General features: G+C 44.5%; 1 protein-coding gene and 1 non-coding gene across 6 annotated transcripts; both read left to right on the top strand.

The window, feature by feature from the left end:
- The first annotated feature begins 57,847 nt into the window (after window positions 1–57,847).
- On the top strand, window positions 57,848–133,997 carry ZBTB38 (zinc finger and BTB domain containing 38). Of its 5 annotated transcripts, XM_029213936.1 has the most exons (5): window positions 57,848–58,062; window positions 59,266–59,340; window positions 77,322–77,387; window positions 92,026–92,130; window positions 127,410–133,997. In XM_029213936.1, the coding sequence occupies exon 5, from the start codon at window positions 127,410–127,412 to the stop codon at window positions 131,001–131,003; it is 3,594 nt and encodes a 1,197-aa protein (XP_029069769.1). In that variant the 5' UTR covers window positions 57,848–58,062; window positions 59,266–59,340; window positions 77,322–77,387; window positions 92,026–92,130; the 3' UTR covers window positions 131,004–133,997. The 5 variants fall into 5 exon arrangements, with proteins under 5 accessions (XP_029069769.1, XP_029069771.1, XP_029069770.1 ...); XM_029213938.1 differs by lacking the exons at window positions 57,848–58,062; window positions 59,266–59,340; window positions 77,322–77,387 and adding an exon at window positions 77,771–78,338; XM_029213937.1 differs by lacking the exons at window positions 57,848–58,062; window positions 59,266–59,340; window positions 77,322–77,387 and adding an exon at window positions 90,500–90,604.
- TRNAE-CUC lies at window positions 123,875–123,947 on the top strand. The gene has a single exon. It is a non-coding gene; the product is annotated as a tRNA-Glu (tRNA).
- Window positions 133,998–139,942: the final 5,945 nt, after the last annotated feature.

The raw sequence follows: 139,942 nt of genomic DNA, 5'->3' as shown, positions 1-139,942 counted from the left end.
CATCGGCAGGCAGACTCCCAACCACTGCGCCACCAGGGAAGCCCCGCAGAGCTGCTTTTATTGCTGAAAATTGTGTGTTACCTCTCGAGTATTTAAAGCCTTAGCAGGTTTTTTTTGTTGTTGTTCCCACTCACAATCTATCTGAATCAGAACTGCTACACACAGCTTGAAGATTTAAAAATAAAGGTGAATCAGAAGATGTTTTAAAAGTCAGTTCACAACATCTGTTGGTAAAGGTGGATATTTTGCATAAGAGCCAACATTAAAAGTGTAGATAGAGGTTTTGCCTCCCAAGACATTGGGTATGCATGGCATTAAAGTATCCTTCTCAATATCAACTTCTGAGACATTTCATTTCCATAAACAAACACTGAGCACCCAGCTGAGGTTTCCTTTAACAATATGTCTTTTAGATATATTTCTCATTAAGCTGCTTCCCATAACAGTATATCTTGGAGAGTTCCACATTGAGAGAGGGTGGTGGGGCAGGGGAGAGAGAGAGAAAGGGAGAGGGAGAGGGAGAGGGAGAGACGGTGGGGGGGGCAGGGGGGAAGAGAGAGAGAGGGAGAGAAAGGGGGGGAGAGGGGGGAGAGAGGGGGAGGGGGAGAGAGGAGAGAGAGAAAGAGCGAGAGGGAGAGAGGAGGGGGGAGAGAGAAAGAGAGGAGAGAGTTAGAGAAAAAAGGAAGGAAGGAAGAAAGAAAGGGAAAGAAAGAAAAAAAGAGAAAAGAAGGAAAGGAAGGAAGAAAGGGAAGGAAGGAGAAAGAAAGGTGGGCAGCTCTGGGCAGCTCTTTTATAGCTATAGGCATAATTCATGATTTCATGATATAGATGAGACATATTTTTAAATTTTCATTAAAAATGCATGAAATTAAAATGTAACACCAAGGTACTAGCATAGGACTACAAAGCTTTTGAGGTACACGGAACAAAGTAGAGAGACCAGCAATTGTATGTGTTGATTAATATGACTAGAGTACATATTCTTTCTCTAAATTCACTTAGAAATAGAAATGAAGAACTTAAATGAAGAAATGAAGAACAGCAATCCTTAATTGCCGTTAAGCCTATTTGAGGGTCTTTGTAGCTATAGCAGCATTAGATGTTTGAAAGATTTGAATGATTCCTTTTTTCTAGAACTCACAGAGACTGACACGGGATAGGCAGGGATGCTTCCGTTTCTCTGAATCTTTAGAAAGCCTTCTGGACAGGTGGAGCAGTCTAAGCGTGTTTAAACACAACATAAGTAGAAAGCGGAAGACAGCTGGGGTTCACGCTGCGGGTCGCGTCGATCGGGGCTCGCTCAGAGCTCTGGCCCGGGCACCAGTTAGCTCCCATTGCCCGAGGCCCCTGAACTGAGCGCTGGGTTGCGCCCTGGAGAGTGCCTGCCCAGTGGCCAGCTCTGGCTTGACACTTCATCAGAGCTTCCGGTCAGGCCTTCCGGGCCTGTGAAGCCCTACAGCCAGCTGAGAGTGGCCTTGATGAGAAGGTATCCCCGGGACAGCTCCTCCCAGGGCTGCAGAGCCCCTCACGGAGGGGTGGCCTGAGGCCTGGCTTCTGGAGAAAGTAGTAAAGGCAATATTTCTGGGGTCCTGCTTCTCTCGGGGGGGCACCCCACAAGCATCTCTCTATCAATCTAATCCTCCGAGGGAGGTCCTATTACTCCTAATTCAGTGAGGAAACAGTCTCATCAGCGTGAAGTCACTTTTCAAAGGAAGAGTCAAAATGCAGATTCTAACCCAAGTTTACATGACATCAGTGAAACTTACAGCACATGGACGTGTCAGAGGCTTTCCTACACTCATTCAGTCCTCCCAATAACCCTCCAATATACCATATTTGCTGGCGAGTCTCAGTGAGTACTAAAATACAGTGGGATTACAACAGCTATAAATTTAAATCTAAATGGTTAGGAGAATATTCCAACTCTGCTTCTGACCAAAAACTGGTTACAGTTTTTGTTAAGAAAAAACTACTTACATGAGTAATTTTACAAACGCATTTTTGCAGTGATGTTATATTATACTCAGCCACTAGGGGGCAGCATCAAATATAATTGTTAGACTTCGTGACCCAGTGTTCCATTTGTAAAGGAGGTAGGTATTTCGGGAAATGTTTTAATAGGGTGACCAGCTGTCGTGGTTTGCCTGGGACTGTGGAGTTTCCCAGGATGTGGGAGTTTCAGTGCTAAAAGTGGGCAAGTTCCAGGCAAACAGGGACCAGTTGGTTACCCTAGTGTTACATGAGACATGCATTAGGTGGTACTGTCATTTCCACTTTTATAGGAAAAGGGAAGCGTGATGGAGTGAACTCTCTGAAGTTTCACACAGCTAGCTGTATGCAGCAGAGCTGAGGCTCAGGGCTGTCGTCCATTAACCCAAAGGCCCGTGTTCTTAAGCAGAATATGACTACGCATCTCTGAACCATCCAGGACTGTTTGGTCACATGCAACAGAAAACTGGCTACAGTGGTTAAGCAAATAAAGCCTTCAGTGGCTTTATTTCTCCGGTGGCTCCACCGTGTCATCAGGAACCCAGGCTGCTGTCTACATCTTACTGGCCAGAACGGGGTCCCGTAAGCCACTGCCACTGCAGAGAAGTCTAGGAAAGGGAGTATTTTTATTGGGCACATTGCTGTCTCAAGCAAATCAGGCCTTCTTAATAAGGAAGAAGGGGGAAAGTGGATACTGGTTAGAGAACCAGCAGTGACTGTCACATTCTCCAAAGCCACCCCTTAGAACTGAAGTGTGGTGGATGCTATACCCTACCCAGATTCCCCACTTCAGGACTTCTTTCCCCAGTGGCTGGGAGTGTGCAGGCTGGCAGTGCCTCTTTCCCAGGCAGCCACACCCACTGACTGGGCAGGGCAGGGATTGAAAGACCTGGGGACAACCCTGAAGGGCCATCCCAGCTTTGGTGCTCCCCACGGGGTCTGTTGAGGCCTTGGGACTGCACTGCAGCCCATTACTTCTGCCCCGTCCTGCTTTCTTCCCCTCCTTCACAGTGTCGACCCCAAGAACACTCCCCAGTAAACTTCCTACATCTACATCTGTCTCAGAGTCTGCTTCCTGGGAACTGAGCTGCAGTGGAAGGCAAGCAAATCCTAGGGACTAAGGCCTCTGCTAGTCTGGGCAGTAAAGCTGGAGTCATTTATCTGAAAGACACAATGTAGCCATTGATCACAAATTTCTTCTATCACTGCCTATGAGAGGCTTACCATGTCATTGCGGAAGCTAAGTAAGCACACGTGAAGCAACAGGAGACACAGAGGGCTGTTACAGTAAAACTCAGCGTTTATTGAGCACATATTAGGGGCTGGACACTGGGCCAAGCACTCAACTGACAGAGTCTCTGTCTCAGAGTATGAGTAGGCATCTATGATGTCCGTTTTACAGGAAAGGAACAGAGGCTCAGAGGCAGACACCTGCCTAGGATGGCGTAGCCACTAGTGAGTAGCAGACTCAGGACTGGGCTGGACTACAGAGCTCTCCCAGCTTCCTTAGCTCACCCCTTCCTCTACCCTCACACAAGTGAATAAGTAAAACTGGGAACTTGGGGTGTAGGCAAGAGTTTACCCAACCCCAGGGAATGATCGCTGTTCCAGATGTTCATGTTCCTAGCAGTTCCTAATGCAGCATTTCAAAGAAATTAGGATCATCTTACAATGGTTATCTTAGCCTGGGTTCCTTTGAAAAGCAGAGTCTGAGAAAAAAACCTTAAGTGTAGGTATTCAATAGGAAATGTGGTCCCCAGGAGCAAAGGTGAAGGACAGAGAGGGGGAAAAGGGAGGGGAAAGCCAGCGCGAGGATGCACACTGAGCTGACCGTGGTGATAGGCCATCCAGCTGAGGGACCTCCCAGAAGCCCTGTGAAATGCACCTCCTCACTGGTCATCTGGGGGGAGGGGGGGTACATTTATCCCTCAGCTCTGTCCACAGCTGTCTCCCCCTCGCTTCTGGGTGGAACATGCATGAGTGGGTCCACCTGAGCATCTGAGAAGCCCTCAGGCAGGAAGCAAGAGAAGGAGATGCTGCAGATCAAAGCCTGCAGGGCCTGGTGGTCACACAGTGGCTGGGAAAAGACACGAGGCCGAGAGGATTGGAACTGGAGCAGGCGATGCACAGGGTGAGACAAGCCAACGTTCGTTGAGCGCTTTAACGTGCCAGGCGCTGTGCTGCGTTTCACAAGCATAACCTTGTTTCATCCTCACAGCAACCCTGTGGCTTAGAAATCATCGTTCTCATCTCTCATTTGTAAGAGGAGGAAAGAAACAGAGAAGAGGTCATTTGCCAAAGCCTCATAGGCAGGAAGTGAGAGAACCGGGAGTCAAACCAGCCTGACCCCTGAGCCCTCGCTCAGGATCACTGTACCATTATATTAAATATTCCTCCTGGAGCCCCACGTGAAGTATGTGTGAGCGCTTACTAATATGAACTAAATACCTACTCAGTATTTCTGCCATATATGGATTGTACCTTTGTGCCAGTGCAAATCAAATCATGCCACTCCTTGTTAAAAACCCTCCACTGCCTTGTAGAGAAAATCCAAGCTCCCTAAGGTGACTCACCAGGCCCTTCATGGTCTGGCTCCCACTTAGCACTTCAGCTTTATTACTTGCAATAGTACATGACTGAAGGGCTTGTCCACAGAGGGTAGTTGTGATGTGTTTTTTGCACACCTGGGAGAGAGAAAAAGGGTTTTTGTTTCACCATGTGGGATGTCAGGTTTGCAGAGTCTCTGAAAAGCACAGTCCTGTCCAGAGCCACCCCCAGCAACTCTCCCTCAGGACCTAGCAACCCCCAGTTCTTCACCGTCCTCCCCTTCCCCGCCTGTGTCCCCTTCCCCAGATCCCAGAAAAGGAAAGCACCTTGGAACCACACAGACCGAGTTCAAACCCAGTTCTGTATCACTTCCCAGCTATGAGGGCTCAGGCAAGGTATCTAGTCTCTCTAGGCCTCAGGTGCCTCACCTGTAAACCAGGATGGCACCTCCCACGAGAGAGCGCAGGTAAAGCCCCGCGCACGTGGGTCACCTCCACAATGGAGCCTCCATTACTGCCCCCACTTACGCTTCCTTTTAACTGTGCAGAGTCACCGAAACCAGCTAGAACCAGAATATTGTCCCTGCCCATTTTTTAAAGCCAGGAAGCCCACCCGGAGGCACAGCGTCACGCTCTACGCATAACTGGGAGATACAACTCCCTGAGCTCATGCACTTCTCTTTGGGAGAGGAAAGAACTTGAATCTTCTGAGTCCTGCCTTTGTGACAGTGTCGTATTTGGCACCTTATATAAACATCTCCATTATTTCTCAAGGGAAAGGAAGCTCACTGCTTGTCCTTTCCTCATGTTTCTGTCATCGTCTATGTCTAACCTCCAGCCTCCTGCTTTAGTTAGAGTGGCTGTCCGTTGCAGAAGGAGCAGCTGAGCACAGCGTTCAGCCAAGGAATGGCAGTCTGGAGGCTTTAGGCCATTGGTCTGGCCCCTCCATGGCCCCTCGAGGCACTGAAGGAGAAGCAGCCCGGGAAGTGACGTGCACCTCGACAGAAGACAGATCCTGCCCTGGGTGGCTCCGCTGTAGGAAGCTGCACCCGTCCCTGCTCCTGGGGCCCACCAGTGAGGCACTCCTTCTCCATCCTCCCTCCTCCCCAGTGCTCAGGAACGGCAAGTCCTTTTCCTGGTGGGCAGCTGGCTGCTTCCTCCCAGCATAGAGCCAAGTGTGTCTTGGCTAGGCACTCCCCACATGTTCAGGAGCCTTTCTTCAGAAGCTGGCCAGAGACGGGGGCTTCCACAAATGGTCAGGGGCACCCTGTGCCCGTGAAGGGGCGCCACAACGCCCTCTAGTGGCAACTCCGTCTGGCCCTGTTCTGCAGTTTTCCCTCTTTTCCAGCAAACTGAAGCTCCCTCTGGTGGCCTAGGAGTCAATTCTTCTCTCCACCTGTGTCCACAGTCCTCAAGATGTAAGTAGAGACACACTGTCTCCATATGGTCTCACCCCAACTGCCCTTTTCTCTAACTGATGAACCAGCTGTTTAGCAGTCTCATAACTGGCTCCCTGATGGACAGCTGTCCATCTGAAAAATTAATCCTAACTGACTGGCTGATTAAGTTTCTAAGTCACAAATCACTTGATTGACCTACAGTCTAACTGACCTACTAAGCCTAAATAACTCAACACCACCTGATAAGCTTTTTTTTTTTTTTTTTTTTTTAAGGCCACACAGCTTGTGGGATCTTAGTTCCCGGACCAGGGATCAAACCCGGGCCCCCTGCAGTGGAAGCACAGAGTCCTAACCACTGGACCGCCAGAGAATTCCCTACACCTGATAAGCTTGAACTGCCTGCCTGGATGACTCACCCACTAACCAGCAGAGGACTGGCAAGACTGACGGCCTGGCTCTAACTAGGGCTAACACTTGGTTGGGAGGAGAGGCTGCCCCTTCCTCATACCTTGATTCCTCTTCGGGCTTGGGGGCCTACTCTTCTCCCTTCCACAGCCACCTGAAGACTGCAGAGGGGGCAACCAGGAAACTGACCTTCTGATCTACCTCTAGTGAGGTTCTTAACCAGGGCTCCACAGATGGGTTTCAATTCTGTTTTCCAAATAGCGTGGCTATAAAGATGTGTGCTATCTTGGAAGAGGGTTCACAGCTTTCACAGGATTCTCAAAAGAATCCAGCATACACAAATATCTTCAGAACTACTGCTCGGGGAAGATCCTCAGCAAACACATTCAGATAGGCAAAGCCCTTACCTAAATTCAAGCCCCATTTCTCTCTCACATCGGGCCAGGGTGGCAAGAAGGTAATAGGAAGACTGGGAGAGTCACAGTGGACATGGATGTAGTAGGGTGGAAGAATAAAGGCTGAGCTGTGTGTGAATTTTCCAGAGAGAGGCCCAAGGATATCAATGTGTGTCCTTTTGGTTTGTAGGCTACCCTTAACCCTTCGCTCTGGGCAGAGACTCTTTGAGCTGAGACAAAGGATACATTTACTAGAGCCTTTGTCTGGGGTAGGGAGCATGTGGGAGCGTGTGATTACGAGGTATGTGGCTGTGTGTATTTACACACCAGTATGCTCACAAGGGTGGGCCTAACAGAGCCGTGTTGCTATGTGCATGAATATCCTTTGGGTCAGTGTACATCTGAATAGTTTTGTGACTATCTACACATGTGTGCTCACTTGTGGACCCCCTCAAGCCTTTAAGGGAGGTTGAAACATTCTGGTAAGAATTTCACTAAGTGAGAATATCTACAGACACACCAGCAGCCCACACCAGAAATCTGGGAATCCTCTACTCCTCTCCATCCTTGAACCCCGTCATCCCCTCAGTCCACTGTCACCATCGGCTCCCATCACCTCTCTCCCTGGACTACTATTCGGTCTTCAATGCCCTCCCCTCGCCACTCCTCCGAACCGCAGCCACAGTGACCTTAAAAAATGAAGTTAGGATGGCAATGCGCCCCACCCGAAACCGACAACAGATTTACACTGTCGGGGGATAACGCCCATCTCCTCCGTGTGACTCGAGGGTCCCTGCATGGCCGTAGCCCTGCTCACTGGGAACTCTGCGCTCTCAGGCCCCGGGCTTTAGATGCGTCGCCCCTGGGCCTGGTCCTACGCCACACCCCGAGCTTTGGCCCTTAGGCCCTGCTCCTAACCCTCACATCGCGGAGATTATCATTGCTGCTGCAACTGCCCAGTTACAATTGGCAACTGTAATTGACAGAGAACCCAAGTCTGTCTGTCACGTCCCACCTCGGGACCCCTACCCACAGGACAAAGCCTAAGCCGCCGTAGGTCAGAAGCCCACCACGCACAAGCGCACACGTCTCTCTCCCGCGCCGCGAAGCATTGGAAGCCGGGACGTGCAGACGGAAATGCGCGTGCGCATAAGGACCAGCAGGAACTACGACCCCCAGAATCCTCCTGACCAACACTCCATTTCCCACAAAGCCTCGCGGGGCCCACCCCGGAACTGCGCTCATTTTCCTGAAAGCGGAAGTTAGGGTGAGTCCGGCAGTGGAGTGGGTTTCGGAGGGAGTAGAACGGTGCGAGGTTTTGAGTATTGTCTACCTCCAGGGGTCGTTCGTGAGTCAGAGAAACCGGGACTTCAGAAGGAAAGGAGCTGGCGAGATCCCTCAGTGCATTGTTCCGTTCCCTCTGGCGCGCATGGTCAGGCCCGCTGCAGCCTTGCGCTCTGCACGCTGCGGCTTTGTCGCCCTCCCGCCGCTGCGTGCTCTCTTCCCACCTCTGGACGTCTCTGGGGATAGAGGCCGAAGGCTAGATGGTCTCAGGTACCCCTTATTCCCAATCCTGCATTGCCTATCTTCCACTGGGAAGAAGTGAAGACCTTGGCCGTAAGGGCATAACCCACAGGGCTCCCCTTGTGGGTCCCACAGCTCTTTTGCTTCTTCCAGCAGTAGCTGCAGGAGTCGAAGCTGTGGGCAGTGGGGACAGGTGTGGACAGTGCGGGGGGGGGTGTGGAAATTTGTGGTTCCTGACCTGCTGTCCCGGTTCCCAAGAGGATAACTTTCCTGTGGCCCCAGCCTTATGGCTATATAGGGTCCGTCCAGCACATGTCCTTAATTGCTTGGATTCTGGAGAAAGTCAGCCTCCTTCTTCAGATCCTCCAGTCCCAGCCTCATCCCTCAGACCCCAGCAACGCCTGTCTGGGCCCCACTGCGTATTTCACCTTTTCGCATTTTCGAAAGTGTGACTGGAGCTAGACTGTCTGCTGCCAGGGTGGCACACTCACATGGCTGTTGGCAGGAGACTCAGTTTGTCACCATGTGGACCTTTCCATAGGGCTTTGAGTATCCTCGCAACATGGCAGCTAGCTTCCCCCAGAGCAAGTGATCCAGGAGAGAGGGAGCAAGACAGAGGCATTGATGTCTTTTATGATCTACCCTTGTAAGTCACACTCTGTAATTTCTACCACATTCTATTCATTAGGAGTGAGTCATGTGTAAAGCCCATACTCAAGAAGAGGGAAATTAATCTCCACCTCCTAAAGGGAGGAGGACCAAAGAATACGTGGACTTATTTTAATAGCACTACATTTAGTGAACCAATATTTTCCAAATGCCCAATGCATGATGTTACAAAACCGTGATGCATGGGTAAAAAAAATCTATTTCAATTGCAAGATAGCCCAGCTGGTTTTTAATGTAACAGAGTATGAAAAGTTCATTGATGTAGCTACTAAGCTTTAAGAAGCTATCATTTGTTGAGTTTTGGTATAGTATCAAATAAGAATATCCAAAATTATCTGAAAAGGTTATTAAAATACTACCTTCATTTCCAACTACTTATCTCTGTGAAGCCAAATTTTCTTCATATACTTCACCCAAAACAATATTAGAACAGACTGGAATGCAGAAGCAAGTATGAGAATCCAGCTGTCTTCTATTAGGCCAGACAAAAGTGTAAAACAGTGCAGCCCTTCTCAGTAATTAATTTTTGTTTTTTTCTTAAAAAGTGAGTGTGTGTGTGTGTGTGTGTGTGTTTGCATTAACAAGTACTGGATTTATTATTGTAATTTTTAAATGACTTAAATATTTTAAAATCTTCTCAGTTTCAATTTCTAATATGGTCATTACTGATAGATGTAATCCATATAAACAGGGGACTTCCCTGGTGGTCCAGTGGTTAAGACTTGCCTTCCAATGCAGAGGGTGCGGGTTTGATCCCTGGTCAGGGAGCTAAGATACCACATGCCTTGCAGCCAAAAAACAAAACATAAAACAGAAGCAGTATTGTAACAAATTCAATAAAGACTTTAAAAATGGTCCACATCAAAAAAATCTTTTAAAAAATCCTTATAAACCAAAGCCTTTTGGCATCCTCAATAATTTTTAGAGTGTAAAGGGGCTCTGAGACCAAAAAGTTTGAAAACGACTGTCTAAGCAATCACAATGGTCCTGTCACCCTTGAAATGACATGTTTAAGTATGGGCATGTGGTGCAGTTCTGGCCGATGATACATGAAGTGAGGTGTAGGCATTGTGTTCAGTTTTCAGTTCAGGGTATTAAATGGAAACATACATAGGGTCTTCAAAGGGATTGGTAATATTCTGTTTCTTATGCTAGATGATTGATATGTGATATTTATTCACCTTCTTTATCTCTTACATATTAAATTATTTTGTATGTGAAATATTTTATAACAAAAAAATTAAAAGAACACATGTAAGAGAAGATTCCTCTTCCTCTATGTAAGCATTGTGTCTGTTTTGCAGCATATTCATCTGGTATATTGGGCCCAAGTATGCACTGTTGGGCTCTGAAGAATTTTGTGTGTGTTTCATGGCTCTCCGAGCCTGTATCAACAACATATTTGTGATATTTGACTTGTAACCTGAGAGTCCCCAGACCTCTCACCACATATGCAATCTCACCACATTCACAAGGCTGTCAGTTCAAGTTGTACAAAGTCCCTCATAAAAAGACCTTCCCTGCTCTGGTTTAGTCTCTTCTCCCCTAAGGTCAAGCAGGATACCAAGGTCTGTCATGCGTCACATCTTTGCCAAGTTCTCTCACCTAAGGCGCTTACAAGAGTAGATATCAACTGGGCTTGCCAGCTCACCAGTTCTGCAAACTACCACACACTGAATCCACTTTAGACCCCTTTTAGAATTTGTATGAGCACCTTCTAAATGGAACCCACAACAGGTACAAAGGCAGGCTCACTACACCGTTGTTGAGTGAGTGGACCCTCTCCCAGTGTGGTCACCCATGTGGTTCCAGCAACCCGCAGTCACACTGAAGGACCTAGAGCTATGAAACCATGGTTTCTGGGTTTCTCCTACCCCTCCTCTTAATGTAACTTTCTCAGAAATTCATGAATCAAGTAGTAAATTAGAGAATTAAACAATCCAATTAGGTTTGAGTGGATACCTGAACGAAATCTGGGCTTGGCTATCATGGGTGAAGGGGGAATGCCTATTGGCCAGGTACAAAACATGTCTGCTACAATTGTCTACGTATATATGTATATTTTAAATCTTTCCACAATAAAGTGTATTGCTGTGTGACTAAAAAAGAAAATGAATAAAGGTAATGAATATGAAGGGGAAATAGACAAATAAAACAAAGAAATGCAGCCACATTTTGAGGTATTGAGACAGATATGCTTAGAGGAAGCAGACCCATTTGCTGAAACCCAATTTACTGATCAATGCACCATATTGCTGCTTTTGCCTGTTTATACAATTTACAGCAATTCATACTGGATGGAATTTTTTTGTTTTTTTGTGTGTGTGGTACGCGGGCCTCTCACTGCTGTGGCCTCTCCCGTTGCGGAGCACAGGCTCCGGACGCGCAGGCTCAGCGGCCATGGCTCACGGGCCCAGCCGCTCCGCGGCATGTGGGATCTTCCCGGACCAGGGCACGAACCCGTGTCCCCTGCATCGGCAGGCGGACTCTCAGCCACTGCACCACCAGGGAAGCCCTGGATGGAATTTTTGAAACAACCTTTGAACATTTCTAAGGTTTTGGAATACTGGCCAAAATCTAAGTAGGCCAGTATTCCATTATATCTGCATAACAGCACTTTAAGGGCTCTTCAGTCTGTCACATCCCGGTTAGAAGAGAAGAGATGTCTAGGAGAAAGTATTCATGAGACATATAAAAGATAAAAGCCATAGCCCACATATGTAAATCAATAAGAAAAAGGCAACCTAGTTAAAAAATGGACAAAGAAGATAAACAGGCAATTCACAGATTCAGAAATACAGTTGACTGAAATACATTTGACAGGGTTTTCAACATTAGTAGTAGAAAATACGAGATAAATACAAGCTATGACAGCAGGAATATGCTTAATTTTACAACATATTACAGTTGAAAAGAGTAATAGGGTTGGTGAAGGTGTTTCTGACATCAAGAATTTTCATAGAGTTCAATGTTGATGTGAGTGAAAATTGGTACAGAATTTTTGGTAGGCAATTTGGCTGTAATCAAAACAGTATGGTACTGGCACAAAAACAGAAATATAGACCAATGGAACAGGATTGAAAGCCCAGAAATAAACTCACACAGCTATGGTCAATTAATATACATCAAAGGAGGCAAGACTATACAGTGGAGGAAAGACAATCTCTTCAATAAATGGTGCTGGGAAAACTGGACAGCTGCATGTAAAAAAAATGAAATTAGAACATTCTTTAACACCATACACAAACTCAAAATTGATTAAAGACCCTAATGTAAGACTGGATACTATAAAACTCTTAGAGGAAAACATAGGCAGAACACTCCGATATAAATTGTAGCAATAACTTTTTTGAGCCCTCTCCTAGAGTAGTGGAAATAAAAACAAAAATAAACAAGTGGGACTGATTAAACTCAAAATCTTCTGCACAGCAAAGGAAACCATAAACAAAATGAAAAGACAACCCACAGAATGGGAGAAAATATTTTCAAATGATGCGACCGACAAGGGATTAGTCTCCAAAATTTACAAACAGCTCATGTGGCTCAATATCCAAAAAAAAACCCAAACAACCCAATCAAAACATGGGCAGAAGACCTAAATAGACATTTCTCCAAAGAAGACATACAGATGGCAAAGAGGCACATGAAAAGATGCTCAATATCACTAATCATTAGAGACATGCAAATCAAAACTACAGTGGGATATCACCTCACGCCAGTCAGAATGGACATCATCAAAAAAATCTAGAAACAATAAAGGCTGGAGAGGGTGTGGAGAAAAGGGAACCCTCTTGCACTGTTGGTGGGAATGTAAATTGGTACAGCCACTGTGGAGAACAGTATGGAACTAAAAATAGAGCTACCATATGATGCAGCAATCCCACTCCTGGGCATATATCTGGAGAAAAACATGGTTCAAAAGGATACATGCACCCCAGTGTTCGTGGCAGCACTGTTTACAATAGCAGAGACATGGAAGCAACCTAAAAGTCCATTGACAGATGAATGGATAAAGAAGATGTAGCACATATATACAATGGAATATTACTCAGCCATAAAAAAGAATTAAATAATACTATTTGCAGCAACATGGATGGACCTGGAGATGATCATACTAAGTGAAGTAAGTCAGACAGAGAAAGACAAATATCATATGATATCGCTTATATGTGGAATCTAAAAAAGAAAATGATACAAAGGAACTTATGAAACAGAAAGAGACTCAGACTTAGAGAACGAACTTATGGTTCCTAGGGGAAAGGATGAGGGAGAGGGATAGTTAGGGAGTTTGGCACTGACATGTACACGCTGCTATGTTTAAAATAGATAGCCAACAGGGACCTACTGTATAGCACAGGGAGCTCTGCTCAATATTCTGTAATAACCTAAATGGGAAAAGAATTTGAAAAAGAATAGATACATGTTTACGTATAACTGAATCCCTTCGCTGTACACCTGAAACTAACACAACATTGTTAATCAACTGTACTCCAGTATAAAATAAAAATTTATTTTAAAAATTTTAAAAATCACCATTAAAACACTTGTGTTTCCTTTGAGGTAGTAGGGGGAGCTAGGACAGAGTGGGTGAGGCTAAGGAATGACATAGTGGGAGGGGCTAAAGGACTGGAGTGTAAGGGGAGGGATCTGTGGGACTGGGAGTGATTTGGCCAGACTGGGATTGATGGGTGAGGGGGAAAGGGTCGAGGGTTTGGAGGAACCAAAATGTGCTTGAAGGGACTGGGGGAAGTGAGAACAAATGGCAGTGGGAGGACTGAGACGTATTAGAAACAACTGAAGAAACTTTAGTTTCTTCAGGGGAATGGCTGAAACTGGCAGGGACTAGGAAGGTAAAATGGAAACAACTGGCTTTCAGTGAATTGACCCAGAGCCACTGGCAAACAGGACCTGTTAACACTGAGCAAGACTCCTGTGGAAGAAGGAGGTTTGACGCAAACAGGAAACACTAATTTTCAGAATTCTACCAACTGTGCCTTGCAGAGTTCTTTTACTTCCTCTTGTCTTGGCTCTGTTATTACATTGTAGTTTGCCTCTAAATCAGCTGAGATCTTTGAAGACTCCTTTGTCTGACCGTCAAAGGTGTGACTCTTTCCCACGTGATCCTAGGTACAAAATAGACATTTCAGCTGCAGAAACTTCCTCTGTCACTCTTAAAACTTGGGAAGCTGCTTTAGATCCTGGGAGGGCATGAATGAAGGCTCTCTCTGCAATTGAGTGTAGGTATGCATAAGGACGTGCAGATCCCTTTTTCTTCTCTCTTGGTTTGAGTCATGCATTCTTTTAACAAGTAGAGGGCCCTATGGTCACTGGCTTTCTCTGTGGTTCATGCTATTTTCCACACAGTGAATCACAGGGCAACCAAACAGCAAGAATCTTCAGGGGGTGGAGGCGTGGGGTTATGGGCTGAATCATATCCTCCCAAATTTCATGTTAAAACCCTAACACCTGTTACTTTATAATGTGACTATATTTGGAGATGGGGCCTTTAAAAAGGTGATTAAGTTAAATGAGCCCATTAGAGTGGGTCCTAATCCAATCTGACTGGTTTTATTATATAAGAAGAGTGAATTTGGACACACAAAAGACACACCAGGGATGTGCACACACAGAGCAAAGGACACAGCAAGAAGCTACCCATCTGGAGGCCTGAGTATAGATGGTCCTGAGCCTAAAGATGTGGATAGTGATATGGCCTTGCGAGGCTGAGAGAATGAAAAAAGGGGGAGACAACCTCAGACTAGGGAAAGGATGAGGGAGTAGGTGACAGCTTGTTCTGCTAGAAGGTTCTTTGAACCCTGGTATTCCAGAGAAACTAGCCAAACTCAGCAGACTCTTTTTCATATTCTTTTCCATTTTGTTTATCACAGGATATTCAATCTAGTTTCCTGTGCTATACAGTAGGACCTTGTTGCTTATCCATTCTATATATACCAGTTTGCATCTGCTAATCCCAAACTCCCACTGCTACCCTCTCCCATCCCCCTCCCCCTTGGCAACCACCAGTCTATTCTCTATGTTCCTGATTTTGTTTCTGTTTCATAGATAGGTTCACATGTGTCATATTTTAGATTCCACATATAAGTGATATGTAGTATTTTTCTTTCTGACTTACTTCACTTAGTATGATAATCTCTAGTTGCATCCATTTGCTGCAAATGGTATCATTTTGTTCTTTTTTGTGGCTGAGTAGTATTCCACTGTATATATGTACCACATCTTTATCCATTCATCTGTTGATGGACATTTAGGTTGTTTCCATGTCTCGGCTATTGTAAACACTGATGTGCATGTATCCTTTTGAACCATGTTTTTATCTGGATATATGCCCAGGAGTGGGATTGCTGGATCATATGGTAATTCTATTTTTAGTTTTCTGAGGAACTTCCATACTGTTTTCCACAGTGGCTGCACTAACTTACATTCCCACCAACAGTGTAGGAGGGTTCCCTTTTTTCCACACCATCTCCAACATTTGTTATTTGTAGACTTTTTAATGATGGCCATTCTGACTGTTGTGAAGTGGTACCTCATTGTAGTTTTGATTTGCATTTCTCTAATAATTAGTGATGTTGAGCATTTTTTCATGTGCCTCTCGGCCATCTGTATGTCTTCTTTGGAGAAATGTCTATTTAGGTCTTCTGCCCATTTTTTGATTGTTTGTTTGTTTTTTTTGTTGCCGAGTTGTATGAGCTGTTTCTATATTTTGGAAATTAAGCCTTTGTCGGTCGCATCGTTTGCAAATATTTGGTCCCATTCTCAAGTTTCAGCATTGCCTTTTTCTTTGTATAATGCCTACCCAAATTCCAGCCAATTGCTCATTGTGCCTCCAGCAGGCTCCTGAATTTCAAGCTTGTGCTCACTGCTATATCCTCAGCACCATCATCTAGAACAGTGGTACTCAACAAGTATTTGCTGAATGGATCAATAGATGTATGTATGGGTAGATGAGTGTGTGTATGAATCTATCTGGGTCTAAGATGCAGTACCTGCTCCTACTTCCCACAGCAATTTGTGATTCTCTTTGTGGTGGGTCCATTTCTCCTTCCACCTGCCCCCTGATGGCTCTAAAAGCCCTTAGTCATTTGGCTCAAATGCCCTAGCTTTGGAGACCAGCTACTTATTAACTAAACCGTTGCACCACTCGCTCTTATAGCCTTAAATTAATTTGGGTTAATTCTTAACTGTTTCCTTTCTGTTCATGTGTCATTTAATGGTTTGCCTTTATCTGATTTTCCCCAATTTCCTGTGCATTTGTGGTTTTCTACAGGAGCTCTGTACCAGAGGCCTCATGTGGCCACACCAAACGAGTGTGGACACCTAAGGTTTCCAGGAGGGTTCCCCTGCTGCTCTGGGTCTCATCCAATTGGTGTCCATCCAAATATTCCCAGCCAAGGTTATTTATGCTAGAGGAGGAAGCATGCCCGCCCCAGAGCCAGTTCTTGGGGAAAAGAAGAATTCTTGATATAGCCCGAGCCCCCAAAGAAGAAAGATTTCTCTGCAACAGCTAAAGGTTGGTGACATACTTTTCCTCCAGCTCAGTGAAAGCTGTCCATGTTTGCTTTCTTTCCCATGCATTTCATTAGTGTGTTTTGTCCAAATGACCTTTGGAAGAAACAAGAAGGAAAAAATTTTAAATCAACAGAGTAAGCTTTATGGGGGACTGAGAGTTTATCCATCATTGATTCTCAACATCTAGCATAGTGCCAGACGGGCAGATACTTAATAAATGTTTGATGAAGGAAGGAGAGAAAGATAGGAGGGAAGGAGAGAAAAAGGAAAGGATTGGAGATTGCCATGAATGGAAAGAATGCTAATTTATTATTTAGAAATAATATGGTGATAACATAGTTGTGTTTTCAAAGCTAATTAGTTGCATTGTCACTGACACCTTGTATTTTATTGATTTTAGAATCAATAAAACAAATTAAATCACTTTACAAATTGAAGGATGTATTTGTAAAGATAAAATAAATAGTAGACAACCAGAATAGCAACAACAACAAAGTGCTCTTTGGAACTTAAGCATAAACAGCACTGCTCATATTTTAAGATAAATTCAAAACTCTGTAATGTAATAGCCATTTGTTCTGTCTATGCCCAATTCTCCAAAGCAAATTAAAACAATCAAGGACTTTATTTATGGATAAATGCAAGCCAATCATGGAGGTGAGAGAATTGACTGTAACTGGTCAGTATGGTATTTAGAAAAGGTCAACTAATCAGAAACTAATGTGCACTAAATAAATTCACAAATATCTAGACTTCCTGCTGTTGAGAGGGATTAACCACTCAAAAGTATTTGCTTATGTGTCAAGGAAAAACATCTCAGTGCAGAAAAAGAAAAAGATTATGGAAATTAGCATTTTTTTTAGTATCAGTCTTTCATTTATTTAAGATCATACAGGCTACAAAGTTCAGGTCCAGCAAAATAACTCTAAATGACACATACATGGCAAAAGAACACACCACCGTGATGGAGGTAGAAGGGGAATAATTAAGCTTTATCGTTTTTATAAAATCAAGATCTCAAAAGGGATTGTTTCTTCAGCAATTCAGATAGTGACGTATATTAAAGTTCTCAATGTTAGGAAAAGTCACTATAATTTTATATCATTTTAATTTGGGGAAAATAAAATATAACATAGGAGAAAAATCTAAAAACATTTCCAAAACAAATTCAGAGAAACATCCATTCTGATACCAGTCTTGCAAAGATTGTATTAATGAGGCATGTAATTTGTTTTGAAGGATTTGCCAGAGTGATTTAGACTATTATGATCAGCGCAACTGTATTATGAAAGAAAACTGTTGGTAATGTAGGTAGATGATGACTGGTGACTGCCAAAGAAAAAGAAAAAAAAATGTACTATCTTAGCTGCTGTGGGGTGTTCCCAAAGTTATAATAAGATGATTCAGGCTTTTGTGTCAATAAATTTCACCTGTGAAACTGATTCGTGCAAGAGTTCAGTGGGTCCCAAACTTCAGTCAGTGATCATTTTTGTCCTGTTTTTTTGCCACTCATACCGCCATTTAACATGTTTTTTTCCTTTAAATTAAATTATTTTTTAACTTAAATATATTTAAAAAGAAACTTAGTGGATATTACCACCTAATGTCATCTGTGATAGGCATTCTTTGGAAAACTCTTCAATAACAAAATAATAATTATTAATAATAATAATAATTTAAGACTATTTCAAAACTAACTCTATGAGATAGAGACATACTGGTAGAGAAGAAATTAGAATCCTTAGAACTCACGGGAAAGAGTTTGGTTAAATCATATGCTCAGATTACAGTTTGCTTTTTGTGGCTTTATTTAAGAAGCAAGTTAATGTTTATATGACACTGAACTTCAAAGTCCAGGCAATAAGGAGGAAAACAGAGAGAGAGAAAAAAACAGTTGGCTTGTCACTTCTTGTTTTTCCTTACCCTGTGGCAAGGCCCCAGGGGGCAGCAGCACACAGACACTGGAGAGAAGCAAAGCAGGTGGATGGGGTCTTGTCTTACCAGAGTACAGTACTTTTCAATTAAATTATAAAAATTTATTATGCTAAGGTACAAGCGCTGTGTTTCCTGACTCACGTGGCACTTATTCTTGTTGGAGTTTCACTATGTCTTTAAATAATAATCTTATTTTCTACAGTCTTGTAAAATTCTTTACCTTACCTCCTTTGTACGATGCAACCTCTGACCATGTTGTGTGTCTTTACTGTGATACTCTTGGTCTATAGATGTGAGTGCTATTATTGTAACAAAGTAGGACTTTTTCTATATAATACAATGAAACAGGATAATTCTTTTCAAGTACTTCCTTTCTGATTCTTCCCTCTTGTGGGGGATTTTCACTTATTCTAGCCTCGTACGTAGAAATGTCAAGTCCTAGAAAAGGTCCCTTTAAAGTTGGACTCCATAGTTGACAGGTCTGTGTGCTCCTAAAAGAGTATCTGAAAGACAGGAAAGGAAGCTGAAGAGATTTTCTTCAAATGAAATGCAGGATGAGATTTCAAGAGCTAACAGTCTCGTCCCTCAAAGACAGGGAACATAACTCTGCGCTCCTTAAGTGTGGGCTGCGCAGCATGACTTCCTTCCAAAGAGCACAGTATGGAAGCGGGCAGGGAGTGACTTTACAGTGGAGAGCCCTGACAGACACAACCTCAGCCAGGTGACCAAGGTCAGCATAAGCAGTGATAACTCATGCCGATAGCGTGCACCTTGATGTGAGGTGATGAAAATGGCACTTTGCCTCTGTGGTCGTCCTCTCCAAAACAAATGACCCCAGTCTAATAATGAGAAAAACATCAGACACACCCAAACTGAAGGAAATTCTATAAATATCTGACCAGTCCTCAAAACTGTCAAGGTCATTTAAAAAAAAAAAAAAAAGTGTGAGAAACTATCACAGCCCAGAGGAGCCCATGGAGACATGACAACTAAATGTAATATGGTATCCCGAATGCTTCCCTAGAACCAAAAAAGGAGATTACCTACAAACTAAGGAAATCTGAATGAAGTATGGACTTCCGTTAATAATGATGTATCAGTATTGGTTCATTTGTTATGACAAATGTACCACACTAAGGTAAGGCATTAACAGTAGGGGAAACTTGGGTGTTGGGTACATGGGAATTCTCTCTGCTATTGTACCAACTTTTCTCTAGACCTAAAACTATTCGAAAATAAAAAGTTTATTTAAAAAAAAAAAGCTAACTAACTGACAGAGAAACCACAGGTTGGAAAACTACTGAGACTCTTCATCACTTCCAATATTTCCTGAAAATCCAAGAGAAACTTTGTAACCACATCAAGAATTAGGTGCTGCCTCTGGTGGCTGTTACCCCAAGATGAATGGGGACAGATTCTAGTTGTACAGTCTAGTGCTTGAAGTTACCTCAAGAGGGAGGAGCCAGGAAGAAAGGCAGGGATAAATCATTTAATATACACATTCATTCATTCATTCATTCGTTCACACACACACCCCTGTGATGAAACAGTGACACTCTCTTTCCTGGTCAACTCTCCCAGTCTCCATGGACTTCTCTGTGTCTATCCATCCTTACAGGTGGTGTTTCTCATACACTTTCATGTACCTACTGCCCTACATCTTTCTGTCCTCGGCTTCATCTACCACTTACTTGCCATAATTCTGTCACCTGCAAATAGATCCTCCTGTCTAAAACGTCCCCGCATGCACAGCACGCAGTGGTGCTCAGTGACCCTCAAAACTCGCTGAGCCTGTGCTCTTTTAATCCCTCTTTTTGTGAATGATGCCACCAACCCCTCAGGCACCCCGATCAGGAGCTCACCCTGTGCTGAGCTAGCCCACAAAGCCCCTCAGCTACTGAATTGTGCAGATTCTACCTCCTAAATGTTTCTCAGAGCTGAGCCCTTCTCTCCAACCTCAGAGCCTTAGCTCGGCTTCTTACCATGTCTCATCCCAGAGACAGCTTCCGTCCCCTAGCCAGACTTCCACCTCCAGCCCATCTACCCCTCACCCTGCCCACACAGGGGTGTCTCTAACACACAGACCTGACTGCGCCATTCCCCTGCAGACGCCCTCCAAGATTACCTGTCACCCCTGGAATAAAGGCCAGATTCGTCAGCCCGGCACACAAGTCCCTTTGTGAATGACAACCCTCCTCTTGTCATTCTCCCCTCATCTCATGCCATGTTCCCAAACTCACCTTCTGCTTCCACCATATGACTGGGATTCTCTTGCCCAATTTCTTTCCCTGCCCTCCTCCTACTTGGGCTTCAATATCCGACCCAAATTCTCTTTGGCAACGTTCTCTGAGACTTCAAGCCTGAGGCAGGCGCCTTAAGGGCTCCTCCTTAGTGTTCTAAGTACCCCCCTACCAATCCAGTCCCTATTCCGCCCCCCACTCCACCCCCACTGTGCATAACTCAGGCATCGAGCTCAGTCATTAATTCAGTAATTGGCTAAAGACTAAAACTACAGCAGTGAACAGAACAGAAAACAAAACAAAAAACCCTGTCTTCTTGGAGTGTTCACTCTTTGCACACTGCCTCTGATTTTCCTTCTCCCTAGGGAGATTTTGAAGGCGAGAACTGCTCTTATGTGCATCTTAAATACTTAGCATAGTGCGCAGCACGTAATTGGTGCTCGAAAAACACAGACGAATAGTCCATGAATGGAGGCCCATGATTTTGTTCCTCCCATCCTTCATGCCAACTCAAGGATAGGAGTTAGAGGAATGCCTTCATCGTGCCACGGAAAAACAACTTGAATGCCTCACTCCATCCCTTCCCCAATCGTCCCAATTAGTTCATTTCATTTCCCTTAGAGCAGCAGCGGTTTAGTGGCGCGTCTGCTTGTTCTTCTCTGAGGGTGTCCACTTGCCTCTGGAAGGAACAATTCCTACACAATCAAAATATCATAAGTGCAGGTTGTTTTTAATTTTAAGAATCAAGCTCTAGATGAAGCACAAACAATTCTATTTCTAGAACAGAACAAAGACGTTTTAAACTTTGTTGCCATGGAGCCATGATAGTCTGAGGGCGGAGCTTAGGGATGGGGCGGAAGAGGGCAGAAGTGGAAGGACAGGCAAAGTGGGTTAGTTTCCTCGGCTACAAAAACGGAAGTGCGGAAGTGTCGTGAAGCTGCCTTGCACCGATGTGTCAAGAACTAGAAAATTATCCTTAAACCTCTGTTGCTTCTTTTCATTGGACAGCCTGTGGTACTGTTTGAGACTTTTTTTTTTAATTAGGTGCACACTACTGTATTTGTAAATTTAGGAAACTAGTTGGATTAGCAAACCAGTGAAGGAATGGCATGCATATTGTGGAAGAGGCACGTATACTGTGTGTGTGGCATGCACAGTCACCAGGAGGGTGGTTTGTGTTCCCTCCTCGCGGGGACGGGCGTTGGGAGGTGAACGAGCCCAGTGTTGACTGCAGCCGGTGACCTCAGGGAGCCTTGGCCTTCCCATCAGTGCTGAGTCACTGGCTGAACTAAGACTGACATGCTGTCCTGACTTTAAGGCCACCATGGTGGCCTCCCCTCGGCCCCCAGAGCCTCAGGAACAGACTCCTAGGAATTCAGCAGAGGTGCTGGGAAGTCTAGCACAACCTTCCGGAAAGCCTTCCTCCACCCGATGGGGGATGTACGGTGCCGTCCTCCTTCCTCTTCGTCCTCTTTTCTGATGATGTCATTCTCGTCCATCCTGTGGAGCTGTTGGACAGAGCACAGCCTCTGCACCTGGAGGGCCAGGATGAGGGGGGGGGGCCACGTACCGCCTTGTCCGGGAACCCTGTGCAGGATACTCAACTCTATACCTCATTTCCCTCCCATCTTCCCCACATCTGTGGATTCTTGATTGTGTAGGGGACACAGAGGCAGGGAGAGCTGGCCAGACCAAATGTTTTACCATCAAGCTGTGCCTGGTGAGGGAGCATCTTAAACCGTCGTCCCCAGGGAAGTTTGTAGCATCAGGGCCCTTCCCTTAGGGCAGGCCGAGTGCAGCCTGCACCTTTCCAGGACCCATTCATCACTGATGCTCACGTCTGCTCCAGGAATGCCTGTGTGTGCATGTCATGTGTGGATGTTTCACTGTGATGACCTTGGAGAGGCTTCAGCATAAGGCTGTTCTTCTCTGAATTCCTTTGGCTGTGTGTCGTAAGCTGAGGCTATAAGCTGAGGCTGAGCTGGGAGAGAGTTTGGGGGCTCCCCATTCCTGGATTTGGGCAGAAAGAGGAAGGTCTGAGAAGCACAGATCTACTGGGAGACTGTTCTCACTGGCCACTGCACAAGTGTCTGGAGATCATGTGTTCTTACTGGAGAGGATTCTTCTGGGAAGGCCTGTGAGCCAAGACCCCTGGAGTCCTCAGCTGGGTGACTTCACATGAGTCACCACGCTGCTTGACGTCTGATGAATAAGTGGAGATAATGCATTTTGCCTTCACTGATCTCAAGGCGTGTGACTCTTTTGGGGGAGGGTCAGCAGCGGGAAATGTGTCATCGTTTCCCGTTGCTGACCGCTCTCTTTTCCTGCAGACCGTGTTAAACAGCACATCTGAGCAGCTCGACGTCTGATTCTTGCTCTTATCTTGTTTTTCTTTTTCCTAATGTTTTTTTTCTCCTAAGTTGAATCATTCACGGCTCTTCATGGCCTCTGAAGTGAGCTGAATTTTCCTGGCCTTTCATTCGAATTCTGCCTCCTTCCCATTTTCCCATTCCAAACGCCCTGTTCTCCAACCAAATTCATCAGCTAACCATTCCCTGGACACCTCACAGACATTTCCACCCTTGCCTGTGCCTCTTGTCTGGATGCACCCATCACTCCCACCCCTCAGATTTTACTTTCTCTTCTTATGTAAATACACAGAAACCCTGCCCAAGCCCCACCTGGTCTCTTCTCCCATCTCTGAGCCCGTAGCCCTAAGTTTACTTGTGACACCCTTGTACTGGGCCGGGTTGATGGCTGCTGACATCTTATCTGCCCTGCCTCCCCTTTGTGCTGGGGACAGGTCTTTCACTTTGCTGTGTTTCCAGAGCACTTCCAGAGCTTGGGGCAGGCTATAGTATGTCTATAATACGTAACGGGTGCTCCTTGATGTTTGCCTGAGATAAGGATGAAACAAGCTGCCGCCCTGAGCACTGCACCTAATGTTTGTTCCCAGGGCCCTTGGGTTTTAGGGGAGCCTGCAGCTGAGAGTAGGGGAGGGGCTCAGACAGAAGGAACCCAGAGCTAACTAGGCTTATAGCTCTTCTGTATGGAAGTTTCAAGTAACATTAAAAAAAAAATCTGTGCTGAAACTTTGAAAACCATTGCATCCCACTGTTATTATTTCCATGGCTTATGTGATAAACAGTGGGGAAAAAATTCATGCCCACCATTGAACAGTGCACCTGTAACACTGAGAAACCATCAGAAAAGGAAGGGTTTGGCTCAAAGAGTGGGCATGTTACACAGAACTAGGGAAAAAAAGTCTGGCTTGTAAGAAAGAGACAAATGAACTTGCTGAGACCATCTAAATTCTAGAAGTTTGCATTTTGGGTCACCAGAGGTCACAAGTGATGGAAGCTCTGACATGAATCATCCATGTGGTTATACCTGTCTCCTCCGTGCAGACCTCTGAGGCCCCCAGGGGTCGGCGTGAAGCCAGGGCCGGTGAAGCCTTGGGTGGATGCGGGAGACAGAACGGAGAGGACCGGTCCAATGAGAGGGGCAGGTGGTGTGAGGCTCAGGGGAGGAAGGCTGGGACAGCCACCCACCCGCTTGGTTGCTCAGCTCAGCCTCCCTCAACCCCAACTTCTCTCTGCCGGCCTCTGCTTGTCAGCCCTTCCTTGTCCTCGAGGTGGCCACCAGCCCAGAGTCCTTGGGTCCTCCTGGAGCCAGAGCCTGCCGGCCCTCTGACCCACTGCCCCGCAGGTCACGTTGTAAGAGGGAGACCCTGGGGCTGACTGGGTCCAGCCGGCGCTGAGTGGAGGCGAGGGGTCGCCAGGGGGTCAGGCTGGCCACAGGAGGCCCAACAGGGCAAGCGGCCAGCAGACCCTGCGCTGTAGTTTGCAGGGGTTCTGAGCCCACATGTCCAGTGCGTGAGCACAGGGGTGTCGCAGGGGAGAATTGCACTGTCAGAATCCATCAACGACTGTGAGGCTCTTGCTTCCTCCGGAGGCTGCAGCCTCGTTTCCTCTCCCCCAGGGTGGACTTTGCAGCATGGGACAGGGTCTGGTTAACAAGCTTCTCAGCTTTGGCAGTAGAGGAAGTCAGAACACAGGAGGCCTTCCTGCACAGTGCGGTATCTTACATACAGGGCAGGGTCTGAAGCCAGCACATAAGATGAAAATACATGTCATCAAAACGTCTCTGGAAAATCCTGTAAATCACCCATAAGGTATGGGACCCATACGTCTCTCAGCTAACCCGACACAGCCGGTTTTTCCTTTAGCACCAGAGCAGACTGTGTTTTTTGGCTGACAACCAGGGGATGTGATTACTGTGCATTCAGAGAGCCATGTGTTATGAAAAAAAATCTCTAAATGTTAGATCCATTCTCAGCTAGAGAGCTCCATGGGCAAGTGCATGTTCTCTCTGAGGCATCTCCTCATAGGAATGCGGGGGGAATACCTCACAGCCTGAGGTCATCCCCTGTCCTTCCCTTCTCTTCCCCAACCTCCTCTCCCCTGGCTGCCCCTCCCTCCCTCCTGTCTTTCTTTCTTCCTCCCTCCCTTCCTCCCCCTCTCTCTTTCTGTCTTTCTTTCCTTCTTTCCCTCCCTTTCTCCCTCCCTCCCCCTGCCTCATTTCTTTCTTTCTTTACTCCAAGGATATATTATGGTTACACTGACCTCAGTTATTTGTTCCTGGGATGGGATGTCGCTGTAAAAGTACAGTACCTCTATTTGTCCCCCATTTGGCGCTTATTATCTTTTCTCCACACGGGGACAAGGTGCTTTCTGAGGCAGGAACAATATCTTGTAGTTTGCAGCATCTCCTCTGTACCTTCCACAACCCAGGCACCAGCAACCCCGGCCATCTGCATGTACCATGTCCTGCTTAGACGTGCCTTGGTTAACTGGTCGATTCCACCCATGCTTAGTTCCCCTACCTGAGAAGTGAACGTTAACTAGGAAAGGGAAGAGGTGCCTTAACACAAAACACGTAGCTGATTTTGAACAATTAGCTAACAATGGAAGGCTCACCCTTCAGGTCATTTCCCTAAAAATGAACAGATGTGCTGGATCGGTGGTCCTCAACTTGGCCATCCGTAAGAATCACTGGAGAGAAAAGGTTCTGATTCAGTAGCCTGGGCAGGTCAAGAATCTGCATTTCTGACACCACGGCTGCTGCTGCCGTGTCCCCCAGACCAGTGCTGATGCAGGACCACACCTCACCGTCGCGGAGGGGGCTGTGATGGGAGAGACAGCCCCACATCCTCACGCATGAACTGAGGATAATACTCTTCCCCAGGGCCTGGTATATAGGTTTGTTGTGAGGACAAAATGGCTCAACATTCGTGAAGCGCTCAGAGCAGCGCCTGACACAAAGTAAGGGCCACACGGGTGTTTCTAGGTAACAGTAACTTGTAAAATCCCACGCTAGTTGTCTGCCAGTACACTCTACCTCTACACCTCCTAAACGAATGAAATCAACTTCTCAGATGCGGGTGAAATCCTGGGTGGAGACAGCTAGGAAAGAAAATAAGAAGTGTGAATATTGCTCATCATAATTTTCCTCGCCGTGGAGCAGGTAAAGGTGTGGTCCACATCCGCTGTCCTAGGCGGCTGGGTTGGAAGAAAAGCCCCTACAGACGCATGGCTGCCAAAGCCGGCACAGTTATTCTTCCCAGGGCCCAGCTCACCTCCTCAGACGGCCTCCCCACAGAGGTCTCTGCTGGCCTCTGTCGTATGTTGACACCACCCCTAGTCTCTGTCACTCACATTACCCCATGTTATTTCACCCTAACAGTCATCACTATTTTAAATGATCTGATTTACGTATATCTGTTTAGTTATGATGTCTACCCTGCTAGAACGTAAGGATAGCTGTCTCATTGTCTGATATATCCTGTGCCTAGCGCAATGCTTGACACCTAGTAGATGCCCAACTAATATTTATGAATGCATGTACCACAACGGTGTCAGAGAGTAGGAATTGAAGGGGAAAATATAACACATTCGTTCTTTTTTGCCTATCGTTATCTTTCTAGCTCTCATTACTGGGAGCTGGGAGCTGCTTCCCAAGGGCTGCGCATCTGAGGGCAGCCCGTCCTGCATGGGAACACAACCACTGGAAAAGGACCCCTGCCAACTTTCCCTAGAAGGCTGTCAGCCCTGGCCTGACTGCAGACCGGTGGGACATTTGTCTTTAGGCCTCAGCTGAGTACAGAGGCACTGGCTGGTGCCTTAGACAACCCTTATTCTCAGAAATATTCACACGCTCTACATGGAGACATAAAACCTGAGCCATTTGGTCTTCCCGGCCAGAGCAACTGGCATGCTTTTCAACTTCCTTCCCTAGCCTGTCAGGTATAAAATTTACTGTTTTATATATCCAGATGGATCATGGGCTGGGTATCTCGGTAGCTCAAATCAAAGACAGAAAATTCCTAATGGGGAGTCACAGATGAATTTATAAGTACAAGCAATCCAAGCTTTTGTGGTGTCTCTCACCAAGACCGCTGTTGACATTTGGGCCGGGATCCTACTTTGTGGTGTGGGATTTTCTCACCCACTAGGACATTTAATATCCCTCGTCCCTGGGGAACTAAATGACAATACCCTGGATGTCAAAAAAGTGCCACCAGGCCTTTCCAAACACCCGCTGGGGGTAAGACTGACCCATTTGAGAACCGCTAGTTGGGGAAAGTAAATTGCTTCATTTGACCTTAAATGTGGTATTTTAGCATCAGCTTGTTTGGGAAGTTTTAAAAATTAATTTGAATTACAGAAGTAATCGTCTCTTTGTAGAAATTTATTTTAGATAAAGCTGAAGTATCCTTTGACACCTACTTCCAGTTTTAGTCGCCTGCCCACTTCTCTGTGAAAATGAGGGTAATGGTTTCTATCAGTTTCTATGTGCTTCCATACGTATATAGAAACCTGTATACAAGTCTAGTAGAGCGTTGCTGGTGTGTGTTTGTACACACACATCTCATCTGCAACTTGAGATTTTCACTCGGCAACGTGTGTTGAAGGCCTTTGCGTGTCAGCACACTTAGAGATGCCTTCTCCATTGCAACGGCTCGCAGTATTTCACCGTGTCGGTGGGCCTCTTAGCAGACAGCAGCAAAGGAAACTGCTTGCTCTGGTCCTGTGACCGGACCACAGGATCAGATGAGACAAAGGCTGAGGTCGTTTTGAATCATTGTCCGCAGGACAAATCAGTGCCTCGGCTTGAATTTGGAAGTAGTATCTCTAAGCCTGGCTACTCTGGCTAGTGGATAAGCCCAGCTCTCTGAGTCTCCTGCACTGCAATGGATTCCTTTCCTTCCCCAGCCTCTAACGTACCATTTTCCATCAAAAAGTTGTGGCTCTAAGAGAGCAGGTTTGATGATCACCTTTGTCCCTGAACGAAGCAATGCATGAAGAAGGATGTTTATTTTTATGAGTAATTGTAAGTCTATGCAGTGAGTGCCTAATACCAGTTTCATCCCTTATCTCTAAGCACTTTCATCCCTTATCTCTAAGCTCCACAACATCCTTCACAATAGGTATCACTAGCTCATTTTTACAGATGAGAGAACTGAGGCCTAGAGAAGTTAGACAACTGGCCCAAGCTGTTCAGTTGTCGAGTGGAGAGTTGGGACACAAACCCAGGGCTTGCTCTCAGATGATAAACTGTGATACCAATGATTTACTTATTTAGTCAACAATATTTATTGAATGTCTGTAATGTGCTGGAAATGGTACCCAGCACCAGGAATACAGCAGTGAACAAAGCAATAAACAAAGAGGAGATCTTTACTGTCATAGAGCTTACCTTCTAGTCGGGGAGACGATTAAGAAGTAAACACACAGATACTGTAACTTAGAGGACGTTAAGTACTGTGAATGAATGTAAAGCAGAATAAGGGGACTGTGAGTTGCAAAATGGGCTTCTTTTTTTTTTAAGATTTTTTTTTTTTGATGTGGACCATTTTTAAAGTCTTTATTGAATTTGTGACAATATTGCTTCTGTTTTGTTTTTTGGTGTTTTGGCCGCGAAGCATGTGGGATCTTAGCTCCCCAACCAGGGATGGAACCTGCACCCTCTGCACTGGAAGGCAAAGTCTGAACCACTGGACCCCCAGGGAAGTCCCAGAAGGGGGTCCTTTAGAAAGGGTGTTGGATAGGCCTCCCTGAGGTGGTGACATTCAAGCAGAGACCTGAACGAAGCGAGAGAGCGAGCCATGCTGCAATCTCAGGTGAACCAGGGAGACAGCAGCAGGTGCAAAGGCCCTGAGGTGGAGCATGCTGAGTATGTCTAAGGAGCATAGGGAGGTCAGCAAGGCTGGACTGGAGGCAGCGAGGCAGGGAGATGTGGAGGTCAGATCAGAGAGAAGACAGGCCCTGATCACTTGAGCTTTCTAGGCCGTGGTCAGGACTTTGGATGGATTCCAAGTGTGATAGGAAGTCATTGGAGAGTTTTGAACACAGGAGTGGTATGACATGGCTTAAATTTTTAGAGAATCATCCAGGCTCCTATAGGAAGGAAGATTGAAGGCAGGGTAGAGTAGATGCAAGGACATCAGTTAGAAGGCCACTGTAGGAATCCCGGGAAGACAAGATAGTGGCTTGGCCCAGAGTGGTAAGCTGGGGAGAGGGTAAGAGTGGTCTGATTAGGAGTATGTTTTGAAGGTAGAACCGATAAGGCTTTTTGATGAATTGCATAAACCTTAAGGGGGAAGAAGAGCACTTAAGAATGACTCCTGGGTTTTTGCCTGAGCACCTCATTGGAGATGGTACCATTTACTGAAATGAGAAAGCCTGTTGTGGGGCAGCCAGTTAGGGAGCAAATCTGGGGAGGTGTGGAGAATCAAGAGTTCTATTTTTGACACATCAGCATTGTGATGACTGTTAGACCTGAAGACAGAAGTGTTGAATCAGCAAATGGATACCTCAGAAAGAATCCACGTTAGAGATACATTTGGGAGTCATTGATACATTTACAAGTGTGGCGCTTAATGAGTTTACTGGGAATTGAGTAGAACTATTCATCTAGCTGATTATCTACTATGTGTAGCTCACAGTGCTTTGTGCTTGGAATATAGCAGCAAGCAAGACAGATGTGGTAATTACTCTAAGTGACTTGCTTTAAGCCCAGCATGCCACCAGGAATGGTCTTGACCTCTTTTATTGTTAAATTTGTTAAATGTTAGAGTAGAAGCCAGCTTAGGGATGACCAAGTTCAAGCTCCCAAACCACTCTCCAATTTACAGCGGAGGAAACTGAGGCCTGGAGAGGTCAAGTGCTTTGTTAAAATCTGTTGTTTAGAAACCACTTACATTTTAAGGGACTTCCCTGGAGGTCCAGTGGTTAGGACTCTGCGCTTCCACTGCAGGGGGCACGGGTTCGATCCCTGGTCGGGGAACTGAGATCCCACAAGCCGCACAGTGCGGCCAATAAAACAAAAACACAAAAACAAAACAACAACCCACCGCTTACATTTTAGATTTTTTCCAAAAATGTGTATGTCCAGTCCACATTGTTCATATTGTTCATTTTTATTTATATTTTCTTATACTCTAAGAAAGAAAATTGAAGTCGAGTGGAGAGTAAAAAAGATGGTGAAAGACTTTGCCTAAAAGACCTAAGAGGAACTCAATTGAATTCAATAAGGATTTATTAAATACCTACTGTGCTAGAGACTATGGGTGTAAAGATGATTAAGAAGCGTCCAAAGACAGCCCACAGAATAGGGGAAAATATTTGCAGGCTATATTTCTGAGAAGGGACTTGTATCTAGAATATGTAAAAACTCTTACAACTTAATAATAAAAAGACAAATAACCAAATTTAAAAACTGGCAAAGGGAAAAAAATGGGCAAATCACAGCATCCAAGACCCCAGTAGTGGGGTCAGACTCCAGTGTAATCTTGTGACCTTCCTCAGAATTCCAGGGGGTCCCATCCAAGGAGCAGGGCAGCAGCATCATTGGGGAGCTTGGGGCTTGGTGTTAAGTCATAAAAGTCACTGTGGCGGGGGCCTCAGGGAGCGGTCACAGGGCCCTTGGAGATTAGATGATGACATGAGGCCAAAACATAAGCTGACCAGGCCGCAAGGCTGGACAGCTCCCAGGAGTAGGGGAAGGAAGATGGTGGAGAAGGACTCTGAACAGAGGGCTGAGCAGGTGGATTGCCTCTTCCTTGGTGGCCACAGATGCTGGAAGATGGCACCTAAGACCGCAGCATGCTTAGGCTTCTAGGCCACGCATGGTCTTCTGGTCCGTACCAGCAGAGGGTGGTGTCCTAGGCCCCCTGCTGGTTGACGATTCCAGGGCAGAGCAGGTTGAAGATTCTGGGGCCACTGCAGAGAAAGGAATGGACTGACATCTTGAGCAACCACAGTGGAGCCAGGGCCAGGCAGATTTCAAAGTATGATTCGCCTTCCGGGAAAAGAATATTCACAAAAGGTCTGCCTCAAACGTGGTGTGACCTTGAGAAGGTTGCGTGGCTCAAATTCATGGCCGTTGTCTCCTTTGTCTGTATGCCCCATGGCATGCTCCATTGTGTGAATTCCATGAAATAGGCCAATGGATTCTCTTGTCAGTGATTCTCAAACATTTCCACCCAAGAACCTCTAATAGTAGAAGAGAGAAAACTTGGATCCTGGAAACTCTGGCAGACGTGGCTCTAAATAGTACGTCCAAAGCATAAAATCTGCTTCATGTGTTCCATTTACCTTAGGAACCTGGGTGTACTTTGTATTCTAGTAATAGCAGGACAGGAGACCTTAAACTGTGGTCAACTTTTGGCTACATTTTAGTCAGTTCTGTAATAGTTTTCCACGGTTGCTATAAAAATCACCACATACTTGGTGGCTTAAAATACATACTTATTGATAGAGGAGACAAGATGGCAGAGTAGAAGGACGTGAGCTCACCTCTTCTTACGGAAACACCCAAATCACAACTAACTGCTGAACAATCATTGATAAAATACATACTTATTATCTGACAGTTCTGCATGTCAGAAGTTTGACATGGGTCCCACTGGGCTAAAGTCAAGGTGTCAGCAGGGCTGTGTTTCTTTCTGGGGGCTCCAGGGGAGAACCCTTTTCCCCACCCTCCCCAGCTCTAGAAGCTGGCCCCCTTCCTTGGCTTGTGGCTCTCATCCTCCATCTTCAATACCAGGGATAGTGTGTCCGCCTGGCCCTTCTTCCATAGTCACGCCCCCCTCTCACTGGCTCTCTGCTCTGAAGGACTCCTGTGATTACATTGTGCTCACCCAGATAATCCAGCATAATCTCCCCCTCTCAGGGTTCATGACCTTAATCACTTGTGCAAAGCCCCTTTTGCCATGTAAAGTGACATGTTCACAGGTTCTAGGGATTAGGACGTAGACATCTTCGGGGGGGGAGCCACTGTTCTGCCTATCAGAGTTGGTAAGGCCAGAAGCCCTTCTGTCAATCCTAGGGAAGAAATAAAGTGATTTCCCATCTTCCCGAGAAGGTAGCTAGGCCTGGTATATATCTAGACACTTCTTGTCATCAAGGGTCTAGACTTCACTGAGTATTGCCAAGAGTTAGCAACTGCCTCCCCCCGCCCCAGATGTGCTTCTGAGAACTTTTGCAAAAGAAAGTAGCTGGGTAAAACCGTATTTGGGTGGGTTGAAAAGGCGAGGCAGCCACTCTGGATAGGTGTCTGGTCTGGGAAGAAGCTCTGGTGGTTTCTGTGGGAAAGGGAGATGCAGTGCTCCTAGGAAGGCAGAACATTAAAAAACATATATATAGAGAGAGAGAAGGCTTTGAGAAGGCTGGTCAGAGTCAGTCCTGCGGACATAGGTGTGGTGTGACCACAGAGGTGTCCCCTGGGGATGGAAGGTCTGGGCCTGGACAGCTGGTATTGGACCACCTGTGCTGGGAAGAGGTAAACACTGGCCCGTGGAGGATGCCAGGGATGTGAGCATTGAAGAAGGTGGAGTTCTGCTCCAGCTGCCGCTCTTCCGTCCCACAAGATCTAAAGCCAAGCAGACCTCACGGTGCGAGGATAGAGTTCTCTTTTCCCAGCCCCATCTGCCTGCATGTGCGATTCACGGTGCTTCTGTTCATTCAACTTTGAGCTTCTTTCGTGTGAACTAATTCTCCTGCCTCATTGTGCAAGGAGAGTATTCTCCCATCTCCCCCTCGGGTTCCATCTCTGAGCTGGCATGCGTTGGCATATTACTTCTCCCTGAAGTCAGAAAATCTGTAGAAGGGTGTGGTGTGTGGGTGAGCGTGCGTGCGTGCGTGCGTGTTGGGGGCCGGAGGCATGGGATGCTGGGATCCCGCACCTTTCGCAAGTGCCCGTCCCCGTGCCCGACACGCAGTAGCTTTCCAACATTAGTTCCTTCCCCATCCCTCCCTTACCCACTCCAACCGCTTAGCTTCCTCCCCAAGCCCCGATCTTGGTGGCAACTGAAAACACCCCCGTGGAGTTCCCAAAGGCCTCTCAGGGGACAAGATCAGCCGCATGGAGAACTTGTGCTCAGAGCCCATGAGCAGAGGGCAGTGCTTGTCCTCCGCAGGGGCTGGGGTGGCGGTTTCTGGCTTACTGAGGCCACTGTGTGGGAAGATATTTCCTGAAACAACCCCCGACTGGCAGCCAGTTCCCTAAATAGTGACTTGATTATTTTACCAGTGAGAGCAATCACCTCCCAAACTCCTGCCGTTCCACCTTTGACCACGTTCTGTCCAAGGCAGGGGCTCACCTCGGAGGTTCTCAATCCTGTCTGCACGGCAGAATCACAGGGACCTTAAAAATACTGACACCTGGCTTCTCACCTCAGAGACTCTCACTTAACTGGCTTGGCTAAGGCTTCCTGGGATCAGCCGGCAGGGCTAACCAGTTACCAGGAGACTTTCTTTGTGAATAACCTTGAGGCTGGGGTGCGGGTGAGGGTAGCAGCATTGAAATAAACGTTTCCCATTAGCTGGGAAGTTTCTTTGTTAGCTCCTCCCCTTTCATTTATTCTACTCTTTCTCCTTTTCCCCCTTCTACCCATTTTTATTATAATTACTTAGAATTCATTGCACAGTTGCCTTTTGTTCATCCAAGCTGTTGTTCCATCGCAACAAAGGGGGAGGATGAAGAAAGGCAGTACAGTCTACAGCTTCTTAACGTTTTTATTTCCTCTTGGCTTGAAAGTCTTGCTGAAGGAGCAGAGGGGAGTTGGGGTGAGACGCTCAGACTCAGGGTAAATAGGAAATGAGTCAATGTCCAGTCTGGCCCAGCCTGGTCTGCTCCATGTAGCCAACCATCGACTTTCTAGAAAGCACAGGCCAAGGGCATGTCTCAAACTCTCGGGGTTTCCTTTATGGCGTAGTGCTCAGGTCTGAAGGAGACTAAGGCTCAAGGCTCCTACACATACCCGGTAGATTTCGCAATCTCTGAAAGAAGGCACTGTCTACTGTGAATGTTTTATTTTGCTGTCTGCCAGGAGGAAATTAGTGTGGGAAAACAGCCAGCTCAGCACTTCAACTACTAGCTTTTATAAGGGAAGAATCAAAGAATTATTCTTCATGTTTGTTGCAAAGCCTGGGTTTCAGAATATTATTCTTTCATAGTCTCATGACATTTACCGAAGAAACTTTTTAAAAATAATTAATTAATTAATTAATTAATTTTTGGCTGCGTTGGGTCTTTGTTGCTGAGCGTGGGATTTTTCTAGTTGCAATGAGCAGGGGCCCCTCTTCGTTGGGGTGCGCGGGCTTCACAGTGCAGTGGCTTCTCTTGTTGCGGAGCATGGGCTCTAGGCACATGGGCTTCAGTAGTTGTGGCACGCGGGCTCAGTAGTTGTGGCTCACGGGTTCTAGAGCGCAGGCTCAGTAGTTGTGCACAGGCTTAGTTGCTCTGTGGCATGTGGGATCTTCCCGGACCAGGGATCGAGCCCATGCCCCGTGCATTGACAGGTGGATTCTTAACCATTGCGCCACCAGGGAAGCCCCAAGAATCTTAAACTTGGTGGTGCTGGTTTGGAAGTCATACGGTGTGTGCATTCTGTGTGGGTGGGCATTTATGCCATCACGGAAACTGTAGTTGTGCATCTTAGATTATATGCTCCTAGAATTAGGATTAGAGATAAAATGAGAGGAAAGAAATTGTTTCCATGTCCAAAGGCTGGTTGATATGTTTTCTGATTTAAAAAATAAAAGTGTCAATTAATTGGCAATAGTTATTATATTAGCAATAGTTTATGGCTCATTTGAACCTGATCTTAACCCATTAAGATAACTCTGGCTCAACTGGCCAAGACTATGGCTCCAATTTAATCTGAGTGCAAACAGAGCTGCAGAGGTATACACATATATATTCATATTATACACAGACACATATATTTAACCTAAAGAATGTCCATACTATGTATAATGCTATGTACATGTTGCTCGCGTCATGGGCCCATTGGTTTCAGATCCATTCCTTACCTTCCCTTGCTCTGCTCTGTGTCTCAGGGGGACTGGACACTGCGGCTTTTCCAGGCTGCCAGGTCACCTGTGTTCCAGCTGGGCTCAGCCAATGAGAAACACTGGGCTGGGGGAAGGGAAAGGCCAGGGTGTTTCTCTCCCAGGAAGCCTCTGGCCCTTCTATGACATTTCTGACAGTAGCTGTAGCAAGGCTCCAGCTCCGGCCAGGAGGGCTAGCTGTGCTTCCAGCCGACATCAGTGACCCCAGTCGCTGGGCTCTGGTAACAACACCTCCTCTGATTTTCCCTCTGGCCCAAGCTTGGCAGTGACTCCAACGGTCACTAATCTAAACTTCTCAGATTGTCCATCAACTGTGTAACCAATTACCTGCATTAAATTCCCTCTGTTATAAATATGTGTGGTAATTTCTGTTGTTCCGGGTAGACCCTGACTGATAACATATGTCATGGTTAAAAGGTATTTTTAACACAACATTGTAAATCAACTATACTTCAATTAAAAAAAAAGTATTTTTCTTTAACGTAAGTTAGCCACTAGCAAATTCTTTAATTAGAGTTGTGGTTACCAATGTATTATTATCTGTAATTATTTGTTTGAAGAGCAGTTCAGAATCTATTGAAGTTATTATTGCCAGTAATAAGCATTTGCCAGTAATAAGCATTTTTAAATGCTTAAATAAACAAATGGTTGTGAATTCTACCATCTTGAGCTTCAAAGCAGTGACCTAATTTTACTCAGTACATTCATAGGATAAATGTAATGGAAATAGTGTATCATGAGCCCATGAATGATTGTTTTTCAAAATAGAACTACCACTATTTTGTATTTTGCAAAAATAGCTCACATTCATTCTTGAGCTAATGTACATACTGACTTCCAGCAATAATATCACAGAGGAATGATCTGGTAGTAGTCACAGTAAAAGAAATACTCATAATAACTACATTGAAACTGGGAAGTAATTTATATCTCCCTCTCTAAGTGATTTCCGTTTATCACTACTTGCAATATCTTTCCTGAACCTTTGCCTAAAACCCTCTCTGCTGCTGACTGCAAATTCAGATCGACTGTATCATTCCAGGAGGGGAACGCATTAGTAGACTATCTTCTAAGAGCCTTCAACTATAGCAAGTCACTTTGGCTACCACTTCCTGTCTTCCCTCCCTTCTGCATCCTGCCCAAGTTTTTTTTGTTTGGTTGGTTTTTATAAATTTATTTATTTATTTATATTCTATTTTTGGCTGTGTTGGGTCTTCGTTGCTGTGCACAGGCTTTCTCTAGTTGCAGCAAGCAGGGGCTACTCTCCGTTGCAGTGCACGGGGCTTCTCGTTGCAGTGGCTTCTCTTGTTGCGGAGCACAGGCTGTAGGCGTGCAGGCTTCAGCAGTTATGGCATGCAGGCTCAGTAGCTGTGGCTCGCAGGCTCTAGAGTGCAGGCCCAGTAGTTGCGGCACATGGGCTTAGTTGCTCGGCGGCATGTGGGACCTTCCCGGACCAGGGCTTGAGCCCTTGTCCCCTGCATTGGCAGATGGATTCTTAACCACTGCGCCACCAGAGAAGCCCCTTGCCCAAGTTTAAATGACCCTACAAGTGACAGAAACGCATGTAAAAGAGCCAGGATTTCAAACACAGAAACTGGCACTGTATCTATCAAGAGCGAGTATGGATGTCTGATTAAAGATGGCAGATGAAGCATGCTTGATTTTATCCTCACCAAAACCCCCACTAAAATGATAATAATGACATTTAAAATAGTGATAAGTACTCAGTAATGGCAAAGGGACTCTCAGCAGATAAGAGATTTCAAAGAATTTCTGGAGGGTAGATAGTTTATAGAGGAGTGATGGCAGAAGAAAGAGAATAGAGGAAGCTAAACTTATATTATGTGAGTGGGAATTTGAAGGCAGATAGAACAGAGAAGGAAATCTTTTGCAAGACAGAACCTGGGATACTAGGCAATTCATAAACAGCAGCTGTAAGAGTGATGGGGCTGAAACTATGGTGACTGATAAAATGGCACAAAGGAGCAGTTGGCCTCTCACCCCACTTGGCAGCCAGATAGGCCGCCCCGACATATTCCCCCTTCCAATAAAAAACAACAACCTTGTTCTTCTCTCTACAAAATGTAATGGCCTCAGAGATAAGACCCTGACGTGCTGGGATTTAGGAGTTCCCTAGCTGGGTCTTTGCCAGGTAATTATAGTAAAAGTAATAGAAGCAGTAAATAATTATATAACAGTGTAATGAATACATCACATATGAATTCATTTAATGTTCACAACAACTCTAGGAGAAACTGAAGAACAGAGTGGTTAGATAACTTGCCTAAGGTCGCACAGCAAGTAACTGGCAGAGCTAGATCACCACAATGTAAACGCGCAACTAATAAGCCCCATCCATGTGCAAAAAAAAAGTACCAATGAGCATCTTATTGCCTCATTCTGAAGTAAAGACAACTGAGGATGTTGTGAAGAGAGGTCACAACATGAAAGCTAGATGGAAATAAACACAGGAGTGATCCAGAGGAAAGAGTAAAGACACGAAACACAAAGGAAGAAAGAAACCTCCAATTAGTGTCCTCAGAGAAATCTGAAAAGATATTTCATCGTAAAAGAACAGGATACAATTAATGAAAAAGAAATAATCAGAGAAGTGTAAATAGCCCCTTCAAATTAAAAACCACATTTATATTAAAAAATTCAACAGAAGCATTAGAATATAAATTCAAAGAAATCTCCCAGAGAAAGGACAAAGGGATCGAAATCGTAAGAGGAAAAAGTCTTAGAGGCTAATCCAGGATGTCCTACATCTGACCAACAGAAGTTGCAGAAAGAAAAATTAGATAATGTGAAATATAAGATGTTTCCCAGAGGTGAAGGGCATGAGACTTCTAGACATATAATCATAAATTTTACACATCGAGGATGTAGAAGAGGTCCTCTATGATGTTTATAATCTGTTCTGAGACCAAAACTAAGTCTTTCATGCTCCCTCAATAGTCTAGAAGTTGAAAATGAGTAACAGGGTCTACATTACTGTGACCATGAAAATATTGTGTGCCATTGGGCTAGTAATCACTCTGATTATATGTCTTTTCCTGTATAGCTTTTTGGTTTTTTCCCTCCCTGGAGTTTGTATTTGCCTTTGTGAGAATCTTTGCCATTATTTAATTCTCAAGTCTACCTAATCTCCTTACCTGATCAGGCATTCTTTCAAATCCCCTTCTTTGCTCCTGAGACACTCCTATTTGGACAGTTTGCTCTCCAGTCTCCTACACCAGAATCACTTGGTATCTTCCCTGGATTCAATTGCTTCCTGGACCCCACATCTTGTTCTTTATGGTCTTACTCCCTTGGTTTACTGAAGCAGATCCTCAGGTAACTTCTTTAGAAAGGATGTGTAGGCAATCAATTTTCTTCCACCTTGTATTCAATTTTCACATTTAATTGATACCTTGGCTAGGAGGAGATTTTTACGTTGAAATCTTTTTTCTGGGAATGTTGAAAAATTGCTCCAATGTCTTTTAGCATCCAGTGTTGCTAATGACAGGTCAGATATAATTCAAATTTTTGTTCTGTTGGTAAGCTCACTTCTCTCCTCTACTCTCACCCTCTTAAAATGGGTACATCATGCAATAACAACATAAGCATACTGTTAAAAGATATGGAGATGTCTACCAGAAGAAATGTCTTGGAAGGTAAGAAGTGGTTGCCTCTGCAGAGTGGGACTGGGAAAGACAGAAAACCATGGCTTTTATTTTTTTCTTAACAATGTGCATGATTATTTGGACAAAACTTTAAAAATTATAAGACATGGGTTGCAAAACTATAAAGAAAAGCAGGTGAAAGATGATCACACAAGTCAGAATTGTGTTACCTTTGGGTCAGGGAGAGAGCTGTGCCCAGGACTCAGGAAGGGGATGCTGGGGGCTCCTGCAGAGCTGACCTCACTGCCATTTGACTTGGGGGGGGACGATTAACCAGTTGCTTGCCTTACACTTATCCTTTATAAGTATAAAGCCTTTGCTTTATATTTACACTTACATGTTTCATGAATCCTTCTGACAAATGAGTCACACTTTTTTTAAAAAAGGCATATGACATACTTTCATTCCAAAGGCCAATTTAAATACATAGTCCAAGTCCAATATACAAAACAAAACAATTAGGAAAAATTATAAATAACATCCATCTCCCTTTTTGTTTCTCTCAGATTCAATATCATAAACTGAAAATATTAAGTATTAAGTGTAATCTTCATCTAACAATTATCTTTATCTGAGTTAAGCTGATACTTTTTGAGGGTTTTAAACATCTCCATGGAAAAGAAAGAGAAGATGCAGTTTGAGCCTCAGGTTGCTCAAGATTTCAACACAAAGTGAAAGCCTCGTTTTATGAGGTCATATTTCAAGAAGTAGACTTCTAATTCTTTAATTCAGTTCCACATTGACTGTGTACCTGAAACTACCAGGAATTCGTATACTCCTAGGCCTGAGGTACAGATGGGGTCCTTGCCCTCACAGAGCTTACGTTCTAGGGGAGCAGGGAAGACAGATATTCAGCAATTTAATAAATCAATGTATAATATATCAGATGATAAAGCAAAATTAAGCAGGAAAATGAGCTGGGGAGTGGGCAGGAGGGCTGCTTTTCCCTGTAAGACCGGAATGCAGTGAGGGAAGAGCCATGTGGTCATCTTGGGGAAGGAGAATCATCCCAGCACCTTGCCTACTTCTGGGGACACACAAACGTCTATATTTCTGTCCTCGAGGTGTGTACAGGCTATGAAAAAACCAGGTGATCTTTTGACCTCTCAGAATCCAAATTTCATGGAATCCTAGGAGGATTCAAAGTATGTTGTAGAGTGAAGATATATAGATGAGGAGAAGGTCAGTGGAAGGGCTTTGAGTTGAAAGAAAGATGAGGAAGGAAACAGAAGTGGAAGAAACATTCATCAAGGGATGGCTGGCTAGACTGAGCAGAGGGAAGGGATAAAAAAAAAATGGCAGAAACAACAGTACTGGTGTGTGAGGGGCCTGGGGAAGAACTTCAAGCCATGCTGTCGTCATAAAGGTCATATCTGTAATCATTACAGGCCCACAGGCCAATGGGCTCAGACATCGAACATGCACAGAGAACGCTGAGGAAACTTGACCACATAATTGAAGCAGGAATACCCCCAAATAAGACTAAGCTGCCTTCAGTCTTAGTACTGATTTGCAGCCCCCCAAAAACCCCCCAAACAATAGAAAAACCTTCCTCCCCACCCAAGAGCCTTGAAAAGTAGCCCAGTGCAGGCCACGGTGGGAGCGCAACACAGCATAACACAGCAAAGCTTCCTCCAGAGAGACAGCAGTCCCTTCCCCCACCCTTCTGCTCACTCACCAGGACTACTCAGACCCTCTCTCTCTTCCTCTCCCCACCAAGCTCTCTGTCTCCATCACCCTCACTGTTTCTCGTCCTCCCTCCTTCCTCTCCCTCTTTGACTCAACCCTAATCCTCTCTTCTTTCAGGGAGATCTGACCCCATTCCCCCAAGGGTGATTCCCCCCTTCTCCAGCCTGTTCCATTTTGCATCCCTTACCTCAGCTCAGACAAACCAAAGACCCTTCCTCCAACCCACACCCCTTAGAAGGAACAGAGAAGGAAGGAATTCTAGAAACTTCTTGTTGAATGTCTTCACTTATGTTACTAGACAGAAAGCAAGAGTTGACATTGGAACTCATGGAAGAAAACTGGGAACCAATCACCTACCAATACAAGAGCGATTTCAGTTTTCCAGTGGGTGGGGATGGTGAGGAAGGGAGAGGGGGAAGAAGGAAAGAGAGAACAGTGGCTCTGAGCTACCATCATTCCTGTGCATGTCTGTCTCATTCTTGGAGTCTGCACCTTCCATAACGCCTTAGTGCATATAAATACCTAAATGAAGGAGTGCATTTGAGTGAATGAGTGAATGAGCAAGGTCACATGGCAAAATCAGACACTGAGTGCAGTGAGGTTGCTCCCAGGTGCCATTTATTCACCTTTAGCTGGGGTGGTTTCTCGGAAGCTGTGCTGGACTCCAGCAGTTGTCTCCAGGGACACTCTCTTTATTCCTCCTTCAAGTGTGGTCTTGCAGAACAACATGGTCATCAGCCAACTTCTGCAGTTTCTCATGACCACCTTATGAAGTTAACACTTGGGCACTTGGTCTTAGGCTAGTCCTCAGGTTTCTCCAACCCAGACCCTCCTGATTGGAATTGTTGATTTCCTAAATCAACAATCCCTTTACTCTCCTTTACTAATAGTACGGATTAAGTCACATCAAGGAATAAACCTCTTTAGAAGTTCTATGCACAACACACACAATGCTTGCATCTCAAAGTCAACTTTTGTTTTTGAATACCAGAGGCATCATTACAAAAAAATCGTTACTAACCCAGAGAACCTCTAACACTCGGCATCTCTCATGAGAGCTGCCTGCTAATCCACCTTAAACTCTGCTTTCATCATATAATTCTCGTGCTGGAAACTTAACCACCTCATGTCTGAACTCTGCTGCCCAGCATTGAAAGCCATCCACGATCTCGTCGCACCCTCCAGATCGAACTCCTGTGTTCCCCTGTTACTCCCAACATCACCATCTATCTCACAACCAAGCAGTGAGCATTCTCACCTCTGTCCCTTTTTCAAGTCCCTGGAAACTTCTCCTTCCCTTTCACCTCTCTCTTCCAGCCAATTGAAATCAGGAAACTGGATGGGACAAGGGTTTCCTCCCAGGATGCCTCCTCCAGGGAGACTTCCCTGACTCATCTAGTCTTTGTGGCTTCCCTGGGCTCCCTGTGTTTTACCTATCACCTCGGCCCCATTCTGCATTTCATGGCCCATAGTCTTATATCTCCAGTGAGCTGGTGCTTTCTTCCTGGAAGGACCATATCTTTTACTTCTCTGTATCTGCAGAGTGCGTACCACATTGCCTTTTTGTGCAGTGAGTGTTAATTTAAAACTCTGACTCAAAGGAACTAAATCCCTTTGTGTAGGGACTTGCAGTTCATCCAGTTGTCCCCAGCTGTACCTCCTGGGCAGTGGGAGAGTTACTAGTGTCATCAAGATCTAGGTCTAGGCTGGTGTCCCCAATTCCAGACCCCATTTTCATGATTCTTCTCACTCTCTTTTTATTTTTTTTGACCGCGCTGCGCAGCATGCGGGATTTTAGTTCCTGACCAGGGATAGAACCCAGACCCCCTGCATTGGGAGCATGGAGTCTTACCCAATGGACCACCAGGGAAGTCCCCTGCATGTTGTTTAGACAAGAGAGAATTTCTAAGAGGTGAAGATTATGATCAGAGGAAGGAGTTTAGGAAGCTCTGGTCAAAACATAGGAGCCCCTCTCATTCCAAGGGGAAATTCCATAGATTACATTATAGAGAGAAATGCGGGTGACAGGTAAGAATTGCTCCACCATACCCAGGTGCAAAGGATGCTACACTTTTCTATTTCTCTAAAATCAAATTAAACTTGGCTTCAAATTTCTTACTCACCAAGGTTGGGGAAGAGTCCAATATCATGGTTATTGGGTCTCCCTGTCCCTGGCTCCCAGGCTCTCACAGGCCCAGGAAAGAGGGGATAACCTGATTCATAGGCCATGGTGGGCGCCATGGTTACCACTGCTTCTTCTGCTACCCCATGTGCTGGCCTTTTCTGGCTTGGAGGACCATGGAGAGGCTTCTTGTTGCTATGTTCCTCTTGCCACTGGCCACAGGTATCCATGGAAACCCCCATCCAGGTTCTCAAAGCAGGAGTGTGTGGTGTCCAGCCCCCGCTGGCTTTCAGGTAGCCTCTCACCTGAGTTCCTGCAGGGATGGTGGGACACAGACCCTCCTGCCACCCTGGAAACCTGCACCCACTACCTCTACACATGCACACGCACACACACACACACACACACACACACACACACACACACACAAAATTCTCCATCTCAGGGAAGCCACCAATAAGCCTGGGCCAAATATCCCTCCTTTCAAAACAGCAACTGTTTCCGCCATCCTGAAAAATTCTTCTTAATATGACTGGTTTCCAACCGAAGATCTGAGTGAAGGACCTTCACCTGGGACCTAGAAATGTCTCTGTTTAAGATTCCGAAGCACAAAGGACTATTTCTTTTCCCCTGAGGAAGACAAGCCCAGAACTTAAAACCGAAGGCCGAGATGAAAATTACCTTATCATTCTTTTTTACTGATAAGGGCACAACAGTAAAAAGGATAAGACACCGATTGACTTCTCCGTCACTCTCTGTTTCATGGGTGAACACTGAGCCTGTGGGGGGGGTGTTTGTGTGTGTGCTGGGGGGAGCGGTGAAGTGGCTAAAAGCATTAACGCAGGAGATTTGGACTCCTAATGAAATCTCAAAGGGCAGCTTAGCAGGAGCAGCCAGGAAAGAAACCTAAGCCACGTGTCTGCAGCATTAACTGTAGCAGGTGCCACTGTGTCCTGTGACCATTCGAAATGAGGAAACGGCAATTTGCAAAGATTTCCTGTGCAGCCGTTGGTCTAGGGCTGGTGTGAGGAAAAGGGCTGCTAGTATAGTGGCCCGGGGATCAGGAGGGCCTGAAGACCCCCTGTGCTCCACTCACAGAGCCCTGCAGCCTGGCAGGGGGCTGTGCCTGAGGGGACACCCTTTTCTAGCTCATCAAATGTGTTATAGGACTGATATGGCCCTATTTAGGAAGGACAGTGGGATAAAGGAATATACCAGGCTCAGGAAAAGTCGGCGTACTTGGTGGACTGTAAAGATTATAAACCTCTTTACTGAGACCCAACCTTATATTAAAGCAGGGAAACCAACAGCAGGGAAATGAAAAGCATCCATACAACTGACCCTTGATCAAGGGAAGCCAGGCAGAAGGAAATTGGGACACAGTAGCTACCCCATCCTCTACTCCCTCTCTTCCCCGGTCCCTCCCCCACCCTTGCCCCTCCCCATAGAGTCAGTCAGTTGGTTGTGCACCATATTAAGAAGAAGCCAGGTAATATGGCTAATATCAGTTCAGGCAAACAAAGGAGAATTTTAAAATTAAATTCTCACTTAAAGAAATAGAGTAGGGCTTTTCAAGACGATTAATCCTGCCAGGTTTCCTTATTCAGTATTGTAAGCAACCTGAAAATTATCTTTAAAAGTGTACTTAGGGGCTTCCCTGGTGGCGCAGCGGTTAAGAATCCGCCTGCCAATGCAGGAGACACGGGTTCGAGCCCTGGTCCAGGAAGATCCCACATGCCGCGAAGCAGCTAAGCCCATGAGCCACAACTACTGAGCCTGCGCTCTAGAGCCTTTGAGCCACAGCTACTGAAGCCCATGCTCCTAGAGCCCGTGCTCTGCAACAAGAGAAGCCACCGCAATGAGAAGCCCGTGCACCACAACGAAGAGTAGCCCCCCCCCCGCCACAACTAGAGAAAGCCCGCACACAGCAACAGAGACCCAACGCAGAAAGAAAGAAAGAAAGGGAGAAAGGAAAAAGCGTACTCAGTATAAGCCTCTTAGAATGGGGAAGTTGGGATAGGAAGGATTTGAGATTTCCTTCATTAACCGTCAAGAATGGTTTTTTAAAAGTTGATTTGGGAATTATGAATGTAATACCTGTTCGTGGCGGAAAATAATTAGATCCTACGAAATTGCTCTTTAAAATTTATACATATTAGGGGCTTCCCTAGTGGCGCAGTGGTTGAGAGTCTGCCTGCCGATGCAGGGGACACGGGTTCGTGCCCCGGTGCGGGAAGATCCCACATGCCGCGGAGCGGCTGGGCCCGTGAGCCGTGGCCACTGAGCCTGCGCGTCCGGAGCCTGTGCTCCGCAACGGAAGAGGCCACAACAGTGAGAGGCCTGCGTACCGCAAAAAAAAAAAATAAAATAAAATAAAAATATACATATTAAAATATATATGCAACACTACTATATGTTTGATCTTTTCCCCATATGCTTGACAGTTATGGATAGTCTCAATCTTTTCCATGGTGGTCCTTCTGACAAGCAAAAGACCTTCATTGCATTGTCTCCATTTCCCTGATGCTAACGATGTTGAACATCTTTCATACACTGTCATTTCTATTTTTTCTATGAATCACCTGTTCATATTATTTGCCCTTTTTAATGTGTTGTTTTTTAGTTAGTACTGATATTCATCTTTAATTATTATAAGTCTTAAAAATATCTTCTCAGAGTCTGTCATTTGTCCTTTAACTTTGTTTATGGTATATTTTGCCATCCAGAAGGCTTAGGTTTTTATGGAGAGAAATCCATCACTGACTTTTTTTCCCCAATATTTATTTATTATTTATTTATTTTATTTATTTTGACTGCGTCGGGTCTTAGATGTGGCATGCAGGATCTTCATGGAGGCATGCCGGACCTTTCGTTGCGGCATGTGAGCTTCTCTCTAGTTGTGGCCCACAGGCTCCAGGGCACATGGGCTCTGTAGTTGTGGCGTACGGGTTGCAGAGTGCGTGGGCTCTGTAGTTTGTGGCACGCCGGCTCTAGTTGAGGCACGCGAGCTCAGTAGTTGTGGCACACGGGCTTAGCTGCCCCGCAGCATGTGGGATCTTACTTCCCTGACCAGGGATCGAGCCCTTTTCCCCCGCATTGTAAGGCGGATTCTTTACCGCTGGACCACCAGGGAAGCCCCCATCACTGACTTTCTTCATGGCACCTGGGATTTTGTGATTTATTTAGGAAGGTCTCCTCCATCATAGGATTATAAAAAATATTCTCTTTTATTTTTTAAAGGCTTTTATAGTCTTTAAAAATGTGTGTATAATCAACCTAGCTTTTACTTATGTGGCATATAACACAGGGGTTCATTAACCACCAGACCATTCATTAACACAGACCATTCATTAAAAGCACCTAAGCCCATTTTTCCATGCATCCTGGAGAAAAAGGGAAACGAAGCTCTTTCATCCACCTGAGAGACAGTGGTGAACACTCTGCGAGGGAGGAAAGGATACGTAGCACTAGTCTATGTCTGACAGAGATGGTCCACTCTCGTGGGAAGACTATTAAGGCAACCGCATAACTTAAACTCTCTGAAATGGTCTTGATTTGCAATATTCTTTCTTCCTGACACATTGTTACCCCCCAACTTTTGATTTGGAAACTGTGGAGCTAATACAGTCAATGAGGTTGTGTGTCCATAAGCCTGTAAAAGGGACAGATAAACATGAAGTATGTTGAATTCTGTGAATTCAGAGGAGCAAGGGACAATTCTGCCTCGGAAGATGAGAGAGAACATTTGAACTGGACCTTGAAGGCAAGTTAAATTTTGAGAGACCAAGGTGGTGGGAGAGGTTCTAGGCCTCTAGGCCAAGAGAACATAGCATCAAAGGCAGAGAAGCAGAAAGGCATGGGTTGTATTTCTGGAACCACTCGTGATCTGTTTGATTGTCTGCCTTATAGGGAAGTAGCGAAGGATTAAGTTAGATGGTGGTTTGAGGCTGGAGGATGGTAAGCCTTGAATACCAAGGTAATGAATTCATGCTTTATTCTCTAGGTAATGGATGACCACTGAAGGTTTTATTTTTTTAAATAGCTTTACTGAGATATAATTCATATACCATACACTTTACCCACTTAAAGTATACAGTTCAATGTTTTTTAGTGTATTCACAAATATGTACAACCATCATCACAGTCAATTTTAGAACATTTTCATCACCTCAGAAAGAAATCTTATACCCTTTGTCTGTCGCCCCCTAACCCTCCATTCCCATCCTAGACCTAAGAAACTACTAGTCTATTTCTGTCCCTATAGATTTCCCTGTTCTGGACATTTCATATGAAAGGAATCATATAATATGTGGTCTTCTGTAACTAGCTTCTTTTGCTTGGTATAATATTACCAATGATGGTGTAAGCAACAGAATTCTCCAATCAAAGTGGCTCTAGAGAGAATGTTCTAGATGCAGGATGGTGGAAGGGGGCTGGAAGGCCAAGGAGAGCCATTATGAGGCCATAAAAGTAAGTAGCTGTTATGGGGTCATGTGAGTGCTCACTAAGGAAGCTTTGGGCTGCAAGTAAGAAGACACTGAACTATAAATGGCTTAAGTAACGGGGACATATTATCTTACTCACAGGAAATCTGGAGATGGGAGTTTCTAGATTTGATCCACGGCTTACCAGTGTTGCCAAGGACCCACATTCTTCCATCTTTCTCTCTATCATCTTAGTGTAGTGGCTTTTGTGCTCTGACTTTTCTCCTCATTGTTGCAAGATGCCTTGTTGCTCTTTAAGGTATCACCTCTTCATATAGTTGCTTATAAAATATGCATCTTTGTTTTATAAGAGAGCAAACTTTTTCCCTGTAGCCCACCCAGAAGACTTTCCCTCATGGACCACGGGTCAAGACCACAGCATATACCTGTGCCTTAGCTTAGGTAGGCCGAAGATGTGCCTATGTGACATTATCATCTTCTGTGATGGGTCGTGGTCTCTGCCAGCAAGAAGGAAGGGAGATGGAGGTGCTCTTGGGTAGGCAAACAATGATGTTTGCTATAAGGGCCAAAGAAGAGTCAGGATAGACCAGCATCTTTAGTCCAACAAAGGACAGTGGAGATGGGAGTGACCAGTAGGGTCAAATGCCACAGTGAGGGCAAGAAGGATCAAACCAAGAAAAAGGTGATGGAATTGGTTAGTAGTTGGTTACTGGTAACCTTTAATTACTACCTTCCAGTAACAGGAAAGAGGAAGATAGTAAATTAGAGTTTTGAGAAGACAGGAGATAAATGGCAAAAAAGAATGGGACCTTTTAAAGAGAAAGCAGGAGAGAAATCGGGCAACAGGATCAAATGAAAAGTGTTTTTCAAGATGGGAAGATTCCTGTGGATAACAAGATAACTTATTGAGACGCTAATTTGTGGTTTTTGTTCTCACTACCATAGGTCATGATCATGGAGATTTAAATAGTGGAGTAAAATAAATAATTAAAAATATATTTCCAAATTAGGAGTACATTTGTTTAACATTAAAAGCAAAAGGGATCTTAGGCAAGACATGAAACACAGAAGCCATAAAGGAAAGTGTTTGACTACATACAGATTTAAATGTGTTGTATATGTAAATATATACAACACACAAAGTCAAAACGCCAATGATAGGGCTTCCCTGGTGGCACAGTGGTTGAGAGTCCGCCTGCCGATGCAGGGGACACGGGTTCGTGCCCCGGTCCGGGAAGATCCCACATGCCGCGGAGCGGCTGGGCCCGTGAGCCATGGCCGCTGAGCCTGCGCGTCCAGAGCCTGTGCTCCGCAACGGGAGAGGCCCCAACAGTGAGAGGACCGCGTACTGCAAAAAAAAAAAAAAAAAATACCAATGATAGAGAAAAGTGCGTATTTGCAACACACAGCTAATATGTGCCTAAAGATACCTATATTAGGTATCAAAGAGCACCTACAAATTGATAAGAAAATGACAAACAAATCAATAGAAAAATAGGCAAAGCATATGGAAAGGCAATTCACAAAAGAGACATAAAATTGGTCAATAAACTTACTATAATTTATTCAAACTCACCCATAATACTAACCCCTATACAGTGCTCATTATAAGCCAGGCACTTTTCAGAGAGCTTTACATATATTTACTCACGTAATCCTCATAGCAACCCTGTAAGGGGGTACTTTGATTATCTCCATTTGACAGATGTGAAAAGTATCTTAAGACTCTTGATTAAGGAAATACAGCCATTAAGTGTCAATATTTGGGCTTCAGACTCTGCTTTTAACCACTATACTGAGAGTCAGGGAAATGCAAATTAAAACAAAAGCAAGATGCCAATTTTTACCCATCAGATTGGTAAAACTTAAAAAGAGTGATAATACACAGTGATGGCAAAGATGTGAGAGAATGTTCAGTCTCATATACTGCTGGTAGGAGTATGACTTGCTTCGGCTTTTTTGAAAACCATCTGGAAATATCTATAAAATTAAAAATACACACAAAAAAATTGAGTCAACAATCTCACTTTGGACAATCTATTCCGTAGGAATAAAATATGAAAGTATAAGTGCAAGGATATTTATCGCAGCATTACTCTAATGGCAAAACAAACAAATGAACAAAAATATCTGGAAAAAAAACCTCTTTGTCTATCAGAATGAGTGAGCAACATATGATTGGCCATACCAAGAGTTAGATCACTGTTTCCCAAACTTGAATCAACCTTATACCATTAAAACATTCTTATTTGAGTTGGCTTCAGAGTTCTCCAGAGGAACGGAACTAAAAGGAGTTATATTATCATATATATATATATATAGAGAGAGAGAGAGAGAGAGAGAGAGAGAGAGAGAGAGAGAGGCAGAGAGAGAGGCAGAGAGACACAGAGAGAGAGAGAATTTATTATAAGGAATTGGTCACAGAATTATGGGGGCTGAGAAGTCCCATGTTCCACCATCTGCAAGGTGTAGCCCCAGGAAAGCCAGTGGTATAGACCTGAGAACCAGGAAAGCCCATAGTATAGGTCTCAGTCCAAGGGCAGGAGAATATCGATGACCCAGCTCAAGCAGAAAGTCAGAGAGAGGCCAAATTCTCCCTGCCTCTGCCTTTGTGTGCTATTCAGGCCCTCAACAGATTGTCTGACACTCACCCACACTGGGGAAGGCCGTCTGCTTCACTCAGTCTACCAATTCAAATGCTAATGCTCATTTCATCCGGAAACGTTCTCACAGACACACCCAGAAATAATGTTTAGCCAGATACCTGGGCACCCTGTGATCTAGTGAAGCTGACAGATAAAATTGACCAGTACGTGGGAATTTGTTATGAAATGAAGTTTTTATAGCACCATAGTCAATAGAAAACCAATATTACTTGCTGTAACTGGAAAGTATCTATAATAATTTATACGACAACAACAAAAGGATGTTATTCATCTCTAGTTAGATAGCATGGCCTACAGAAGGTCTTAATCCTGAGCCAAGCTCTCTACAAAACAGTGAACTCTCAAGTGTCAGAGAGATAGTAAAGACACACACCACGTGATGCAGTGTCATTTAATGCCTTTTTATAGGCCATCTAATCTCCTTGGAGCCCACAGTAGCGAGCAGCCCCAACTTCTGGAAACATACAGGAGATCCTTATCTGAAGGATCTGAAGAGAGATTCACAATTTACTAAATTAAAAAAAAAAGCAAGTTGTTGTCAATTCCAGCTTTTGTACAACAAGCAAAGTTAAAAGAACCCTCCGCATATGGATTGAAGTTTGTCGTGGTAAGCACATGGAGAAGTGGATGAATATCATTTTTTTAAATATGATTTTTTAAAAGAGCTTTTATTTTTTTATTTATTTTGGCCTCTCAGCATGCGGGATCTTAGTTCCCTGACCAGGGATCAAACCTGTGCCCCCTGTGCCCCTGGAGGCACGGAGTCTTAACCACTGGACCGCCAGGGAAGTCCCATGAATATCTTAAGTATTACCACAGGACATTGCCATTTTTGTAAGTCAAAAATGATCTAAAGTTGGCATTTTAATATAGTCCCACCTAATAAACCACTAAGGATGTTAACATTGATTATGTGCAGTGATGGAAAATCTTTTATTACATTTGCTTTTAATTATAAGCATGTATTGCTTTTGAATTTTTCTCAATTCTAATAAAAACGCTTTAAAAGGAATGAATGAGAGCACTTAGCCTGAGCTGTCAAAAGCTGTGAATAAGCTGCAAGTCTTTGTTTATGTGTCAATTATATCTCAATACAGCTGGGGCGGGGCGGCGGGTGGGGGGAGGAAAAAATGCAAGTTCTTGGGAGGGTCACACCATTTCTCTAATCCACCTCAGCACTATTGACATTTGGGGCTGGATAATTCTTTATTGGGGGTATGGGGGAGCTGTCCTGCATATTGTAGGGTGTTTAGCAGCATCCCTGGCTTCTACCTATCCCTGACAGTAACATCCCCCCAGCCCCAACCAAAAAACAGCCAAAAATGTCTACAGACGTTGCCAAATGTCCCCTGGGGCCAGAATGACCCTGGATGAGAATCACTGCTCTAGTCCTCAATTTCTCATCAGTGACGGGAGACCTTGAACCAAGTGCTCTCCGCGCTCCCTTGAAGCACCAGCATTCCCTGATGGCATCAACGTGGATGGAATCTAGAAATGTGCTTTCCAGAAGCTGTTTTCCTCCAGAGCCACTAGGGGGAGCACTCTGCAATACAAAGGCCAAAACAGAGCCCTGGGGGAACTTGTTTGCCCCTCCTCCTTGGACTTTGCTGTTGGTTCCCAACGCCCCAGCCTTTAATAAATAGCCTTTGATGTTGAGCGTGATAACCCTTAACCACGAGGCATGAAGAGCTATTTGTCTTGTGATTTGAGCCATAAAAGTCGTTGTTTTAGATATGGTGGAAGAGTGCAAAATGTTCTTTACTTTTTCAACATTCTTTGTAAGGCAGTTAGATGAATCATACCACAAAAAAGAAGCTGTGCCTCTCCATGAGGAGAGTCTGTGGAACAACGAGGCTAAAAGGTGAAAGATCTAGTTCTCTTCCTGGTCCTGACACTTCCAGGCTGTGTGATGTTGGCCAAGTCTCTTAACCTTTCTGGTAATATATAAGAGAGCTGAGGAGATAGGCTGAGAAGTTACTTACTTAAGGTTAAATACTGAGTTAAATGGTCAAGCATGGATTTGGATCTGACCTGTCGACTTCATGGAATAGTGGTGAGAATCAAATGAGATGGAGTAGGTGAAAGAGTTCTGAAAAATAGAAACCACCATGCAAGTTCAGGGTGTGGATTTGCAGATACTGTTGGAGTGAGAAGAGGTGATAGCTAAGAGATAGCCTGGTGGGGGTGGAGGATGGGGGGAGAGAACTGGGTGAAGGTAGGTCCAAACAGGTTACAGAAGATATTCCTCCATCAAAGTGTTATAAATGACAGGAAAAGGCCTCAATGTCCCCAAATCTTTTACTACTGACAGGACATAAGGTTTCAATCCCCATCAAAATGAACAGGCCACTTGGAGGGGTGTTACTTTACGCTCTTATGAGATATTTAAACACCTTAATGAAAGTGAAAAATCTATTCCAGGGGACTTCCCTGGTGGCGCGGTGGTTAAGAATCCGCCTGCCAATGCAGGGGACACGGGTTCGAGCCCTGGTCCGGGAAGATCCCACATGCCGCAGAGCAACTAAGCCCACGTGCCACAACTACTGAAGCCCGCGCACCTAGAGCCCGTGCTCCACAGCAAGAGAAGCCACCACCATGAGAAGCCCGTGAACCACAACAAAGAGTAGCCCCCGCTCCCCGCAACTAGGGAAAGCCCGCGCGCAGCAACAAAGACCCAATGCAGCCAAAAATTACTTAATTAATAAATTAAAAAAGAAATCTACTCCAACACTGATTTTTAAACTTTGTAAAAACTCTGAACCACAGTAAGAAATAGGTTTCACAGAGAGACCCAGCTCACACACGTTATAAAACTGAAACAGAAGTCTTACGTGTAATGCACTTGGAAATTTTCTATTCTGTTTTGTTTTATTCTGTCACTGGAAACCAATGCTCATTTTGACACAATAGACAGTGGGTCTTGACTTCCAGTTTTAAAAGCATTGTACCAGAAGTTTTCATGGGAGAAGAGGAGGAAACATAGGGTCCTGGTGCTGGGTAAGGGAAGAAATAGAGATATGGCCCCCAAACATGACTCAGGGAGCCTCAAAGATGAACTTTTTACCTTTTTCTAGGGCCTGATTCTTTGAGCAGGAAGAAAAAGCAAAAATCCCAAATTCACCTAAATGAGTGAGGATGGGCCACTGAGCAGTAGCCTCCAGGCTCGATTCTCAGAGGTCCTGATCTAAACCCCACACCATTAACGTAAAGTCTGGATGGGCGTGGTGTAATCACCACCACAATAAAAACTAAAAACCCTACCTTTATTGAGCCCTTCTTATACATCAGACATTGCGCTAAACACTCTATATAAGTGATGGGACAAAAATTAAGCTTGAGTTCTCCCTGATTTTCCTTTCTTCCTGCTCACTAAGAAGAGTTCTGGCTTTGCCTGTTCAGTTTGTTTTCCTGCCCCATCAGAAGAAGAACTGGACAGAAGTAGAGGGACTGGAAGAACACTGGTTAGGGCTGGAGAAAAAGCTTTGTAGGGAGCTTGGGAGAAAGAAGGGGAGGCTAATGCTGTGGGGTATAAAAGGCTTGGATATGAGGGGGAAAAGGCTGTTAAGAAGAATTGCAAGGGCCTCTGTATGATGTTTGAGAAATGCAAGTATTGAATATAAGTTAACTTGAAGTTACTTTTTGGTGACTGGGCTGGATTTCTCAGACTATAACATCATCCTGACACTGGCCCAGGTGGGTCATGGACTTAATAGGGTTACATAAGCACTATCTTATTTAATCTGCATTACAAACCCATGAGGTGGTGTTGTTTTTTGGTTTTGGGGTTTTTTTTTTTTCAGACTAGAAAAGGAGGCTGGTATAGGCTAAGTAACATTAAACTCATATAGCTAATAAATTTGGGAAAATACTCCCCAAGTTGATCTATAGGTAGAATACGATCTCCATCAAAATCCTAGCTGGATTTTTTGCAGAAATTGAAAAGATAATCCTGAAAATCATATGGAAATGCAAGGGATCCAGAATAGCCAAAACAACTGTGAAAAAGAATAAAGTTGGTAGACTCATACTTCTGAATTTCCAAACTTTTTATGAAGCTACAGTAATCAAAACAGTGTGGTGCTGGTGTAAGAACAGACATCTAGATCAGTGGAACAGAATTAAGAGTCCAGAAATAAACTAATATTTGTGGTCAGTTGAGATTCGACAAAGGGGTCAAGACAATTCATTGGGGGAAAGAATAGACTATATTTAAATAACTTTTAAAATTCTAAATCTGTTTTAGATATACAGAATTCTTGTGAGAATAGTCTTTTCAACAAATGGTTCTGGAACAACTGGATATCCATGTGCAAAGAATGAATTTGGATCCCTACCTTACATAAAAATTAACTTCAAGTGAATCATAGACCTAAATGTAAGAACTAAAACTATAAAACTCTTAGAAAACTCAGGTGTAAATCTTTATGACCTTGGGTTAGACAACAGTTTCTCAGATGTGACACCAAAAGCACAAATGATAAAAGAGAGGATAGATAAGTTGGACTTCATCAAAGTTAAAATTTTTTTCTCCGTCAAAGACTACCATAAAGAAAATGAAATATCTACAGACAGGGAGATGTATTTGTAAAACATATAACTGACAAAGGCTTTGTATCCAGAATATATAAAGAACCCCTACAAGTAAAAAATAAAAAGACAAATAGTTAAAAAATTAATAAAGGATTTGAATTGTCTAATTCTCCAAGGAAGGTATACAAATGGCCAATAAGTTCATGGAAAGGTACTCAACATCATTAGTCATTAGGGTAATGCAAATCGAAACCTAAATGAGATACTACATCACACCTAGTAGGATGGCTAGAATCTAAAACACAGACAATAAGATTGTTGGTGAGGATGTGAAGAAATCAGAGCTCTCACACATCACTGATGGGAATGTGAAATGGTACAGCTCTTTGGAAAACAGTTTGACAGTTTTTCAAAATGTTAAACATAGAGTTACCTTGTGACCCAGCAATTCCACTCCTTGGTATCCACCCAAGAGACATGAAAACATATGTCCACACAAAAACTTGTATTCAAATGTTCATGGCAACACTATTTGTAACAGCCAAAAATGAAAACAATGTGTTCATCATTGAACACTGATGTATGGATAAACAAAATGTGGTTATAGCTACACAATGGAATATCATTTAGGCATAAAAAGGAATGAAGTACTGATATACTCTACAACATGGGCAAACCTTAAGAACATTATGCTGAATGAAAGAAGCCAGACACAAAAGGCCACATATTGCATGATTCCATTTATACGAAGTGTCCAGAAGAGGCAAATCTACAGAGACAGAAAGAAGATTAATGTTTGCCCAGGACTGCGGGGAGGTGTAGGCAAATGAGGAATGACTGCTGGTGGGCACAAGGGTTCTTTTTGGGGTGATAAAAATGTGCCAACATGAGGTTATGGATCACACACTTCTACAAATAGACTAAAATCCATTGACTTGTACACTGTAAGTAGGTTAACTTTAGGGCATATAAATTATACCATAATAATAAATTGTTTTTTAAAAAGTGATTGAGATGAGAAATATTGGAGGCAGCAAGTACAGACAAGTCTTCTAAGTCTTTCTTGTTGTTTTTTAACTTTCCAGTATATAACTGCATTTGTTGTACCCAAGAGGAGGGTTCTCCAGATGGCGTAGAGGTTAGGGGTGTCACTGTACTTACATCTCTGTGTCCTCAAATAGATGTTTTGCCCAGTTCTCTGATTTTATCCTCACTGTTAGAATCAACCCCAGAGCATACAATGCAAGGAGCTGCATCTCACTTAAGCTTATTCGTCATTTCTCCTTTGCTTTGTCTTTCTCCTCACATTATCCTGGTCCCACAAGGTAGACTGAAAAAGAATCAGACTCCGTTCTTCTAATGAGAGAAATAAATACCCGTGTATATGAAGCAAGCAAGGCCATGGTGCCTTTGGGGAAACAGCAGGGAGGTGCCCAGGGGCATTTTCTGCAGAGAGAAGAAAAGCAGCAACGAGCCTTTGCCAGAAATGCCTGGAACTTAAAGCGCTCTCCTCAGCCCAAGGTCAGGCTCTGTGCGGACGTTGACAGTGACCCGGGTTGCTGCTGCCTTGATCCGAAGCACGTGGCTTTCTCTCTTCTGAAAGTCACCTCTGCTAATTCCTCCTGCCTGGGGAGTCAGACCCCACAGCACAAGTGTAAGTCCTCAGAGTGGCAACTGGCAGCAGTTCCAGGAACAAAGTAACGACGTCCCCAACGATCAGAGGGATTGATTTCCTGAGCCCAGGAGAGGGATCCCGTGACCAGACACCCTGCCCCACAGCGGAAAGGAGAGCTGCGGAGTGGCATCACTGAGGAGGCCAGAACCTCTCTGCCCACTGCCACAAGGAGCTGGAAAGTCCTGGCTTTTAACTTCCTCTTGGAATCATGGAAAAGTACAAACCACAGAATCATGAACCATAGGGGGAGAAGGTACCTCCAAGGTCATTCTTATCCAGGGCCCAGATACCCCCATAAATGGATGTTCTCTTCTTGCCAGCCCTCCTCGCCTTGGCTTGAGTACAGCCACTGATGGGACTCTCACTCCGTCCCAGAAAGGCAGCTGATTCTTGGTAGGGTGGCGCTCAGGGCAGTGACTGCCGTTGTCAGGTCCAGCTCCGTTTCCTGTCACTTCCAGCCCCCCCTGGTGCTTTGAAACCACATGGCAGTTCCAGCTCTTTCTCCAAGTCTCGGGGTCTTTGAGAACGCTCTCGTGTCTTTCTTCCCCGTTGTCTTCATGTCTGCCGCAGGCTTGTACCTTTAGCTGCACTCACCCTCCCACCCACACCCCTGAGGCCAGGGGGCAATAAAGACAAGTCTGGGCCTGGCTCCTCTGAGCTTCTCTGTCCACTGTGCTCTCAGACACTGCATCCACCACGCACCACCGGACCTCCCTAGCTTTGTCTTCTGGTTCTAGCTCCTAACCGCCGCTTGAACCCGACCAGATTTGCCCGCCCCCTGCTCCATCCCCCTGGCCACTCTGAGTATCCAAGCTTCAGACACCGTGTTGACCCATCAAAAGAGCTTGAGGCCTACTACCCTAAACAGATCATCCCTAATTGCTCCGCTATTTCCTCATAGGATTTGGTTTCAAGCCCCATCATTACCCTCATTTCCCCTCACCTGGACAGGCTACTTCTGGTCAATATTCATTCGTTCGCTCAGCCACTCAGCATCATGGTTGAGAACACAGGATTTGAGATCAGATGATGCAGACTCCGCCACTAACCAGCTATGAGACTTTAGAGAAGTGTCTTAATCTCTCTGAGCACCACATCTGTAGAACTAGGAATAATAATAGTACCTACCTCATAGCTTTGTCATGATAAAAATAAACGAAATAATCTCTAAAGCACTTAGCACAGAGGCTCCAACATTCACTGCAAGTATTCGATACATGTTCTTTACTATTTTATTTTAAAATGATCATTCACTTATACATCATGTGTTTACTGTGCCCCGTGGCAGGCACTGGGATATAAATACCCCTCTTAAAGAGAGGGCCCCCCTTCAGTCCAGGATGTGCAAGCTCACACTGCTAGCCAGGGAGCAGAGAGCGGAGGCCCAGGGTCATGGTGCGAAGGCAGAGAATAGACACTGAGCTCTGCTTGCTGCCCAGGGTGGGTGACAAGAGCACTTGCTACCTTTCCAGATCTCTTTGAGTACCACGGCAACTCCCTGCGTAAGGTGGCACCACAGGGAAGCGGGGTGGGGGGGGATGCTGGAGGGTGAGGTGAGAAATCCCCAGAGAAATACCCTCCCCTGCTTCTTCTTTGGCAGAGAGCGGCCATGCCTCTGCCATGCAGGAGGGCGATGTCCCCTGGGGAGGCCTTGCTGAATCTGCCTGGGATGGTTCCGGAAGTAGGAAGGGCGGCCGGGGGTGGGGAGGCGGCAGGAATGTTCTGGCCTGCTGCTCGTCCAGGCGAGTGTCCCGAGAGGAGGGCCTCTGGACATCAAAGATTCCTTTTGTCCCCTTCCGAGTGGCAGGGCAGACCGGCCACTGGCAGTGACTCAGGCCTGGCCCTGACGTCACCCACGCCCGGCCACTGGCCTCCCTCGGCAGCCAGGAAACTGGCTGGGGAGTGGCACTCGCAGGCTGCAGCAAATCTCAAAATAAGGAGGTAACTGCCTCTCTCCTCCTCCTCTCCATCGCCCCACAGCACACCTTTCTTTTCTTTTCTGCTGCTGCTTTTTTTTTTTTTTTTTTTTGAAGCCTCACGGAAGGTTTTACTTATAGATCAACTTTCAAAATGTAGGAAGTCAGAATGGGTGACATCATCAGAAAGATATGTGGAGCTGATCTCGACAAGAAGTGAAGAACCCAGAGCAAGAAGGCGGTTATAACTCCTGAGTCCAGGCAGTTGGCAGCGTCTGGGTTTCAGAGGAGCCAGCGCCTCCGAGTAAGTGAAGGCCACCCCCAGACCCCCTCACTCAGCACCCTTCACTGTGGGGCGCCATCTTGTTCCCTGACACCTGTGTCTGGCAGGCCCCAGCCCGGAGGGGGGGAATGAGGGCTGCATCTGGGAGACCCTCCGAATATGGCACCAAAGGGATCTCTCTGATCTTTTTCTTCTCCACAGGACCAGACAAGAATGCGTTTCCTCTCAGAAAAAAAAAAAAAAAAATATATATATATATATATATATATACACACACACACATATATATATATCTGTGTGTGTGTGTATCTGTGTACACACACACACACACACACTAAGGCTGAATTCTGGGGAAAATGGCCCACGTCGTGCCTTCCACCCCGTCACTGCTCTTGTTTTGTTTCCTCTTCCTCCTTCTGCCCTAGTGCTCTGTTTTGGACAGCCAGAATGTTTGTTCAGTTCTGAACTATTTGCTTCCTGGATCTTATACCAAGTAATCAGACACAAAAATAAACCCTGTTCTAGGCAAATACGTGCCCTATGCCGTCAAATGGTATTTTCCCACCTAACCTGTTAAAAGATGGCAACTCTGGTAAGAAAACGACCACAACCAGCTGCCTTTACCCAGCGTGTTTCTGGTTACCTGTGGTTGTTCTGGTGTGTACACCTCCACTGTCTCACTGCCCTGTTTACAGAGAGCTTATTTTCATTCCTAGGTGTGCCATCACATCTGGGATGATATTAAGCACAAAGACAGATTATATTGTATCTTTGGTGTCTGTTTTAATTTCACCTAAAGAAATCTTAAGTTTTTGCATAGCCTATAATTTTACAAGCTCTGGAAGTTTCTACCCAAGAGAGTTAAATTCCCGAGAGAAAAGTTTTAACGTGTACATAAGACTGCAGAGCACACAGACATAGGAATCATACCCAGTTCTGGCTTCCAAAGTCATCTCCTGAGTCATTATCTATCTAGTCTTTGTACAGCTTACTTAGCAGAGGAGAATTGTTCTTTATAAATTCAGTTTTATAATGATGGGGTGGGAGGGTATTTTAAACTATGTCTTATGTTATGAATGCAATAGGGAAGCTCGTTGCTTACTGAAAAAGAGTGGCAGATTCCTTTATAAACTGAAAACACTCTTTGGAAATTAACCACGGCACACCAATATATCTGTTTTGTAGGTCTTACATTTTACTTTTTGTTTTATTTTCATATATCAGGTTGTCTTGAAGTGAGGCTCTGCTAAACCACTCTTCTTCTGGCTGTAAGAGCTGAATGCTGTGACCATTAATTTGGTGAGTGTCATTTGTCCCTAATGGCTGCTTAGTTTACTAAATATATTCTTTTGCTTTGCAGTAAGGTTTAAGGAAGGGGGAGAAGGCACAGGGACTTCTGCACACAATGATAACAGCTGTATCAAAGAGGGTAACAGGAATAGTTAAGATAGGCTAATTGCTGTAATAGACCGAAAAATGTATAATGACTCAAACATAATAGTTTATTTCTTGGTCTTGCAACAGTAGAGGTTAGTGGGGCAACTCTCTTTCATGCATTCATTCAGAGACATGGGTTGAGAGAGGCTCCACCTTCTGCAGTATGTGGTTTCCAAGGTCACCTGGGACTGTTTCCACTTCCCAGTGGAGGAAGAAAAAAAGAGTGTGAAAAGGTGCACATGGAGACTTTCATGGCCCCTGCCTAGAAGTGGTGCACAACACTTCTACTCATACTCTGTTGGCTAAAATGCCAGTCACATGACCACATCTGACTGCAAAGAGGTCTGGGAAATGTAGTCCCTGGGGTGGGGAGCAGCCACTTGCCAGTGACAGCTCAGGAGAACTTCTGGAGAAAAGAGGTAGTCCTCTCTGGCAGAGCATAATAAGGAACTTAGAGATGCTCAAGGATAGGACAGCAGAATGAAGCAGTGGGAGAAATAAACAGTGATCAGGTATTTAGAATTCTCTAACAGACACTCTTAGGTAAAGAGTGGGCAAGGAGCAGTGGGTGAGATTTTTCAAGATGCCTCGGTCCATTCTGACCCTAAGCATTTACATAAGCACCATCAGGCCACCAGTGGCCAGTGAACCACGAAGCACATTCTTCCCCCCTTCCCCCCCCCCCCCCCCCCCCCCCACAAGGTCCTCTTGGTCTAGGACCATTCTGGCTCAGTTTCCTGGTCCTGGGTCTAGTCATGGTTGTTCGAATTGTCCAACTGAATTCTGTTCCACCAGTGGTCACTAGGAAAGCTCATGGTTTCTTTAACTCATGGTTCTGTCTGCTCTTGGGGGTGTTGGGAAGCTACCCTCCTCCAGATCTTGGCATACTTTTTAATATTGGGAGGTAGTGGAGGGAATTCCTGACAAGATGGGATCTTCAACTCAAGTTATTAGAGAAACATGTAAAAGCAGACTAAAATGGCTCTGGCTGGGGAGATTAATGCTCCCCAAAGGATTTGATATATAATTCTAGCTTTTTCTTTTCAGGAAAAGTTGCAAAACATTTACTGAAATAATGAGTGGTAAGGTTATAAGCCCTGTCTGAAGAACCCTTAACTAATTTGATATTTTATGTAGCCTTTTCACCACTGTTGGTCTTACTGCAGTATCCCCCTCACTGGTAAATATCAGAAACCATATGGTGGTGCCTTTATGATGTTCCCAAGGCATCATAAAGACCTCCAATAAAAATAGACTATATGTGCTCACTTCAACAGCACACACACTATAAAAATGGACTCCAGTCCTTGCCTGAGCTGCCTGGTACCTACTTCTCTAGTTTTGTTGTCAATATCTGACTGGACAGTCCGGTTTCTGATTATGTTTTACCCCTGGACTTGACATTTCTGGCACTCACACCCACACCCTGAAGAATATACATTGTCCATTGTGTGGGAAGACCAGCTACTGGCTGGTTTAACACAGCTCTCAGGCTCTCATGCAGCCTAACGTCTGGCCTCATCTCCTATTACTGCTGCCTCGCCTCTGCCCAGCCCCCTCACATCTGGAGCAGGCTAAGGAGGAGTGGAATAGAAAAACAAGTTACGTATTGCAAAAGTGCTTCAACCTTTGAAAGTCCATTTTCTTGGTTTGGTGGGTCCCAGAAGTGTCTACTGAGCAGAGAGAGCTGGCTGGGCCAGCGGAGTAAACTAAAGATAAGACCAGCTTGAACAGGAGAGCACAGTGCCTGTAACAAGGGAGCAGCCAGGAGGAGTAAGTTGAGAACAAGTACCAGGTTTCAAAAGCTGGAGCCAAGTGGGGACGAACTGTTGCTGCATGTACAAGCCTAAAGGAGTCTGCTAGGAAGGGCAGGGCCAAAGGCCATGGTCAAGGAGGAAAAGGAGTCAGGGTCCATTCACTGGGGAGACTCTTTAGTCATCGCTTGTTAATTTCAACTGCCACATGATAATGACTCCTCAAAGCACTAAGTATGCAGGAATTGACAAACAACCTGCTGATTTTTAATGTCTAGCTGCCTAGCATGGCAGAGAGAGGAGTGCGGCCGCCAAATCAAAATTTCACTGCCGCCAACACGAACCCTCCACAGGGAACTGGTACAGCACACTGGGTGACAACACGGACCCGCCAGCAAGGCAGGGGTAACAAATACACACTTTGTAAATATTTTGATCTTTGACATTTTCAAAAAAGCATCAAAGTAGACATTATGGGGAAAGTTAGACTTTCTTGAGCTTCCTTAACTTATAATTTTATATTTTATTTTATTAAAAAAATATTTTTGTTGAAGTATAATTAATTTACAGTGTTGGGTTAGTTTCTGGTGTATAGAAAAGTGATTCAGTTTTATCTATATAAAAAATTTTTTTTTCCGTTCTTAATTCCATTTGAGGGGTAGAATTCAAATCTGGGGCCTCATAGTCTTTTAGGAGCTTAGGTCATCCCTGTTGATTTGTGATACGCAGATGTGGTCTGGGCACAACTGGCTGACGTAGGCAGTGCCTGGACCAGTTGGTTATTTTTAACCCCAGAGGTTTTATACTTTTCATGGCACAGAAGTACAAGCTCCCCTCTTGCTCTGGGTCAGCACTATGAATGTCCTGTTACTCCCTTTGGAGGATTTTGCAATCAGGCCACGTCACAGACACCAAAGCTAAGAATTCACGGTAATGGGGCTTCGTAATTTCTCATGCTGAAATCCCCTGACTTCTTGTCAAGAACACAGTTGGAAAACACCACACTGAAGACTTCAGGGTTTTGTTTTTAACTCAAGCCTCTGGTTTTCATCAGAACTTTACAGCTTCCTCCCGCTTCCGAAATGGTATTTTTAAAAAATGTAAAACTGAGATTCTGTCAGAATAAGTAAGGTAATATATGTGAAATGGTTTGGGCAACTTAGGAAAATGTGTGGCAAGTCAAGATGTTGATGAAAACAAGTACCATAGTTATGGTCAGCATTGGCGTTTGGCTTTTGATATTGCTATTAATATTGTAAGTATCATCATTTTTATTTATTTATTTTTTTGGTCTCTCTAAACTGACTTTCATCTGAAATCCTTAGCACCACTTCCTTTATATATATATATATATATATATGTTATTTATTTATGTTTGGCTGCGTTGGGTCTTCGTTGCTGCACGTGGGCTTTCTCTAGTTGCGGTGAGTGGGGGCTACTCTTCGTTACGGTGTGTGGGCTTCCCATTGCAGTGGCTTCTCTTGTTGCGGAGCACGGGCTCTAGGCTCGCGGGATTCAGTAGTTGTGGCACGCAGGCTCAGCAACTGTGGCTCACAGGCTCTAGAGCGCAGTCTCAGTAATTGTGGCGCACGGGCTTAGTTGCTCCACGGCATGTGGGATCTTCCCAGACCACGGACCAAACCCATGTCCCTGCACTGGCAGGCAGATTCGGATTCTTAACCACTGCACCACCAGGGAAGTCCCCACACCACTTCCTAACTAGCCAAAGCATGTGGTGTAAAAATTTCAAGGACATTTGAAAAGCTTTGACTCTAGGCCAGAGGCCTAACCGCGAAGCTTCTAATCTTATTCAGAGACATTTGACCTGGGACTCACTAAGATCCATGAGGGAGGGTAGATTTGAGCCATCTCTCTGCCAAAAAAAAAGATGCTTCCTGGCATTCGATGGGGCTCCCAGTGCATTGGCCAGAGGAGATTTTGAAAGCACTCCACAGAAGCACTGGCACTGGGTGGCATCTCCCAAGCCGGAATAGAGCCCATCATCTGTCCAGAAGCCCCTAAGCAGAGTGCAGTCTCTCTGCTTGGTGTTCTGGGTAGGGGCGAGGGGGATTACACACAGAGGCAACAAGCATGAGATCAACCCAAGAGCAGTAAAGATGTTGTGGAAACTGAATTCCCGTCCACATTCCAGTTCCTATAGTCTGTTATCTTCAAATGCAGCAGGAAAGTAGTATCTAGTGAAAAGGACTTTCTCATTGACCCAAATTCCTTGGCATCGACTATATCAAGGTACTTTGCAAAAGAGAATGTAGCTTAAAATTCACCCCAGCACCGGACTCAGTCTATCTGTCTTCCAAGTCCTCTTGCAGCAGCGAGGCCATGGCTGGGCTGGGCTCCTAAGAGGCCTCTCTTCCCTCTCTTTTCACTCTACATCAGGCAAATTCCTTTTCTTTACTTTTAAAAAATTTGTAAAAAGACCCATAACATAGTCACTATACAAAATCTAAATCTGGAAAATACAGAAAAATATCAGGAAGCAACCAACAATCTCTAGTAATCCAACAACCAAGCAACAATTCAATATTAACATGTCAATGTATTTCTTTTCAATTTTTCATATATATTCTTTTCTTCTTTTAAACATTACTGAAATGGTATTTTATATGCTTTTTTTCACCCCACTTAACGTTATGTTGTAAACATTTTTTCAAGTCACTAAATGATTTTGAAAATTTGATTTTTTTTTTTTTTTTTTTGCGGTATGCAGGCCTCTCACTGTTGTGGCCTCTCCTGTTGCGGAGCACAGGCTCCGGACGCACAGACTCAGCGGCCATGGCTCACGGGCCCAGCTGCTCCGCAGCATGTGGGATCTTCCCGGACCGGGGCACGAACCCATGTCCCCTGCATCGGCAGGCGGACTCTCAACCACTGCGCCACCAGGGAAGCCCGAAAATTTGATTTTTAATGGCTGTGTTTCCATTGCGTGGATATATCTTAATTTATCCATTCTTTTGTTATGTACATTTTTATTGCCTCTAGTGTTCTGCTATTATAAACACAAAAGCATTCTTGTAGATAAATCTTGGTGGACACCTTAGGCAAAATTCCGAGAATTGAATCAGTAAGTCAAATGACCTATTTTTAAAGTTCCTAATGCATATTGATAAATTAGCCTCTAAAAAAATTACCAATGTCTATTTCAAAACCTAAGTCCCCTTCAGTTTCTCACATTAAAATGCATGCTCCTAGGCCCCAGTGGCATCAAAAGCTCTGAGGAGGCGGCCTAGGAATATGCATTTTAATATACCCTCCCAATCCTTATGCACATTAAGGCCTGAGAATTATTGTTAATGCTGCATTCAATTCAATAAACATTCATTTTCAGCAACACTTATTAGACAGAAAATAGATAACCCTACCTAAGCTAATATATCTAAACCAGAACTTAACTTAAAGGCTCTTTTTGGCTTCTGAATTTTAATTTCTCCTTAATCGTGGTTTGGTATAGTTGAAAGATTATCAGCTAGGGAGTTAGGAAACCTTACCGTAAATATGAGGTAACTGAGCCCCAGAATGGTTAATTTACTCACTTATGGTTGTTACCCAAAGATTTAGTGGCAAAGGTAGAACTAGAACTTGAATAAACAAAGGGCCCGGATCCACCCAACCTCTGGGTAGTGTTACCAAGTCCAAACTCAGTAGTAGTAGCAGTAGCTCGCCACACGACAGGCCAGTAAATCGAGATACGAGGTTCTGGGGCAAAGGGATAGTGACTTTATTCAGAAAGCCAGCAGACTGAGAAGATGGTGGACTAGTGTCCCAAACAACCAGCCTACCAGAGTTAGAATTCAGGCATCTTTTATACTAAAAGGGGAGGAGATGTGGCTAGTTGTTGCAAACTTCTTGGTGCCGCAATCCTTTGGTCCTGCAGCTGTCCACGTAGGTCTGGTCACAATGTTCCCATAAACCTCCAACAAGACAAATGTTATTCTCTGTTCTGCAACTTTTTATCTCTATGTGAATGGAGAAGTGTTATACCTTTAAAGGTCAGAGCCTTGAGAATGGGCTATCACATATATTCCAGGCTATCGGCAACATTGTTTTACAAAAGGTGCAGAGCCAGCATGACTAAGCGCAGGCCACAGAGCACAAAGGTTAGAGCTAAAGGAATAGATCCACTATGGAGTCAGGTTTGTTCTTCTCTGTTACAATAGTAGAGACAAGGTGCCGAGAGAAGACTGACTCCTGAAGTGAGCACCTGCTTCCACCAGGGAATTTTTATCTGCCTTCTGATAGGCAGGGCATACCTCAGGACATGTGTGGGCAGCCCAGATCCTGCAAGGGTCACCTCATGAGACCACTCTGGGCCCTGAACCCTGAGGTGGTAACACTTAGACCAAGGAGGACATAGGATAGCCACACGGATCCAGACCATGAGGGCTGAGTATGAGGTCGGGTCCAGAATCAGAAGCCAAGAGAACAGAGCAGGGGCGGGCAAGGGCAAGACTCATACTGTGGCAAAAGTTAGGTCTCAGCAGTGTGAGTTGAAAAGACCAAGCCAGAGCTGGGGGGAGCTGCTGTGCGTTCAGCCTGGAGGATAGAGTCTCATTACCCAACTTCACAGTCAGGCAAGGTACTGCCCCAGTCTGCTCCTGCCTCATTATATCCGAAAGGTGCTGTGGGCTGGGCTGCCTTCTGACAGCAGATAAGTAAGGGCACCTGGGTGAACGAGGACAATGGGCCACAGAAGAGGTACCCGGGAATGGAAACTTGGAAAATTCTCTGTTACACCACAGAACATAGTGAACAAACAAAAACCAAATTTAAAATTCTCACCACCTTCTGAGAGGAAGTGTGACCATCCATCCTGTCTGTATAACTCTGTTCAAAGCCATCAGACCATACCCACTGGTCACCTGATGGTATCTGGCTGCCCTTCCACTCATTTTGTCAATACTACGTCAACTTCTGGAGGGCCACTATTGTATCATTTGACTTTTGGGTTCAGCCTCCACAGTCTGCTCAGCCCCCAACAGTCCCCGGCTCACGGGCAGGTTCTATATATCACCATTTAGGTTCTTCCATGCCCAAGTTCACGTCCACGTCCTGTGAATGCACCAGGTAAAGCACAAGAGACAAAAGCCAAAGGAGAACCTTCGTTCACTGCACCCATCCTGCACACAGAAGCATGAAGGAATTTGCCTAGGATCACAGAGCTTCCCTGCTTCTGTGCATGATCTCCATTATCTCTTGGCTGTCCCCATGCAGGATCACTGCCCTCCTGATTCTTGGCCTCCTGGTCCAAACCTGTGGAGCCAAGGTCATGATGGGTATGGATTCTGGGAAGGTCCACAGCCTCCCTTGAATCCAGGGTACAGCAGATGGAAGGTGACTTTCCAGACATGGCTGGGCCAACTCGAGTCATCACTATGAGGTCGGCCCTTTACAAAGCCCATTTCCCTGGTGTCCTGAACAACTTCCTTGGCTGAGACACCTTCTGCTATGCACATGGAATTCTAATTGCTGGCAAGACCTGGATCCCTAGGCTAGGAAGATCCATGGGGTGGTGACAGCAGTGCCTCCAGATCTAACTCCCAGGAGGTGGAAGTCAGAGTTCCATGACATCCAGACAAAGTGTCCACATGCTGCTGGAGAGTCTTGAGTGGTCAACAGAGTAGGAGGTCCAAGGGCAAGAAGTATTCAGTGTGGCCTGTGACATCTGACAAGTGCCACTGGTGGCCCCATCCCTACCTGTCTGTGCTAACTCCATGTCCCCCCCGGCCAGCCGGAACAAACACACATCCTGCTGATAAGTTACCAACTTTAGGAATAAAAAGCATTTATACAGTCTCTGGCCAAAGCTGCAGGAGGACGCCAGCCCAGGCAAAGTCCGTCACTGCCCCTTGACCGTCATATCATGGCCTTCATATTACCCCATGGGAGCGAGTATCACTGATCTCAAGTCTGCCTGCTGGGCCAAGAGGTACTGCCTCAAAGAAGCCCAGCATTCCCAGATGGTAATGTCCCACTACTGCCGTCAAGAGGAACCAGACAAACCTGAAACCTCACCCCATATCAAGAGCCCCATTTTCCATCATCGAAATGCCAGACAGCCCACATTGCTGGCATCGAAATGCCAGACAGCCCACCATCAAAAGGAGCCCCTGTGCATCTGTCAGGATGGCTAAAATAAAACATACTGATGTTACCAAATGCTGGCGAGGATGTAGAGAAACCGGATTGCACATACACTGCTGGTGGGAGTATAAATGGTTCAGCCACTCTGGAAAACAGTTTGATCGTTTTTAATAAAGTTACACATACACTTAACATACATTCCCACTCCTGGGTATTTACAGACGAGAAATGAAAACTTAGGTTCACACAAAAACCTGTACATGAATATTCATGGCAGTTTTATTTGTTATAGCTTAAAACTGGACACCTATCAAGTGTCCTTCAGTGGATAACAAACTGTGGTACCTCCATACCATGGATTGCTATTCAGCAGTAAAAAGGCACATCTTCCCATCCAACGTGAATGGATCATAAGGGCATTCTGCTGGGTGAAAGAAAGCCAGTTCCAAAGGGTTACAGACTGCATGATTGCACTTACATAACATTCTTAAAGGGACAAAATTACAGTGTTGGAGAACAGATCAGTGCCAGGGGTTAGGGTTGGTGGAAGGTGTGACTATGGTGCGGTAGCACAGGAGTTTCTTTGTGGTGATGGAATAGTTTTGTATCTTGATTGTGTTGATGGCTTCTCTAATCTCCACATGTGATAAAATTTCATAGAGCTCTAGACACACAGACACACACACACACAGAGAATGCATGTAAAAACTGGTGAAATCTGAAGTAGTAGTCTGTACCTGAGTTAACTGTGTCGTACCAATATTACTTTCTTGGTTTAGAGAATGTACTACAGCAGTATAAGATAATACCATTCTGGGAAGACAGATGACATCATACAGTTACTGTTCTATTTTTGCAACTTCTTGTGAATCTTCAACTCTTTCCCCAAAAATTATTAAAAGCAACTTTTTAAAAGTTTTATTTTAGGTTTAAAAAAAGGGGGAGGTTGTTCCTCACCCCAAGGAAGGGGGATTCAGCCACTCCACTGGCTTCTCTTTCATGAGCAACTCCTATTGTTTATTTTGCCGCTTTCTAATTTATGGTTAGGCGTCTACAGCGGCATCCTGGTGGCTTTGGCCTCACCCTCTGCTTCTCAGAGTTAATCAGAGTCAGCCCATCTCAGACCCAATCACAGCTCGTCTTCCAGCACTGAGTGTGAATATTCTCCCCTCCTCCACCCTGAGACTGTAACTTCAAAGACTCAGATCTAAGAAATGGTCTCACGGTGAAAAATCTAGGACAAATCATCATTCTCACCCTTGCACGGTAATTTCTTTTCTGGAATGGCTCTTTGTCTTGCCTGCTCTTCATACCGATTATTCTCTTCACCTTCACCAAATGGCCCCTCCTCTAATGGAAGGAGATTAACCCTTCTCTGCCCCCTCTCAATCTCATTCCGCTGAGGGCTTTCTCTCACCAGCTCTGCTCTCTCCGGGCCCCATGCTGCAGCTGAACGCTCCAATGTGAGACGGCTGCCTTCCCTTTGAAGCATTTAGGCCTCTGTCAAACACCTTTTTGCCAGACTTGGCCCTGGGAAGACAGTTTTGAAATTAAACTTATCGTGAGCCCCCTGGGTTTGCAGTATGGAATTGCACAAGGCCCTGGGCATTTAGGTCGAGGGGTAGCCGCTGTGCTCACTACCTTCAGGGCCTCATCCTAGTGAAATTCTAGCATTATTTATTCCCTTGTTTTGTGGAGGGGTCCCCAGCACCACCTAAGGTTGAGGCTGTGCGTATGGGGCTGCTGTCTATGCGGCATCCTGTCCAGATATGACAAGACACACACACACAAACCACTGTCCCCCAGGACTGGCCTCAGTCCCTAAATTCCTGCCATGCCGTATTCATTAGGGGCAGCCATCTCAAGAGACCACGGTGAGAGGGACATAGGTGTATGTGTCTTAGGCCTGGTTGTGAGCTGTCATCAGGTTGCTGTTCCAGAAAGCGGACTTATTCGAATTGTTGCTCTTCAGTGGGCGTTGGTGAATCTCCTAGTTTTGCACCTTCTGGTTTCAAAACCATACTGAACAACAGAAAATGAAACCTGCAACTTATTTTTAGCCGCTTATGCTAACTCATGAGATTTTTCTTTGCAAACCAAATAGGATAAAAGCCTACTTCAGCCGGCTGAACTTAATCTGATCGACTTAATATAGCAATCAAGCCCATCACCTCTGATACTTCTCAAATAACACTTGGTCCCAGGTGGTATGTTGCCTAATATTTACTATTTTGCTAAAAATTATATTTAGCTGAGCTTTAAAAAAATTAAGTATTCTATAACATTTTCTTCTGAGAGGAACTGGGAAAGAAGTTATAAACCCTTTATACTGGAATCTATTCATTAGTTCACTTATTCTATAACCATTTGTCAGGCATCTATTTAGGTGAAAAGTGGATTTTTTTTTTTTTTAATTGAGCCAGTGTGTTGAATCACAAAGAGCAGAATACTAGGAATTGAGGAAGACGGCTTTTATCCTGGTTGCTGAGGTCTTCAGATATCACACTCTCTTTGAATCTGATGTTCTCCTCCCTCAGAGAAAGGGTTCAGGGGCTTCCCTGGTGGCGCAGTGGTTAAGAATCCGCCTGCCAATGCAGGGGACATGGGTTCGAGCCCTGGTCCGGGAAGAAGATCCCACATGCCACGGAGCAACTAAGCCCGTGCGTCACAACTACTGAGCCTGTGCTCTAGAGCGCGCAAGCCACAACTACTGAAGCCCACGTGCCTAAAGCCCATGCTCTGCAACAAGAGAAGCCACCGCAATGAGAAGCCCGCGCACCGCAACGAAGAGTAGCCCCCGCTCACCGCAACTAGAGGAAGCCTGCGTGCAGCAATGAAGACCCAACGCAGCCAAAAATAAATAAATAAATGAAATTTATTTTAAAAAAGAAAAAGAAAGAAGGGGTTCAGATGACATCATCTGAAGTGCCTTGCCTATCCTATGGTTCTGTGAAATGGGCTATGCCATTGAGAGCCCGAGGAAACGTTGAGGCACATTTTAGAGGCAGTGGTGTGGTCGTCGAGCCACCCTTATTTCTGTTCTAGGAGGGACAGATGTAAACAAAGCCTGTGGTCTGCTTGCCAGACAACTTGTCCCCCCACCCCACCCCCCAACTTGGTAAACAAGTGATTAAGAACTTGAAAGACTTCCATAGGTATTTTTAGTCTCCAGATCCGTTCCTTAACTCATGGAACAAGTTCTCTAATTTTAGGAAGTGGTTTCAAAGGACAAAGCTGAAGATTCCACTGGTAGTGGTGGGTGGGAGCAGAGAAAGGACCCCTAATCTGGTGTTGGTTAATCAAGATCCTACCCATATAAGCCCCTCCATTGCACCTGGCAATGCTCTAGGTGCTGTGGGAGATAACAGAGATCTCACAGGATGCCAGCCAGAGACGTGAGTAAAGGCAGGTAATTCAACACAACAAAAACATATTGTGCTTTTGTCTTTAGTCCAAAGGAAGTGAAGATTCACTGAGGTTTGTTAGGCTGCTCTGGTGAGAAGAGGTTCATGGTTGTGACCTTTCCGAACTACAAATTCATTCATCTGAGAGAAGAGAAAGCAAATGAATTTGTTCCCAGGTTGTCTTGGAATTATCTGCTGCCCAGGATGAAGAAAGATATGAGGAGAGGATTATGTTCTCACATGGGGTAGATTTTACCCATCTGTAAGAATTCTTCCTTCTCCACTTTCATTGACGTCACCACCTTCCCTCTTCAACCTAGTTGCCTGCTAATCTCTCTAGAAAGAAGAAACTCAGCCTTCTTGCTGAATGTCTTTTGCCAATTCAGGATCTAGAAGACCCTGCTGTTTCATTTGCTCTCCATCTGGGGAGTGGCAAACAGTGATGGCTGCAAATGAACGTGTGACTAGAGATGCAGGAATGCTCTTGATCTCCGTGGGCACGCAAGGTCTTTATTAGTGCCACATTTCCAATGCACTGCAAAATGAAAGCAGGGGCTATTCTGCTGCTAAAGCTGAGGTAGTGACATCGAAAATGGTGGTGAGCCATGCTGAGGATGTTCCCATGGGAGAGTCTGAGCTGAATTAGCTTGGGGTGGGATGTTGTCCACCACAGTCTCCCGGGCAACCCTAAGTCACATACCACTTTTTCTCGGTTGAAAACCACATGGTTCACATTTCCCTTCTCCCTCCAACTCTTTCCTCGAGGGTAACCTCAGTTTGGTCCCCAAGGCTTGCTGCCCGGCCCTTGCCGTCAAGTGTGTACTCCTTGCCCTCATCTTACACAAGTGCTAATGGATGGAAGTGAGAAACCTCATGTCTAAGAATTGGAGCAGGCTTCCTGGAGCTCAAACTCCACACCCATGATCATTCACCCAAGCCTTTGTTCTACTGCCTCAGGGCCACCGAGAGAGATAATCCTCCTCTCATATTCTGAGCAGGGTGGAGCTGATGGAGTTGATTTGAAAGCCCCCTTTGCAAGCCATCTGGCTGGCATTTAAAATTACTGCCAATGAGCGAGACAGTCATCTGGTCACCTAGCCAGGAGGCAGGAGACTTGGAGTCCAGCTCTTGGCCTAACCAACCTAAAAAGCAAGCAAGCGGGGCTGGATTGTTTAGAATCACAAACCTTCAGAGCTGGAAGGGATCTTAAATGGGGGCAGAATGTACAGATGTTCACATAGAGAGGCAATCATTAAAATGATGCATTTGAAACACTAAGCTTGGAAAATCTCTTACTCAAAAGTTAGGCTTTTCAAAAGTCCATTTTTAAAATATGTTGGGGAAGGAACTCATCATACGGACTTAAGTTGTCTGTTCAGGACAGAAATACTATTTGTGAGTGGAAACCAGGTCAGTCTTTTTTTTTTTAATTTATTTTTTTAGCATCTTTATTGGAGTATAATTGCTTTACAATGGTGGGTTAGTTTCTGCTTTATAACAAAGTGAATCAGCTATACATATACATATATCCCCATATCTCCTCCCTCTTGTATCTCCCTCCCTCCCACCCTCCCCATCTCACCCCTCTAGGTGGCCACAAAGCACCCAGCTGATCTCCCTGTGCCATGCGGCTGCTTCCCACTAGCTATCAATTTTACGTTTGGTAGTGTATATATGTCCATGCCACTCTCTCACTTTGTTCCAGCTTACCCTTCCCCCTCCCCGTGTCCTCAAGTCCATTCTCTAGTAGGTCTGAGTCTTTATTCCCGTCCTGCCCCCAGTTTCTTCATGGCCATTTTTTTTTTAGATTCCATATATATGTTAGCATACAGTACTTGAAGCCAGGTCAGTCTTGATTGTTATACTGAGTTTTCTTTGATTATTTATTTTTTTGTTTGTTTGTTTATTTATTTATTTTTTGGCCGCACGGCATGTAGGATCTTAGTTCCCCGACCAGGTATCAAACCCGTGCCCCCTGAAATAGTAGCTCAGAGTCTTAACCACTGGACCACCAGGGAAATCCCTCTTTGATAATTTAGATTAGAATAATCTAACAACTGGATAACAAATTTATTCACAAATGCAGGCTTGTAGAAGAATTTTAATACAGCAAATGGGTAAACTCACTAAGTGTGTGATCTTGGGCAAATATCTAGATCTCTCATAGTCTCAAGTTTCCTCATCTGTACCATGAAAAGACTGGACTTCATTAGGTGAAGTAGTTTGCTCAGATGGATGTGTAAGCTTTTCCACTTATTTCGCCTGATAAAACATTTCCAAATTATGACAAATCTCTGACCAAAACTGTTATCCTGCTTTCTATCCTTAACTTTCCAACATGGTCTAGTTAATTCCTCTTCTCTTATTCTTTTCCACCTGCTGGTCCAAACTGTCTCCAGTTGGTACCCACAATTCCCAGGGCTGGGAGAGTTGAGGCCGGTTCATCTAAACAGGGGTAGTCCTGGCTCCAGGGAGTAGGGGTCCCCTCTACCAGGAGTCTGCACAATCAGAAGATTCCTATCGATACATCAGGACAATGTGGATGGAGGAGGTTTTATCCTTTTAGGATTGGTGGAAAGACCCAGACTTTGGAATCAATTGGACTGGGTTTGAATCCTAGCTCTGCTATGTGTGACTGGTAATCTCAGTTAGTTCCTCACTTAAAGTTGATGATAACTAATACCCACCTTGCAGAATTATTGGGTTAGAATTAAATAATATAGCTAAAATATTGAGTACATAGTAGGTTTTCAATACATGGTAGCTACTATAGACTTAGCTCTGATCAAAGTAGAAAGCAGAAGCCCCTGCCCTGATATCTAGGCAAAATGTAGATGTTCAAAGTAGCATTGGACTTTCCTAAAACTTTAGGCTAAAATATCATTCAGAGGCATTTTTAGTCATTGATAAATTAAGTCACCATATTGTTTCCATGAATATCCTACAAACAAATGTAATAACCAACCTCATAAAAATGTTTAAACTTTTTAAATTCTAAGAACTTAAACAAAAATGTTACATCTGGTAAACACTTTATTTTTAAAAGTCGAGATTAGGAAAAAAAAAATCAAGATTATAGTAGCCGAACCTGATAACAAATTTTACCCACAAATGTTGAATATCTGTATTAGGTATAAACGGAAACCAGCTGTAGTTTTTAATGCAGTGAATGGAGCAAAGAAATGTGCAAACCAATCCAAATGTTTATAAACCAAGGACTCCTCAGGGACTCAGTGCCCTGACTTTATGTTTTTTTTAAACAGAGAGTCAAGCTTTGTTCATACTTGAATTATGTACTTTGCATAAGTCATGCAATTTAACTTTAACCCACAGGACTGAAAAGAGAATGAGCTCAGACCGACTGCAGAAGGAGACTGTAAGCAAGTAAGGGCATTAATCAAAGTGAAAGAGGCAGCCCTTACTGCTAGCTCTGTCCTTCTCCAGCCTGCTCCTGCCGATTATTTTGGGCTCCTTGTGCTTGACTCATCAAAGAGGCAAAAACAGGTTAAAATTTTCATCACGGAAAAGGGATTTGTCTGTTAAACGCAGCTTTGTGCCTATGCCCTGAGGAGGTTGATGAGCACACAATTTTTAAAAATCGTAAGTGAGTGCATACCCTTGCCACTTGTAATCATGACAAAGCTTAAGTAATTCGGGCATGAGCATGGTTGTTTTTTTTTTTTTTTATGTGCAAAACAGGATTTACTAGTCGAGAATGTCTGTCTAAACAAGCTCATCCATCTAAATGCTTTCAGCTACAGCTCAAATTTGTTTAATACAAGCAGGTTCGGTAAACAAGCCACATTGGCTTGTTGAATGTTTTGGAACATCACAGAATAAACCGATACGTGGCTTTCAGGCTCGATTTGACAGACGGTAGACAGAGAACCCCACTGGGAGGTTTGGAAACCACTTGCCCTGGCATCCGGCTTACAAGCACCAGTAAGGGACCTGACCACATTCACCATCCTGCCCCTGTAAAGCGGACATAACACTCTTCACTCATTTTGTGGGAGCCTGATCTGGATTACTGTCCTTGTCACTGTCATTTATTATCTCAGGCAGAGGAGGCAGCGGCTTCATTCTATGTGGTCAGAGTAGATTCCGTATCATGTATATTTAGCTTGCGTGATAATAATTTGTGAGTATTTTAATACGAATGTCTAACTTTCAAGTGTTACTAATGAGGACTATCTGGACAGACACCAAGGGCATCAAATGTCTAAGTGTTCACCTCAACCTCCTCCAACCCCGCTTTAAGGACCCTGCTTTATAGATGACCGTATATTAAATTGGTACCTTGCAACTGAGCGTTATAGGCTCACTAATTCTCAACCTCCATGGTGAAGGAGGAATTAGCCTAGGGATACTCCATCCTAATTTTCCGTCGCTGTCAATGCTAACCAGAGCTCATAGAGCAATGATGGTGGGGGCGGGGAAGATGGGTCCACCATCAGGGTTAGACCAGGAGCTACTGTTTCCGTTAAAGCCACGTTTATTTCTGGAATAGTTGTGGGAGAGAGATGTGCTCCAAAGCGAAGAGGGCTCGGAGTGGTTCAGGTATGACCGACCATCTGGACAACCCAGCTCAGAGACTCTAAAGTGTACGGGATAGAGGTGGGCTGGATACTTTCCACACATTGAGCTAAAAAATCACTTGGGTTCGGTGGAAGGAGACAGAATGAGAGCTAGAAACAAAAGATCCGGCTATGAAACCTAGTACTTAAGTTCAGATGTTCAAATACATTTTCTCCTTTAAAAAAATTCTGGGCAACTTAAATGTTTTGCTAACCTGATTATTTGCAGCCAGTTCTTATAGAAGAGAGAGGCAACCCCAGAAAAGATTAATTCATTTTTGCACGTGTTAAAGTTAATTAACATTAGCATATTTAGTGATGCAATAGGCAATTAAAGACTTTTGGAGAAATAAGAAGAAGAAAAATGTACGTATTATATATTCAAAATCAGTCTCATAACATTTTCTAAAAATGTTGGCTTATGTCCAGGATCTAAGGCTGGGGGTGGGTACGGTTTCTTTGTAGCTGAAGAAAGAGTAGAAAAGAATCTGTTCCATTTCCTTAAAAATAAAAGACTTCGTGTTTTATACAGCATGGTAAATGAAATGCTTTTCTGATTTTTACCTGCCGGCAGGATCTGGAGGAAATTTTGCTAGCAGGCTATTCTGTTTTCCTCTCTTTGGCAACATGGTGACACTGGTTTTGTAGCAAAACAGTCTTTGCTTATTAGGCATTTCTTCAAAATCCTGAATAAGCAGCTCTTTCCACATTTTTTTGTTCCACATGTTAAACATTTCATTGCAATTTGAGCTTCGTCTGTGTGTGTGTGTGTGCATGTGTGTGTGTGTGTGTGTGTGTGTGTGTTGATAGGAAAGATTGAAAGGGGATGTATAAGAATTCTTGAAGGTTTTTTGTTTAAAAAATTAATGCCTACGATTATGTATTGGAGCCTCTACAGAAGGTGATTCCAATTTATTACATACAGCCAAAGTAAAGCCCATCCATCTTGAGCAGCGGCAGTAGGGAGGGGATATTGAAGAAGACATGAAATTCGGTGTTTGAGTAGATGAGATTTAATTTTCGGAAAACATTTCACTCATAAAACAGATAGCACCCCAGTGTCAGCCCTGACCTCCGTGATGTCAATGTCGTCGTGGGAGCGTAGCTAAGCCTCAAAGTAAAACAAAGAAACATTGCATGTCAGCTCAACACCATTTCTTCCCTTACACTATGTACAATATATATACACAAAGCCTTACGGTATTCCTGTTAACGGCTTGTTACTTTACGTTCTAGCTTTTGGAGGGGGAGGAAGGAGAAAAATCATTTTGCATTTCCTAGGTTCTGAGCAAGTACAGTATGCTGTTGCAAGACTTAACATTATTTAGGTCAGCGTCCTAAGGACAGCTTTTATTTTATCGTTCGTGATGGTCAGCTATACATCGAAAGGAACTCAGCATCAGTTTATTTTTCTGTAAGTGCTTTTATTCTGCTTTTAAGTTTAAGCAAATTCATTCACATTTAAATACCATTCCGACTGGGGAGGTATCTGCCATTCTGTACCGCAGATACATTTAGCAGAATACATTTACACGGCTTGTGGTTAGAGGTTATAGCACGGATACAGACAGCTGATCATGCATTCTTCTACAAGCCTGCCGGCACCATTTAGGATTCTGGAAAATAATCTAGAAATGCTACACCCTTTATAATATTATTCTTTACTTTGCAGTAGCTTAAAAGGTTTGTGTTTGTCATTGTTGCTAGCCATTCTATGAAATTAACAGTCTATAAAATGCATCCCGAAACAGATACATACTGTATTGAAAGCTTTCTTCAAGAAGAAGATGTGACAGTATTCGTTCCAGCTTATTTTCTTCCTTAGCAAAAGGATTGTCTGATTCTCAGAAGCAGAAGGGCACATTCATTGTGCAGCAGCTCTGCTGAACTGTATGAAATGCCTTCTACTGTCTGGTTGCAGAATTTGGAGTTTGCTAAACAGTGTTTAGTGATTGGGCTCATCTTGCATCACCAGTTGATGACATTTTTCTTTGTTCCCTCCTACCCAGTTGAACCAAGACTCTGAGGCTGATATGCAATGTCACTTACAACATTAATCAGACACTGCATTTAAGGTGAGCTGTCCTTTGCCTCCTCCTTCCCCAGTGCTCGTGTGCTGCCTGCAGTGCGTATCTTGCTTCTGCGAGCCTAAGATGGCAGGCAGGATTAGCCGTGCTTGTGCTGTGTGTGTGCATGCTGTGTATAGAATTCATTACACGTTGCCTAGTATTTCAGATGTGAGTATGTAAATGCTCGGGATGCCATATCATCTGGTAGCGAAGACTTGTTTTTGCCTCATTACAGCCTTAGCTATTTCAGCATCACCTTTCAGCTCCGATTCATTTGCTTCCGGATGTTTGCTTTTCATCACATTCAAAATAGAATTTTACCTTTTTTTTTTTTTTAACAAAGGCAAAAAAAAAAAAAAAACCCTAAAAACAAAAACAACAACAAAACTCTGCTACCAGATGGTGTCTCCCCTTTCTTCTTGCATTTGCTGTCTTTTAAATAATGTATGTTGTATTGTTAATTAATGTGAATATCAAATTAAACACTTGAAACTTACATGTTTATTATGCGGGTAGGAGGCAAGGTGGAATCTATTTTTAACTCTTATGCACTCCATGGCGTACAAACAACTTGGTTCTCAAATTTGTATTTTCAGTACTGGTATCAGTGGTTTGATTTTCAGCAGATGTGACAGTGGCCTTTGCAGTGGTCAGCTCCAGGCTTTGAACTCTCAGAGGAGGAAGGGAAAAAAATTCAACACGCTACTTCCTTGGTTGCAGCCTCAGAGAAACCTTGGATGAGAAACTTCTTTTTTCAAACCTGTTTTCCTGTTGATAAATTCAGTTCTCGTGATCACAGTACATTCAAGCTGTTCTGCGTATGGTTTTGTGTGTGTGTGACAATTGCATCTAAAACTTGAGAGCAAGAAGACGGAGAAATCAGTTGGTCTCCATCGCTTTACATAAAAATGGCTGAATGTCTTGTGATGCTAGCACTGCATTAAGTGATACATACAGGTAGGTTGAAATTTGCATGTTTTATAGATTTTTTTTGAGCCATGTAGCAAGAACATTAAATAGATTAAAATATGACTTTTAAAACAAATTAAATAAGACAGTTGTGATTGGGAGGGGAGGGTATTCAGTTGGATGGCCTTTCCTATTCAGATACTATACAAATATATAGCTTTTATAAACTTGTAAAATGATTCTGCTATAAAAGTGAGATGATTCCTCCTAAAAAATCATATATATGATAGGTGTGGCGCCATTAGACCACAAAAGAATTTTTTGAAAAGTCTGTGGATTCAGCTCCATTTTAGCTTGAAACTAAAAATAAATGGGTTTCTGGAGATAATTTTGAACAGCGCAAATAAGCTTAATAAGAAACATTTAAAATATTTAAATTTTAAGAAGCGGTCTTTAAACGTGTTATATGAGAGATGAAAATAAAAACTTAGAGGCTTCCAAAATCAATTTTAGATAATGTACAAGAATAAATGTATTATTTGTATATCTGTTATTTGGGGAGATGAGGAATCACAATTTTAAAGGGGGAAATATTAAATATAGATGGCTCTGTTAGAAGAAAAATAGCCTCACTGGATGAAACAGAGTCCCTAGAATGGTTCATTGCAAACCATACAGCTGTGGTTCTGTAAGCACCAAATTCTAGCACTTTTCAAAATAAATTCATGGGTCCTTTCCTTTGAGCTTAACTTCTCAAATATATTTTAGTTTCAAGTTAACACTGGGCCGGAACCTGTTTCTTTAGTAACCACATCTTATTTTAAAATGCAGTAACAGATATGCAAAAGATAGTCTTTAAAAAAAAATGTTTCATGAAAATTTTGCAGTTCTTTTTCCTCTCATGTAGAGTCTGAACTGGTTTTAGACGTTTATAAATGCGGTCTTCAAGCCTTAAGAATTAAGCCATATTTCTATACATAGAAACCTTGCACAGTAAGAGCTTTTTCTTTTCCCCTTTGTGCTCAGCACTTTCAAAATTAAGGTTTTCTTTGTCATGTGCTCCAGAATGCTGGTCAAGGCTTGTGTGCAAAGGTGTAGTTTCATTATCACGAGTTCACCAGCGCCACTGAAACAATAGATATCTCAGAAATTCTGAGAATCAGGAAATGCTTATGCTATTGTTTTTGCCTGATTCCTCCATTGGTAACCTCCGAGCTCTCAGTAGAGAAGGACCCAAACCCAAGCCCACCCCAGCCCCAACTATAAGTGCACATGGAGCCTCTGTGCAACCATCTTTGTAGGTGTGTTAGGAGGGAGATGCTGCCAAACCCAAAACCTCCCTGAGGTTTGCTCCAGTATGTAGAACACTGAGCTGCAGAACCATCTGTGTAAAAAGTTGCTTTATCTTAGCAGTCTGTCTAATATTCCAAAGCACTGTCTATCAAATCAAACCTCTCATGGACTAAAGATTTGTTGTTGTTGTTGTATTGTTGTTTTGAGGCCAACTTAAATATTTTGCTTGGAGTTTTTTCTCTGGTTCAGTATATTAGAACATGATTCATCTCAGTGATTTTGTTCTCTGGGCTGGCCATGAAATATCCTTCCTGCAATACCTTTTTTTTTTTTTTTTTTTTTTTTTGCTGTTTGGGAGCCATTTTCCTTCTTGCCTGTGACTTAAAAAGACTAAGTACATTTTGCACATAGCATCAATCAGAGGATCGTAAACTGAAGGGAAATGTCGGAACCCTGATTCAGCATTGCCTGTTTATTTCAGTATCAGTAGCATTAACAGTTGCAGTAGGATCAAGCTAATTGTCACTCGTTCTTGAGCAAATAATGAGCCCAGCATTTGTAATTAAAACACTGTTGCTGTTCGGAAAGATTACAACTCAATGTCTTCTATTTTGATAGGCCGGTACAAATTAATCATTTTGAACCCATTTGAATCTTAATCACAAGATTAGATGGATTCAATGGAATTGTTTTACCCTACAATTGAATGCCTGAGAGATTCAACAGTGTATTTCTTCTCTGTAAAATGTCGATCCTTTTGTTTTTAACTCAAGCGTGGTTGTGTTACCTTATAGGTTTTCATACCTCATGATTTTTTGTGGCATTATTCATTTATGTTGCTCTTGGCCTCTCCTAAAAGAATTTTAAACACAAGTCAAGGAGCTTGAAAGCCAAATAAGACTGTTGGGAAGTATACTGTACCACTGTCATTGTAATTAATAGACCAGTGAATGGAAGAATAATTATTATTTATTACTTCGTTGTGTTTCGCCTTAATGCTTTGCCTTCATATTTCACCAGGCACAAAGCTTTTCTAAACTTACCCATTTACAATTATCATTGGATTTCCTGCCGGTTGTAGAGGATGGCACTTATCCCTTCTCATTGTTGGAAAGACAGTGCTTAACCCATTTATACTTTTTGGCTAAGGTGTTTACACTGGGCAGGCCAGAGCAGGTGCGACAGGAAGAACGTGCAAACAACTGCCTTGTTCCCACCAAAACAAAATGGGCAAATCTGTGGTTTTCTGCCTGAATGATTTGTAGTCTAAAATTCTCAACTCTTTTTTCGGAGAATAGGAATTGTTTTTCCAAGCCTTAACTCAGTGAGATTACCAAGATGGCATCTCTTGCTACTAGAGGGATGTTGATCTACCTCAGCGATTTCCATGGATCCCCCATAGAGGAAATGGGTACCCAGACCACATCTTAGGGCTGGTTGATATGGGGAGATGGATCTAGAAAGACGATCTTCTCTTTAATACGCTAAGCCTTTGAGTTCCTTGGTACCATATGGTTCATTCTAGCAGCTCCCTTCCAAGGGAAATGCTGTTCTTAATGGCTTTCTTGGTAATTCAACAAATATATTGAGTACGTACTACATACCAGGCATATTCCAGAGGCTAGAAATATAGTAATGAGCAGGAGAGACCAGGGCCTGCCTCTCATAGACCCACCCTTAGTGTGGTGGAGTGGTAGGGGCCAGGGGCACAAAAATAAATATGTAAACAATTAATTGGAGAAGACAAGTGCAAAGGAGAAAGAGAAGATACAATTTAAAAAAACAAGGGTGTGTTGTTGGGAGGCGAAGAGCCACTTTATTTTATTTTATTTTTTTTGCGGTACGCGGGCCTCTCACCGCTGTGGCCTCTCCCGTCGCGGAGCACAGGCTCCGGACGTGCAGGCTCAGCGGCCATGGCTCACGGGCCCAGCCGCTCCGCGGCACGTGGGATCTTCCCGGACCGGGGCACGAATCCGCAGGCGGACTCTCAACCACTGCACCACCAGGGAAGCCCGAAGAGCAACTTTAGAATGGTTGGCCAGGGAACTCCTTCCGGAGGAGTGGTATTTAGGTGGAGACCTGGATGGTGACATGGATGCAGACAGGGGAAGGGCTGATGGAGAGCGTTACCAGGAAGCGGGGTGCTCATGCTCAGACCACAAACTCCTTTCTACGAGTAACTGCCGTTATATCAGAGCCAGCTCTGAGGACTTGGTGCGTTGAGCCTGACTTAGGTAAGCTGCCCCCGAAGCGAGACGGTGGGCCAGGCCCGCATGGCTGGTTTTAGTCAAATTCCCAGGACTCAGTGCCAGCAGAGTCATTGCCTTTGACCCAGACCCACCGCAACACGGCCTCAGAAGGTGCAGTGAAGTTCTGGACTTTGCAGTCCTAGGTGGTATTGAAATTTGGGCACAGATTCAGTGCTAGCCCAAGAAATCCACAGAAGAAAGGAATCCTGGAGCAAGGAAATTTCTGGGAAGCCTGTTGCTTTATTTTTCTTAAGAACTCCAGAACTTCAATTCGTGGCAAAACATTGAGAGAGCGACTTCCTTTAATTTTTGTTTTCAAAGGCAAGAGGTGGAAGGGTCTGTCCCACCTTGCCAGTAAATTGTCTTTGACCTCTGACACCTCAAACGCTTCAGTTTCTGCAGAACTCTGTTGGTGGCTTTCTAAAGACCTCACTGCTTGGAGCGTTCTTGCGCTATTTGAACAAATAATACTAAGGAAATTCTTCAGAACCAGAACTCCTTCATGCCTTTTAGGTTCGTCTGCTAATGAAGCTCCAAGAACAAAGGGATAGGTTTGCTCTACACCTTAGAAACCATAAGACCCTTCAAAGTCTTCTCAATGTTTCAGAAGCACCTTCTAACACTGATTCACAATTTAGTGGGCTTTGCTTATCACAAGTTAGAAGTGGCCTGGCTGACTCCCTACACTTTGTTTGGTTTTGACTAGCCATAAAACATTCCACTGCATGAAGAATGTTCTAGTTCTTTGTAGTAGAATATTGCCCATCAGTGGGGAGGGGCTTCAGCTGTTCAGTTCACTTCTTCAAATATTTGTTGAGCATCTACTGTGTGACAAGCACCACTACAACCCAGGCAGGATGGAAATGTGACACGAAATTCCCTGTGAAGCTCATGTCCACTTTCACAAGGCTAGGGGGTTGTATGGACAGGTACAATTGTATATCCTCTCTGTTCCAGAAAGAGATGAATGGCATGCTGCTCTCTTAGTGGCCTTTTATACTGTTTCCTGAAGGCTAGCCTTCAGTTTGGGGGCATCTCAACCAATGGAAAAGATGGTTCTTCCCTGGGACTCTGGGTCTCATCCTCAATCACCTTCCCAAAATGTCCTGGTTCCTAATAAGCCACCGTATGTCTGGCTGCCCTTCTCCAAGCTGGTCTGCCTGGCCTAGCAGGTGACCTCCAAAACGGTTGCGACTCTTTCGCATTCATGAGCAGATGTTAAGTTGAGAAGGCCTTGAATGCAAAAATTTGAATTCGTGATGCAGGCAAGATGCTTCTGCTTTTTCACCTTCCCTGACAGACAGTGGGGGTCTCCCTGCTGGCTGTTCTGCTTCTGTGGGAAGCAGGTAAATCAAAGACCAATTGCCAAAGCCCTTGTCTTTGTTAGGTGATCCCAGCATGGCACTGCCATGGCCCAAACATCTCATTGACCAGAAAATGGCTCTTTTGATCTTGTCATTCATTTTGCATCTTTTCCTTTAATGACTTTCTTGCTTCTGCAGCTATTCCTGTTCAGGGTTTGAGACTAGCATTTGGCTCTACAGTCACTATATTTGGCCTGTGGAGGAAGTTTGTTTTCTGGTTCGGTTTTGTTTTTAAAATGCCAGTATAAATATTTTTTCTGCGTTCATAGAATGCTGTGAAGACTTTCATGGTTTTTTTTTATATGATTAAACAAACCTCTTACTTTACCCCGTGGTTATTGCTGCCAAATAGATATTTTGAAATTCTTTTTTTTTTTCCCTGCTCAAATCTTCTACCCTGTCTGAGGCCTTACTCTAATTAAGGCCTCACAGTCCTGCCCATCTTCCCCAGCACTGAGCATGACGTAGAGTCCCTGCCCCGAGGGCCTTACAAGTCAGTGAGAGGAGAAAACAAAAGCCACCAGCTGAGAATGTGGTTAAATCCCAGAAGGGCAGTGCCCTTGTAATTTTTTCCCCTTTTCTCTTGTTTCTTGAGCTGTGGAAGGGAAGCGGGGGACCTTTAGTAGGGAAAGAGAGGGGCATCACTGAAAGATCAGAAAATGCAGGATATTCGGGAAACACTGTGGAAGGGCCATCTAGGAGGCAAAGTGGGGAGAGGGCAGCAAGGAGGCGGGGAGGGGTGTGTGGAAAATCAGAAGGAGGGAACAAAGCGGGCAGTCAGGAGGCAGGCTGCTGTGCTGCACCCTGAAGCTGGGGGCGTGGGGTACAAGGGAGGAGTGGGAGGGGTTGCAACGAGTAAAAGGAGGCTGGGAGAGCCCCCAAGATGCAGGCTGCGGGCCTGCTGTGTAGGCACTGGGTGCTCTCATGTTCTGTCTGGTTCGGCCGCAATGTTGGCCTTAGGGCTTAACTGTCCCACGTTGACTGTTATGAAAAGCCCACAGATTGGCATCCTTGAGGGTGATTTATCCCAGAAGCTTATGAAGTCTCTATCCCAAGGCTCCTATTCTACGTGCTGAGGGTGCCAGAGACCACCCCCCAGCCCTGCTGCCATCACTTGACTAGAACTGGGTTAAACTTTAAATGAGCAGATTTTTACATGGGTTGTGACCAAATGCTTTTGGTTTTCCACAAAGCTCAGCCTGGAGATAGACCCCAAATACCCATTTTAAGCAGCAGACTTTAGAAACTCTTTTGCCCAAAGTCATGTTGCCCTCACAGGTGTGCTGCTCTGCTTTTGGAGCCCCCAAAGCCTGTCTTCCTTGCTCTTCACCCACCTTTCCAGGCCCTGGTCTGAGTGCCCGGCAAACCATCCCCAGTGGATATTCTGATGGTTTGAATTCCTTGGTCTCCAGGAGCACCGCCCCTGCTGGCACACCAGCACGTAATGCCGCCATCATCTGGTACTTCTTTTTTTTTTTTTACATCTTTATTGGAGTATAATTGCTTTACAAGGGTGTGTTAATTTCTGTTTATAACAAAGTGAATCAGTTATACATGTACATATGTTCCCATACCTCTTCCCTCTTGCGTCTCCCTCCCTCCCATCCTCCCTATCCCACCCCTCTAGGTGGTCACAAAGCACCAGCTGATCTCCCTGTGCTATGCGGCTGCTTCCCACTAGCTAGCTATTTTACGTTTGGTAGTGTATATAATGTCCACGCCACTCTCTCACTTAGTCCCAGCTTACCCTTCCCCCTGCCCGTATCCTCAAGTCCATTCTCTACTAGGTCTGTGTCTTTATTCCCGTCTTACCCCTAGGTTCTTCATGCCCTTTTTTTTTTTTTCTTAGATTCCATATATTTGTGTCAGCATACGGTATTTGTTTTTCTCTTTCTGATTTACTTCACTCTGTATGACAGACTCTAGGTCCATCCACCTCACTGCAAATAACTCAGTTTCGTTTCTTTTTAATGGCTGAGTCACATATATACAATGGAATATTACTCAGCCGGTACTTCTTGCTTGGCTCTTACGGGAACGTGAAGCACAGACTTCAGTTGCTGTGTGAAACTTAGCCTCACTTTATTCTGTCATTGAGGGAACTGTGGCCCGGAGAAGTTCTGATTTCTCCAGGTCACTCAGAGAGTTAAGTGGCCACGCCTAACTCCCAGTCCAGTGCACTTTCTGCTAAACCAAGGTGCTTTTAGGTCACGTGGGAAGCCCAGTTCTAAGCCAGAGGTTGGCAGACTTTTTCCGTAAAGGGCCAGATAGTAAATATTTTAGGCTCTGTGGATCAAGGCAAAACTGAGGATGATATGTAGGTATTTATATAACAACAAAGAAAATAAATTTCTATGAACTCTTTATTGATGAAATTAAAAACATACTAATATATAATATGAAGTATAATAATAATTATATATATTTTATATATATACACACATAGTGCCATAGATACAGAAATGATTGGCTGTGCCTGTGTCCCAGTAAAATTTCACTTATGGACAATGAAATTTGAATTTCATTTAATTTTCATGTCATGAAATATTATTTTACTATTGATTTATTTTTTCAGTCATTTAAAGATGTCAAAACCATCCTCAGCTTGAAGGTTGTACAAAAACAGGTGGCAAGCGAAACTGGCCTGTAGGACGTAGTTTGTGGACCCATTTTCTAAGACAAAAGCTGCAAACTGGGGGCCCATTGGTCAGTCCAACCCATATATGTACTTTGTTTGACTTCTATCAAGAATTTTAATTGAATCCATTGCCAACTTTCTGTTTTCTATTTTTTGAATTGTATTTTTTACTTCTAATTATAAAAGTAATATATATCTACTTTGAATTAATTTGGAATGTTAACATTTTGGCGTGCATTCCTTCAGTCTTTTATCTATGCCTGGTGATTTTTTTAATAGTTGAGATAATATAGACAATTTTGTATCTTCTTTTTATTTACTTAATATCATATCATAAGCATTTTATATCATTTTAAAGTCTTTCATTAACATAATCTTTTAAAACTTTATCGTGAAAATCTTAAACAGGCGTACAATATGAAAAAGCTAGTCTAATGAACCCCTGTACAGTCCTCGCCCAGCTTCAACAGTTCTCAATGGCTGGCCAATCTTGTTTCATGTAAATCCTCTCCTGTATTATTTTAAAGCAAATCCCAGATCATATCGCTTTATTGCTAAATATTTTAGTATGATTCTCTAAAAGACAAGGATACTAAGAGAAGACGCTTTTCTTTTTTTTTTGAGGAAATAAATGCTAAAGTATTTAGGTGTGGAAGAGAATGTTTGCAACTTACAAATGATTCAAGAATAAAAATAGCTAAAAAGATATGACTGGAGTGTATATAGTTTTTTGGTACTATTCTTGCAACTCTTCTATAACTTTGAAATAGTTCTAAATAAAAAGTTCTAAAAATATGGAATCCTAAAAAAAATGTTGATTAGTAAGAAAGAAAAATAACCACATGATATCGCTTTACAAATGAACTTATTTACAAAACAGAAACAGACTCACAGAGAACTTACAGTTACCAGGGAGGAAGGGTTGGGGTAGGGAGAGTTACGGAGTTTGGGATTGACATGTACACACTTGCTATATAAAAAAAAAAAAAAAAAAAAAAGGAAGAAAAAGAAGAAGAACCACAGCATCATTATCACACCAACAAATAACAATAATTCTTTAATAACTTCAAATATCATAGTCAGCATTCAGATTTGTCCAGTTAGGTCATTTAAAAAAAAAAAAACTAGTTCAAAGCACAATTCCAAATGAGGTCCATACAGTCCAATTAATGTTCCCTTACATTTCACTTAATCTATAGGTTTCCTTCCCTCTCTTTCTTTCATCCTTGCTATTGTCATAAAAATTTTGTTGAAGAAACAATTTGACTCATAGGGTTTCCCCAAATCGGAAATTTCAGATTACATTCCTTGGTGCTGTTTTTTTTGTTTTTAAATTTAATTTTATTTGTTTATTTTTTATACAGCAGGTTCTTATTAGTTATCTATTTTATACATATTAGTGTATATATGTCAATCCCAATCTCCCATTTCATCCCACCACCCGTCCCCCAACTGCTTTACATGTTCCTCTGTCTCAGAGACTTTCTGTAAAGTGGTCATTACAGCTAGAGACCTGATCAAGACACAGAATATATTTTATATAAAAATCCTGATTTGGGCTTCATTGGAAAATTCTGCAGATCTGGCATTACCACCTGGCAACAATTGGTCTGGGGCTGGGTAGTGACAACCCCATCCCCCATTTAGGTGGGACATGAATGATCCTGTAGGCCCCAGTTCCTACTACTTCCTGCCTGGCTTCCAGGGGCGGGAAGCTGCCACCTGCATTCTACACACTGCCTCTGCAAGGCCCTTGGTAGACTTCTCAACACGACATCACAGGAGGCTTTTCAGGAATGTAGTGGAGATTAGAGAAGATGATTTGGACGGGGACTTTCTTAAAATGCTTAAAGGGAAAGAGAGAAGCAGGCATATAAGAGGGAGCCAAGTGACAGAACTTGGTGAGTACCCAGGATGAGGGGAAGAGAGAAGTAAAACAATAAATTAAATTAATAGTGCGTGAAGAATGGGAGGCAGAACGAGTTACAGATTCCTAACCCATGGTGGGAAACAAAGGAAGCAAGTGGGTTTCAAAGGGACACACTTTAGATTTTTTCCTATGTAATGATAACATTGAAACCTTAAAAAAGAGAAAGAAGGGGGGCAGTAAATAAATTGGCCAAGAGTCAAATCAGAAAGCTGAAACAGGCAGTTGTAACATAACAGAAATCATGTGGGGATTAAATGAAATGAGGTACAAATCAAGGACAGCTTCCTAGAAAAGGCCGCTAGAAAAGGATCAGGGGCCATGCTGTGGAGATGTTGAAGAATTAGTAGAAATTTAAGAGAGGAGAGAATCTTAAAAGTCTTAGGATATTTTTTTCTTATTTGCAAATGCATTGAAATGACAAATATTATAAGGATATAAAAATATATCACATTTAGTTGTTTTGAAAGGAATAAATTTTTACAGAAAAGAATAAAATTATGACAAGTTGGGACGTTCTTGGAAATTTCCAGATAATTCCCCATACTAAGAAGAATGATTAAGAGAGAGAATCTGTGACCAGTTATGAGGAAGGGTGGAAAATTTTGAAGGACAGTCTGATTATGTAAGTTTTAGGCTGTGGTGTTTAAAACTGTTGCCGTGATATTTTAGTTATTAATAACAATTTAGGGGAAATCTACTCACTTTTGGAGAAACATTTGGCCCTAGTGAGAAAGAAATGCCACTGTTTATGAATTCCAAAGTGGATGTAAGGAGCCATTCACTTGCTAAGCCTCTTAGGAGAGCCAGAGCCGATTTCACCCTTAGCAAGCTGTTGACAGCATCTGATCAAGGTACCACCTGAAACATGTTAGCAGCACAGAAAGTGAAGTCAGACCTATATTTAAAATCCCTTTATGTCACTCCCCATGTGACCCTGGCGGCCTACCCATGGAAAATTTCCATGGTATAAAAGTTGCTTTACATATGGGAACTACGGTTCTTACTGCTTGGATGGTAGGAACTTAGAACTCTGAATACTTGACCTCGAGCACCGACAGCCGTATGCAGATGCTTCACACGTGTTATCCCATTTAACTGTCAAAAAGCCCTACGAGGTAAGCGTAATACGAAAATCAGCCCCATTTTACAGATGAGCAAGCCAAGGCTCAGGGAGGTTAAATAACTTGCCTAAAGTCACACAGTGTGTAGCTTTGTAATTGACGAAGCTGGGCTTTAAACCCAGGCAGGCAGAATCCAAAGGCCAAATTGCCTCACTCTACCACCTCCCACCTTCCAATCGCTGGGCAGCACAGAGAACAGCACCTCATACTGGCACTTCCCAACTAGAAGTTCCTAATCCCCATGCCTTAGTTTTCCCAAAAGCCTCAGTGGAAACACATAAACTTGCAGTCAGACCACAGATTTCCTTAGTTTGGAATCCATGATTAACAACGTGTTCGCTCAGGTTTTGTAGCTGATTGGCAATTACGTATACAAAAACATTGCAGGATTGTTGGGTTTTTTAAGTACGAAGATGAATCCTCAGTTAATAAATGCAGTTTAGTGGAATAGCTCTCTCTGAACGTGGCCCATGGAGAAAGAATAAAGGGCACTGGCTTTGAGGAGGTTGTAACCTGCTAGTGTACGTGTGTGTGCAGGTTGCCCAGTCTATCAACCTTCAAAACCCTGTCTTTATTTTTAAATTACATGATGCTTTAATTTGACTTTAAGTCAGTATATTTCTCTGTGATTATTAAAATGTTTTAACTGCTTTGTATGCAATATTGGAATCTCCTTTATTCATCAGAATGATCACAATCTTAAAACGTGATCAGGAACTAGGAAGCAGAATTGTGTACGCTGTATTCCAAGCTAAAAACAGGATGTAAGGCGTGCAAAGAACCTACTTCTTATCCTTTATAAATTGTAACCTGGGAATGAATCTTTTCAAAAGAAAATTTTAAAATAAGACTCATACTACCAAAAGGCAGGGAACATGGATGGTTTTGTAGAAAACAAGCAAACAAAACCTGTACATTAGAGCACTAGGCTGTTAGCTCCTCCGCAGGGCGAGTTTGTGGCAGGCCTCAGTAAATACTTTCTCAATGAGCAGTCCCTGAATCTTGGACGAGAGATCCTAGCAGGCAGTCAGTGCGCTTTATTTCAGGAAGAGGCCCGGGTCTTTTGCGTGAACTAGCTTTTATAGCACGTTAGGAAAATCAATCTAGGCCTCTCCTGTCAGCCGTGGGAAAGCGCAGGTGACACTCGATTCCTGAGAATTTAAATTAAAACTGCAGTTGACTTCTCTGAAGCCTGCCTCTTAAATGTGCAAGGGTTGGATGTTCTCTGGGATCTGGGTGCGGAACCCAGGGACCCCCTCTGCGGACCCAGGCCTGGTTCTGATAGTGACTAGGCTCTGTGGCCGTAAAGCCCCTAACTCGGCTGCCCTCGCGGCAGGTTCTGAATTGTGTTCTCCCCCATGAGAGGGAAGCGGAGGCCGCTGCTCCCTTCCTGGCGTCTGGGGCCGTCGTGGGTTCCCCCCACCCCGCCCCCAGTTGCACCCAGGTTGGGCCTGAGGCCTCGCGGGGTCGTAGTGCGTCCCGAGGCCGGGTCCTGGGCGCGTTGACGCTCCGACATCGGGCCCGCGGCTAAGGCCGGGGAGCCCTCTTCCCGGCCAGGCTGCGTCCCCAACCCCACGCCGGGGGCGGGCCGGGCCGGCCGAGCCGAGCCGCCGGCGTCCATTTTCTGGGCGGTGCTGCGAGACGCCGCGGCCTGACTCGCGGGTCCGGAAGCGCCATGGACCCCCGGGGAACGCGCTCGCGGGGCAGCGGCCGAGCCCTGTAAGTGCCACCGCAGGGGCCGTATGCGGGACGGGTGGGCGAGACGCGGCCGGCCCGACCCCTCTTCTCCCAGGAGGGAGCCTCGAAACCCGGCAGGGGAACGCTGGCGCAGGGCTGGGAGCTCCGCGGACGTCGGAGAGCCGAGCTGCTACGGCGACCCGGCGCCCGCAGGTGCCGGGACGCCCGGGCCCGCGCCCTGGGGGAGGGGGTCTAGCCGCAGGGTCGGGCACGTTACGCCGCAGCGAGTGGCCCATCTGCGCGGCTCTGCTGGAAGGCGGGGGGCCGGGGACAAATGCGCACCCAAGGGCTGGGGACGTGACGGGCGCCAGTCCAGAAGGCTTGGGAACTGCGCTAACAGCCGCATCTCCCCTCTCCGGGACTGCGACTCGGACCCCGGTCCTGACCCATCGGGAACCTGAGCATTTCCTTGGTCGAACACCAGAGCCCCTGGAATTGAAGGGGACGTGCAAAAGCAGGGCCCTGCCCCCAGGGGCTTGCAATCTCAGCCTTCTACTTCGGCAGTAGTTAGGTCTCCTCTATTGGTACAACACGACCGCCCGCAGTTAGCCACTTCTTTGCAGGGTATATTATAAATCACCTGAGATTTTAGTCTCTCCGCGGTGCCACTTTATAACTCCTCTGCTACAGGTAAGTGACTAATTCCATTCTGGACTTTGGCCCAAATTGAATATCTCTTCTAAGGATCCATTATGGATGATACGTATTACGGTGCTTTATACATATTTTAAAGGTTAAAGAGTTTTCTCCTAATTATCAAGCTCAACTGCTCGGTCAGGTTCTCATGGTTAAAAAGCATAGGATTAAGTCCGCGGTTTCAGAGAAACTTCTGGTGAGGTACTATCTCTGAGTGTAGTGTTTTTCCAACAAGAGTAGAGACCCATTAGAAGATTGTGAAATCAGTTTAGTGGGTTACTACCGGATTTTTTTGAAGATATAGAATATATAATGCAATATAAAAAATAATAGAGTAGACTAGAAAATATCAGAGTGCATTGCACATAATAAGAGTAAGCATTGTTTTTTAGGCTTTGGGGTTTCATTTTTTATAATATGATTTTTAAAAACGGTGGGTCACTGTCAAAGTTTCTAAACCTTGACTAACAGGTTAATAACCCAGGGTTTGGAATCAGTTGAACCTGCATTTAAGTCCCAGGTCTAACATAAACTAGCTCTGTGACCTTGAATAGATTCCGTGACCTTTCAGAGCCTCTTTATGTAGCTGTAAAAATGGGGGAATGTCTCCTGTGAGGACTGTATGAAGTCGCATGTGTCAATCACTTTGCCCAGTGCTTTACTTACAGTAGGTGTTCAGTACACAGGCTAATTGCAATCACTTTTGTTGCTGATATATTCAGTCCTGGCACCCAGTTATGGGACACTGCTTTTTTTCTTCTTTTTAGATCTCGATGCGGTGGAGATGGAAGACTCAGAATCAAGGATTTCCAAGTGATTTCTTCCAAAGCACGAGAAACTAACTCTGTTAAGCCTGCTCTGTTCTAACTGAGGTAACTGAATTTACATCTCTCCGTACTCTACGTGAAATAGGAAATGTTTTTTCTGAGGGACTGAACCACTCCCAAGGAGCTTATGATTTGTTGCCAGCGATCCACCAGGTTTGGGGATTACAAAGTGACAATGACATTTAGGCGAGCTGTTGTTAAGGAGACATGAAGGGGGAACTAAGGGCTTCTCATTCCAGTTCTGTCAGTGACTGTCGTGGGAGCTTCTGTAGGTCTCTTCTTCAGGCCGGAAGGACCCACAGACGTCACTGAGGCCCAGAGAGGTTAAATGACTTTTCAGAGAGACCCAGTGAGCTGGGTGGGGAAAGGCCTGGGGCTCGCATCTCGATGGCTCAGTCATACAGTCAGCTTCTGGGCCTGCTGCAGGGTGACCACCGTGCTAGGCGCTGAGGATACAAGCGTGAAGAGCCCGTCCCCAGGACACACACTGTTTGCACAGATGAGTATTGACAGCCCAGAACACTAAACTTCACCTTTGAGGCATAGACAGGGCCCCAGATAGTGATAATAACAACTACCATTTATCAAGCACTTTTGTGTGTGAGTGCAAGGCAGTGTGTTAAGGGCTTTAAGTGCTGTGTTTTTACTCACTCCTCACAATAACCCTGTGAAGTAAGGAAGAAGAGACGTGAGGGATTGAAATGTGAAAATGCAGGCAGGTCGTAGAGGGCTTTGCCCCTCAGAGCACACTTAGGATGCACGTTCGGTGTGTAAAGCACGATGCTAGCACCATGAAGTTCAAGGGAAAGTGCTTGCCCTCTAGGAGCTTATAACCTTAACTCCAGAGAGGTGGAGTCAGGTGGGCAATGCCTGACATTAGCTTCCCTCCCTTTCACCGGCTTCCCCGGCAGTCAGTTGGAGCGGATCCGGAAGAGACCAGAGTAGTTGATACATCATACTTCTGGCCCTTCAATGCAAGTTTTCATTTTATTCAAATTTAACATACCTTGCCATCCACTTGTGAATACATACGCTTTCAATTTATAAACAATAGTAAGGGCTTCTCTGAATTCATTTGTTTATTTGTTCATGCAACAAATGTTTATTGAGCTCCTACAAGGCACTTACTTGGGTATTCAAGACCAAACGTATGACTGTGTTTTCACAGTCATGATAACGGTCATGCGCATTCTGTTAGCAAGGAATTATCGTTCACCTATTAGAATTTTTCTGTTAACGTGCTAGAATATTGGCTGCAAGGATGTTGGAGATTAACCCATAAATAGGATTCCAACTGGATAAGTAGGAAAATCTTTTTTAAAATCTTCAGAAAGGAATTTCTTTTAATTTTTTGATTCTGCTGTTACTGTCACCTTTACATAGAGGCCTTTTCTTTGTCCACTTAACCTGTCGGCAGAGGAAAAAGCAGTTTGGCGAGGGGGCTTTCTTTGACTTGAAATGCTCTCCTCTTTTAGCTTGTAGGCCGCACAAGACACTGAATGTTCAGAAGTAAAGCAATTTAAGAGCTACTTTAATTTACAAGGTACAAAGTTAGAGGTAGCTCCAGTGATTGCATTAAGTAACAGAAATCAGGTTGTAAGCCTTGAATGCTACTTGTAATAAACTTAAGCTCCAAGTGGAAAACGTTTGAAACTCCAGAAGGAGATGTTGAGTATGAATGTGCTTTGCAAACTTCTAGGAGTTCTATAAACGTTACAGCGAATATTTATCGAGTACCTACTATGAGATCGGAGGGAAAGGCAGGGCAGAAACCAGAGACAGGGAGACCAGTTAAGACAAGGACCACAGTCCACCAAGGAAAAGGCAGGGTTGGGGGGAACTCAGGGAAGACCGGAAATGGGTGATAGCAGTGAAACAGGAAAGGAACAGACACGAAGGGACAAATTGACACAATCTGACATCTGATTTCCAATGTACTCAATTGGAAATCTGAGTAGAGAAGAAATAGCTAAAGTTGACACTGAGATTTCCAAAGCAGCGGCACCCATGAAGATACTTGGAAGGAGGTGAGGGGCTGCATTTTAGAGGGGCTGAGTTTGAAGTGTTGAGGTATGATGTCCCCCAGACGATCAGTGACTTTGTACCCCGGAGGAAGGCCAGGGCTAGTTTGGGAGACACTGGGTTGTGAGAAAAAGTCGAGAGGTGAGAGAAGAGATTTTTCCGGTGGGAGACTGTAGGGAAGCAAAGCTTGAGGGTGGAGCCTTATGAGAAAAGAAGGACCCAGGGAGGACCTAGAGAAAAGTCCGGCAAGAGAGTGAGGAAGAAGGGCTTCCCTGGTGGCTCAGTGGTTGAGAGTCCGCCTGCCGATGCAGGGGACACGGGTTCGTGCCCCGGTCCGGGAAGATCCCACATGCCGCGAAGCGGCTGGGCCCATGAGCCGTGGCCGCTGAGCCTGCGCGTCCAGAGCCTGTGCTCCACAACGGGAGAGGCCACAGCGGTGAGAGGCCCGCATACCGCAAAAAAAAAAGAGAGTGAGGAAGAACAAGAGAACAGGGCTCCAGAAGCCAGAGCAGGGTGTTTCCCAGAGGAGGGAGCCTCGAGCGTTAGACGCAGGAGGAGGAGGGTTGAGGCCCAGGAGGGCCATTGGTTTGACAAGCGCTAGATCACACATTTGTTGGTGTTCTCCTTTCCTTTGTTGGTGTTTTCCTTGCAGAATGAATATCAAGTGGTTTCATTTGCAAAAAATTCGTAGCTTGCGCAAATGAAGAGTCACTGTTAAATTTGATCCTTGCAAGCCCCAAAACACATTTCTGATTACTAAAATTCAGGCTGTTAAATGTGGTTTTAATGGTAGTCATCCACTTTATTCTGTTGTCAGCAGATTGACCAAAGACGATCCGTTGATAGAAAGCTTTTTAAAAACTACATTTCTGTTGGCGCAAAGGTTTCTAATTAATTTTGTAATTAAATTTGTATTTTGCCTTTTACCATATGGCTGTTGTATGACATGAGAGAGAGAGAGAGTGAGTGTGTGTGTGTGTGTGTGAGAGAGTGTGTGTGTGTTTTCATGGGCATATGAGCTTAGTACAATGGAATGAGAAGGCCGGGGTCAGATAAATCTGGTTTCACAACCTAGCTGGGCCATTTTCCAGGGTTGTGACTTCAGAAAAGTTACTCTCTAAGCCTAACTTTTTCCATCCATAACTCAAATAGGATTATTTTGAAGATTGAGTAATATATAATTTGCTCAGGATCTATACTATAGTAGGCAATTAATAAATGCTGATTCCCTTCCCCTTAAAACTTTTTTTAGGTATATATATTTTTGCATAATATTCATCTATATCCAAAGCCTTATCTTTATGATTTATTTTAGTGTGTTAGTTTTGTCATGGAAAGAGCATACCTCCCGCGATAGCTAACCTATCCTGTGAGAGTTCAGGTGACCAGTAGTTTAGTACAGATAAGAATCCACTTGGGGAATTTATTAAAATGTAGGTTCCCAGGTCCCTAGCACAGAGATTCGAATTCAGTAAATTTCAGGTGGGACCCCTGAGAATCTCCATTTTAAACAAGCACTGCTGTGATGAAGGTTAACAAATGCCAGTTTCTAGGAAGCAGAGGAAGGGTGTAAACCTGAGACTTGATAGGCTGATTTCAATTCCATGAAGATACGCCTGTGCTCGAAATTCTTACATTTGTGTTATTCATGTTCACGGATTATATTTGCAATGAGATAAAAACACATGGATCCCAGATGTGAAGGAACGGTGGTCTTATCGCACCTCACTATTGCCATCCACGGTATATCCACGGCAGTACTGGGTGACATACAGCCCCCAAATCATCTTCTTTTCCCTGCAGAGTAAGTGGTGACACCCTGTCACTATGCCCAGAGTTTGCAAAACCAGCGTAACTTTAAATGTTGTTACCAATAATATATTTAATGGCAGTAACGGTGCACAATCACGCCATTAAAATATTTTGATGCATTTGTCTATCTGACTCTGTGTCTTCTGGTTGATAAACATCTGTGTCATTATACATCCTTTGTTCTCCGCATCTTGGAATCATATAATTTTTAGTTCACGTTGTTCCCAACCTCATTTTATAGATGAGAGAATAATTTATCCTTTTTTCCCCTCCTAGTCCCAGCTCTCTTCTTTGCTTATTCACAGGAAAGGATTGAGACATATAAACATGCTTGGTGTTAAGCTATGTACGGAGAATATAAAACATATTTGACTTGTGTATATTAAATTGCACTTTACGTTCCTTGTACGTAATTTACAAATCAGATGACTCAGTGGGGATATGTTTATTAAAAAACAATACTGAGTCATTTTATAACTGTTGTTGGCATTCCATTGATGGTTTGCTTCTTTTGGAACAGGATGCCAGTGTCCTGGAGCCTTGCCTAGAATCAGGGTTTCTCCGTCTATACCCATAGCCCTTGAGGAGAGAAGACAGAACTGAATTTCATGAAGTCCATTCTATACCTTATGTGCATTATCTCAGCCATCTTATTAGAATCTCCACGTAACCCGGTGTGGTAGAAATTGAGGCAAAGAGGTTCAGTAATGCGGCAGATGTTGTAGAGATGAGATTTTCGCGCCCTGGGCTCTTATCTGGCTCCAAAGTCCAGCCTCCTCTCTCCACACCCCGCGTAGTTTCCCCAGCCACATAGTGAGACTATGAAATAGATCATTGTTCCTGATTGTGGCTTAGAGACCCTTGTCCCTGGTATTACAGTAACCTCAGAATTTTTGACAAGAAGCAAATGGACAAAGGGAATGTGCAAACTTGAGTTAGTTCAACAAATATAAACCATGTGCCAGGTACCAGATCAGGACTCCACCCTCGTGGGCCCTCCCTATCTTTGTCACCTATTCTTATCTACCATCCAAGTGCTGCTGCAGGCTTTTCTTTTAGAGTGAAAACACCAATGGATTTCTGCACTGATAAGATCAAGATTTGTGTCTTGCTATAGCTGTCCCGGTCCCTGTGTGGGGCTGAGTGTTCCCAGAGTCGCTCTGTCACTTCGAAAGTTTAAAACAGTTCCTTAGGGGATTGCCCGGAGGTGCACAATAAGTGTTTGTTGATTACCCTCTGAGACCCTGAGGAAGTCTACAGGGGGCCAGGGAAGGAGCCCAGAGCCCTGCAGAGGGGGTCTGGGGAGAGGTCAAAAGACCACCGTGTATGAGACAGGACTGGAGGCTTGGCAGTTCTTCCCGTGACCCACTGTGCAACCTTGGGAAAGAAAGTCACGTAACTTTGCTGGCTTGATTTCCTCAGCTGTAACTGGAGAAGGTTTGGCTCAGTGATGGCAAAGGCCCCTAAACAGAGGTGCTGAAGCGAGCATATGGCAACTTCACGTCTGAGGCATGCCAGGGGTCCCGGATTGCAGAGCTTCCTCCGACTGTCGGCGAAGGCATACTAGTACTGGCCAGACCTCAGGTTCTGCCTTTACCCCATACCCTTTTGAGGAAAGTGCATGAATTTAAGAGTGAGAGAGATTGTCTGCTTTGGAGGAAATAAGGATTTTTACTGGCTGGCAATCAATCAAAAGGTGACAGAATGGGAGGTAGGGAATCACGGTTTGAAATTTTATGGCTAGGAAGAACACTAGAAACTAGCCCAACCTCTTTGCATTCCAGATAAGGGAACGGAAGTGCAGGGAAGTCATAGGATTTGCTCAGGGTCACACCGCTAGTGGCAAACTGGGAACAGAAGCCAGTGTCCCTTGCCCGTCCAGAACGCTGTCTGCAGAAACAGGTAGGTCCTGTCCTAAGGCAGATTATCAGGAGAGCAGGAGGTGGCAGTCAGTAAGCAAAGCCTAAGGAGGCACTGGCACTCCACAACTATTCTGTTGGGGAGAGCAGCCTATCATGCCTGCTGGGCTTCTCACAGACATTGCTAAAAGGACACTACAGTGCACACTTTCTGTCCCATCGAAGCCCTGGGCTTCTTGTCAACTAAGATAATGAAGAACATTTCTTTTTAATCTGGGAGAGGCAGAAGGCTGCCTCCTGTTTTTTAAAGCACTTTCCCTCTCTTATTTAAATGAAAATTGCTAAGGTCTACAATAATGTAGTTTCAAGAGGAATGAAACATTTTCTCAGGGAGTATGAAGAGGAAGACGCAGCTCACACACCCCACGTTGCTGGCCACGCCTATGTGCGTGTTCATCGCAGGGTGCCCCGTTGTCACGAGAAATCCAGTGGCTGTACAAATGCTACAGGGACATCCTGGGGTTATTTCAGTAACCCCTGAAGGCCGGCTTTGTGCCAGGTGAGATAGATAGGAGCTGCCACTTCCTGCTTTGTGAGTTGGATGTTGTTTCTAGGTCCCGTTTTGTTTGTGTTATTTTTCCTGTTCGTGTGTTAGAACAACTTCTGACTATTTGCAGAGTTGATTACCACTAGATAATAAGACCAGCGATTCAGTAAAAACAAAGCTGAATTTATTATCTTACCAGACAAGAGAGACTGGCGTTCAGAATCAGTCTCCCCAAACGTATAAGCGTTTTTCATGCAAGCATGGAGAGTTCTGATTAGTTCTGATGGAATGCTGGTTCGCTTCTAGACCAAAGTGAGGATTTTGTGTTTTCAAAACCTACTTGGCATTCTGGTCTGTCCCTGCGTAGGCCTATTTATTCTGGTCTTGTGGTCCTTGACCCGAACTCGGAGAGCAGGGGTGCCGGGGTCTCGGGTGGCCCTTGGTGTTCATGGGGGTAGGCAGTAGCCAGTCGTAGCAGCTGTGTCCCAGGTGCCTGCTGCAGATTCCTCCTGTTGTGTGTTCTGCCCTTTCCTTTGCACTAATGCACGTTCCACCTTTGCTTTAAAACGGGAAGGGGTGGGAGGACCACTTTGAGGAAGCAGAAGGCGCTGGGATACATGGAAAAAGGGATGACGTGGCAGTGAAATGAAGCCCCGAATGGGGTTTCTCTCAGATGTTAGAGAACTGGCCTACCCCGGGTGCTGTGCTAAATCAGGTTTAAAAAAAAAAGAAAAAGAAAAAGCCTGACCTTTAAAGTTTTTCCTGTCAAGGTCTAGCAATTCTGGAGTTCCTTTAGCCCCTGTACCCTGCAAGTTGACTTTTTGCACAGAAAAAGAGTGAAATGTTCTCTCAGAAATTGCCTGGGAGAACGTGTTTTTCTCTAAATGAAAATGCGCTACGAAGTGAGTTCTTACCCTGTTTTGTTGTCTATTTAATATTCTTAATGTTCATCTTTGTTTTTTGACGTTTTTTCAGGAAACCACTCAGGAGCTTTGTACCATGTTCGAATGATCTGTGTTAAGACTTTCTTTTCTATTTAATGATAGGCGTTTCCAATAAGATGATTTGCGCGTCTCTCTATTTTAGGAAATACTTTTCGAGGCCTTTAATTGTTTCTCTTTTATGAAGCTTAAACGGGAGTCTTACATCCAATCCTAGCAGCTACCTTCCATTAAAAATGACCTATTTTTCCCCCCATGAGGTTTCCTGACTCAGGGAGGAAAATAAAAGTCGGGTGATTAGTCATTGTGGCGTTCAGCAAACAAATACTTCGGAGGCCATGATTTATGTTGCTGGTCGGAAAAAGAGGCTATATCTGCCTCTAGACAATGACTCTTGTGAAAGGTAAGTGTCCTGTGTTCCCAGAAGGTCCCCAGAGTGCCCCTGTTCGTTGCGTTCAGGTTTCTAAAACCCGGTGGCCATTTTCTGTGAGTTTGAATCCCTGTGTTAAACTCCTCCCCCTGTGGAGTCTATGAGCATTTGTTTTCTAAAATGAAAGCACAGGCAGAAACTCGAGCTGTTCCACAGAACAGGCTGTTCTTTAGATGGTTTTTTTTTTTTTTTTAGATCAGTGTATCTAAAGCATAATTTTTCTAAACAGTCTATTGTGGGTTTTTATCTACAGTGGGTTTGGGTTTGTTCGGGGAATTTTACTTTTTTTTAAATGCAGACAACATATTTATTGATGTAATTGCTCCCTGTTCCCCTCACCCCCAGATAATTTCACTCTGAAACAGGTGAGCAGGGGAACTATTTGGATATCTACTGCCAGAAACCTTCATTTAGTTTTAATCAAATTTCTTTGGGGGTAAAATTGGCAAAAGCCAACTGGAACTTAGTTCCTTTCGTACTCTTCCCTGCCCCCCCCCGCCCCCCATCCCCACCCAGCAGTTTTCCCCAGTCAGTTTCTTTTGTCTAAACCATTGTGCATCCATTTGTGTGTCTTGCCAGAGTTTTTGTAGCATTTCCGCAGTACAGAAAAGCTTCTTTGCCTCTGATTGTACGTCAGACTGGCCGGTGGGCTTGCCTGACGGCCCTGCCGGTCACCTGCATCTCCTGAATCCTAGTTTGTGGTGACTTTCACAATCCCGTGCTGCCTCAGAGATCTGTGCTGTCATGGCTGGCCTCTTTCCAGGGATTGCGGTATTGCCAGCAGTGGCTTCAAACTGGAAAAGTGGGAGGTGGAAGAGAAGTGATGGAAAACATGGGAGGAGGGATTGTGGAAAACAGAAGAGAAGGAAATGTGTGTGCAAGGAAAGTATGTACATGGACTCAACTAAATATCTGGGAGCCCAGGTCTATAAAAGTGATCTCTGTGCCTTGGCATTTTGTGTCCGGATGCAGGTGGGGAACCACTGTGAATGTGGGGCTGTCTGTTGATGGTGGGGAAGAGGCATGGCAGAGCTGGGCAAGAACACCAGAGGCTCGGGACCTCCCTGGCGCTCCAGTGGTTCAGACTCCTTGCTTCCACTGCAGGGGGCGTGGGTGGGATCCCTGGTCTGGGAACTGAAATCCTGCATGCCGCATGGCGCGGCCAAGAAGGAAATGAAATAAAAGAATAAAGTATAGCTTTAAAAAAAAAAAAAAAGCATCAGCAGCTCTTCTCCAGGAGGTCCCCCCAGCATGACAAATGCTTAGACCGCTCCCCAGACCAAGTGGGTCGGCTCTGCACCAGCCCCCTCAACGTCTCCAGAGCGGGGTTTGCTTCCTTGGCTTGACCGCCATTGTTCCATTGAATACTTCTCTGAGATTCCCCGAGGACACTTGTGATCTTGCTGGATATGCTTTATTGTGTTGACCCCATTATTTGACCTCCAGGCTCCATTTCTGTGATCTAGTTTCTAGACTTGTTGTCTCTGTGACGCTGTGATGGAGCCTGATATCAATTCAGAATACCCTGACCCACTGAGCCGCTACGCATTCTCAGCAGTTACTGCTTCCCTTATTACATCACCTGCGTCCGATCACCGAACGCTCATGACAGTGGAGAGCTGGGTGCCTCTGAGAGCGAGCGTCTGATTCTGTGGAGGGCTGACTAGGAGTTATCACCTCTCTCTCGAAGCCTGAGCAGACTGTATCATTAAAATGATTTTAGGGAATTCCCTGGCAGTCCAGTGGTTAGGACTCGGTGCTTTTACTGCCGGGGCCCAGGTTCAATCCCTGGTCAGGAACTAAGATCCTGCAAGCCGCGCGGCACAGCCAAAATAAATAAATAAATAAATTTTTAAAAAAAATTTGACTTTGAAGCAAAGTGGAGAGTTTGATACCTGCCCCTCTGTCCCCCAGGACTCGGTAGGAAATTTCCCACATGGGAATGAACAAACTGGAGGGATCCTGAAGAAATATTATGTGACCCAAATATATTCCGTGTTAAGGCTTCTCACCACCCCTTCTTCATGAAGATGGAGTACTTTGGTAGTTTTGAAAGCTTGAATACTGATATCTCACCATTTAAATTTTAGGAGGGCTATGAATGTATGGAGGTTGATATATTACAGGCTTAAGTGATCTATCCTTATGTTATAGTTTAGGGTCTAAAATTCAGATACATCCAGGGACGGGAGGGTAATATAAATGTTCGACGTAGGCTGGGTATAGGAAGATAAGAGTGGTTAGATCATGGCAAACTGGAGGGCATTAAAACATTTTAAAATACTCTGGGGTTGAATGAAACGGGTCTGCAGGCCAAGTTCAGCTTCTGGACTGCTGCTCTGCACGGCAGTTACAGAGCTACACCATCTGACTCCATCCACCAGGCTGGGTTTCCTCAATGGCAGCTTGCCCAGTCTTCCTGCAGAGCATTGGGCGTGGAGCTCTCCGAGACCCAGCCCAAGAAAAATTCATGGCTGTTGAACCTTCTCCACGTCACGGCAAATAAAGGAGCTACTCTGGATATGAAGTGTGTCCATGTCATACAGGCAAAGTGATTTGTAGCAGCAGAACACAGCTTGTATGTCGGAGGACATCTGGAGAGGCATCAGACAGAGCAGCCTTGACTAAGCTGCCCAGCGTTCAGTGTGCCCATTTCAGGATGGAACAGGAAGGACCCACCAGTGGAAGCCCCGCCTTACCCGGCCATGTCACTCCCAGGGCAGCTGAATGGAGCCAGGCCTGCAGAGGCTAACCTGGATGGCACTGGGCCATGGGGTGATAGCAGAGGACAGCGGACATATCTTGATATACCTGGTCTCTGATATTGACCTCTTGGCCCAAGGATGCTTTCTGAAATATCAGGCAGTTAGCAACTTCCTAACTCGTCCTAGGCTGGGACAATGTGAGAATTGTCCTCTCTCTCTGTTGACACTCTGTTGACCTTCCGCACATCCTGGAATTTATAACGTCTTCCCTTTTTTCTAAACATCTTTTAATCACTCTCGTTTTCGTCAGCTCTCTTGGCGCTAAGTGAGTCATAATGTCTGCAAAGCACTTAGCACAGGGCCTGGCATGTAGAAAGTGCTCAGTAAACATTAGCTTTTATTGTCACTGGCATCATCACCGCCATTATAACTCTTGTCATTTCCCCAGTGGATACGGAAACTTGGTTTCCTTAAACCTTAGACTTGGTTGTGTACCTCTGCCACCAGCACCCTGACATAAAGGAAGATGGACCACACATACATAACCCACTGTGTCAGAAAATGCACTTCCCATGATCCCCAGCTCACTCCTGTGCACTGATGTTTCGGGAGCACTACCCTAGACACCGCGGTGAAGTACAGACACAGGCTTGCATAGAGATTGGTCCCTGTGGACTTGATAACTAGGCGGTACTTTGGGACAGTCTCAGGGGTGGACGCTGGGGAGGGATGTGCCTTTGACATTATACGGTAGGGATGTATGATGGGGTGGTTTTGACCACACTAAGAATCTGATTCTGAAGGCTTCAGTCCCCTGGCTGTGACCTTAACCTCAACAAAGTACCTGATTCCTCCCCCCACCCTATTGACCTTCTGGCCATGCAAACCCTGTTGCCAAGAAGGGAAATTCCTATATTAGAGGACAGACAACCCTGGTGCATCAGGGAGCCGACACAAATAGTAAAAATGTAGAACTTTAAAGATAGAACATATATCGGTGTAAAAATGAGGGGCAAGCCAGTCTCAGTGAAGATTTTGGGACCCTGGTAGGTGATGAGAAGGGAGGTATAGCTGAACGTTTTTCTGTTTGTTTGTTTTTTGCGGTACGCGGGCCTCTCACTGTTGTGGCCTCTCCCGTTGCGGAGCACAGGCTCCGGATGCGCAGGCTCAGCGGCCATGGCTCACGGGACCAGGCGCTCCGCGGCATGTGGGATCTTCCCGGACGGGGGCACGAACCTGTGTCCCCTGCATCGGCAGGCGGACTCTCAACCACTGCACCACCAGGGAAGCCCACTGAACGTTTTTTAATGTTGGTGACCGAGAGTATTGCCTGCTTCTAAGAAACATTTTGAAAAGTAGAAATAACCGATCCCATGCTGCCATGGTGGCTTATTGTTTGGACAGGAAGCTACTAAGGTGGTGAGGAGAAAATGGCCACAGTACCTTAGAGATGAAATCCTAGCTTCATATCAAATTCATTTAGTTTAGGAAGTGAATTAACTAAAAGCCTTTTCAGCCCCTCAAAGCTCTCGCCTGTATTTTGAGGGTAATGTGGTCTAGTATTTTGTTAATTTATGATTGTGGTGATTTTTTTTCCTTTCTGTACTGTACTTTCAGATGGCCTGAGGCACTGGACACTTAGTGGCCTGGGGTCCTTAGGGCTACATGAGACTCGGAAGTGGAACTGTATACTTAGCAGTTCCTGAAATGGCTCTCTCTTTTTTTCTTCCACCTCTTCCTGCCACTGTTGGGGAACTTAGCTTGGAGATCTGGCCCCCAGTCCCCTCTCCCATCCACCCAGATGAGTTATTGCTGTGGCATCTGGTAGCCTCCCAGAAGATATGTCTAAATCCCCAAAGCTACGTCTAAATCCCCAAAGCTACGTCTAAATCCCCAAAGCTGTGAATGTGACCTTTTTTGGAAAAAAAGGTCTTTGCAGATGGAAATTTTGTAAGGCTCTTGAGATGAGTTCATCCTGGGTTATCAGGTGGGCCCTGAATCCAATGACAAGTGTCCTTAGAAGAGACACACAGAAGAGGGACACATAAAGAGGAGAGGGCCATGTGAAGATGAAGGTAGAGATTGGAGTTATGCAGCCACAAGCCAAGGAACCCTGGAACCATCATAAGCTGGAAGAGTCAAGGAAGGACTCTCCTCCCTGGAGCCTTCAGAGAGAGCTCAGCCCTGCCAACACCTTGATTTTGGACCTCTGGACTCCAGAACTGTGAGAGAATAAATTTCTCTTGTGTTAAGTCCCCAGGTTTGTGGTAGTTTGTTACGGCAGTGTTTGGAAATGGATACAGTGTCAAGCCTAGCCTTGATTCAGAAGTGCCTGGGAACTTGTGAAAAATCAGTTCCTCGGGTCTTACCCTGTGGCTGTTCTGATGCAATCAGTCTGGGGTGGCACCAAGAAACTGAATTTTTAGTAAGAGCCTCCAGGTGATCTGATAGATCCATTTACCCTCTCAGTATTGGTAGTCCTCAAGTTCCTCTTCTTGCCCTATTTCCCTTTTACCCGCTTTCCTTGGGCATTATCCATGCTTGTGTGTGCAGCCACCTCCTATGTGTCAGTGCACCGCACAGCTGAATCTTCAGCCCAGCTTCCTTTCATCATCAAAGTCTGTCATGGAGGCCCGTGGTTGGAGAGTGCCAGCTGCGTCTTCCACAGGCTCCTCAGAGGGAACACAGACCTCATCCTCTTTCCAAACCAGCTCTTTGGTCTGGTTCCTTACCTGTTAATGGCACGTGTAGGCAACAGAACTGATGTGTCAACCTTCGTTCTTCCCTCTTTCTTTCTCCTCCAAGGTCCAACTAGTTGATGCCTCCATCCAAATAGCTTTCACCCCTTTCTCTCCTTGTCATCCCCACCTGTCTCCTTGCCTTCTTTCTAGATCCCCTCCAGGCATCCTTCTCATCAAACTGTTCCCAGAATGACGTGTCTGCAAATGTGTCAAATGATTCTTGCTTCAAATCTCGTAAATGACTCACCGTTGTGCAGGCTGCACGTTAGAATCACCTGGAGAGTTGTTTGTTTGTTTTTTTTTTCTTTTTAATCCCAATACGTAGCATCCACCCAAGACCAAACAAACCAGAATCTCGAGTTGGAGCCCGACTGTTGGTATGTTTTCAGGTTCCCATAGGTGATTCCAATGTGCAGGTAAGGGTTGAGAACTACTGGGCTAGAGGATCAGGTCCAAAGTCGATGCTTTCTTCACGACTGGGTCCCTGCCAGTCTCTCGCCCTCCATCTCCCACCCAGCCCTGCCCACACACCCCATGCCACAGACATCCCACCTCCTTGCCCTTCCCCAGATGCGTCATTCCATTTCCTGTGTCTTTGCCGTTGCTTGACCTTTCCCTAGAATAGAATGCCTTTTTCCCTCTTGGATTCCAAAAAAATGCTCCATATCTCTCAAGACTCAGTTCCACCTCACCCTCCCTGACTCGCCTTCCGCAAACCCAACCTAAGGCTGCCTGCTCCAAAACCCTGGGCATGCTCACTAGAGCACTGCCATCATCATGGAGGAGCTGTTTGTCTGCATGTCTTGTCTCCTCCATTGGACTGTGGGCTCCAGGAGGCTGCTGAGAAGGGAAAGAAAGAAAGGATTAAACAAGGCCGAGGGGACAAAATCATTTTTCTGTTTCTCTGAATCATTGTATCCACGCTGCCTTCTGGTTCATCAGGCACTTTTTAGAAAACAAAACTACTTGGTTTTAATGAATGTAATGAAGTTGTAGCAGTAGTGGTGGTAGTAGTAGTATGTAATACCATTAAGTGAGCACTTGCTAGCTGAGGTCTCTATAGTCATTGCCTCGTTGAACTCTCATGGTAATCATCTCAGGTATCATTCCCACTTTACAGAATGAATTAAACAAGATGCTGTGTGGTCAGGTAATGCAGAATGGCAGAGAATATGAAGGGGAACGTGTAGATGACCACTTGGTCAGCAGTATGTCTGGTATATCGACTGATCAGGAAAAACTGGTTTTATTGGTAAAAATAGCTAATGTGTAGTTTTTTGAGTGGCAAGTACACATTCGATGCTGAATTTGGCATAAAAAATACACAACCACTAAAGGTATCAATCATAAATGAGATGGTGGTTTATATTTACTAACATTTGGAATCGCATAATATAGTCTTCCTTTTAAGTGTGCTAGAAGGAAGTTGTGACCCAGAGTCACAAGATCAGGGTTGAAAACCCAGCCTTGCCAGTTACAAGCCATGTGGTGTTGGGATTTTGGCTTAATTTTTCTGAGCTTTAGCATTTTCATCTTTGAAATGGAAATATTATTTCACAGCCCACAGGGGTGTTATGAGAAAGGAGAGGAGATGGTGTGTATGAAAGTGATTTGTAAATGACATAGGGCTAAACAGGACTAAGGGGAGGAGTTCTTGTCTCTGTGCTGCGTTTGGGTCCAGAAAGTTGGCGTTTGGGAACAGTCAGGACAGGGAAGGCGGTGTTTTTCTGGGTGAGCGGATATGGGCACTGGAACAGCTGCGGGCTGGCTGAATTCCCCGGTGCGGCAGGGTCTGAGGATGCTGGGATGGGTAAAAACAAGTGGCCCAGGCTAGTTAGGGAGAATGTGGAAGGAGAAGGATGGTTGGAAATTAGAGTCTTGCTGTGCTTATTGATACAATGGAGCTGAGAGAATGTAATGGTCAGGGTTTTGCGTTGGGTCACCTGTAACCAAGGACCAACCCAGAGACCACAGATCAGCTCCAGGGGCTTGATGTCTTGTTCTTTTACTCGTAGGTTATTCCCAGCAATTTCACCCCCAGCAGCTCTGAGGTTTTCTGGGTCTCAGAGCAAAAGCTCACCTACCCTGGGGTCCTAGCATCTCCATTCCAAACATATTAATGTATTAAGACGCCGGAGTTTCTCTTCACAGGGTCAAGGTGACTTCGTGACTGTGTGGCTTCAACCTCCTTCCTCTTTAAAGATGAAGCCGAGGCTTTATCTCTTTTATTCTAATAGACTGAAGAATATTTTTTAAGTCGTCATCAGTATAACAGTTCTGAACTTGAATCCCATTCTGTCACTCTCCAGAGGAGAGCATAGCAAACAGCTTTTTTGTCACAGACGTCACCACCCTAAACTTATCTGAAAGTTCCTGGAGCGGGAGTCAGCATATCATTTTTCAGGAATCAGTAGGTATATTTTAAGATGGAATTGTTCTAAAATACTCCAACAAATTAGAGATAATGGACCAAGTGAACACCATTAAATTTGACCAGAATGAGTGAGTTTTTGAGTATCAGTTAAAAAAATTCAGTCTTGGAAGTTGGCAAGCCAAAGAGGAAGAACACGAGGACAGAAAGAAGAACCCCATGCCAAAAAAAAAAAAAAATTCTGTATATTATAAATAAAATCAGTTATCGCGCAAGTACCATTTGCTGTTCACTTGCACTGACTGGGTGTTCCTATACTCGTTGAATCCCCCCAGCACCCCAGGAGGTGTGTATGATTTGCTCCATTTTATATGTGAAGAGACTGAGGCTTAGGGGGGTCAGGCATTTTGTAAAGTCCTGCTGTCAGTGAGCGGGTCCCAGCAGCTGCCAGTTGAGGAGTATGGTGCATTTTAAGGCGTGCGGAGCCAGAAGTGTAGAAACCTGTTTTGGTCACACCATGAGACCTTAGGCAAGTCATTCTACTTCTCCGTCCCTCCATTTTCTCATATCTAAAATGGGAGCGTTGGACTAAACAATCTAAAGTTCCTCATCTTATAAAATTCTCTTTGCTAGGGCATAGTTGAAGGAATGGGAGATGCTTAGCCCAGGAAAGGGACATGCAAACCTTCCAAGGGCTGTCGCGTGGCAGAGTTGACAGTTGAGGGCTCTCCTTGGACTGCTCCCCTAAGGAGGACTGCTCCCCTAAGGAGGAAATTCCCACTGGGTGGAGTGGTCCTTACCCCTGGTCTGCAGAATCTCTAGAATCCATCTGTGGCAAATTAAGAAGGAGTTAGAAGGCACACTCCACCAAGAAGCTTGCTCCCTTTGCTTTTTGTTATCCAGAACACCCAAGGTCTGTTTATTTTGAAGGGAGGCTCCCTCATCTGACATTTTGAGAAAGGTTTGGGGGACTAGATTCCCAGTTGCTCAAGACCCAAGAGCATCTCTTTGTGTGGACTCAGCACCATCTTGTGGACATGGTTCTGTGAACTGGGGATGGACTCTGATCATCAAATATAAAGGAACCTCAGGACACAATCCTGAAAGAGTTGCTGCCTGGGAAAGGCTCTGTCTAGGGATCATGTTTTGAAGAGGGGCTGCCTGCTTTCAAATGTAGGATCTGCCTTGGGGAATTTACTTTTATGACTCTAACCCTATTATTATGCCCATGACACCTGGGAGAGCAGAGTGGACAGGCTCAGTGACACAGTAAGCCGGACCTTCCCAGAGTTGTGGTACAGTACAGCCAGGGTCCTGTTTCCGGGGCAGGGGATAGAGGGCATCAGTACAGAGGCCTCCTCAAGAGGGGGCCCCAAGCCGCTTCCCCTCTGGCCTACTTCATCCTGTATCCTGCATCCGGCCTCACGTCTCCAGGTCTAGGACTCTGCCCTGCCCCCTCTTCTTCTTGCTGGTACTGATTGCCACTCAGAGCATAACTTACGTTATGGTGCTTAAAGGCCCCCTTCCCCAAGAGGTGAGGATGGAAGAGATTGAAGGTGTGAAGGGAACAGAGCACTCGAGCTGAAAAATGCTTTGCCTTCCCCCACCCTGTCTCCTAATGCTGGTGAGGCTAGCCACATCCATGTTCTTGCTATTTCTCTGTGGGAAGAAACTGAGTAATAATCTCATCCAGGGCTAAGATGACGGTCGAGGGCAGCCTTGCTCAGTGCCTTTACCAGACTGGAAAGAGCAACCTGTGGCCCTAGAGAGGCCGCTCGAGGGTAGAAGCTCTCTCTGGATGTTCAGAACCCCAGCCTCCTCTTCTCTGCTTATCCTTCACAGTGGGGTTGGTAGGGGGTTGGGGGAATATGTGTAAAAGCATGCATGGCTCCCCCAAATAATAAGAGTCACCGATTTTGCATTTGTTAATACACAGTTTTTGGCTCTATTGATATTATATTACATCGTGATGCATGTACCTGTTCTTTATTTTTTTTAACATCTTTATTGGGGTATAATTGCTTTACAATGGTGTATTAGTTTCTGCTTTATAACAAAGTGAATCACTTATAGTACCTGTTCTTTAAAAGTGAGTTATTTGTTCTTTCAATTACATTTCTGTACCCATATTAACATATTCTCCCAAGACCTTAGTATAGGAATGCTTAATGAATTACCCACAGTCCCTTATTTTGCTAAATATTTATTTTTGCACTTACCTTCCATAATTATGTTCTTCTAACTTCCCTCCCTCCTTTTGGGGTCAGCCTGGCCTGAGCCCCATAGCTCCTAACCATCCAGCCTGCCCAGAGCTAAGTTGCCCGGGCTTCCTGGAAGCCCTGGAAGCCGGGGACTCTCCAGGCCACTCATCTCTCCACTTCAGCCCCAGGGAAATCCCCACTTACAAAATGATCCCTGCTTCCAACACCCTTTCAACCAACAAGTGTTAAATTGGTTGCTATTATCATAGTGAGGTGGGCCAGAGAAAAGGGTTGTAGGAATTGTTTTGTTTTCTGGAATTTTCATGGGAAATTATCAGGGCCAAAAAGAGCAATAGAATGAGATACTACGTTTTATCTGGACTGTCTCTTCTAATCCTATTAAGAATTAAGTTGCACTATTATATCCATTTTATAGATTAAAAAAAAACAAGTCTTGAGATGCTAATTAACTTGTTAAAATTCATACAGCTACTAAGTGGCAGAACTGGAGTTTGAACCCAGGAGTATGTAAGCAGGGGCCCTGCTCTACCCTCTGAGGATAAAGATGTCTCTATATCTTTAGGGGGAGAAAGGACGGCCCCGGGAACAGGAAGGGGAAAGCTCGGAACAATTGACTACCTCTGACAGTTGTCAAAAATTTTCATCAGTGGAAGCTTGAACCAGAATCCCAAATCAGCACATAAATGTGCAAAACCCCAGACTGAACCCAAATTTAAAAAAATTTTTTTTACTGAATCAGCCACAACCTAATGAATCCATTAAACTGAGACATAAACTAAAAAGACTTTTAAATCAAAAAACTGAAACATCAGAATGTTCTCTAAAATAAATCATAACCAAACTGACATATCATTAGGTTCCTAGTTTAAAATAAGAGAGAGGAGGTCTCAAGACTTCATCCCCGCAAAACCTTGGTGTGAGGGCAAAGGAGCAAATGTGGTCTGCCAGGAGTCTAAAGAGACAGGAGAGGTGATGAAGCAGGTCACAGGGGAGGCTTTCTTATGAAATAAAAGAATATCGCATATCGAAAATAGGAACGTGACCCCATAAGCAGCCAGCACCTGGCCATGTTTATATAGCCAAATTTGAGTGACCTTCTGACCTAAAAGGACAAGTGCACAGACTGGAAATGTATAGATGATTTAAGTATTTGTTTTAAACATTATTTTGGTTTCCTTTCTATCAAGCTTTTTACTGGAATTGCTAATAAATTGCAAATAGCCAACATGAATAATTCTTATTTAAAATTTTAATGCCTTCTTCCATAGGCTTAGAAGAAATGCTCACAAATGATGCAACTGAAAAAAGAAAATCATTTCAATGATACTTGTAACTAAATGCCCACATATGACCTAAGGCTCAGACGTAATAACTGCTCTCTGCATTAAAGAAGAATGATAAGTTAATGAGCCCCTCTGGGGTATTAAACACTGGGGTGGGGACTGGGGAATCCTGGGTGCACAGTGAAATAGAATACTTGTCCCTGCCATTGAGGAATTTCACGTTCCCTAGATTTGGGGCCTGGGGGCCAAGACTTGGTAGTATTTGCTCCGGCTGACATTTACCACTAATAATAATTAATTGGTAATAGTAACACTAATAATACCTAATGTTTATTAAGCTTGATTTCGTGTCAGACATTAAGCCAAGCACTTTATAGGTATTATCATTTAATCCTCATGTTAACCTGGTAGATTCTATTATTAGCTCCATTTTGCAGATGAAGAAGCTGAGGTGCAGAGTTTAAGAAACTTGCCCAAGGTCACGGCCAGAATGTGACGAGAGCCACTTGACACCAGAGTTCAGGCTCTTAGCCATGGTGCCAGACTGGACATGGGCTGCCTTGTCCCAGATTATCCTTCGGGAGAGCCCTGTTTCAGGAGTGGACTAATACGGTGCTCTGGGGTCCCTCAGCTCTCTTAGTTCAGTAGCTTTCATCTCCCCCCTCCGCCCCTTCTGTGCCCACTGCTCATGGTAGCCCCTATGTTACACTCAGTAACTGGTGGGTGGTAAGGCGTTCACTAAATATTACCTTCAAATGGAAGTGGATCAAAATGATAATATTTATGAGTGCCAGCTATTACTTTGAAGTTTACTTTTCTTGAGAAAATAGAAGTAGAAATTTATGGAAAATCCTGAATTTCCCTGAAGTGTTCACCCCAGGGCCATCTGGTGGTCCATATGGAGTCTTTGTGCATATCGGGGAAATGGCTTCTCCTGGCAGGGGGATGCAGCCCTCACCCAGGGTACATGCCTGGCCAAGCAGAGCGCGGACTGGCTCTCAGCCCTGCCCTTTACCCTCACAATGTACCACAGGACATGACCTGTCCCCCTGCACGTGGCAGCCCTGCTCAAGTCCAGGCTACCGATTGCCAAAGCACTCACACACCGGTAGGTAGGCTGGGGTCGTGAGCATAGGAGCCTTTGATACCGAGAAAGAGCTGGAAAAGCTAAGTGCTTTCTTTCTTGGTGCTCCTGAACCTGCAATGAAGAGTGTGGTTTGGGGGCATCCTGCCCGGATTTTAATCCCAGCTCTACCACTCACTGGCTAAATAACCTTGGTCGAGTTACAAGGCCTCTCTGAGTCTCAGTTTTCTCATCTGCAAAATAAGGTTGCTGTGAGGTTTCAATGGGATGGTGTATATGGAGTGTGTAGAACAGTACCGGGCACAGGGATGCGCTCGTCTGGTGTTGGGGGCATGGCACGTGGCTGGCATATTTAGGTGAACTTCTTCCTTCACAGAATGAGTCGAGTTGGGGATGTTGGCGCATTTGTGGCGGGATGTCGATGTCACTTTAAAGCAGCCCTCAGGAAGGCTGCCCAGAGGGGCTCCAACACAAGCAGGGGACACAGTGCTTCAAAATGTAATTAGAAGTCGTGGACCAGCTCGTGTGCATAACATACCTGGGTAATTTTCAGCAGGATGCAACAAGCCTGCCTGCCCAGACCCTGTTCCCGAAACTGATTCAGTGTCAACAGTGTCACCTGGCACATATTCTTCTTGAGGTTCCACAGGTGAGCCTGAGGTGCGGCTCCACTGAGACCCACCATTATAAGCTCACATTACAATGCCTTTTCCATCTTACTGTTGGTTGCCTGATGGGGGAAAAGGGCTTGTGTATGCCTTTGGAGTGGGTCACAGAGCCGTGTACCAGGAAGCACAAGCATCCACAGTTTGGGGACCCAGAAGCAGCCCACAAGCCCAGCTGCGCTTCACCTAGCCCGGAACCTTCTCCAGGTCCACTTCTCATGAGAGGAAGCCGAGTGAGGGAAACATTGGAAGGAACTGAAAAGTGGTTACAGAGAGTGGACACCTCTGGGAGTGCTTGAAGGGAGGACAGATACAGAAACAGGGTCCTTACAAACACCCAGCACCAGGGCCTTATGCTATACCCACATGTTGACAACTTTAAATTTTTAGTATTTAAAAAAACAGTTAACTTTTCAAAGGTTTGTTGCTAATTCCGTCCAAGCACTCAGTAGACAAAAGGCCAAATCCCTGGAGCTTAAAGGCAAAAGAACAAAATTCAACTGAGTACATTTTAAAGATCTTACTGGCTTTATATTTAGTGATTCATGAGTCAGGCAGCATGCAGTCTAGCAGATAGAATGGAGCTCCAGAGAGCTATACAAGGTGAGAGATTTTATTGGAGGAAGGGAACAGAACAAGGAAATTATACTAGGCAAAAAGGTGGGTTGATTATTGCAAGGTTCCTTTCCTTATAGGGGATGACGGGGGTTGTCAGGCAGATTACCTAACTAGTCCTGATCAGTCTATTCCTGATTTAAGCTGATACCTAGTTTTGGGTTGTTTTGCCGGAAGAGCCAAAACTTTAAGTTTCCGTTTGGTGACATGGGGCTTAGCATAAGCAACTCCATTTTGGGCCTGTTGTTTTGTCTTTAACAGAACAAAGCATATCATTAGAGCTTAAAGGAGTGTTCTTTTCCTGTCTTTGAGCCAAAGTAATAATAGTAAGCAATTTCAGTGTTTCAAAGCTATGTTTCATTGTTTTAACTTGTGTGAGCAGTAAATACTTTGTAGCAGTGGATGGCCCTGGCTTGTCTTATCCAGCTCAGCTTTAGGCCAGCAGAGTTGATATGTGTGTGTGTGGTTTTTTTTCTTTTTTCCTTTTATAATGTCAGAACAGACTTTTCGATTTTTTTTAATGTTCAACAAAGGTGTTTCTCCCTTTTAGCATAGGTGACAAATAGTAGGGGAGTTCGCGTTGACCTAATGCTGGATCCAGAAAGCTTGGTGATAGTGCCAGGTATGGTGGGCTCTAGAGAGCTTACTGTTTGGGTGGTTTTTGTTTTTGCATTTATTTCATAAAGGTTTATCAGCACTGTTATGTGCCAAGTGTGGTGCTAGGAGCTAGGGGAGACTGTGGTAAACAGCCTCACAGCCCTCACAGAATTTATACTCTTGCGGTAAAGCACACATTTGTCAAATGATACTTAATTACAATAGTAGTAAGTACTGTGAAAGAAGAGTATGCTGAGAGTATAGGACAGATGAACCTGATTGAGGGGGAAGGGATTGTTGGATAGAGATCAGGATAGGCTGCTGCCTAGGCTGCAGAGGCATTCTAGGCTTCAGAAGCAGCATGTGCAAACGCCCTGAAGTGGGAAGATCCTCACACATTTAAGGAACAGAAAGGAGGCCGGTGTGGGTTGGAGTGGCAGGAAGTGAGGTCAAATCACAGAGGACCTTATATGCCTTAGTAAAGATACTGGAATTTGGGCTTAGGGTTTTAATGAGCCTCACTGGCCATGTCTCAGCTCCGTGTCGGCCAGGAGACTCTTTTCTCTGTCATGGAGAAGGCTCGCTCCCAAAGCTGGCCCCACCCTGGAGATTTTCTTCCTCTAGAGCTGCCCTGATGCTTCATACCCACTGGTCTCATGCTTTATCCTGCCTGACAAGTCCCCAGCATGAGCCTTATGATCCCTGAGACCGTATCATCCCCAGGCCCGTAATGAAAGGATTAAATCTAAGTACTCGTGGTGGGTGAGTACCCAAATGAAATGAAAGTGAAAACTCATCTTCCTGATGCATTCGCTTCAGATTAGTAAATCCTGGCAGTGCACATCCTTGGCTTTTGTCTCTCGAGTGCTTGGACTGAATTGGCAACAAACTTTTAAAAATCAACTTTTTTTTAATACTACAGATTTTAAGTTGGCAACGTGTGAGTATAGCGTAAAGGCCTTGGCGCTGGGTGTTTAGCAAATTCTGGGCTGTGGGGCAGACACCATGGCTGACTCCGTGTTCGTCTGGCACCTTGAAAACGCCTTTTTCCCCGTTACTGTACACCCGGCCGGCCGTGATGGGCCCCAAGCCCCTGGCGCGTCATCTGGCTATGCTCAGGTTGCCCCGGGAACCTGCCGCCCGTGGCCAGGGGTCTGATTGCCTGAACTCTGATCCTCAGCTGCCCTTTTTGGGGACCCCTCTGGCAGATCCTGCTTCATGTCAGGCAACATGTCCCAGTGACTTCTCGGCACGGGACCCAGGCAGGCTGCCCCCGATGGCCTTAGCTCTTAAATCTCACCTGGGCCTGTTGCCGGCCGCGGGCTTCTGCAGTGGTGATCCTGGACCGCCGGCCTGCAGCCTGAACTTGGGGCAGAGCCATTGTGTGCTGGAGACAGCGTGTCAGCTGTTCTGACTTCCCTCCTGCTACGTGTGTGCGCACGCTCCTGAGGCAGCAGAGTGCAAGAGGCCGGGCGCGGCGCCGCCCTCAGAAATTACAACTCTGCTGTGAGCGAGGCACTTCTCCGGGCTCAGTTTCCACATCTATACCGTGGGCATGAGAGTAGCAGCTTCCATATGGTGAGCCCTGACTCTGTTAATTCATTTAACCCTGTGAGTTCGTAGTAGTATCTCCATTTTCTGCGCCTTCCTCGCAGGATTATGAAGGGGATTAAATTAACGTGAAGTGCTTTACAACCTGAAATGTATCAGATGAAAGTAATTTTATTCAAAATGGATTGGGGCAGTTGACACAGATGAAAATTGTAATTCGCAGTACTCACAGTGCCTGTCCGTATATAGTGGTGATTCACAAACGTGTATCTGTTTGTAGTACAGGTCGTTCATTTAGCACATGAATGTGTGCTGAGGGCCTGCGATGTATCATGCACTGTTCTAGGTGCTTAATATACGTCAGTACAGAAAATCAAAGATTGCTGCCCTCGTGATGCTTAAGTTCTAGCAGGCAGATGGATAATGAATAATGAGCACATTGTGTAGTGTATGGGGATGTTATGAGTGCTGTGCACGAGAAACAGGCAGAACAGATAAGGGGGGCCAGGAGTGCAGGTCGCTTTTCTCATCAGGGTGAGTCTCTCTGCTTTCAAATATTTCCCGAGTGCCTGCCGTGCCCTGTGGCCTGGAGACACAGCAGTGAATGGGACGAATAAGGTCCTTTCCGTCCTGGAGTTTACTTCCTGGCAGGTACAGTGGACAGTTAACAAGCAGACAAGTACATGTGATAATTGCAGGTTGAGGTGTGTGACATGAAGGAAATAAACCAGGTGATGTGAGAGCAAGTAAAGCCGGCAGCAAACAGAGAGATGGGGTGGGCCTCTGAGTCGACGTTTGAGCTGGGCCTGAAGTATGAGTGAGCCAGCCCCGGGGCAGGACCGGAACCAGGGCCAGGAGAGACTCGGAAGGTGGAGTCAGCCCAGGGAGGCCTGAGTGTCAGCACAGAGAGCGGGGCAGAGAGACCGGTGAGTCTGGGGAGGGTGGCTGGGACCCGTGGGCAGTGCAGGGCCTCGCAGGCCACAGCGAGGGGTCTGGATTCTACCCTAACATCTGGGGATGGCCACTGAAGGGCTCTAAGTAGGGCCTGACTTGGATCTCCTTTGTGCTGTTAAAAGGCCGCCCTGCGCACTGTGTGCCTAAGCCGTCCTCTCCGTAGTCACACGTGAGGAGGACACAGTCAGTTCTCAAGCTGATTCCCGCCCACATCCATCGAACCCCTGCTGTGTGCCAAGCACTGGGTGTGGTGCTTTTCATGGGCATTTCTTGGTTCACTCCTCTCTGCCCAATTTCTGATTTGTCCAGAAAGAGTCCATGCAAACTGTGATTCATTGTCTTGCAGGAGTCCCCCAAAAGCTGGGGTGCAGGGGGACCCTGGGGTGGAGAACAAGGGTGCGATGGCAGGTGGATTTAGGTGGTTTAACACCAAAGCAGCAGTTGGTCTCTGTCCTTTTTTAGGATAACCCATCCTGTGACTCGCAGGAGGTTCATTGTTGTTCAGAAGCCAGAATGTACAACAGTTCTTCCCTCCACCCTCCCTGACAGGTAGAGGTCAACTGAGAGGAACAGGCCCATTCAGTCAGCTGGCCCTTTAAGAAAATGGTATTTGGCTTTTGAAACCAACTCTAGATGATAAGCTCACCCCTAAAATGAGAAGTTCCAGGGGATAAGACCCCTGTCCCGGTCGTTCTGGTAACTCAGTGCGCACAGCATTCCAATTTAAAATGCCTTTTCACATTGGCATCTCTAAATGTCAGTGGAATTTGGTGGAGACAAGAAAGGCCTCAGAGATAGACTCTCTAAGCCCGTTTGCCAGCTTCCTTAAGCAAGCAGGTGTCCAGGCAAGCTTGATGGTGAGATGACCCCAAGGGCTACCCTAAACATTGCTGTGTTTCAAAAAGAAAAAAAGAAAGCACCTTTTCCCCCTTTCACCTTTCCAAACTAGCAACTGGAAATATTTAACTGGGCACATTGCATCACCCACGAATCTGATAATACTCGTTCTCACAGTCTGTGCACGCAACTGCAAGTCTGGAGACCAAACATTTACCTATTCAAAATAATGTATTCAGTAAAGGTGTTTCAAGCCAATCCCCCTCTCTGTTGGATGGACTCTAGTAGCTTCCTGAAGTTAGTCTTTCCAACCACCTGAATTTCAGATGAAAAACAAACCTCCTTTGTTATACTACACCTTCTTGAATCTGATAGCTTAAATGCATGAAAGTCTGATAAATGCAGCTCTTCTCTTCTCCTTTTGGGCTGCATTTAGAAGGCAAATCAAGAGGATTTTCCTTTTCTTAGACGTAGCTGAACTCTATAAAGGGCTTCTGTTTTGTAATCTGTTTTCGAGATCTGATGCGTGTGTTTCTAACACCCCATCACGTGAGGAGGTCTGACGTAGCCACCCAACATGACTATGAGAAAATGCACTGCAAAGATGTGTGTGGGATGGTGGAGCCAGATCACTGAAGCAGTGTCCTTTGTCAGAACACTTTCTGCAGAGAATAGCAGATCCATGCAGTAGATTCCACTTCAGTATGGGGCCTGCGCTGGCCCAAAATGGACTGTGAGTTTGACTTTTGCAGGATTCCAGGTCAGTATCCTAACATAGTGTGTTCTTTTTTAGTTGGGTTTTATTTCTAAGTGTCTTTTTATAGAAGACTTGTAGTAGAAAGAGGAGAAAGTTGCTCTGTTGATTTAGTTTCGTTATTATGTACGTTAGGAATTGAGCGGCCAAGGTGCTGCAAGAGGGCTCTTGGCTTTTTCTCTGATCAGAAGATACAGAAAAGTGGGAATCAGTCTGGCCCTGGAGAGTGGCCTTGAATAAGTGACTTGAATTCTCACTAAGAATGCAGACTGGACAGGGTTACTTCACTTTCCATCTGTCATGTCTTAAAGATTTGCTAATAAAAGATTTCATTAACAAGGTCTATAAAGTTCTACGTAATAGTTACACTGGTTAAACAACTTGAGGTTTATCAATTTTTTTTTTTTTGGTTGACATTGTGAGAGTTAAAATTTTTATGGAAACTATCATTTTTAAGTTTTTTGACTTCTCTGTATTTCAGTAAAATTGCCTTGTCAAATTTTGGGAGAGAAGATTTAATTAAGGTGGAAATACTGGAATTTGTTGGTTGGATCATTGTCAGGAATTGTTTCCTTTGATTTCAAGTTCAAAACCAGGAAGAGTATCCAGGATATAATGGGGAGGGGCTCATTTAGTAGATGAATGGATAGAATTGTAAGGGCAAACGGAATGCTGTGACCAAGATAACCTTTGAGATTTGGAAGGCAAGGATTCAAGCAGTGATAGATTGTGCAAACAGAATATAGGCAGCAGCCCTGCATACCAAGGAACAATTTTCACCTGAGTGTGTAGTGGGGAAGGCCCACACTAGGCAAATTGGTCCACCTGTTTTTCAGCCCTGTTCAAACTCAAGTGATAGATAGCAATCGCTTCACGCTTGGAAAATTAAAGACAGCTGTAGAGGGTGTGTATATGTGTGACTGTAGGTGTGTCTGTTTCTCTATCCCTTGGATTTTCCTTCTGTCTCCTGGGCGTTTCTGCTTTGTATTTCAACACACTTTCATTTATTTTGTCTTTAGTTCCTTTAGGCTTATATATGATTCATTTTATTGAGTAAAATAATTTCTAAATAGTTTCTTTAAAAATGATTTTGAGCATTGTCTTATAGGTTAGAGAAGTGGTTCTCAAACTTTTTATTCCCAGGACCCCCTTACACTCTTATAAATCTTTAAGGACCCAAAGAGCTTTTGTTTATCTGAATTATATCTATCAATATTTATCATATTCAAAAATTTAAATGAGAATTTTAAAACTATTAACTTATGAAAATTAACTGTGATAAACCCAGTTACATGATAAAATGATGTATTTTAAAATATATTTTAAAAATAACTATTTTCTAAAGCAAAAAATATAGTGAGAGACTTCCCTGGCGGTCCAGTGGTTAAGACTTCACCTTCCAATGCAGGGGGTGTGGGTTTGATCCCTGGTCAGGGAACTAAGATCCCACATGCCTCTTGGCCAAAAAACCAAAACATAAAAAACAGAAGCGATATTGTAACAAATTCAATAAAGACTTCAAAAATGGTCCACATGAAAAATATCTTATCTATATATATCTGTATATAGTGAGAAGAATGGTATTGTTTTATGTTTTTGCAAACACAGTTGACCCTTGAACAGCACAGGGGTTAGGGGCGTAGACCTTCCATGTGGTCGAAAATTCGCAGTCTCCCTTCCTTCATATCCACAGTTCTGCATCTGTGGATTCAGCCAGTCGCGGATCGTGTAGTACTATAGTACGTACTTAGTGAAAACCATGAGCATATAAGTGGATCTGAGTGGTTCAAACCTGTATTGTTCAAGGGTACGCTGTATCTTTCATATCTGACTTCAGAGAAAGACGGTTGGATTTTCACATCTGCTTCTGGATTCAGCTGCAATGTGTTGTTTTAGTTGAGTTATACGAAGAAAATCCAGCCTCACACAACTAGGTAATTGGAAAAGGGAGAAGTTTTTTAATAATCTTTTCAGTTAATTGTGGATATTCTTTGATACTACACCAGAACTTACCAGTGGGAATTTCTTAAAGGTTAATTGCAACGTGGAATCCGTATCAGTGAACTTTCTGTACTTTGTTACATTTAAATCCACTGGTCTCTCTCACACCTTTTAGCCCCTGCATGATTTTTTTGGTAATACGCATTGGTCATTTGGAAAATGTCGGTTCACTGAGCCATGCATAGTATCCAGAAACCACTTTCATTACATCACCACCAACATCATCAGAAAAATCATTATGTACTGAGGAGTGTTGAGCTCATTGTGGTAGATGCAGGTTTTCCAAAATTCTGTTTCTGCTTCAAAGTCTCTTGTTACTGGCAACAAAATGGCTACTTCCTTGAAATGACAGACTCACTTAGTTCATTTTCAAGGAAGTGTTTGCCCAAATACCCGTATTTGAATAGCCATGGTTTGTCTTATCATTTTTTTCAAGTAAAACTGGTGTTCCATGAAAAGAAAAATTGGCTAGTTCAACTCAGAGCTCAAAGAAACACCCAAGTGCTTTTTCTCAAGGCAGTATGCACCAGAAGTGTACCTCCCATTTTACCACACAACAGTAAGAAGACGTATAGTCAAGGGTCAAGATTTAATAAAATGAATAATTTTTACTCCTTAATCCAAGTGTTACTGGCTTGATGTTTGTTCAGTTGCCGGAAGTTTTCCCCATCTTTGCTTTTGCACCATTAATGCACATGTCAGCATGATAAAAAAGATGAATGACATCTTAGTGTTGTCATGAAAATAGGTTTTTTTTTTAATGTCTTTATTGGAGTATAATTGCTCTACAGTGGTGTGTTAGTTTCTGCTTTATAACAGAGCGAATCAGCTATACATATACACATATCCCCATATCTCCTCCCTCTTGCATCTTCCTCCCTCCCACCCTCCCTATCCCAGCCCTCTAGGTAGGTGGTCACAAAGCACCAAGCTGATCTCCCTGTGCTATGCGGCTGCTTCCCACTAGCTATCGATTTTACGTTTGGTAGTGTATATATTTCCATGCCACTCTCTCACTTGGTCCCAGCTTACCCTTCCTCCTCCCCGTGTCCACAAGTCCATTCTGTACATCTGCGTCTTTATTCCTGTCCTGCCCCTATGAAAACAGTTTTGACCTCAAGAGCTTGCCGATAGGGTCTTGGGAGACCCAGAGGTCCATGAAACATACTTTGAGAACCGCCAGGTTAGAAGGAAGCTAGGGGGGGAAAAAAGAACAGGAATTTATTTTTATTTTCCTGGTAATTTTGCTTTCTCTAGAGTAGCATTTGGGTTCACCTAGGTCTAATTTTTAAAGCTTTAAACCAGAAAGCTTTCTAAGCACAGTATGTTATTTAAGGCCTTTGCTGCCCGGGGTCTGAGGAGCCAGTGCGTTTCTGCTCACTGTCGACATCAACAGTGTGTTGCACCCGCCCTGCGGGCGCAGAGGGTACCAAGATGAGCTCGGTTGTCCCTGCGCTCAAGGAGCAAACAGGGAAAGATAGAGATGTGGACAGACGCACAACATTACATGCGACTATAAAGGGAGGAACCCCAAACTAGAAATCCGTGAGGAAGGAGGCTGACCAGAGGAGGTGTCATCTGAGATGAGTGAATGATAGGAATTGCCCGGCAGCGGAGCTAGGGGCGAGGATAGAAGAAGAACCTCAAGAGGAAATACAGTTTTTCTTCTAAAGCTTCATACGGAGCGTAGAAATCCTCCCGAGTGATGAGGAAAGGACCCGTATAGGGAGTCCCTGTGCTGTGGGTGTACTGAGGAGGCTGGCGTGGGGAGGGGGCCTTCTGCCTTGTACCTTAATCCACCTCTCTACTGTTTGCATGTTTTACCATCAGCATAGATTTATTTTACTTTTCTAAAACGTTAATTCTACAAGTAAGTGAAGAAAAGTCATTTTAATCATCAAAAGCATCTTGTTTAAGTGCCCACCTTTGCATGCGATGAATGTGTATTGTATAAGGCTGGAATATGGCAGGAGACAAAAGGAGCAGCAGATTCTAAATATGCTAATTAAGTAGAATTTCCTAGTGGCATTTATATGAAGTATAATTATAAAGTATGTTTATCATAGATTTATAAAATTCTTAAAAGCATTTACATATTTATAAAGTATACTTTATGTAAATGTACATATATGTAATTATAACTTTAGAATTTTATATTTAATTTATATAGAGATATATATTTTGTTTATATAGTTATGTATATGAAAACAGGATGATCATTCATCCTCATTTCCCAGGGTACAGTCCCAATGTATACCTGTTGCCCTGGCATCGTTATTAGTTGCACCCACTTTCTCTCGCAAGTATCCTGTTTTTTATTTTTTCTCTTTTTAAATTTATATATTTTATTTTTGGCTGCATTGGGTCTTCGTTGCTGCACGCAGGCTTTCTCTAGTTGCGGCGAGCGGGGGCTACTCTTCGTTGCGGTGCACAGGCTTCTCATTGTGGTGGCTTCTCTTGTTGTGGAGCACGGGCTCTAGGCGCGTGGGCTTCAGTAGTTGTGGCACGCGGGCTCAGTAGTTGTGGAGCACAGGCTTAGTTGCTCCTCAGCATGTGGGGTCTTCCCGGGCCAGGGCTCGAACCTGTGTCCCCTGCGTTGGCAGGTGGATTCTTAACCACTGTGCCACCAGGGAAGTCCAAGTATCCTGTTTTTTAGATGCTGAATTAAAAGTTCATCCTGTTTGATGTGTTTATAAAATATATTTACATACAGCATATGTTCATATAGTTATATAGTCATAGATTTATTGGTATGTGCACGTGGATATATATGTATGTGTATTTATGTGTTTAGAAGGTGTATGTTAAAAGCTATTACAGCTAAAATACCAACTCAGGGAAATAGTAGCATAAGTCAGATGACCACAGTTACCTAATTACAAATTAGTTTATTTTTTTTAATATTGGCTTACCAGAATTTTTGCATCTACATCATTTTTGTTAGCCTTTTTCATGCTTATTTATTCCATCTCAGCAGTACTACTGAAAATAATATACTGCACGAAACTTGCTTTTTTGAACACGTTTTAGAAAATTACGTGTAAATTGAATTTCATCTGCTTTCCAACTTCTGTTTCTTTTTCTGAAGTCTGTTGTGGGCTTTCCATTGGCAGGAACTCCTGAGACTTCTGTTTTCATTTACTCTCAATGCAGAAATATAACAGAGAAGATCACTTTAATTTTTCTTAAGTCAATGAATACTATTTTTGGTGAGAATGACTGCCTCCCCCCACGAGCTCATTTATGTCTTAATTCTAATTTTAGGGATATCGTTAAGTGTGTCTGTTCAGAACTGTGGGTGCAAAGTGATTCTGCTTAATGTTCTTATCAGTTGCACAAACCAAACTGCCTGAAGGGGCCAGGCTGGGCTTTTTACTGAGAGAAGCCGCTTGGCGGTAAGTACTTGGACAGGTAGCACGTGCGTGCAGGTGACAGTGACACAGGGACACAGCCACGCGGTTGCCAGGCAGCCAACAACCCCTTCGCTGTCCAGTCTTCCTGTTTTTCAAGAAAAGATATGTTGATTTTTACGTTAAATCTTACTTGTTTTCAACATGAGCTCAGTTTTTCAAAAACATGGTTCCAAAAACCATGGGGGTCAAACACAGTGTTTGGGGACCAGGTGTGCTTGTGGCCTATGGTGGGTCCCCTCTGGCCTACAGACTTCTAGCTTATTTCTTTGTTGCATGTTGGACAGGCAGAATATGGCTTGAAATTGCATCTTCAACAACTTTCACCGCATTTTCACTTCGCATTTGCGGATTTGGATTCTTTTTACTAAACTGTTACACTGGGAATTCCCTGGTGGTCCAGTGGTTAGGACTCCGCGCTCTCACTGCTGAGGGCCCAGGTTCAATACCTGGTCGGGGAGCTAAGATCCTGCAAGCCACATGGTGTGGCAAACAACAAAAAGCAAACAACAGCAACAACAAAATAAAAATAAATAAAGTGTTACACTGACTCCTAGATTACAAGCTTCTTGAGGGCGTAAAACCCTCGACTGTGCCTTTTTCTGACTGAAATTCCTTTTCCTCAGCTTTGTCCATATCTGCAAGGTTTTGCTGGGCTCACACCCGTTCCCAAGCCCCTCTCCCCCCGACTCCTGAAACCTTCTCCCAGCGCTCTTGACCCTTCACCTTCCCTGGGAATCTGTGTTTTACAGCTTTTCATGAGCACATCTTATTTTCCCTGTTGTACCACAGACCTTTGGGGGCGGTATTTTTGTTCCTCTAGCGGCCCTGGCTTTTAGTGTCAGCCCCCAGGCCTGCTTCTGCCTGGTTGATAAAAAACCACCGGAAGAGCCTCTGAGACAATGTGGGAAGGAGGCTTGTCAGTGTTTACTCGGTGTGCCTTTCCAATGTGTTATCATATGAATGTATTACTTATTCACGAAATAAGGTACAAAAGTACATACGGATTCCAGGGTCTCACCCCAGCTGTTCCAAACCAGAATCTCTGCAGGGGCGGAGTAGGGGGAATCTGTAAACCTGTACTATTTTAAAGCTTCCCAGCTGATTTTGATGCCTAGCCAGGTTTGGGAACTACTGTCCCAAAGCATGAAGTAGGTATTCAGTAAACATCTGTTCAACGGAGAGATGAACTCTTATCTTCCTGTAGCACTTAGCCTGATGCCTTGTACTTAGCAGTTGCTCAATAAATATTGGTCGAGGGAATTAAAGTAAGTTTTGAGTTCAGATACTAACTCCCCCGGCCTCACTTTCTTAGGTGTAGGTGGAGCCATCACTCCTTCCCAGGTTCCCACTCTGTCTGGGGTGGATGGATTAATTCTTACCTGGACCACTAGGACGGCCTCGCTAGCTGGTTTGCAACCAGCTGGCCTCCCTCTGATCCTTTCCACACACTGCAGCCTAAGTGATCCTGAGTGATTTTTTTTTTAACTCAAATCTGATGATAACTTTTAATGATAACTAGTACTGGCAATATAAAACTTGCTGTGGGGAGTCCTCTAGAGCCCATTATGGTCTGGTCTGACCCTTCCAAACAGGAGAAGGTACGAGTCAGGAGAGAAAGTAGATCCTACAGGGGCCCAGAACAGAGAGACCTCAAGGAAGGCCAAACAAGCACCAGCCAAGTATGTTATTGATCTATAAGCCAGTGAAGGATAGACTGCTGCTATCCATTCAGGGGTGAACCTTTCTCCCTTCAGGGCACAGAGGAAGCCATAAAGATCCCCTTTTTTTAAGTTTATATTCTTTATTTTTTTGGCTGCGTTGGGTCTTAGTTGTGGTATGCGAGATCTTCATTGCGGCACTCGGGCTTCTCTCTAGTTGTGGAGCATGGGCTTCTCTCTAGTTGTGGCGTGCAGGCTTCTCTCAAGTTGTGGCATGCGGGTTCTCTCTTCTCTAGTTATGGCATGCAGGCTCCAGGGTGGGTGGGCTCTGTAGTTGTGGCGCGTGGACTCCAGAGCACGGGGGCTCTGTACTCTAATTGAGACGTGTGAGCTCAGTATTTGTGGCGCTCGGGCTTAGTTGCCCCGTGGCATGTGAAATCTTAGTTCCCCGACCAGGGATCGAACCCAAGTCCCCTACATTGGAAGTTGGATTCTTTGCCCCTGGACCACCGGGGGTGTTCCAGAGATCCCTTTTCATTTAATTTTATTTAAAGATTTAATCCCCCACATCCCTAGAAAAGATTCATGGAAGGTTCCACTTAAAGGCAGGGAAAACAAGAGTAAAAGAGCTATCACTAAATCAAGAAAGTGAGACAGTAGTCACACCAGAAACCCAGGCTCACAGTGGCCACAACAGTCGATGGTAAACATTAGTTCTAAGCATCCTCGTCTCGAGAATTAAGAGAGAATAAATGTGGTGAGTACCTTGTTCTCATTATCTGAATAATGAAGAATTTGTTAGTAGAAATGCTCTTTTTCCAATGGCTGAATGAGATAAAAAGAAGTTATCGAATGGATTCTTGTATAAAGGACTGTCTAAATAACATAATGGGCAGAGCTTATAATCCTTACAAAAAGGTGAAAAGAGATCCTTTATGTGGCCATCTGGTCTTTTCCAACTGAATAAATGCCGTGGGCTAAACATTATACTCCAGTGCTAGGAATACATTGCCACTGGGAGTTAAAGAAATAGCAGCAAGATACATGGCTTTCTGGACATCATGTGATTAGAGATAGACTTGATGAAGAGCTGGGTAGTATATCCTTTAGACCAAAGGGGGTATTTTTGGGGGGGGGGGTACAGATTAAGTCCGGGAGTGATCCATTAGTGTGTAGTGGAATTAGTTTGGTGAGTTGCTGTTAGCGTTTTTTACGTGAAAGAGAATTAGGACAGAACAGACTGCATCACACGTAGTAAGGGTAAGTTTTAGTTTCGTTTCTGTCTTAAGTCACTGTGTACCGTGTATTTTTGACTGTGGGTAACTATGAAAGCCGCTGCTCTGGATTGTTCCTCACTAGAATATTAGTGGGTAGGCTCTGGCCATTCTAGGCTCATTATAGAACATAGAGGATAACAAGACCTGAGCTCTGGGAACAGCGGAGGTAGCATCCTCAGACCAGAACAAGAGCCACAGTGCCTTTAAATTGTGCTAATTTAGGAACCTGTGACTAGACACGGTATTGTAAACTCAGAAATATACTTTCCTTGTTTTGTCTTGTCTCCTTTTTGATTGAACACCCCAGTCTACTTTGGCTGTGATAAAAGCGAAATCAGAAGGAACGGGATGGGTCCCCACAAGGAAGGGCCAGAGGGCAGAGTGCCCCTAGTGGTCAGACTTGGTCATGCAGACTGAGACTACACTGAGAAACCCTTCGGAGCCACAAATCAGGAATGGCTCCTCCAGTTCTTGCTTCTTTCCCGAGCAGCCAATGCCTTTACTCACAGGTACTGCTTACTTAGGGAAAACTTCTAAAAAATCATTTTCCTGCTTCATGAATTACGTTTGGATCAGATCATCAGGGCGATCTTCTGAAATAGATAAGGAGGCTTGTGGTAGGACCATGGCATTGCCCGACTCTAAGAGTTCAGTGCGGCAGCCCTGCGTGATGATGAGACCTTTAACATTTGGCCGGGGAACCTTTCTCCAAGCTACAACTTTGGAGAAAGAAGGAGAAAAAGTTCTGGGAGGATTTCCAACTATAACAACTATTAGCAGTGGTATGAGGAACAGGCTGGGGCAAGATAAAGATTAAACTTCTAAGGTTGACTCCAAGTCTTGGGAGCAGCAACAGAATGAGATTTTTAAAAAAAAACAATTATTTTCATACAAAAAACGTTTTTCAAAGAAATTAAAAACAGCCGACAAATAAAGGAGCTCCTTGTGGAAGGGTCTCTGAACCATTTCTCTCCTCTTGTTTCAGATGACAGTCATGTCCCTTTCCAGGGACCTCAAGGACGACTTTCACAGCGACACAGTGCTCTCAATCTTGAATGAGCAGCGCATTCGGGGCATTTTATGTGATGTCACTATCATTGTGGAAGACACCAAATTTAAAGCCCACAGCAATGTCCTGGCTGCTTCAAGCCTTTATTTCAAAAATATCTTTTGGAGTCACACCATCTGTATTTCCAGCCACGTCCTGGAGCTGGATGATCTCAAAGCCGAAGTGTTTACAGAAATCCTTAATTATATCTACAGCTCCACAGTCGTCGTCAAGAGACAAGAAACAGTCACTGATCTTGCAGCTGCAGGAAAAAAGCTGGGAATATCCTTCTTGGAAGATCTTACCGATCGCAACTTTTCAAATTCCCCAGGTCCTTATGTATTCTGCATTACCGAAAAGGGAGTGGTTAAAGAAGAAAAAAATGAAAAAAGGCATGAAGAACCAGCCATCACTAATGGGCCAAGGATCACAAATGCATTTTCCATCATCGAAACGGAAAATAGTAATAACATGTTTTCTCCACTGGACTTGAGGGCAAGTTTCAAAAAGGTCTCCGACTCCATGAGAACCACCAGCCTTTGCCTGGAGAGGACTGACGTCTGCCACGAGGTGGAGCCCGTGCACACCCTCGCCGAGCACTCCTACGCAGTGTCTTCCGTGGCTGAGGCTTACAGAAGCCTGCCTGTACGGGAACGGGACAGCAGTTCACCTGGGAAAACAGGTAAAGAAAACTGCGAAGCTGTTGCAGCAAAACCGAAAACATGCCGAAAGCCAAAGACAATCTCCGTACCCCAGGATTCGGATTCACCTCCAGAAAATATACCCCCCCCTCCAGCAACCAACTTGGAAATGAATCAAGAAGGAAGTCCACAGCCAGCTGCAATTCTTTCCCTTTCAAAATCTCCCAACAACAACGAAGGAGAGGTCCATTTTCCCAGGGCAGATGAAAATAAATCCTCTGATGTCCCCACACTGCCAGCCACAGAGGTGCCGCCTCTCATTTACAATTGTAGCTGTTGTTCCAAATCTTTCGACAGTAGCACTTTGCTCAGCGCCCACATGCAGCTTCACAAGCCAACCCAGGAGCCCTTGGTGTGCAAGCATTGCAACAAACAGTTCAGCACCCTCAACAGACTGGATCGGCACGAGCAGATCTGTATGAGGTCAAGCCACATGCCCGTTCCTGGAGGGAATCAGCGCTTCTTAGAAAACTATCCCACCATTGGGCAGAATGGAGGTGCATTCACAGGTCCAGAACCTTTATTATCTGAGAATAGCATTGGTGAATTTTCCAGTCCCGGAAGTACCTTGCCAGAAACAGAACACATGGTGAAATTTGTTAACGGGCAAATGCTCTACAGCTGTGTAGTATGCAAACGTAGTTATGTGACTTTATCCAGCCTCCGAAGACATGCCAATGTTCACTCGTGGAGGAGAACGTATCCTTGCCATTACTGCAACAAAGTATTTGCACTGGCTGAGTATAGGACAAGACATGAGATTTGGCACACAGGAGAAAGGCGGTATCAGTGCATTTTCTGCCTGGAAACGTTCATGACCTACTATATACTCAAAAACCACCAGAAGTCTTTCCATGCCATCGATCATAGACTTTCCATCAGTAAAAAAACAGCAAACGGGGGCTTGAAGCCTAGTGTCTATCCATATAAGCTTTATAGGCTCCTGCCCATGAAATGCAAGAGGGCTCCTTACAAGAGCTACCGACATTCTTCCTATGAAAATACTCGAGAAAACAGTCAGATGAACGAGTCTGCACCTGGTCCCTATGTTATTCAGAATCCACACGGCTCTGAATTGCCTACTCTGAATTTCCAAAACAGTGTAAACACCTTGACCAACAGTCCAGCCATCCCACTGGAAACACCAGCACGTCAGGATGTACCCACTTCCACCAGTGCACAAAACGCAGAGGGTACCAAATGGGGAGAGAGGGGAGAGTTGAAAGTTGATCTGGACAGTAACTTTTATTCGACAGAGGTGTCAGTTTCTTCGGCTGAAAATGCCGTCAGTTCGGGCCTCCGGGCAGGGGACGCGCCCGTTTTGTCTGTGAGTAATGGCAGTGAGAACTCCACCTCTGTGATCAGCTACAGTGGCTCAGCCCCCTCGGTCATCGTGCACAGCAGCCAGTTTTCGTCGGTGATAATGCACAGCAATGCCGTTGCTGCCACAAGCAGCCACAACCCCGCAGCCCCTTCGGACCTGGCTGGCAGTCAGAGCCCGAAAGACGACGGCAAACCCGAGCCAGACAAAGTGGGGAGGGTTGTCAGCAGACCCAAGAGCATGAAGGAGAAAAAGAAAACCATCCTGTGTAACAGGGGAGAAGTACCAGAGGAGTCCAGATACATTGCTGATCCTGGAGGGTCATTGAGCAAAACCACAAATATCATTAAAGAAACTAGTAAAATTGAAACTTACATCGCAAAGCCTGCTCTCCCGGGAACCTCCACAAACAGCAACGTCGCGCCCCTTTGCCAGATAACGGTGAAAATCGGGAACGAAGCCATTGTGAAAAGGCACATCCTAGGATCTAAATTGTTCTATAAAAGAGGGAGGAGGCCCAAGTACCAAATGCAGGAGGAGACTCCGCCACGAGAGAGTGAACAGGAAACCAACAGAGACAGCCCGATCGGGCTCTGCCAGTCCGAGTGCGTGGAGATGAGTGAGATGTTTGACGATGCCAGTGACCAGGATTCCACGGATAAACCGTGGCGCCCTTACTACAACTACAAACCCAAAAAGAAATCCAGACAGTTGAGAAAAATGAGGAAAGCCAACTGGAGGAAGGAGCATGAAAACAGGAGCCCGAGCAGCAAATGTAAATACCCGGCCGAACTGGACTGCGCAGTGGGGAAGGCTCCCCAGGAGAAGGCCTTCGAGGAAGAAGAAAATAAAGAGATGCCCAAGTTGCAGTGTGAACTCTGTGACGGAGACAAAGCCTCGGGGGCCGGGAATCAAGGGAGGCCCCACCGGCATCTCACGGCCAGGCCTTATGCGTGTGAGCTCTGCTCCAAGCAGTTCCAGAGCCCCTCCACCCTGAAGATGCACATGAGGTGTCACACGGGAGAGAAGCCGTACCAGTGCAAGACCTGCGGACGGTGCTTCTCGGTGCAAGGCAACCTACAGAAACACGAGCGCATCCACCTGGGCGTGAAGGAGTTCGTCTGTCAGTATTGCAACAAGGCCTTCACGTTGAATGAGACCCTCAAAATCCACGAAAGAATCCACACTGGCGAAAAGCGATACCACTGTCAGTTCTGCTTTCAGAGTTTTTTGTATCTCTCCACGAAAAGGAATCACGAGCAGAGGCATATCCGAGAGCATAATGGGAAGGGCTATGCCTGCTTCCAGTGCCCCAAAATTTGCAAAACAGCTGCTGCCCTTGGAATGCACCAGAAGAAACACTTATTCAAAAGCCCAAGTCAGCGGGAGAAAACGGAAGGTGACACAGGCCACGAGAACTCAAATCCCCTGGAGAATCCACATTTCATTGATTCAGAAGACAGTGACCAAAAGGATAATGGACAAACCGTTGTTGATAATGTCCTTTGAATGGTGATACTTAGAAAAATCTTCGAAACTATAAGTTGGTGGGTTTGGGTTTTTCGGGGGTTTTTTGGTTTTTGTTTTTTTTTTTTAAGTTAGCCGTTTTCTTGTTTCTGTTTAATTTTGTTCACATAACAGTCATGAAGGAGTGAAATGTAACAAAGAAAATCTCATTTGTGAAAATTCCAGGAAAAGGATCCTAATATCTACTTTGGGTTTTAGCGTTAACTTCATGCAAAGTACACAAAAACAAAGTAGCTGAATCTTCCAGTATCCCAAGTGACCTGTGAAAGTTTATGAAGTTCTCAGCTATGATATTTCTGCCAGTCGGGGGAAAGAAAAGAGTTTAATTTTAGCGTAATTTAAAACTTTCTAATAAGTGCTAATAGGAACTGGCTGCTGAACTGTCTTTAGTCACTGGAGAAAATAAGGGTCAGATGTCATGAAAATGTCATCTTCATAAATAAGTTCAAAGGTAAATGAGCTATGACAGTCATTATTCCCAACCAGCTTCTATTAAAATTGTTTAAATTAATGGATACATACGAAACAATATAGTTGAAAATATGTGTGAAATGAGTAACCCGAGTAGGACATTCATACATTATCTAGAAGTACTTTTCTGCAACACAAACCTTGTAAAATACATATATAAATCACTCTAACTTTTAACTGTCCATGTCCCCTGTAGTGAATTATAATGATGAGCAATAGATCTGCAAATAATGAGGACTGATGTAAAAATCAGTAGAAAGCATTTTGAATATTACTTAAGAGCATGTGTATGCTTTTAGATGGAATGCTGTTCTCTTGAAGTTATGGCTGAGCTGTTATTAGAACTGGTCTACTCAAGTCACAGAAAACATAGGTCATGCCTTATCCATGGGGGAGAGCCTTCCCAGAAGTTACCTGTGGTTACCTGTGCTGTGCTGTATATTACTTTTTAGTGGCCTCACTTCAGAAAATGAAGAAAGGTCAGATTCTTCTGAAACTCCCTGCAGTCTTCCATCCATCACAAGGCCATGGACATGGAGGTCTTTCCAGATAGATTTAACCAGTCTCAAGGGTTCAAGTAAAACCTGACGCCTTCCATGCCACTGAAGGAGTGTCCAGGAAATTTAGCGCAAAGCATGTGTACGGTGGTGAATTCCCAGGCACTTGAAAGTGACAGAAAGCCCAATCCCTACCATTGTTAGCCTTCTTGGAGATTATGCAGCCCACAAGCACATACTATTTAAAAAAAAAAAAAGGACAAGAGAAACACACACCCCCGCCCCACCCATTAATGACTTGAGGGGGCAGAGGGAGTGATGATCTTCCTTGCCTCGAACAGAGCTTTGTCTTTGGGGGGTGGGGAGATAGAATGTGGAGTGACAAGGTTCCATCACTTACTGATATGACTCAGAAATACATCCACAAACCAGATGCCTTGTCTTAATGTTCGCAGACATCTAGCCCGCTTGCTGAAAACCACTTCCGTTTTTAATGTTCTTTTATGCTGACCCACACCATCAGCACTGCCCTCAAAATCTAACTGCCCTGTAGGATATTCCGTCATGTGGACTAGGTTCCTGGGAGGCTGGAAGTCATGATTCTTACTTTTTAAACTGCCAGAATAGGAGAGAGAGAGAAAACATTCTTACCCCTTGATGACCAGTATGAGCAGAATCTGGAACCCGGTTCAAGGATGACCTGCAGCCATTCATGTTCACGGGATGTGATAGCTGGAAACCCAAGATTACCCAAGGTTGCAAGGTTACCATTGTGAAGAAGTAGCTCAAAGGACTCCAGATTCTCTCTCCAAGCGTTGTGATACCTCCATGAAGAAGACTTAATAAGGATTGGGGTGGGCAAGAAAGCATTTAAACACCCAGAAAAGGACATGATCAAAGCTGACCTTTTTATACTGTAGTACTTTGCTGTTAAATAACCCCAGTATTGTATTTGCATTTATCTTTTGTTCATCTGCTTTCACTTACAAACAGTATTATGTAATAGAGGAAAATGGAAAAATGCAAACGAGTCCGACTTTATTTTATACATTGTATATATGTATACCTGCACTATTCATTTGGGTTTTGTTAAAAAGATAGTTGCAAAGGGCCTAAGAAATTTTGAATTGATGATTAGAAAATTGAATAAGCAATCCTGTGATCTACTAATTTGTTTTATCTCAATTAGGCTTATGGATCAAGGAGAATTACTGTGTGTTTCAGTCACTTTGATTTGAGGTAACTCCAAATATAAAATGATTACATGTACTGATGTCTCCCAGCCCTTCCATGTGGATACTTTTTAAGTGGACTTGTATGCTGATAATTCTAGACCAAAGTAAATATGGCAGAATATTTATACATGAAAAAAATAATTTTGCAAATATTTTCTATAATTGTATCATTCGTTGAAAATGTTGATAGCTTGTGTTAGTTTCAGGGAGGGGTGTATATTTTGATAAAAAAAAATACTTGACTTTGTAATCCTGTATATTCTATACAATTTATAGCAGAGCCGTTTTAAGACAGCCTTGTCGCATTTTTTGTTAATTGTGAAAATTTTATTCTAAGTGATGTTTATGCATTGAGTACATAACGACCAACTAGAATTAAAGTAAGTGTGAACAGTGAACATACTGTATGCTGTACAAGATATATTGTAATTTGCTGTTTTAGCATCTGTATTTTCGTTAGAAGATATTATTAAATACAGATGTTAAGGGTTGGAAAAGTCTAATTTTATTTTTAGAACTAATGGATATAAATTTGTTTTTGCTTGATTAAAATAGCTTATTCCTACGTTGTCTCTTTTTAAACGTTTTAGTGTTATTTTGTGCAGCCAAGCAGCTGTTTCATCTGTGTGAGTCACAGCATTGTTTCACATATGAGTCATTCAATATATTTCTGTTTCCTTTCTTGTTTACATTCCATGGTACCTGCTTACATGCTTAGGACTCAAATGGAATATGACATTAAAAAAAAGCAGAATAAAAGAGACTGAACTCTTGTTATCATTTAGTGCTTTGGATAGGCCTGATCTTACGATAAATCAGAGTGTTGGAAGTATTCTGCTCTGGACATCCACAGAAAACAAAGTACGCTTATTAACTAGCAGGTATTCGGCAACGTTCTTTCCGTGGGCCGTTTCATTCAGTCCTTTCCCGACAACCTTAGGAAGTAGACCTCATTATCTGCATTTTATAGTGACATTGAGCAGATCCCACAGCCAGACAGTGCCAGGATCGCAACCCAGGGCTGCCTGGCTCCAGAGCCCATGTGTTTGTTCCTTCTCAGTATCTTAGAGGGAAATTCTTAATGTAAACTCAACGGAGAGTGAGGAAAAGAGCTTGTGGTGCTAGTTGTCACAGTGACAGCTGTAAAGAGGCTCAGCCTCCCTGGACTCAACTCTCATTTGCTCACTGAGGCCTCAGTACTTCGGGCATTTGGTTTCTCTTATATTTGAGGATATTGCCCTATGAACTCAGTTTGTAAGAGTTTGTCCACTTTTTTTTTTTTGAATACAGGGTGAAATTATAATGCTATTATAAACTAGTCATTTTTCACATAAAGAAAAAAATCTGTCCCGTCATCACTTGCAACCTTAGCTGATTATCTGCAAATACAGGCAGTCACAATGGGTGATGTGGCAGGAGGGCCAGTGGCTCAGGCAGCACGGGGAGAATAACTCAAATTTCCAGCCCTAATGGCCGGCCCATAGCATCAATTTTGTATTTGAAGAGCAACCCAAACAATTCTCCAAAAATCCTCTTAACTACTCTCTGCTAAAAGGAACTTAATTATCAAAACAACAGAATTAATAGTGAAAGAATTCGTAACAGTTGGGAAACAACTGGATTAAAAGCATAAAAACATGACGCAAAGCGGTCCTATTTGTACGTATTCTTTGAATGATTTCAGGTCTTTTCGTTCCTATCGCTCACCTTCCTCTTCATCCCCTATTGACTGATTTGGTTCCACTTCCTGTCTCTTATCAGTTCCTTTTTGCAGGGGCAGCTCTTCTTCCATTTCAAGTTCCTCCTTACCTAAGAACTCACCTCCCACACCCCATCCTGGACATCTATCAATCAAGCTCCTTTGACCCCTCCCTCCCTCCCCAGTTTGCATCCTTTGACCCTGATTCTTCAAGCAAGATGGTCAAGGGAGCAGGCAGGTTGACTCGGTGTGCAATTTTTAAAACTTTAAAACTCAGCACTCCAAATTTAGACAACTAAAGAAGAACCGTTTATAACAAACGTGATTAGATTTTTACTATTTCATTCTTGACATCTGAGATATCAAGTAATTCTATTTAGAATATTATACTGAGAAGTCAGAAGCGTATTTTTCAATCATCTTTGATGACTTCTGTGTAATGATGAGTATTTTGTTCCTGTTCCAAGAAACTTTGGTACGTATATTTAAAAGATGTAACATGCTAACTTACAAAGAATTTTATTCATTTACTCGAAATGTGCTGAATTTTAAGTGTCGGGCATTTTGTCAAGCCTACAGAGATAGAAGAGGTAGCCTGTGACTTCAAGGAACTTGAGTCCGGGGAAGGAGGCAATAGATGATTACAAGATAAGCCCTGAGCTCCTAGGGGCTCAGAACCAAAGCTCCTAGCTGGGGCTGGTGGAGCCTGGGCTTCCCAGTCGGGACAGGTCCAGGTAGCTGTGACTAAAACAAAGAAACCACAAGTGAGTGTAGACCCCGCAAGCCTGGGGTGTGGGGTGGTGAGTCAGGAGAGGCATGTTAAGGACACGTCACCAGGGCCTCGGGGGGGCCTGCTCTCTAGCCTGAGGGTAGAAGGACCATAGCAGGGGTTGGGGGGAGAGCATGAGGGGCTGAGTGCCAGGAGATGAGGTCAGAGAGGTGTGCCACAGGTCCAAGCAAGATGAGCCATTGTAGGGCTTAAGCAGAGAGGAAACCATCTGATGTGTTTAAAGGATCACGCTCACTGCAGTGTAGAGACCACAGGACGAGGCAAGGGTGGATGGGGAGATCAGATGGGAGGCTGGGACCGTATAGGTGAGAGATGACAGTGGTTTGGTTAAGAGTGGGCGTAACGAAAGCGGTAAGACTAGGTCACGTTCTGGATAGATGATTTTTAAGTCTTTAAAGAAGTTCAAACATGCAAAAGTAGAATAGTACGATGGACCCCAGTGAACCCGTCATCCAACTTCAACAATCAACCAGTCACAGCCAATTTTGTTTTATCTGTACCCTCACCTGCTTCCCCTCTGTACTGTGTTATTTTGAAGTAGATCTCAGACATCATACCGTTTCATCTGTAAATACGATCATATTTCAGAATGTACCTTTGTTAAAAAGTAAGCGTTTTCCGGGTTCCCTGGTGGCGCAGTGGTTGAGAGTCCGCCTGCCGATGCAGGGGACGCGGGTTCGTGCCCCGGTCCGGGAAGATCCCACATGCCGCGGAGCGGCTGGGCCCGTGAGCCATGGCCGCTGAGCCTGCGCGTCCGGAGCCTGTGCTCCGCAGCGGGAGGGGCCACAACAGTGAGAGGCCCGCGTATCGCAAAAAAAAAAAGCTAAATAATTAACAACTGCAATAGACGCTGTGAAGAAGAGTTACATGTTGCTATAAGAACATCTCATGGGGGGACCTAACCGAGTCTGGTAGTCCAAGGGACATCCTTGAGGCAGTAACTTCTGAGCTGAGAGCTAAGGGATGAATGGGAGTTGAAAGGGGAGAGGGTTTCCAGGTGGAGGGAATAGCATGTACAAAAAGTCTGCTTCTAGAGGGAATACAGTGCCCTGGAATCAATGGTGCAAGAGAGATAGGTCTGAGATGAGACTGGAGGATAGGAGCCAGGCTATGCCGGCCTCCCAGGTCATGCTAAGGACTTGGATCTTATACTGAGAGCAACAGAAAGCCACTGAACTGTTTCAAGCAGTTTAGGACACAAAGAGGTATTTTCATCAGTTTTGTATTGTGAAAAATCACTGTTGCTGAAATGTAGAGAATGAATTGGAGGACGGTAGTAGCCGGGAGTAGAGCAGTTAGGAAGCTCCTGCAGGCTGGAGATGATGGTGGTGTGGATTGCGTACAGGCAGTGAACATAGAAGGGAGAGGATTTGAGAGCTATTTAAAAAATCAGCAGGACTTGATGTTGGATTGATATGGGAAGGAGGGCTAGGGAAGGTCCAGGATGACCTTTTGGTTTCAGAATTGTTGAAACTATGGGAATGTAAGATGTCCTCTATGAAGCTTGTATAGGAAAAGAAGACAGAATCCCGGAAAACACCAATTTTTGAAAGATGAGTTAAATAAAAGCCTTTAAAGGCTGAGGCAGAGAAGGGGCCGAGAGGTCAGAGGAAAATGGGGGGCGTGGCAGCCTAGGAAGCCAGAGATGAAGAACCTCTAAGAGAGGAGAGAATGATCAGTTGTGTCGAGTGGAGATACAGCCAAGTAAGGAAAGTCTGGGAAATGCCCTTTCGCCCTCAGCAGCTGGAAGGTGACTGGTAGTGAGGTGCTGGTAAATGGTTAACCCCAGCTCTGTAGGGGGAGAAAGCCTTATTTATAGTGTGTGCCAGTGTCTGTGATGTGAATACTCCCACCCTGGATGATTTTAAGCCACCAACATGGTGTCAGTAAACAGGAAGTTGGGAAGAGAGGCATCCAGTGGGCTCATGAGAGCCGGTATGAGCCTGCTCTAGTGACTCAACTGATGATCTTGGCACGAGTGGCTCCAGCGTGATGGTGCAGGTGGGAACTGAGGGGTGGATGTGAGAGTGGAGGTGGAGATAGTGAGGGAGACTCTTCTTTCAAGAAGCTTAGCTCTGAAGGGGAGAAGAAAGACAAAGGCAACCAGGGTTTGAAGGTTGGGATTCCACCTGGTGGAACAGGGCGGAACAGAGGATGAGGTGGCAAGGGAGTTGAGAGTACTAGCGAGAGACGGGTTGTAGCCAAGAATTGTGGAGCCTGGGTTTAATTTAAGGAAGTGCAGACCTCAGTCTCTGACAGACACAAATGGAGGGTCAGACATGAAGTGTCCCAGGAAAGGCTAAAGAATCTATGTTCCACATAGTGAAGGCTTAGAATTGCCACGGTTTCCAGGTTCTAGTATTATCTAGGTGTTTCTTCACTGCTGTGTCTCCAGTGCTTAGAACATGGTCTTAAAAGTTCTCATCACAAGAAAAAAGAAATTATAACTGTGTATGGTGATGGATTGTAACTAGATTTATCGTGGTGATCATTTTGCAATATACACTGCTGGGCTCAGGACAGGCCATCCCAAAATATGCCACAATGGCATATTGATTATTTTGAATTAAAGTTACTTAAGAAGTGACCAGTGCAACCTGTTCTTATATGGCTTCCCATGCAGTTGTAGTCAGATGCTGGTGGGGTGGAGTCAACTAAGGGCTTGACTGCACTGGGCATCAAAGTAGTCACAGCCAGCCCAGATCCAAGAGGGCTGAGGAATGGAGTCCACTTCTCGATAGGGGAGTGGCGGGCACACACGGGGAGGGAAGGGATTGATGGCAGGCATCTTTTTTTTTTAAAATATCTATTTATTTATTTGGCCGCACTGGGTTTTACCTGCGGCACTCAGGATCTTCGTTGCGGCATGAGGGATCTTTAGTTGCGGCATGCATGCGGGATCTAGTTCCCTGACCCGGGATCGAACCCGGGCCCCCTGCATTGGGAGCGCAGAGTTTTAACCACTGGACCACCAGGGAAGTCCCATGGCAGGCATCTTTAGAGACAAGCTACTGCAAGGGATAATTCCCTTGAGAAAACCATGGCACAGAGAAGTTAGATAACTTACCCAAGGTCCTACAGCTTCGCCGCTGTGGAGTTAATCCCAGGCATCTGAGTTCCAGAGCCTGATAGGAGAGGCAAAAGGGTCCTAGAGCCCAAGAGCGCAGCACAACCTCTCATAGCAAAGTTGTGGTGGTTAAGAGAACAGCATTATCCATAGTAGAACCAGAGAGTTCCTGGGGTTCTATCAGAAGTCTGGGAGAGAGGAAGAAATTCTAAAAATACTATGAATGGAAAGAAATGAGGAGAGTACAAATTGGACCAAATTTCAAGGATGATCTAAACAAGGCTCTTTTTATGTTGGGGGTGAAAATACGGCCTTGTGTGCCCCAAGGCAAATGGAAGACTTCATACTTTTGCTTGTCTCTCTCCAATCAGGAAATGGAATTGTGTGTGTGTGCGTGTGTGTGTGCATGTGTGTGTGTGCGCACGTGTGTGTGTGTTGTTTTTCCTATAAGTAATTAAAATCTAAAACTTTTAGACATCTGCTCAAAAGGGTCAGACATGGAGGGAGCCTATAGCTGGACCAGAAGAGGTAGAACTGAGGTGTAGAGCAGCCTCAGAGAGGTTTTTCAAGCTCCTTCAGCGCCCCCTGCTGTACAATGTCATAGCCCTGAAAGTCTGGGTCGTCGCTTACTTTAGGCAGGTCCTGGCCCTCTACAGAAGGACAAGGAAAGGACGTCTCTACTTCAAAAAGCTTACTCACTTCACTGGAGCAATGGGGTGTTGCCAGAGAGAAGCTGACTCCTTCCCAAGTGGCCTGCTTCCCTCACCCTGACAACCTGAGAGAGTATATAGTTTAGGTCCTATTAATTTCTAGCTTCTCAGTTTTACTGGGTCAAAAGGCCAGGTCCCGCACATTGACTTGGATGTGCCCAGCTCCTGTGTACATGTGGTGAATGGGAAGAGTGGCGGGCCATTTCCCACGTATTTCCCCTCCTAAAGAGCAAAGGTGAGAATTCGGGGCCACGCTTTCTGTCGTCCCTCATCACAGTGAGAACCAGCCTCCTGTTCTGCTATTGCTCGTGCTGATATGACAACGTTCCAGCCACTGGGAACTGCTCACCACTCAGCATCATTCTGACACCAAGTGAGAGGGCCCTGACCTGGCCTCCTCCAGAGGTCCCCTCCCCTCGGGACAAAGAGTCTGCAGGGCCAGCAGAGATGGG

This window comes from Monodon monoceros, unplaced genomic scaffold, assembly GCF_005190385.1.
Source record: "Monodon monoceros isolate NGI ecotype Baffin Bay Population unplaced genomic scaffold, NGI_Narwhal_1 Super_Scaffold_11, whole genome shotgun sequence".
Taxonomy (NCBI): Eukaryota; Metazoa; Chordata; class Mammalia; order Artiodactyla; family Monodontidae; genus Monodon; species Monodon monoceros.
The sequence above is the reverse complement of the archived record's forward strand: the minus strand, read 5'-3'. Positions and strand labels throughout refer to the sequence as shown.

What these genes read in the sequence shown, in the direction of transcription:
- ZBTB38 (XM_029213936.1), top strand. Translation starts at nt 127,410, where the DNA reads ATGACAGTCATGTCCCTTTCCAGGGACCTCAAGGACGACTTTCACAGC.